The following is a 144,179-nucleotide window of genomic DNA, read 5'->3' as shown; positions in this document are numbered from 1 at the left end:
TTTGTTGGACCCTTTGTACTTACTGTATCATACATCTATTTTCCTTTTCTAGCAATGCACAAGTGTTTGTAAGCACATGGCAAGTATGTGAAGTGAACAACTTGGCTTGGGTATTCTTAAGGTTGTTTGAATGGTACTTTGTTGTTCATAGCACTGTACTTTGAAATGTTGAAGAAGAATTAAGTTGGTAAGAGTTATCATTGCATTTTACCATCCTTGTCTCTCTCATGACTTGGCTGGATGCAAGAAGCAAAGGTGTAATCAGACTGTAAAACAGTGTGTCACTGTTTCATTGTTGAAATCTCATTGCCAACCTCCCTAATGGACACTATGGAATGATGGATTCCTCTTTTATGCATCATGGGAATGTATTTACAAGTGTTTTCAATGTTAAGAAGATAAGGTACACAATTTGATTGTAAAGGACCTAAATAAGGATCCTAGAAAAGTGTATTCCCTGTCACAGTCTTATAATGCTGTCATGCTTTGTGGCATCTTTTAAGTGTTCAAACTTACAAGATCTTGAAGGGGCTATATGCATTGTTTTACCTCGCCATTAACACCTTTTTGTAGGCCAGGGACAGAGTGAAGAAGTACATCAAAACAGAGAAAGGAAGTTGTAACAGTTTTAATATTGTCAAAGTGCAGTGATGGTGGGTGACTGAACAACAGTCATAAAAAAATCCTTTCCTATTTGTTTTGTAGGTTGTTCCAACTTTTGTCAAGTCATTGTTGCATCTGTATTTGATAGACCTTCATTGTATTTGGTTTACAAATGTTGAAAATGCATGCAAAACATTAAAAACATTGCTATCTCAGTCCTCTAGACTGTTATTTCTATGTAAAAGCAGTAGTATGGCATTTGTTTGACATAATGACAGTACTCTAAGATAGTTTTTGAATCCTTGGGAGTGTTTGGCACATGTCATAGCAAGGTTTGAAACATTTAATTGGGTCTAGTATCATGGAGAAGACCTTTAATTTGCAAACCCTCACTAAAACCCTCAAAAACCCTTGAAAAATGCCTATTTTGTGGGACAGTTCTCAAATAGTTCATACAGTACTTGCCATAGAAAAAATCCTTGAGCTTTCATTATCAAATGAACACATCTCCAAGGGTTTTCCATGAAGTTTAGCAGATTGAGTAGGGTGAACAATTTTCACTAAAAACTAGGGCTAATCCTAGTAGCCTTTTTGGGGCCAATTTAACAATTTCATGAAATCAATAAGGAGAAGTAAATGATTGCTTCAAATCATCAAAATTGATGAGTTAAGACCTGAGACACCCTACTACAAGCTCCACAACATTGCATTAAGTCATTTGATCAAGATGACCTTTTGAACCTAGAAGTTGCCTTGAGTAGAACAACACTCTTTGCATCCAACTCGGATATTTTCACTCTTGAAAGGTGAGGGACAGTCATCAGACTTTACAGACCTATCCAGATGCTCAGTCAACACATTAATATGATTGAAATCCTTAAAAGGTGAAAACAAGGTTCGGCAAACCATGGTTCTCCAAGAGTTGCCCATTCCTAGAAGAGAGGAGATTCAGCCAGTTGGACAACCAAACTTGTTCATTTTTAGTGACACACAAGAGAACCTCATTTCAGATTTTAGCGCCTTAGCATGGAAGTTAAGGAGGAGTGATGTACAATACAATAGGGTGCAAGCAGTGTTGAATAGAGAGGAGGAGATAGGAGAAAGGTTTAGAAGAATCCCATTTTTGCCTAGGGATTTATTTGGGAAGCACATTGAGAACAAAGGCCCACCAACCTCAAAAGAAGACCAACTTCTACTCTACCTCCTCATCAGAAATCTGCCATAATATTTTTTTCTTGCTCTATCCAAAAAATAGAAAATGCATCAAAATACTACTTAACATCCCAAACAACATGCTTATACTGCTTTAATCTATCATTCTTGGATGCATATTTAGATCTCACCTGAGAAACAACCAATTCTGAATCCCCCATTACTTTCAATAGTTGGATTCCATGCCTTTTTACAACCTCAAGTCCTAGTAATAGGGCTTCCTACTCTACAATATTATTTGTGCACTGGAATGCCAATAAAAATGAGTACTTGAAAGTTATACCTCATGAGGACACAAAAAAAACCCCTGCTCCAGATCCTTCTTTAGAGAAAGCTACATCAAAATACATCTGTCACAACCCATACTATTGTGCTTGTATCTCAACCACAATAGGGTTAGTATTCTTCAATTGAGGTGAAATTGGTTGAAGTCTAAAGTTATCCAAATCTACATCAATCATACAATTAAGCATACTAGGGTCTACATTTTCAATTACCCTAGGAGCTCGTGGCTCTCTATATAATTTGACCTAATTACCACTAATAGGAATGGTAGCATAAGATAAGTCCAGTTGGACATTTTCCCCTACTGTTGCTACCCACTGCCTGGAAAGTAACATACCACAGTGGGGTTTAGTGTCAGTAGCAAAAACATCCATTTTGTAAGTGGCTACAAGAAATGCTACTATTTTTACTTCTACATCTTTCATTGTACCTATCATAGGTACTTCTTTGTTATCCATGGCATAGCATTTCCCATACACAGTGGTTACTGATAACCCTAATTCTTTCATAACACCATAGGGCATTACATTAGCAGCAGCTCCTGAATCTATCATGCAGTTTTTAATCAACCGATTATTGACTAACAAGGTAACATAGAAGGGATCTACCTGAGAAGGCTCCTGAGTGATAGTGGTTCCAACATAAACCTCTAGGATTTGCAACTCTTGATCCTTTCCAACTTTAGCTAAACCGGTGGGTAATACTGTGTCACTATCAGATATACTAGAGAATAAAGACAAAGCTACATCCTTATGTTCTTTAATCTTTAGCAATTCTACTAATGGAACAGTGACTTTCATTTGAGTTAAAGCTTGGGACATATCAAATGTAGAATTATTGAATTTTTCAGTATTAACCCTAACTTTTTCTATTTTGGATTGACTTTCCCTTTTCACTGTCTCTACTCCTTGTACATCACCAACATTTTTATCATCTTTGCCTTTATGTACATCGTTAACTCATTCCTCCTTTTCTTGATCAACCTTAGGAACAGTAGTAGCACTACTTGATGCCCCCCTTTTTGTAGCTTCCTTTACAAACATAGAACTCGGCTTACCCTAATCAGTGTCTCTCTTAGTGCTTCTCAGATTATAGTTATGTTTTGCTTTGGCAATTGTAGCTTTAGTGAGATTTCTAATTTCTTCCTCACTGGGCCTCCTAAGATGAACCTCTTCATCTTCAATTGTTACCACATTGAACGTAGGATGCCAATCTAAGGCTAACTGTCCTTGCACTAGCTTTTCATTATCTAGCACATCACTGTATTCACTCTGCATGGATTCCTCATCACTTTCTATGATGGTTTCAAACATATTAATGTCATGCTCTGCTTCTGGTCTCATAGATTCTTCAAGAGCTTGAGCCACTACACACTGATGAGGAGAATGTGGTCCATCACAAGCAATACACCAAGGAGTATTTTCTATGTTGTGAATAGTTTTCCCTTTCAAGGGATCTAGTGTGTCTTGACTTTGGGTAATTTTGGGCTTCTCAATTTGGGGTTTACCATCCTTCCAATTGGTATTATAGGGCATATCATGTAATCTAGGGGGTCTATCTTGCCAGTTATAATGAGGTTTATCATTTTTGTTAACCTTGGCAGTCAAATCTTTCATAGCAGTAACCAATTTCTCTATTTTATCATCCTCTTTAGCAACTTTATTAGGTTGTTATTTGGTTTCTTGCCATAATCTACCATTTGTCCTTCTTCCTAATTTTCTACACACTTTTCTATTACTTTCTACATTTATGGCAATTCTAAAAGCATCTCTCAAGTTATGGGGATTTTTATCTCTCAAGATATAGGCCATTTTGGAATCAAATGCATTGTAATATGTATTAAGACACATGTTATCATCTAGCCTCATCACTTGATACAATCTATGCATGGCCTTCTGGAATCTGGCACTGAAATCAGTGACCATTTCATTTTCTGATTTTCTAATATTGTTGAACCCATTTAGCATGAAACTCACATTAGTCTTGTCACCATACTGCTCTTGAAAACAATTTTTAAAATCTTCCCATGAACCTATGCTATTGACTGGAAGACCTCTGTACCAATCTCTTGCATCATCAACTAGGGATTAAACAAATAGTTTCATAATAACATCTTCATCTACTATCTCGTAATCATTTATTAGATCCTCAAAATATTTTAGATGTTCCTCAACACTAATTGCATTGTTCCCAGCAAATTTATGGAGTCTGTCTCTTAACTCAGTGGGAACATGATTTGGATATCTCGGGATCCCATCAAAGAACAATTGTCTATATTGTTCTAAATTGATTGGTCTTCTTTGAAAAGGGGTAATAGTACTATTATTTCTCACGGTCATTTTATCTTTTGGGATTGGAGATTGAGGTGCTTGGGTGTACTGTTTATTCATAGGTATTTGGCTTACTGAGGTGATATTATCTTGTACTACAGGTTGAGTAATAACTTGAGGAAAGGAAATGTGTTGGGGATTAGGATTGCTAAGATCTTCTGAAGGGAATGTAATAGGGGGAGCCTTTAAGTAATTAATCTTTCTTTTAACTTCCTAATTTACTGCTTCTAAATCAGCCTTTTCCAGTTCCATTTGGAGATCTTCCTTTTCCTTCCTCATCCTTTCCATCTCTCTCTAACGTGCTATAATCCAATGAGAAATCTCCTCTGCAGTTTTAGATTCTATTCCATCATCTACCCATTTCTGTTTTCCTTTATCTAAATTGGCCTGAGGAAACTGAGAGTCATTAAATACTTCCCTAGTTGGTTGGGCTACTTACTTACAAGCTTGTTTAGTTTTGGGGATTAGAATATCTCTAATCACAGGGCCTTCCTCGTCACTTTTCTCTTTCTCTTTAGCAAGTACTTCAAGATCAACTATCTATCTAAGAATCCTATCCCTTTCGATTAGTTTGGCTTTAACTTCCTTCTCCTTATTTGCCTCCTTTTGGGCTCTTAAGGATATTAAATGATGGACTCTTCTATTTAAATCTCCAATCTCTTGAGACACTTTATCCTCATCAGGGAAGTTTTCTTCAGAGTCTAATGCATTAACTTGATCTATGTCGATCAAACTAATGTTCCCATCAATTGTCCTAGGAACAGAGTGCCTAATTGCATTTGAACTGGTTCTATCTTTTGCAGAAATACTAACATGAGATAGATCTTGATTTAAAATAGGTGCATCATCAATATTTCCAAACAATCACAAATGGAAACCTAAAATATCATGCTCTGAATCTTTGGAAGATGAATTAGACTTTGCATAAATAGGTCGATCATGCATCTTACTAGTAATATTGTTTTTTTGCACCCAAGTAGCATTTGATGGCTCATGCAACACAGATCTCTTCTAGCCTCTCCGTGACTATTCTGGCAGACCTTCTTGCAAAGTTTCACGAGGATGTTTCTTCATGAATGATCTTGTATTTTTTTCTCCTTGCATCTCGCTTGTCTTCCTTTCAGAAAAATTTGTATCTCACAAGGACTAGTTCAAAAGTAACAAAGTCGCCACCAACAAAACAATGGGAATAATGAAAACAAGTAGTCTTATCCACAAACACACAATAATTTTCTTTACAAGCCTCAACATAGATCTGTGCTTATATCTTTATTATAACTCTCCCCAGTAGAGTCACCACTTTTGTTGTCTTTGAAATCTAATTCCCTTTAAGATCCTTAGAATAATATGGTTAAACTCGATGCAGAAGAGACATTAAAGATAAGGAAATTCTCAAGAGAACATATGACAATGTTTGATTGAACCTTCTACACTTTGGGCTTACTCAAAGCCCAGGTGGGTATACATTTGTGAATTGAATTCACACTTTCAAACATAAACCCACAGCAAACCAGTCCAGAAAACAAGTGGATCTATTCACCTTGAAATCAACTGAAAACAAAGAATGGAAATTGTACTTAAATTCAACATCTCGATCAACAAAACATGCAATAAACAACTTCAATTAATACCAGTGCCTTATCCAAGGTCCCAGAGTCATCTAAACTCAAATAAGACTCCTCAAACAAAACATCTTTATGTTTCCCATTGGCTTGGTTCCTATTAATCCTTGTATATGCCTGACACCTACAAGAATTTATGCATTCCAAATTAAGCTATGATCATCAAAATTCAAAATCTCTTCCAAAGAGTTTACTGGTATAAGTGATCCCCACATCTTTAATTTCCCTCCTAAAGAGAAAAGCTAATGAACACTTCTACTAAAATCGCTTTGCAATTCCATTCAAACAGAACAACCCTGGATTATTCAGAATGAAAGTAGTAAACAAATTTGTAAACACACTTGAAGACAACACAAAGCTTTACTCAAAAATGATGGTCTATATATTGATATTTAGTTCAAGAAATATTACTAGAAATTTCGAGTATTCTTCATTAGACTTAGAAAAGCTCAGATAAATTTTTGCAGCGTTTTCTTACAATTCTTTGCGATCCCCTTTCCTCTAGTCCTGGTATCCATTTATAACAACATGGATGCATAAAGCTTCAGACTTCTCGCGGAGAGTTTGTTACAATCATTTCTTTCAAAATAAAGAGGTTACAAGCTTTTCACAAAAATAGTTACAAGCTCTTTTTGGCCTCTGCAGTTTCTTCAACAAGCTGTTCAGTTGCAACCTCTTCTACCTTTTCAGGGGTGCTCTCCAACTGTTCGAGATCATGGGTGGCATATTTAGTTGTCCACTCACTATACACCTCTTCTATCGGCCATGAGAAATTAATCACTTTATCTTTAGTCTTAGTCAACCTTTTCCAAGAATTTCTCATTTTGTTGACTTCTGAATTGAGAAAAACATAATGTGACTTAATTTTCTCTATCTCTTGTATTGTCACAACAAAGAAAGAAGCATCATCAAGATCAATAATTCCTTTAACTCTTGCTGACAATTTAGCTTCTATCTCCTTAAGCCAGATTTGTATGTCCTTTAATTGATCCGGGCTAGCAAAAACTCCTAGGAGCAACTCAAAAACTTAATCAGCGTACTCCTTCTTGCACAAATTAACCTTCCTATCCACATTATCCACCTCTATTGCTAATTGTACTAAGACTTTAGCGACATCAGAAGTGGATTTGATGATGGGATTGGCCCTTGCCTCATCGTAGGATACACACATAAACTCTAAATCTTGCTCCGTAGGCCTCCATTTATCAAAAATTGGTGTCAAAATGGCCTTGTCTCTCTTGAGCTCATTCCATATATCCATAATTTTACCTACATTGTTGTAGAGCAATGAGGCATTTATTGTATCTACAAAACTGGAAATTGTAGCTCTTACTCTCTCCTCATACTTCTTTGCATATAAGGCCTGAGCCTATTTCAAGTTTTCAAATTCTTGAGGAGTAATTTCAACCATTTGAGAGCTGGAGGGTGCTAAAGATGGTGGAAACTAAATGATAGGGCTGGTAGGTGGAGATCTTGTAGGAGACGAGGAAATCATCAGTGTTGAAGACTCACCTTGATGGTATTGTCCAGTCAACTGACTCTACAGCTTGGCAATGATGCTATCCTTACCTCTTACCTCCTCCTTGGCATTGTTATAGGCCTTCAAAATTGTTTCCAACTTAACTTGGAGGGCCTCTTTCTCTTTGGCTTCCTTCTATGCTACTGCAACACTAAATTTTGTAGTCTCTAACATAGTGCTAGTAGCCTCCACTACCCTTGTACTCTGCACTCTCTTCACCATCATTCCACCAAGGTAACTTGATGCTGGAGTGTCTTTGCTTTTCTTACTCTCATTTCTCTTAAGAGACCACATAACAAGTGCAGCATTGTCCTTATTGAAAGTAATCCCCTCCATAGGTTTAGTCTCTTTTCTCACTGCATCTAGTACCAGGGCATCTGCTATATCCAATTCGTATAAGATAAGTACTCCAGCTTGTGCTACCATATCTCTTCCCTGCTCAGGGGTGATGGTTTTGAATTCCTCCATCATCTCTTGCTTTATTTCCTCTTCCACCAGGGCTGGATCTTTATTTGGCTGCTCGGCCATTCTCATTTCACATCTAGCATTATATTTATTTATGTGTTGTTTCCATATAAACTGCATAAATGCTTCTAATGTCACAAAATTATTATCAGCTAAAAAGGCACTACTTGCCTATTTTATCTCAGGATCCCACTCCTTGCCTTTGAGTTAAATGGTAGTGATATCCATTTCAGTAGCAATGGGTTCTTCTGGCATTCCTTCCTTCACTTCATCACAAGTGTATGCAATTTCCCCTAGACTACCTAACTGTAGGAGTTGCTCAGATGCTCCTTGCTCATTTCCTATATGGATAGGGGATTGAGATGGGGAATACAAAGGTGTATCTGATTGCACTTCTTTCCCCACCCTTTTCTTCTTTAGGCTTTCTTGGATGTCAATGACATCTTGTATCTTCCTCTTTCTTTTGGAGGTAGAGGTCTCCCCTATTGTAGGCATCAACACACTATAACTGGATTTCTAATGCATTGTGTAATCACCAGAAGGGATTGCCTTGTTAGAAGCTGACCTACTTAGGATCATTATTACCTTCTCAAGGTTGCTCTTGATTACAACTTCCCTCTTCTCCTTCAGTGTCTGCATCACATCTTCAAAGCAAACAATCAAAAACTTTATTTTCTCTTTCAGTGGGAAAAAGCTAGACAATGGGTCATTGCTAGCATCAAACTGATGCACAAAATCCAAGGCTTTCTTATAAGCCACCCACTTCTCTTTCTTTAGCTCCTTCTCATCTAGATCAAACTCATTTCTGATGAGGTCTTTAGGAAACTGGAATTGATGAGGCCTACCTCTGCATGCTACCTTCTTCCTAAACATACCATTGAAGAAGTCTTCTAGATCAGCACATCTGGACACTGTTGTGGACAAATGATAAGGCTTGAGGAAATCCTCAAAGCAATTCCAGCCTCCTTTTGTTATTACAAATTGGTGAGCTATGGTAGCTGGAAGAAAAATAGTCCCTTTACCCCTGCCTGTTAACTCTGCCTCTTGTAAGCCACCAATTTGTGTAAGGATCTCTGTGATTCCTACCTTGAGAGGGACCTGGTAAGGTAGCAAAAATGGGGTGCCTCTAAAACCAAACACTCTGAAAACTATGGAGACTGGATACAAATAAATGTCACCCTAATTTTTATGTTCTTTGCGAATTCTTTTGATCTTATGAATTCCAGAAGAACTTTGTGGATTCTTGGGTTCTCAGAGCAGAGGAGAGTCCTTATCTTGGATGCAAAATATTTATCAAACTTCAAAAAATTGGAATTCTCTCTATCCCATGACAACACAGTACTCCATAATTGTACCGGCATTTTTTCTCCTTCCTTCTCCTTAACAAGGTCCAGTCCACTAGCAAAGTAATCACCACCTTTGAAGAGAAAAGGATGCATCAGGAGTGAGTACCATCCGAAAGGCCTATCCACCTTTCCATTCTTGATTCCTATTAACCCTCCATGAATAGCATCAACAATAAAAGAGGCATAATCAAATGTAATTGCAAGAGAAGGATTCAAAATCTGAGCAATCATTAACAAGTAATGATTCGACATATTTGCTTCAGCATCTTCTCCCAAAACTTGGCAAAGTGCCCAATACATTCCTTTAGCCCTCAGGGTGAACATACTTAATGAAAAGGGCTCTTGTGTGTTGGGTCCTACAATTGTCAACCCTCCTATTTTCACAAAAAACACCTTGAGAGGCCCATTCCTAAGATGACTCCTCTGTGCACCATAAATTTGGGCTAATGATGTGAAATTTATAAGTTCTAGAAAATTGGTGAACTCATTAAGACCAAAAGTTGTCCTGAAGTCTTTAGCATTAATCTCAACATGGGTTTTCCCATTTACTTCCTTAATGCTTCTTGTGACTGGATCATAGTTGAGCATAATTTGGGTCAGCAAATCTGTGTCCATAAATACCCCTGGGACATCTAATTTCCCGACATCTAATTCCCTAATACTGTTTTGTGTGGAAGGAGAATTTCTCATTCCGAGTCCAACTTTAAACAACCCCAACCCAGACAATCCAACCTGTGGGTCTCTCAACCAGTTACCCTTGTCATATAATCCTTCTCCTATCTTTAAATGGGGAGCCTTGGGCACTAACTCTTTTCCCTTTGAAGCCTGATTAGTTGACAACGTCAACTGTTCTAAAAAAATATCACAGACACTCCTTTCTGAATAGTTAACTTTGCTAGAAAACTCTCTTTTAGGAGCCATTTTGAAAACATAAGAAGTAAATGCCACTCCTAAACAATTCTATGATGAATCAATTATCTTATCGAAAATAGTACACAAGAATTGCTATGCAAAAATATGAGAGAACCTGTTCTTTGCTGGAAGGAATTTGCTCTGCAACTGAACCGACTTGCTCTGTACCTAAAGAAAATACTTTTGTATCTGCTCTTCTGCAAAATCCTTTAAAAGATATCTTCACCTAGTTTATAGGAAATCGAATATTTGTACTCAGGGCCTTAACTACAACATTGATTCTGCATGCTTCGGTCATCCCTTCAAAATTGAATTCATACGAGAATTCATATTTTTTGCTCCAATGGGTCACAACGTTCCTACAATTGTTTTATTTTGCTCTTTTGCAACTTCGTGAAGCATAACTATCGGGTATATTAGTCCTACGAAATAGCGATGACCGTCCCATCAAAAGAAACTTGATCGAGCGTTAGATTAACTAACAACTTTGGCTCTACGTCGGGTCTCGCTTCTCTATTGGCCATATGATGCCACGTGGCACCCAACCATTAGCCTTGAAATTTCCTTCGCATTCCACTTGATACTGGCCATGTGTCTTTCTTTTATACTGCCGGTTCCACCTTGGCAGGCCCACACTTTCTTCTTAGACCACGTGTCATCATGACACGTGGATGGCTCTCATGCACTCTCGCTATTTTGCGAGGTATAAAGAACGAGCATCTTACCCTTGCAAAATAGTGCGGGCTGTCAGATCATCTCTTAAGTTGATTAGCTTTTAATCATCTGAAAAGGCTTTTGGGAGGGGTGGGCCCGCTGACTCACTGTGAACACCTAGTGTCTAGTCACCTTCGAAGCTGACTTGTCACTTTTTCATTTGCCGAGAGAAAACCATGGGGCCCCAACAAACTCTTAATAGTTGTACCCACCAGGGCCACCATCATGACACGTGGACGGCTCTCGTGCACTCTCACTATTTTGTGGGGTATAAAGAATGAGCATGTTACCATTGTGAAATAGCGCGGGCCGTCGGATCATCTCTTAAGTTGATTGGCTTTTAATCATCTAAAAAGGCTTTAGGGAGGGGTGGGCCCGCTTACTCATTGTGAACACCTGGCATCCAGTCACCTTCGAAGCTGACTTGTCACTTTTGCATTGGCCGAGAAAACACCAAGGGGCCCCAACAAGTTATTGATAGCTGTACCCGCCAGGTCATCTCCATCTACGACCTGACTCACCTCTGGGGCCTACCTTTTAGACTTTAATCCTGACCCGCTGACTGTTATGACTTGTGCCACATGTCACCATTTTACTCGCTGTCAACAACCAGCTGGACCGTCTATGTGGCATGCCATGTGGTTTTCACAACTTCACTAGTTTTAAACTATGCACAACTTTGCCTAGCAAAATAACGTGAGCCATGGATCCATCCGTGAGATGCGCACTAGTTACTGGGCCCGACAACTTTAGGAGAAAAACATATAAGGCATAAATTTTTCGATTAATTAACATAACCGCCTAGGCAAACAACAAGGGGGGACACTTCCTACAACCCCATGACCCATTACTTAAGTGAATAAAGTAACGAAAGATTAGAAATCAGAGGGTTTAAAACAAACACAAGAAGATCTAAAATCAAAAACCCTTAAACCCTTGAGGTCTAGAATAAAGCTGAAGCATTTGAAACTGCACCCTATTCAAAATTACAACAAACCATAGCCAATCATGGGAAAAGAAAAGCCCATTTTTAACCAGTGATAATAGCGGCTCTGACTGGGGATGGTTCATCGCAAGGTCAACACAACAAAACTTAGAAACTCTGGAGGAATAGACCAAAATAGAAAAGCAGGAAAGGAACAAAATATGTACAAATAAAGGACCAACCGTGCATGGTCATTAAGAGAAATAATGCTTCAAGAATTGTCCATGCACTAGAAATTCCTACATTTCATCATCTATATTCTTCAAGAAATATGAATCCTTACCATTTAAGTCACAAACCACAAAAGGGCCAATCCATAGTGATTCAAATTTCTTATGCTTTCCCTTATCCTATCCTTTTGCATTCCACTGAAGAACCATGTCATCAATTTGAAACTTCCTTAGTGATGTCCTTTTATCAAAAAGATACTTTGACTACAACTGGATCTTCTGATTTTTCTTAAGGGCAGAAGTCCTAAGCTCCTCCATTTCTACAATTTGGATCATTCTATTTTCCATTGGTTCAGATACCTCCATGTCCTCATCTTGCAAAAACTTATACATTGGAAGAAGGTTATTTACTGGCAACATGGCCTGGGTGCCATAGACTAATTCAAAAGGTGACATTCCAATGGATTTCTTAACTGTTATTCTATTTGCCCCTAGAGCTAACTTTAGCTTTTGATCCCAAGATCTTTTATTCTCTTTTAGGATTTTCTTGATGATATTCAACAGGCTTTTATTGCTAGATTCTACTTGTCCATTCCCATAAGGGTGATAACGTGAAGTGTATGACATGAGTATACCGCGACTAGTACAAAATCCTACAAATTCTTCTGATCTAAAACACATGGCATTATCCATCACCAATTTTGCAGGTGTTCCAAATCTAGTTACAATATTATCCATCAGGAAATCAATGACAACTTTACTAGTAGCTCTTCTTGTAGGGATGGCTTCTATCCATTTGGTGAAGTAATCAGTGACCACTATGATCCATCCATGACCTCTCCCTGACTTCTCAACAATTTCTCCAATAAAATCAATGCCCCGCTGGACAAAAGGAGTTTCTATAGAGACTAGATTTAGGGGTAAGGCTCCTTCATACATGAGCTTGGATGAGAATCTCTGACATGGGTCACATCTCCGAACATATGCATGGGTATCTTTAGATAAGGTGGGCCAATAATACCCAGCCCAAATTATCTTACCAGCAATAGACTTAGCAGAATAGTGACCTCCACATACTACATCATGCATTTTAGTCAACACCTGTTTAGCTTGAAATTCATCCAAACACATTAGTAACTCTCCATCTCTTTTTCTCCAAAAAAGATCACTTTGAATGAGCACATATTTTTGGGATTTGAGTTTCAGAGTTCTTTTTTGATTGTATGTCATTTCTTATGGGAGGGTATCACCTCTCAAAACTTGGATTATCTCTGTATACCATGGTTGCCTCTTAATACTAGTGACCAAAGCATCTCTAACCTCAACATTGTTTATTTCTACATTCATGAGATTCGACTCAGTCATGAGCTTAGCCAAACCTAAACCTCTCACCAATTTGGTGATCTTTATCTTGAAGTTGAATTCTTGAATTCTATTAATCCATCTACATCTCTTCCCAGTAACCTCAGAGTGAGACAAAATATCTTTAACTGCAACATGTGGGACATAGGCAATGATATTTGTATTCACTAAATATGGCCTAAAAGCCTTAACAGCTTTAACTAGGGCATAAGCTTGTTTCTCCATGGTTTCATATTTTAGTTCTGCCGCCTGCAAAGACTTACTGTAGAAGGCTATGGGATGTTCATATCCTTCATTGTCCTTTTGTAGTAATACTGCAGCCACCATATGATATGAAGCAAAAGAAAATAGAGAAAAAGGCTTACTATAATCAAGATATTTCAACACTGGTGCCTCCTGGATTGCCTTCTTAATCTCAACAAAAGCTTTTGAAGCTTCTTGATCTCAATGAAATTTTGGTATCCTTCTTAAGCAATTTGACGATAGACTTCACTATCTCTGCGAAGTTTGCAATGAATCTCCTGACAAAATTTACTTTACCTAAAAAGGATTGGATACCTTTCACATTTTTAGGTTCAAACACCCTATTGATTGCTTCAATTCTCTCAGGGTCTATTCTTACCCCCTCCTTAGAGACTATGTGTCCCAGTAACTTTCCTTCAGTGACCCCAAAATGACATTTCTTGGGATTCAGTGATACACCAAATTCCAAGGCTTTATTGAACACCTTCTCTAGATGTCCACAATGATCATCAGCCTTTTTAGAGAAACAAGTTAGATCATCTTGATAAACCACCGTGATGATGTTTATGAATTCTTTCAAGGCTACATCCATAACTCTTTGAAATGTAGCTCCTGCATTTTTTAATCCAAATGGCATTCTCACATATACATAAGTTCCCCATGGAGTAGTGAAAGTTGTCTTAAACTATTCAAACTCCTTTACCAACACTTTATTATATCCTAAGAAACCATCCATCATGGATAAAAGATCACATCCTGTCACTCTCTGTAGCATGGCTTCCATATTTGGGGATGAGTAGTTATCTTTCAAGAAAGCAACATTTAGATTCTTAAAATCTACACACAATCTGATATCTCCATTCTTCTTCCTCACTGGGACCAAATTGGAGACCCATGAAGAATGCCTTATTGGTTTGATAATCCCCCCTTCTCTCAATTTGGTCAACTCTTGTTGCATTTTAGTTTCTACGAAGGAATTAATAGGCCTCTGTTTCTCTCTGAAAGGTTTAGCTTCTGGAAGTAAAGGAAATTCATGCAGAAAAAGATCTTGTCTATATGCCTTTAAGTCTTCATAAGACCAAGCAAAGACATGCTTATACCTTTTCAATAAATTAATAAGGTTAGTCCTAACATGAGGGGGTAGTTTCTTTCCAATATATACCAACTTAGGGGATGATTCCATTCCCAGGTTTACCTCCTCTAACTCTTCCAACTTGGGGGTAGATTGCTGATGTAAATGACTATCATTATAACTAAACATGCTCTCTAGCTCCACCAACCCTTTAGGTATTTCATTGGTTTCCAACTGGACCACATCATTTCCAAACATTGTCTCTTTGTTGTCTACCACTTCCACCAATGCATTACAATCAATCTTTTGTCCATCATAATCATCAACACATTGGATAAACCTAAGAATGTCTTCATCATCAGTAAAAACTTGCCAATTGTACACATTATCTGGAATAGCAGGTCTAGATTTTATTTCCACAATGGAAATACCGGTTAGCGTTGCATCATCATTTTTCAAAGCAACATTAGCTAGGAAATCTGCTATAATATTTTTTGCTCACTCTATCCAATTAATAGAAAATGCATCAAAATACTCAATAACATCCAAAACAACATGCTTATACTACTTTAATCTATCATTCTTGAATGCATATTTAGATCTCACCTGAGAAACAACCAATTCTGAATCCCCCATTACTTTCAACAGTTGGATTCCATACCTTTTTGCAACCTCAAGTCGTAGTAATAGGGCATCATACTCTGCAGTATTATTTGTGCACTGGAATGAGAATAAAAATGAGTATTTGAAAGTTATACCTGATGGGGACACAAAAAGAACCCCTGCTCTAGATCCTTCTTTAGAGAAAGCTCCATCAAAATACATCTGCCACAACCCATACTGCTATGCTTGTAGCTCAACCACAATAGGGTTAGTATTCTTCAATTGAGGTGAAATTGGTTGAAGTCTAAAGTTATCCAAATCTACATCAATCATACAATTAAGCATACTAGGGTCTACATTTTCAATTACCCTAGGAGCTCATGGCTCTCTGCATAATTTGACCTAATTACCGCTAATAGGAATGGTAGCATAAGATAAGTCCAGTTGGACATTTCCCCCTACTACTGCTGCCCACTGCTTGGAAAGTAACATATCATAGTGGGGTTTAGTGTCAGTAACAATAACATCCATTTTGTAAGTGGCTTTAGGAAATGCTGCTATTTTTACTTCTACATCTTTCATTGTACCTATCATAGGTAATTCTCTGTTATCCATGGCATAGAATTTCCCATACACAATGGTTACTGATAACCCTAATTCTTTCATAACACCATAGGGCATTACATTAGTAGCAACTCCTGAATCTATCATGTAGTTTTTAATCAGCTGATTATTGACTAACAAGGTAACATAGAAGGGATCTATCTGATAAGGCTCCTGAGTGATAGTGGTTCCAACATAAACCTCTGGGGTTTGGAACTCTTGATCCTTTCCAACTTTAGCTAAACCAATGGGTAATACTGTGTCACTATCAAATATACTAAAGAATAAAGACAAAGTTGCATCCTTATGTTCTTTAATCTTTAGCAATTCAACTAATGGAACAGTGACTTTCATTTGAGTTAAAGCTTGGGCCATATCAAATGTAGAATTATTGCATTTTTTAGTATTAACCCTAAATTTTTCTATTTTGGATTGACTTGCCCTTTTCACTGTCTCTGCTCCTTGTACATCACCAACATTTTTATCATCTTTGCCTTTATGTAAATCCTTAACTCATTCTTCCTTTTCTTGATTGACCTAAGGAACAGTAGTAGCACTACTTGATGCCCCCCTTTTTGTAACTTCCTTTACAGACATAGAGCCCGGCTCACCTTGATCAGTGTCTCTCTTAGTGTTTCTCATATTATAGTTATGTTTTGCTTTGGCAATTGCAGCCTTAGTGAGATTTCTAACTACTTCCTCACTGGGCCTGCTAAGATGAACCTCTTCATCTTCAATTGTTACCACATTCAATGTAAGATGTCAATCTAAGGCTAACTGTCCTTGCACTAGCTTTTCATTATCCAGCACATCACTGTATTCACTCTACATGGATTCCTCATCACTTTCTATGATGGTTTCAAACATATTAATGTCAGGCTCTGCTTTTGGTCTCATAGATTCTTCAAGAGCCTAAGCCACTACACACTAATGAGGAGAATGTGGTGCATCACAAGCAATACACCAAGGAGTATTTTCTATGTTGTGAATAGTTTTGCCTTTCAAGGTACCCGGTATGTCTTGACTTTAGGTAGTTTTGGGCTTCCCAATTTGGTGTTTACCATCCTTCCAATTGGTATTATAGGGCATATCATGTAATCTACGGGGTCTATCTTGCCAGTTATAATGAGGTTTATCATTTTTGTTAACCTTGGCAGTCAAATCTTTAATAGCAGTAACCAATTTCTCTATTTTATCATCCTCTTTAGCAACTTTATTAGGTTGCTATTTGGTTTCTTGCCATAATCTACCATCTGTCCTTCTTCCTAATTTTCTAGACAGTTTTTTGTTACTTTCTACATTTATGGCAATTCTAAAAGCATATCTCAAGTTATGGGGATTTTTATCTCTCAAGATATAGGCCATTTTGGAATCAAATGCATTGTAATATGTATTAAGACACATGTTATCATCTAGCCTCATCACTTGATACATTCTGTGCATGGCCTTCTGGAATCTGGCATTGAAATCAGTGACCATTTCATTTTCAAATTTTCTAATATTGTTGAACTCATTTAGCATGAAACTCACATTAGTCTTGTCACCATACTGCTCTTGAAAACAATTTTTAAAATCTTCCCATGAACCTATGCTATTGACTAGAAGACCTCTATACCAATCTTTTGCATCATCAACCAGGTATTGAACAAACAGTTTCATAATAATGCCTTCATCTACTATCTCATAATCATTTATTAGATTCCCAAAAGATTTCAGATGTTCCTCAACACTAATTGCATTGTTCCCAACAAATTTATGGAGTCTGTCTATTAACTCAGTGGGAACATGATTTGGATATCCTGAGATCCCATCAAAGAACAATTGTCTATATTGTTCTAAATTGATTGGTCTTCTTTGAAAAGGGGTAATAGCACTATTATTTCCCATGGTCATTTTAGCTTTTGTGATTGGAGATTGAGGTGCTTGGGTGTACTGTTTATTCATAGGTATTTGGCTTACAGAGGCAATATTAGCTTGTACTGCAGGTTGAGTATTAACCTGAGGAAAGGAAATGTGTTGGGGATTAGGCTTGCTAAGATCTTCTGAAGGGAATGTAATAGGGGGAGCCTTTAAGTAATTAATATTTCTTTTAACTTCCTGATTTGCTGCTTCTAACTCAGCCTTTTCGAGTTCCATTTGGAGGTCTTCCTTTTCCTTCCTCATTCTTTCCATCTCTCTCTCATGTGCTAGAATCCTATGAGAAATCTCTTCTGTAGTTTTAGATTCTATTCCATCATCTACCCATTTTTATTTTCCTTTATATAAATTGGCTTTAGGAAACTGGGAGTCATTAAATACTTCCCTAGTTGACTAGGCTACTGACTTACAAGCTTGTTTAGTTTTGGGGATTAGAATTTCTCTAATCACAGGGCCTTCCTCGTCACTTTTCTCTTTCTCTTTAGCAAGTACTTCAAGATCAGCTATCTGTCTAAGAAGCCTATCCCTTTCCATTAGTTTGGCTTTAACTTCCTTCTCCTTATTTGCCTCCTTTTGGGCTCTTAAGGATATTAAATGATGGACTCTTCTATTTAAATCTTCAATCTCTTGAGACACTTTATCCTCATCAGGGATGTTTTCTTCAGAGTCTGAAGCATTAACTTGATCTATGTTGATCAAACTAATGTTCCCATCAATTGTCCTAGGAATAAAGTGCCTAATTGCATTTGAACTAGTTCTATCTTTTGCAGAAACACTAACATGAGATAGATCTTCATTTAAAATAGGTGCATCATCAATATTTTAAAACAATCTCGAATGGAAACCTAAAATATCATGCTCTGAATCTCTGGAAGATGAATTATACTTTGCATAAATAGGTCGATTAGGCATCTTACCAATATTATTGTTTTTCTGCACCCAAGCAGCATTTGATGGCTCATGCAACACAGATCTCTTCTGGCCTCTCCGTGATTGTTCTGGCAGACCTTCTTGCAAAGTTTACAGAGGATGTTTCTTCATAAATGATCTTGTGTTTTTTGCTCCTTGCATCTCGCTTTTCTTCCTTTCAGAAAAATTTGTATCTCACAAGGACTGGTTCAAAAGTAACAGAGTTACCACCCGCAAAACTATGGGAATAATGAAAACAAGCAGTCTTATCCACAAACACACAATAATTTTCTTTACAAGCCTCAACATAGATCTGTGCTTATATCTTTATTGCAACTCTCCCCAGTAGAGTTTCCACTTTTGTTGTCTTCAAAATCTGATTCCCTTTAACATCCTTAGAATAATATGGTTAAACTCGGTGCAGAAGAGACATTAAAGATAAGGAAATTCTCAAGACAACATATGACAAGGTTTGATTGAACCTTCTACACTTGGGGCTTACTCAAAGCCCAGGTGGGTATACCTTTGTGAATTGAATTCACACTCTCAAACATAAACCCACTGCAAACCAGTCCAGAAAACTAGTGGATCTATTCACCTTGAAATCAACTAAAAATAAAGAATGGAAATTGTACTTAAATTCAACATCTCGATCAACAAAACATGCAATAAACAACTTCAATTAATACCAGTGCCTTATCCAAGGTCACAGATTCATCTAAACTCAAATAAGACTCCTCAAACAAAAAATCTTTATGTTTCTCATTGGCTTGGTTCCTATTAATCTTTGTATATGCCTGACACCTACAAGAATTTATGCATTCCAAATTAAGCTATGATCATCAAAATTGAAAATCTCTTCCAAAGAGTTTACTGGTATAAGTGATCCCCGCATCTTTAATTTCCCTCTTAAAGAGAAAAGCTAATGAACACTTCTACTAAAATCACTTTGCAATTCCATTCAAACAGAACAACCCTGAATTATTCAGAATGAAAGCAGTAAACAAATTTGTAAACACACTTGAAGAAAACACAAAGCTTTACTCAAAACCGATGGTCTGTATATTGATATTTAGTTCAAGAAATATTACTAGAAATTTTGAGTATTCTCCATTAGACTTAGAAAAGCTCAGATAAATTTTTGCAGCCTTTTCTTACAATTCTTTGTGATCCCCTTTCCTCTAGTCCTGGTATCCATTTATAACAACATGGATGCACAAAGCTTCAGACTTCTCGAGGAGAGTTTGTTACAATCATTTCTTTCAAAATAAAGAGGTTACAATCTTTTCGCAAAAATAGTTACAAGCTCTTTTCGGCCTCTGCAGTTTCTTCAACAAGCTATTCAGTTGCAACCTCTTCTACCTTTTCAGGGGCGCTCTCCAACTGTTATGGATCATGGGTGGCATATTTAGTTGTCCACTCACTATACACCTCTTCTATCGGCCATGAGAAATTAATCACTTTATCTTTAGTCTTAGTCAACCTTTTCCAAGAATTTCTCATTTTGTTGACTTCTGAATTGAGAAAACCATAATGTGACTTAATTTTCTCTATCTCTTGTATTGTCACAACAAAGAAAGAAGCATCATCATGACCAATAATTCCTTTAACTCTTGCTAACAATTTAGCTTCTATCTCCTGAAGCCACATTTGTTTGTCCTTTAATTGATCCGGGCTAAAAAAAACTTTTGGGAGCAACTCAAAAACTTGATCAGTGTACTCCTTCTTGCACAAATTAACCTTCTTATCCACATTATCCACTCTGCTGCTAATTGTACTAAGACTTTAGTGACATTAGAAGTGGATTAGATGATGGGATTGGCCCTTGCCTCATCGCAAGATACACACATAAACTCTAAATCTTGCTCCCTAGGCCTCCATTTATCAAAAATAGGTGTCAAAATGGCCTTGTCTCTCCTAAGCTCATTCCATATATCCATAATTTTACCTACATTGTTGTAGAGAAATGAGGCATTTATTGTATCTGGAAAACTAGAAATTGTAGCTCTTACTCTCTCCTCGTACTTCTTTGCATATAAGGCCTGAGCCTATTTCAAGTTTTCCAATTCTTGAGGAGTTATTTCAACCATTTGAGAGCTGGAGGGTGCTGGTAGGTGGAGGTCTTGCAGGAGAAGAGTAAATCATCAGTGTTGAAGACTCACCTTGAAGGTATTGTCTAGTCAACTGACTCTGCAGCTTGGCAATGATGCTATCCTTACCTCTTACCTCCTCCTTGGCATTGTTATAGGCCTTCAAAACTATTTCAAACTTAACTTGGAGGGCCTCTTTCTCTTTGGCTTCCTTCTCTGCTACTACAACACTAAATTTTGTAGTCTCTAAGATAGTGTTAGTAGCGTCCACTACCCCTGTACTCTGCACTCTCTTCACCATCATTCCACCAAGGTAACTTGACCCTGGAGTGTCTTTGCTTTTCTTACTCTCATTTCTCTTGAGAGACCACATAACAAGTGCAGCATTGTCCTTATTGAAAGTAATCCAGTCCATGGGTTTAGTCTCTTTTCTCACTGCATCTCGTAGTAGGGTGTCTGCTATATCCCATTCAGGTAAGATAAGCACTCCAGCTTGTGCTACCATATCTCTTCCCTTCTCAGGGGTGATGGTTTTGAATTCTTCCATCATCTCTTGCTTTATTTCCTCTTCCACCAGGGCTGGATCTTTATTGGGCTGCTCAGCCTTTCTTGTTTCACATCTAGCATTATATTTATCTATGTGTTGTTTCCATATAAACTGCATAAATGCTTCTGATGTGACAAAATTGTTATCAGCTAAAAAGGCACTACTTGCTTGTTTTATCTTAGGATCCCACTCCTGGCCTTTGAGTTCAGTGGTAGGGATATCCATTTGAATAGCAATGGGTTCTTCTGGCATTCCTTCCTCCACTTCATCATAAGTGTATGCAATTTCCCCTAGACTACCTAACTATAGGAGTTGCTCAGCTGCTGCTTGCACATTTCCTATATGGATAGGGGATTGAGATGGGGAATACAAAGGTGTATTTGATTGCAGTTCTTTCCCCACCCTTTTCTTCTTTGGACTTTCTTGGATGTCAATGACATCTTGTATCTTCCTCTTTCCTTTGGAGGTAGAGGGCTCCCCTATTGTTGGCATTAGCACACTATAACTGGATTTCTTATGTAGTGTGTAATCACTAGGAGGGATTGCCTTGTTGGAAGCTAACCTACATAGGATCATTCTTTCCTTCTCAGGGTTGCTCTTGATTACAGCTTCCCTCTTCTCCTTCAATGTTTGCATCACATTTTCAAAGCAAACAATCAAAAACTTTATTTTCTCTTCCAGTGGGAAAAAGCTAGACAATGGGTCATAGTTGGCATCAAACTGATGCACAAAATCCAAGGCTTTCTTATAAGCCACCCACTTCTCTTTCCTTAGCTCCTTCTCATCTAGATCAAACTCATTTCTGATGAGGTCTTTAGGAAATTGGAATTGATGAGGCCTACCTCTGCATGCTACCTTCTTCCTAAACATACCGTTGAAGAAGTCTTCTAGATCAACACACCTAGACACTGTAGTGGACAAATGATAAGGCTTGAGGAAATCCTCAAAGCAATTCCAGCCTCTTTTTGTTATTACAAATTGGTGAGCTATGGTAGCTACAGGGAAAATAGTCCCTTTACCCCTGTTTGTTAACTCTGCCTCTTGTAAGCCACCAATTTGTCTAAGGATCTTTGCGATTCCTACCTTTAGAGGGACCTGGTAAGGTAGCAAAAATGGGGTGCCTTTGAAACCAAACACTTTGAAAACAAACACTCTGAAAACTATGGAGACTGGATACAAATAAATGTCACCCCAATTATGAACAATTTTTATGTTCTCTGTGAATTCTTTTGGTCTTATGAATTCCAGAAGAACTTTGTGGATTCTTGGGTTCTCAGAGCAGGGGAGAGTCCTTATCTCGGATGCAAAATATTTATCAAACTTCAAAAAATTGGCATCCTCTCTATCCCATGACAACACAGTACTCCATAATTGTACTGGCATTTTTTCTCCTTCCTTCTCCTTAACAAGGTCCAGTCCACTGGCAAAGTAATCACCACCTTTGAAGAGAAAAAGATGCATCAGGAGTGAGTACCATCTAAAAGGCCTATCCACCTTTCCATTCTTGATTCCTATTAACCCTCCATGAATAGCATCAGCAATAAAATAGGCATAATCAAATGTAATTGCGAGAGATGGATTCAAAATCTAAGCAATCATTAACAAGTAATGATTCAACATATTTGCTTCAGCATCTTCTTCCAAAACTTGGCAAAGTGCCCAATACATTCCTTTAGCCTTCAGGGTGAACATACTTAATGAAAAGGGCTCTTGTGTGTTGGGTCCTACAACTATTAACCCTCCTATTTTCACAAAAAACTCCTTGAGAGGCCCATTCCTAAGATGACTCCTCTGTGCATTGTAAATTTGGGCTAATGATGTGAAATTTATAAGTTCTAAAAAATTGGTGAACTCATTAAGCCCAAAAGCTGTCCTAAACTCTTTAGCATTAATCTCAACAAGGGTTTTCCCATTTACATCCCGAATGCTTCTTGTGACTGGATCATAGTTGAGCGTAATTTGGGTCAGCAAATCTGTGTCCATAAATACCCCTAGGACAACTAATTTCCTGACATCTAAATCCCAGATACTATTTTGCGGGGTAGGAGAATTTCTCATTCCAAATCCAACTTTAAAGAACCCCAACCCAGACAATCCAACCTGTGGGTCTCTCAACCAGTTACCCTTGTCATATAATCCTTCTCCTATCTTTAAACGAGGAGCCTTGGGCACTAACTCTTTTGCCTTTGAAGCATGATTAGTTGACAACGTCAACTATTCTGAAAAATCATCACAAACACTCCTTTCTAAATAGTTAACTTTGCCAAAAAACTCTCTTTTAGGAGCCATTTTGAAAATGTAAGAAATGAATACCACTCCTAAACAATTCTGTGATGAATCAATTATCTGATCTAAAACACTACACAGGAATTGCTATACAAAAATACGAGAGAACCTGTTCTTTGTTTGAAGGAATTTTCTCTGCAACTGAACCAACTTGCTCTGTACTTGAAGAAAATACTTTTGCATTTTCTCTTCTACAAAATCCTTTAAAAGATATCTTCACCTGGTGGATAGGAAATTAGATATTTGTACTTAAGGCCTTAACTACAACATTGTTTCCACATGCTTCGGTCGTCCCTTCAAAATTGAATTCATACGAGAATTCATATTTTTCGCTCCAATGGGTCACAACATTCGTGCAAGTGTTTTATTTTTCTCTTTCGCAACCTCGTGAAGCATAACTATCAGGCAGCTTAGTTCTATGAAATAGCACCGACCGTTCCATCAAAAAAACTTGATCGAGTGTTAGATTAACTAACAACTTTGGCTCTGTGCCAGGTCCCGCTTCTCTATTGGCCATATGATACCATGTGGTGCCCAACCATTGGCCTTGAAATTTCCTTCGTATTCCACTTGATGCTGGTTGTGTGTCTTTCTTTTATACTATCGGTTCCACCTTCGCGAGCTCACACTTTCTTCTTAGACCACGTGTCATCATGACATGTGGACAACTCTCATGCACTCTCGCTATTTCACGGGGTATAAAGAACGAGCATCTTACCCTTGCGAAATAGCGTAGGCCATTGGATCATCTCTTAAGTTGATCGGCTTTTAATCATTTGAAAAGGCTTTTGGGAGGGGTGGGCCCGCTGACTCACTATGAACACCTGGCGTCCAGTCACCTTCGGAGCTGACTTGTCACTTTTTCATTTGCCAAGAGAAAACCATGGGGCCCCAACAAACTCTTAACAGCTGTACCTACTAGGGCTGCCATCATGACATGTGGACGACTCTCGTGCACTCTCACTATTTCGCGGGGTATAAAGAATTAGCATCTTACCCTTGTGAAATAGCGCGGGCCGTCGAATCATCTCTTAAGTTGATCAGCTTTTAATCATCTGAAAAGGCTTTTGGGAGGGGTGGGCCAGCTAACTCACTGTGAACACCTGTCGTCCAATCACCTTCGGAGCTGACTTGTCACTTTTGCATTTGGCCAAGAAAACATGACGAGGCCCCAACAAGTTATTGACAACTGTACCCACTAGGTCATCTCCATCTGTGACCTGACTCACCTCTGGGGCCCGCCTTTTAGCCTTTAATCCTGACCCGCTGACTGTTGTAACTTGTGCCATGTGCCGCCATTTTACTCACTGTCAACAACCAGCTAGACCATCTATGTGGCATGCCATGTGGTTTTTTCAACTTTGTTGGTTTTAAACTACAAGCAACTTTGCCTAGCAAAATAACGCAAGTCATGGATCCATCCGCGAGATGCGCACTAGTTACTGGGCCCGACAACTTTAGGAGAAAAACATATAAGGCATAAATTTTTTGATTAATTAACATAATTGCCTAGGCAAACAATAAGGGGGGACACTTCCTACAACCCCACGACCCATTACTTAAGTGAATAAAGTAACGAAAGATTAGAAATCAGAGGGTTTAAAACAAACACAAGAGGATCTAAAATAAAAAACCCTTAAACCCTTGAGGTCTAGAACAAAGTTGAAGCATTTGAAACTACACCCTATTCAAAATTACAACAAACCATAGCCAATCATGGGAAAAGAAAAGCCCATTTTTAACCAGTGATAACATGGTGTAACCCTAGATAACCTAGACCTATTGCCGGTAAAAGAAAATATGCAAATAAGAATATACCAATGATTATTACTTCAAAATAAAGTGTCCACATGATGTCTTCGACATTACCAAGTGTCTTCCATGTCATTGCAGGTACCGGTGAAGATTATATCTTGCCAGTTAACCATATACCAGTAACTATTGCACAATTTACTATTTGCCAGTGAATGTTGTTGGATCTACAAAGTAGGTGTTGACATCAATGATAAAACCATACCAAAATACCAACAGACCACAACAAGCCTTTGCAAATTGAAGCCCTTATCCAAAAGCACAAGATCAAATGTATTTTGATAGATGTTGGATCTGGAGTTAATCTGTGCACATACAAATCAATAAAATAATTGGGACTTTTTGGGGACCTGGTATACATATTAGGAAGGATCACAATAAAAGCATATGATGATGTAGAAAGAGTTTTGAAGGGTATGATCACCTTACCTCTTCAAGTGGGCCCTAATATAATTGAAACCCCTTGCCAAGTACTAGATCTTGATCTCCCCTACAACATTTTCCTATGTTGGCCATGGATTCACTCCTTACAGGCTATACCCTCCACCTATCATCAATGCATCAATTTCCCCTTCAACGAAATTGAGATCACTATCAAAGGTGATCGCCAAACTTTTCAATATTGCAAACTATTGGAGGGGAAGCATCCATATCATTTCCCACTAAATAGACTTTTGTCAACGCCTCCATCTGACACATCAAATGTTGCCTCCACTTCATCCCAACCAAATACTCAAATCAAGATCTTGGACAATGTCTATTGGGAATACAAATTGGAAGATGTCTTATTAATAGGAAACCTCCCCCCATCTCCTAAGTCATTTGGCAAACTGAAAGAGCTCAAGAAAGACCCGAAACTAGTCATGCAATGCCAAAATATCACCTTCCAGTAATGGAGACCACTTGATGAGGATAGCCTTGATGCAGATGTCTCTTCATGGTTGTACTGGGAAGAAGATGATGATCCAGCAAAAATATCCAAAAAGATGTACCCAAAAGCATAAGCTATAGTCAAAAAAATGGGTTACAAAGGAGATGACCTGGGACTAGAGGAGAAAGGAAGAAAAGAACCCATAAATTCTATCTCCTAAAAGTACAATAGAGGCTTGGGGTACAACCCAGTGCCCAAGATTACTATCGTTGGTGCCCCTTCTAGGCCTTCTTTGGATATTGAAAGCGCTGACGAAGAGGAGTTCCATGAAATGCCTTATAAATACGAAAATGATATCTTCTTTGACTCACACATCAATACCATCAACCCCAAAACCACTCCCCCTTCACATGAGCTACATCTTGTCCATCCTGAACTCATAGATTGGGGCCAATGAGACAAACCCACTTTAGACATCTGCATCGATGATAATGCTCTCATTACTCTCTTGATGGTGCGAAATCTGGAAGATTGTAATAGAATAGAGGGTCTTCAAATACATGAAAAGGGATACTTTGGTAGTCAAGTCAATACCCTTAGTCACAAAAATGATAATCAAAACAAAAAACATGATTCCCTAGGTGGAAACCTCTCTGACGCACCTTTGGATGAGCAAAAAATAAAAACAAAGGGCGTATCCGAAAGTGAAAACCTAGAAAAGGCACTTGACGATGAGGGACTTCACCTCCCTACCATTGGTTACCTTCCATGGGATAGATCAAATTTGTTGATAGAAGAAACATACAATATCAACATGGGCACCGAAGTCACTCTGAAAAATGTGCTCGTTGCCAAGTCCCTCACAGAAAAGGAGAAATAAGATTTCATCAACTTCCTTATAGAGGTAAAAATCAATTTTGCATGGTCCTATGCCGATATGCTAGGGTTGGATTTTGCCTTGGTGGTTCACACTCTTGTTGTCCACCTAGACACAAAACCTGTAAAACAAAAATTACGCAAAATGCACCCACATATTGCACTCCTAGTCAAGGCAGAACTCCAAAAGATGTTAGACGCAAAATTCATCTAACCAATAGACTACACTAAATGGGTCTCCAACATTGTACCTATTGGCAAACTCATCGGGGGCATCTGCATCTACATAGATTTTCAAGATCTAAACAGAGCTTGTCCTAAAGATGATTTCCCACTCCCTAATATAGATATGATTGTGGACCTTACAATAGGACATGAGATGCTGTTGCTTATGGATGGATTTTTTGGATACAACCAAATCAAGATTGTAGACAAGGATCAACATAAAACTGCATTCACAACACCATGGGGGACTTTTTGTTACTGAGTCATACCTTTTGGTTTCAAAAATGTTAGAGCTACATATCAATGTGCCATGACAACAATTTTTGATGACCTCTTGCACAAAATTATGGAAGACTATGTGGATGATCTGCTAGGTGAATCTAAGACAAGACAATAACACATCCCTATTTTGAAGCAAATCTTTGAAAGACTGGAAAAATATAAACTGTGCCTAAATCCCAAGAAGTGTATTTTTGGGGTCATGTCGGGAAAACTATTAGGATTCATTGTTTCCCGCAGAGGAATCGAGGTCGATCCTACAAAGGTAAAAGCTATCATGGAAATGCCTCCACCAAAAACTCTCAGAAAATTACACAGTCTCCAGGGAAAACTCCAATCGGTTACACATTTTATTTCACAACTAGCAGATAAGTGTCATCCATTTGCACACCTGTTGCGCAAAGACACAAAATTCAAATGGGACTGCTTATGTCAAAAGGCCTTTAAGAAACTAAAAAAATATCTAGCATCACCTCCAGTGTTGATGCATCGAAAACCCTTTATTTTGTGCATATGTGCTACTATAGTAGCATTGGGGACATTACTAGAACAAATAGATGATCAAGGGAAGGAACATGGTATTTACTACATCAGTCGAATGCTAATAGTGTATGAACTCAATTATACCCCCATTGAAAAAGCATGCTTGGTATTGGTGTTTAGCACATAGAAGCTCCGACACTATATGCTGAACAAAAAAACAAAACTAATTGCTAAGATTGATCCACTTAAATACCTCTTGTCAAAAGCTACTCTCACTAGCAGAACCACTAAATGGGTCATGCTCTTAAGCGAGTTTGACATTGAATATGTGGACTGAAAGGAAATCAAGGGACAAGTCGTCATAGACTAGTTGGCAAACACTCCACTCCCAGGTGACCATCCTATTCTCACAAAATTACCAGATGAGTTCATTATGACAGTTACCACATCCTCCACATGGCAATTGTACTTTTATGGCTCTTGCACCCAAAATGGATCGGGGGTAGGAATATTATTAATCACACCTCAAGGATATGGCATCCCAAAGTCATACAAGATAGCCTTTGCATGTACTAAAAACATTGCAGAATACGAGGCACTCATCATAGGTTTGCGCTTGGCTATCCACTGGAAAATAAAGGAATTACCAGTTTATGGTGATTCTCAACTCATCATAAAACAAGTCAATGATGAGTACCCAAGAAAAGATGATGAACTCCTTCCCTATCGTACCATGGTTGAAGATCTTAAGCAACACTTCACAAAAATCAAGTTTGATCAAGTCCCACGAACAAACAATAGGGCTACAGATACAATGGCCACCACTGGCTCCCTCCTTCAGATGCCAACATATAGTCAGAAGTGTGAGTTCTTGGTTGAGCAACTATTTATACCAGCATACGATCTACCAGAGTCTAAAATGGTGTTTGTACCTGCTGGTCCCGAGTCCCCTTGGTACCAAAAAACCTTTGCTTTCCTAAAAGACAACACCATTCCCTCACATCCCACCAAAACCCAACAACAAACATTCATTTGCTGATGTGCTCATTACACCATCCTTGGAGACATCCTATTCAGAAGGCATTTTGATGGTTACCTCCTAAAGTGTTTAGATAAACAAGAGGCAGAATGGGCATTATACGAAGTACACGAGGGCATCTATGGGACACACTCAAGTGGGATCACCTTGGCTAAAAAGCTTCTGAGAATAGGATATTATTGACCTAAAATGGAAGTAGATGCATATAACTATGTGAAGAAATGCATCCCTTACCATTTACATGGCGACAAGCTTCATGCACCATCACAAGAATTGCAGCCATTCATTACACCATGGCCCTTCTCATAGTGGGGGCTTGATCTCATTGGGAAAATCCATCCCTCATCCTCCAATGGACATAAATTAATTATCACCGCCATCAAGTATTTCACCAAGTGGGTAGAGGCTATCCCTCTTATTTTTACCACTGGTAAGAAAATATCCAAATTCATCCTGAACTATCTGATCTATCGATATGGCATTCCAAAAGTTATTATTACAGATAATGGCAGACAATTTAAGAACCAAGATGTCAAAGAACTACCAAAAATTCAACATCCAACATCATTTTTCCACCCCATATTACCTCCAAGGCAATGGCCAAGCTAAGGCTTCTAATAAAACCCTAATCAAAATCCTCAAAAAGACAGTCAATGAAGCTGGCTGTGATTGGCACCTCCATCTGCACCCCCACAAGTGCCACCCCTTATTCCCTAGTATTTGGCTCTGAAGCCATCCTTACACTTGAAATCGAGATCCCCTCTCTAAGGGTATCGCTACAAAATATTCTACCAGATGAGGAAAATGGAATTGCCTGTTTACAAGAGCTAGAATTGTTAGATGAAAGGTGTCTCAAGGCCTTGAATCATTTTTGGGTATATCAAAACCATCTGCGCATGAGTTATCACAAAAAGTTCAGAAATCAAGAATTTCAAATTGGTGATCTTGTCCTCATGAAGAATCAAAAAAACCTACAAGAAAGAGAAAAGAAAGGCAAGTTTCAGCCTAATTGACTTGGACCATACGTAATGACAGCAAAATATGGATCAGGAGCTTATCAGTTGGCTACTCCTGAAGGAGATCCTTTGAATATCATGCACCTCAAAATATTTTATGCCTAGTCCTCAGAAAATCTTAAATTGTCAAAAAATAAAAAAAATAAAAAAAATCAAGAAAAATATTAAAAAAAAGAGAAAAAGTGTAGATTATTTTTAATTCTTCGCATAATTAAACAATTAATTATGTTAATTCAAATTCTTCTCAATATTAATTAAATATAATTAATATTGTCACTATAGCATATGATTGATTTATTTAATAAATCAGTCCCTTTCTTTATTCTTCTAAAAAAATCAAATCCTCACAAATCTTCTTCTTAGCTAATTAATTTCAAATCATCTTCTTAATTCATTCTATTAGAAACTCCCTAAACTCACTTAACATTATTCTTCTAATTTTTTATTCCCTCCACTCATTCTCTCTCCTAGTCAAATTCTCCTACAAATATTAATCCCACCTAACATTTCCTCTAATCCCCCTTCTAATGAGTCGTTAATGGTTAATCATCATGAATAGTCACAAAGTCAACTCTTTGTCCTTTTCATCTAGCCACTAGCTTTAAATGCTCTTTTCCTAGGTGAATGTAATATTTTTGAAATCACACATTCCTTGAGGCATCCCCTCTCCCCAAAAAATTTTAATTCTTTTTTGTTTTTCCAATCCCCATGATTTTTTTTTGGAGAATTTTTAATTCCTCCAATGCATCTTGTGGAGCGTGGAGATACGAAATGACTATAAGGCATATTTCTTGGTCTCCACACCCTCTATTGGACCTTGTGTGAGCTCACAAGTAAATCCTAGCCATCCGTTTTCCTCTCCTCTTCCTATAAAATAGCGCTCCATCCCTTCATTCAAAACATCTTGAAATCTAGTAAGTTTATGCTGCCCTTTTGAGCCTAGGAAATCATCTTGGCAACTTGATCATCTCATTCTTATCATTTTTCAAATCCATTCCATTTGTGCACAACATTGAAGGGCCATCTACATCCAGCAATCAAAGGTGCACATCAAGTGGAGCATTATTAAGAGGCACCTTCACTTCATCAAGCTCAATCCGAAGGAGAAGGTAAAATAGCAAGGTGAAATGGTCTTTTAATTATATTTTAGCATTCTGCATGTTTATTTCGTTATGTTTTGATCAGTTGACCTTCAAATCTATTTTCCCTTCTTCATTTTGGCATGCCTCGTGGGACCCATATCCCTAAGAACTAATTTTTTTTTTAAGGTTTTTGTGAGTTGTGAGATGCAGGTTCTAGAATAGCGTGACTGCAAAAAAAAAAAAATCTTTTTTCCCAGGTTTCAGAATAGTGCGACTGCAGAAAAAAAAATAAAAATAAAAATCTTTTTTGCAAGTTCTAGAATAGCGGCTCTGTATTTCTGTGCAATAGCTTCTTTTTTGTTTCTGTTGCATTTTTGTTTTTGTTCTTTTTCTGTTTCAGTTTCAGCACGATAGCTCTGCGATTAGCACGAGCATTTTTGTGGGAATTTGAATTCCTGTTATTCGATCTGTTATTTGCTCTGTTATTTGGTTTGTTTAATTATAATCTATGTGAAAGTAGGAGAGTATGCTCTTGTCTATATAGACAATCATAAATCTAGACCTTTCACTTTTCTATTCTGTTTAGCATGACTGTATGCTCTGATCGCAGGAAAGTGTGAAAATAGGAGAGTATGCTCGTCTATCTAGACAATCAGAAATCTGGACCTTTGACACTTTTCTATCTGTTTAGTGCTACTATCTGCTATGTTAATCTATCTAAAAATTTTAGGCGCTAACTGTAGTCTGCATTTCTTTTTTTTTCATATCCTGTTATTTGCTCTATTTAAAGATAATCTGTCTGACCGCAGGAAAGTGTGAAAGTAGGAGATTATGCTCTTGTCTATCTAGACAATCAGAAATTTGAACCTTTGACATTTTTTTTTATTCTGTTAAATTTAGGGTTTCTGCTCTGTTGAATCTAGGGTTTTTGTCTGCTCTGTTAAATCTAAGGTTTAAAAAAAAAAAAAAAAAACTTCACCAGATTCGCCATATCTTCTTTATCTCGATTCCATTTTCCTCCAAACTTCACTAGATTCTCCACTTTGCCATTTTCTACATTTCCTTCCTTGGAGGCCTTATCCCAAAAATCCACTTTTTGAAGCCCAAAATCCCATATTTCTCTATTTTTAGGGTTTGTCATAACTCCTTCCACTTTTATCCAATCACCTCCAAATTTTTCTCATATTATCCATCTCCAACTTTTTCTTCTTTGTCCCTCTTGAACAAATTTTCCCATTCCTTCATCTCTCCTCCAAAATCCCCATTTTTTGCTTGCCTATCCCTTGGAAAGTGGCAAAAACCTAATCAAACCCCATTTACCCATCAAAGCTTTATTCATGTTTTTCTATTCATTCCCAAAAAATAAAAAAATTTAATATTTTTGTCATTTTGTTGTTTTTTGCAAGACGCTTGTTGAAGACTCTATTTTTTCAAACTACTAATCAAGTTGTTTTGCAGGATGCTTTTTGAAGACTCCATTTTTCAAACTACTAATCAAGTGGTTTTGCAGGTTGCCTAGCTGATTCAACCAAATATTGTGCATTTATTTAAATTAGGCACCTAGATATTAATTAAAATAGAATGAACCATTGTCTTATGTGTCTTTAAGAAAAGCGTAAAGGTAGGAAAGTATGCTTTCGTCTTACTAGACGATCAGAAATCCAGACCCTCAAACCTTTTCTTGTTTAATTGTGTGTTTACCTCTAGCGGGCCTGCCCTCCCAACTTGCTCTTCGAGAAGGTAAGAGGGGAATGACCCAAGTGAGTACACCCAGACCTGGGGTTCCCAACTCACTATAATAAATAGGCCATTGACTACAAAAGAGTTAATGGTTGGGACTATATGAGAGTTCACTCTCACATTGGGTGCTTAGTAGGATCCTAGAGATCTCAATCATACTTTCGTGACTACTATGTTCTTGGTGCTTCGTTGGGCTATAGGCCTCAATTGCACTTGTGCAACTTTGAAGGGTAGCTCCTAATGGGAAGACTTACTAAACACCTTGTTCACAGTGGCCAAAAACCTTCTAGTCATTGGTGTAGGAGGTCGGACCTCTGAAGCGGCCCATATTCTTACGGCCCTCAGTAGAGACACAAATTTTGCCATGAGGATTTTTCATGGCAATTGATGCTTGGCTACCCTGAGAAGTGAGTGCCATGGAGGGGAGTCAGTGGGGTCAAACATCTAAGTGTCCACTCTGGGTAAGCGTAGATGGGAAACCAATTGGGATTCAATGACTATTGTCCTTGCCAACCTTAAGAATGTTTTATATGAGAATGAGTGTCTTTGATATAATATGCATTTGATCACTGTGTTTTCTTTGTTTGATACATACTTGCCAAGAGTAGACTAAAAACACATCACTATCCCCAAACACTTTGCAAAAACACTTGTCCAGACACAAACAATTGTCCAAGTCATTACCCACACAAAGTCCAAAATTGTGTCAAAACTCTGTCCATCCCATTTTTCATAAGCCCAAGAGAGAAGCTAAGAGTTTATCCTCTACGTCTACATTCAAGTTTGTCCTTTGAAACACCAACTATCATCCAAATCAGGGTGGTTGTATTCCTTCCTACAACTTGCCATTCGAATCGATCCTTCATGTTCATACCAAAGACAACCTAGTTATCAAGTTTCTTCTAAACCATCACTACCATACCTTCTTCATCAATCATCCTCAAATTTCTTAAATCCTTTCATCCTTAATTTTCTTAAATCCTTTCATCACAAATTTCTCAAATCCTTTCATCACAAATTTCTCAAGTCTTTTCATCCTCAAATTTCTTAAATCCTTTCATCACAAATTTCTCAAATCTTTTCATCCTCAAATTTCTTAAATCCTTTCATCACAAATTTCTTAAGTCCTTCCATCCTCAAATTTCTTAAATCCTTTCATCCTCAAATTTCTTAAATCCTTTCATCACAAATTTCTGAAGTCCTTCCATCCTCAAATTTCTTATATCCTTTCATCACAAATTTCTTAAATCCTTTCATCACAAATTTCTTAAGTCCTTTCATCACATTTTTCCTAAGTCTTTTCATCACAAATATCATGTATGGTCGCAACTCAATCCCAAAAGAAAAAGATGGTTGAACAACAATATGGCATGCTAGACATTGGTGTCCTATATGAAGATCCCATACAAGATCATGCACAAAGTGGTCAACCTAGTGATCAAGATCAAAGTTAAAATCTTCACACGATTAACCAAGATGAACTTTGTCCAGAAGTGCAAACTTTTGTAGCGGATTCTTATAACCAAGAGATGATGGAAAAGTTTATTAAACACAATCCTACTGCACTTCTGAAAACTTTCCTTGAACATGGAGCTCAACTTCCACTTGAATTTAATAGATCCGCTCTCACCCAACAACCACAAGGAGACCTCGCTCCCACACAAAGTGCTGCACCTACTATTCAAACTCAATCAATTGCAACCCCATCAATCATCCAGGCTCAATCAATGCCACCCGTGGTACCTCCCACCATGGTCTCCATCCCACCTTCTTCCTCCTTACCATCCATACCACTATCAAATATAATCTCATCCATTCTCCAACAAACTTCTATACCACCTCCTTCTATTCAACCACAAATTTCTATTCCACAAACTTCCCTTCCTCCCAACAATGTCGCAAATTTTATCTGGGCCGTATTCAATCCAATCACAACAGTTGGCGGACCACAACCAACTATCCCTCAAACCCCAGCGACATCGATCATCACATCCCACGTTCCCACCTCCTCATCATAGTAATATATTAGTGGTGGTGCACCTTCTTTAGTCCACCCAATTCTTGGGGCAAATACAATTCATCAATATCAAAGTCCACAACAAGACCTCATCAAAGAAATTCAAGACATGAAGAATATCATCAAGGACATGAAACAAAGGACTAATAAAAGAAAAACTTACTCATTCAAAGAGTTTTGCCCTTGTCCTTATGATCCGTCTATATCAGTTGCACCATATCCCTCAAGATTTGAGATTCCTAAATTCACCAAGTATGAAGGCAAAGGAGATCCCTGCGACCATGTCTGAGAATTCCACATCTTATGCCAAGAAGTCTCCTATAGTGACATTTATCTTCACAGACTCTTTCCCAAGAGTCTCACGGGAAACGCCTTGGCATGGTTCTCATCTTTACCACGAGGTTTCATTGTCTCTTTTCCAAACTTGGCAAAAAAATTTGTGGCCCACTATGCATACAACATGGGTAATGATGTTTCTATGATGGACTTATGTAATACAAAACAAAGGCCCAGAGAAACCTTCACCAATTTCCTACAAAGATGGCGACATCTTATCAAGAAATTCCAGTGGGACATGCCAGAACAACATTAAATTGAGCTATTCCAAAAGAACTTGGTGCTTAACTTTCAAGACCTTTAATATCTCAATGTATCAAATCCTTCCAAAAATTGACAGATAAAGGCCTCACCCTCAAACGTGTCTTGTTGGAGGAAGGAACCTTGAAACAATAACAAAAATCAACACAAAGTTCTTCCTCTTATTATAACGACAAGCCAAAATTCTGGTAAAAAAATAAAAATGTGGTCAATGATGGTATAACTAATACAAAGTGGGTCCAAACCGTGGCCGCTCCACCAAAATCCACCACTAATAATCATCAATTCAAAAACCCAAATCAATCCCAAAAAACTCACAACAATGTCTCAATCCAGGGACAAACACCCCGATCCAATAATAGGACTCCAAGAGATTTCACTCCTCTGGCTGAGCCTATTGAAGTGGTGTTTCAAAAACTTGTCCAAGCAGGTGTAGTGGTTTTTCCAATTACTCGCCCATTTGACCCCAATCAACCTAAACCAAGATGGTATAATGAAAATGAGTATTGTGAATATCATCGTATCAAGGGACATAATACACGAAAGTGTATGAAACTGAAGATCTACATACAAGATCTCATTGATAGAGGTGAGACTGAGATAAAAAATACAAAACTTGGTAATAATAATGACAAACTCAAAATGTACCAAGAACCCTTCCCGAAACATGATAAAGGAAAAGGCTCATCATCTAACGCAATGGGTTATGACTACGCTAATCACATAACCAGTTTTTATTTTTTAGTAGGTCACATTGATTGAACCTACAGACAATCATGTCAATGTCATAACCATCCAAAGAGTTAATCCTCCTTCCCAAAACATTTTTACCTATCGGCAAACCTACTGGGGGCATCCGCATCTGCACAGATTTTCGAGATCTAAATATAGCTTGTCCTAAAGATGATTTCCCACTCCCCAATATAGATTAGCCCTAGGGATGACTCCTTCCCTCACCTAGCAACCTAATCCTCCATCCTAGTTCTACTCTTGGCAAGAGGTATCACTTGTTAGATTTTGTTAGATCTTTTCATATAGGCTTGCATCTTTTGCCCTACGACTACCACTATTTATGACTGCCTGGGTTCTTCCATATCCAAGTACGTTATGATAGGTGCATACTGGGGCATATTTCATAGTATGGCATGTTTTGGATCTTTCTTGTATAAATCGATGACCTGGTACTAGTGTTTATCAACACTTACCTTCTCGTGTACAAGAGGTATCGGTGTATTTGAGGGTTTCCTTGCACTAACCCACAACTTTGTATTAGTGTTTCTTAATACTTGCATTGTTGTGTGTAAGAAATTCCCATTTGTCTACAGAGTCAGTCCACACCCTGCGTTTCTCATGGCATCCTGATTTCTATAATCAATGGTGCAAGTCACTCAGGGCAACATCAAACTATGTTGGCTCTCCACATTTGTTGTGCACAAAATCTCACCATCATTCCATCAAATCCTAAACTCAATAATCCCACGGAGTTCTTAATTGCCCCCATTTTCCTCCGCAGTCTCACATCTCGTATTCTTCTTTCCAAATACCTCATGACTACTTCATATATCTTCCTCATTTATCCCTTCCACCTTAATTTTTCTTCCTCTATTTTTTTTTTCTCCTCACATAATCAATTCTGATTCTGATTCATGTCTTATATAGGATGAATCCTTCTTGAAACCAGACGTTGTGATCTATCATGTCTTATACAGGATGAATCCTTCCTGAAACCAGATGTTGTGATTTGATCATGTCTTATATAGGATGAATCCTTCTTGAAACTAGATGTTGTGATCAGTCATGTCTTATGCAGGATCTATCCTTCCTGAAACCAGACACTCCGATCATGTCTTATATAGGATGAATCCTTCTTGAAACCAGACGTTGTGATCTGATCATGTCTTATATAGGATGAATCCTTCCTGAAACTAGACATTGTGATCTGATCATGTCTTATATAGGATGAATCCTTCCTGAAACTAGATTTTGTGATCAGTCATGTCTTATACAGGATGTATCCTTCTTGAAACCAGACACTCTGATCATGTCTTATATAGGATGAATCCTTCCTGAAACTAGATGTTGTGATCTAATCATGTCTTATATAGGATGAATCCTTCCTAAAACCAGACATTATGATCAATCATGTCTTATATAGGATGTATCCTTCCTGAAACCAAACACTCTGATCATGTCTTGTACAAGATGAATCCTTCCTAAAACCAAACATTGTGATCAGTCATGTCTTATACAAGATGTATCCTTCCTAAAATTAGACACTCTGATCATGTCTTATACAGGATGAATCCTTCCTGAAACCAGATATTGTGATCAATCATGTCTTATATAGAATGAATCCTTCCTGAAACCAGACACTTTGATCATCTTTGTCTTATACAAGATGAATTCTTCTTGAAACCAGACTGAATCTAGATCTTATCAATCGAATCAAATCAAATCTATTGGGATATCAATTTCGCAAAACTCCAAAGATCAAATACCTCAATTAATCTCCCGAGGGGGCATCACCATACTATAATCTATCAATCAAGAGCCAGGGCATCATATCAAACCAATATCAACATCAAAACAAGATTATTCTTTGAATCAATGTGTCATCACACCTCGCTTCAAAGAGGAGCAAAATGTAGACACTTAAAAACAATTATTTTAATTATTTTTAAATCTTCGCATAATTAATTAATTAATTATATTAATTCAAATTCCTCTCAATATTAATTAAATATAATTAATATTGTCACTATAGCATATGATTGATTTATTTAATAAATCAATCCCTTTCTTTATTCTTGTAAGAAAATCAAATCCTCACAAATCTTCCTCTTAGCTAATTAATTTCAAATCATCTTCTTAATTCATTCTTCTAGAAACTCCCTAAACTCATTTAACATTATTCTTTTAATTTTTTATTCCCTCCACTCATTCTCTCTCCTAGTCAAATTCTCCTACAAATATTAATCCCACCTAACATTTCCTCTAATCCCCCTCCTAATGAGTCATTAATGGTTAATCATCATGAATAGTCACAAAGTCAACTCTTTGTCCTTTTCATCCAGCAACTAGCTTTAAATACTCTTTTCCTAGGTGAATGTAAGATTTTTGAAATCACACATTCCTCTAGGCATCCCCTCTCCCAAGTAATTTTTAATTCCTTTTTATTCCTCCAATCCCCATGATATCCTTTTTGGAGAATTTTTAATTCCTCCAATGCATCTTGTGGAGTGTGGAGATACGAAATGCCTTTAAGGAATATTTCTTGGTCTCCACACTCTCTCTTTGACCTTGTGTGAGCTCACAAGTAAATCCTAGCCCTTCATCTTGAATTCATCCTAGCCATCCATTTTCCTCTCCTCTTCCTATAAAATAGGGCTCCATCCCTTCATTCAAAACATTTTGAAATCCAATAAGTTTATGTTGCCCTTTTGAGCCTAGGAAATCATCTTGGCAACTTGATCATCTCATTCTTATCATGTTTCAAATCCATTCCATTTGTGCACAACACTAGAGAGACATCCACATCTAGCAATCAAAGGAGCATTATTAAGGGGCACCTTCACTTCATCAAGCTCAATCCGAAGGAGAAGGTAAAATAGCAAGGTGAGATGGCCTTTTAATGATATTTTAGCATTCTGCATGTTTATTTCATTATGTTTTGATCATTTGACCTTCAAATCTATTTTCCCCTCTTAAAAAAGATCCTGAAAAAAGCATCACTTTGGTGAAAACCTGGTAAACAACTACCTTGTGACATGAAAAAATTATTTAAAAAATAAAAAATAAAAATTCGTCCATCAATGAAAACCACTTTGTGGCGCTATGGACAAGGACCTTGGTGAAAACCTCCATGCAGGCACCAAGGTAAATAACCGGGTCCATTGTCTATTAGGTCAACATTGCAAAAACACCCTCCATCCATTCCACCCATTCGCAACATTCCTTTTCTTCCAATAAAACACGCGTATGATGATGAGTCTTTGCCTGAGTCATGAATAAGGAATGTCCCATTAAACTGAGCTTATGTGCCTTTGTGTGAGCTTCAAGAAGTCTTGAGAATAGTCCTAAGTCCACAAGTCAATCTTCAAAACCATATGATCATTTTCCCAAATCCAAAAGTCCACTTTGTCCTAGGGATGAATCCTTCCCTAGCTTAGCAACCTAATCCTCCATCCTAATCCTACTCTTGGCAAGACATATCAATTTGTCATAATTGAGTGACTTGTTTGATTTATTGAATTTTTTTTCATTTAGACTTGCATCTTTTTCCCTACGACTGCAACTATGTACGACTGCCTAGATTTGCCACATCTAGGTATGTTACAATAGCTGCATATTGAGGCACATTTTCATAGCATGGCATGTTTTGGATCTCCCTTGTACTAGTGTTTATCAACACTTACCTTCTCGTGTACAAGAGGTATTGGTGTATTTGAAGTTTTCCTTGCACGTACCCACAACTTTGCATTAGTGTTTCTCAACACTTGCATAGATGTGTGTAAGGAATTCCCATTTGTCTGAGTGTTAGTCCATGCCTTGGGTTTCTCATGACATCTTGATTTCTATAATTAGTGGTGCAAGTCACCCAAGGAAATATCAAACTAGGTTGGCTCTCCACATTTTTTGTGCACAAAATTTCACCATCATTCCATAAAATCCTAAACTCAATAATCCCATGGAGTCCTCAATTTCCTCCATTTCCCATTTATTCCATATTCTTCTATTTTTCTATCTAAGATCATTGTGTTATTATTGGCATATTCCCTCTTTATTATTTATTCACATCATCTAGATTGCATTACTTATTTCAATTAGATAGTCATTTTCCACAAAGCATTTATCACATAGGTTGCACTTAGGTTGCACTTAGGTTGCATCACATAAATAAAAGATACTTATTCATCCATGTAACATTACATTCAGATTGCATCATAAATCATTTTACATCTATGAATCCATCACACATTTGCATATATGCACATCAAAAAGCATAAGTCACTCATCCTGCATCCAAAAACATGTCAACAACACATCATAAACATACATGTATAAGCATCCACTCTGCATCAAAAATAGGTCAACACATCATATCCATAATTGCATCCATATATTGCATCACAAGAAAAACAAAGAGAGTCCATCATCATCAAATCATATATATATATATATATATAAAGAGGTAAATGTGTCTGTCATAATACAATGATCACCCCAAAGGATCAAAATATGATACATAAGAAAAACAAGGAGCTAACTCTCCCCTCTTGTCTCTTCACCCCCCTCCGTTGTACCTCCTCCAGCTGATCCTCCTACCCCCCTTGCCGATGGCCGAAAACCCATTGGTCCCCCTATCTGCTGACTCTAAGATAGCCACTTACTATGGGTCTTGTGAGACTACATAATCTCAGTGTACGAGGATTCTTGCTATGCTCTAGGCACTACTCCATGATATAGACCCCGATAATACTGTGCCTCTCGAGCTGGCCTCTCCACCCTGCCCCGTTGCTGCATACTATCAGAAAATACCTATGCCAGCCCTGTAGGAACCAATGTTCTAGCAGGCTGCATCCCTCTCCCCCCATAGTCATGTCACATCCGCCTCTGCCCTCTGTACCCTGGCCTCAAGCCCTGCTAGCTCGACATCTTATCGATGAATGACATCCTATAGCCCTAATATGGTTATCCATGTCTGAGCCTCCTCCAACATCCTCTCTGACTCCTCCCTCTCTTCCCTCAAGGCATCCACCTTTGTCTTGTTAGTATGGAGACTCTCTATCAAATCGGCTATCTCCTATGTCAACCACTCCACCTCTTCCTCCATTCTCTCCCTCTGAGCCCTCTCTACCTATATCTCATCCTTAATAGAATGAAGCCTCACTTGATAGGTATCTCGCTCCTACTATAAATCATCAAAACTAGCATGTGTCACTCCTCCCCTCTCCTTCGCCCGTGCCTTAGGAATATCCATAGGTACAGCCTCCCCTCCCTTGCCAACTGCGACCTCCGTAGCCTCTCCCTCTCCCTCTCCCTCTCCCTCCTCTGGATCCCTCCTCCATACCACCTAGACTCTCCTTTGCTGTCCACCTGCAACACACCCTACACAAACCACAACTCTCTCTCCTGGGCCATCATCCTCCCCACCCACCACCTGGTCAACCCCTAGCTATAGCTCCTCATCCTACAACACCCTAAGAATGGTAAGCCACACTGGCAAGTGCCCCTCCCACCAGCTCCTGTATCCACCTGTCATGCCTGGATCCTCCCCTGCCCCCATTCACTCATCCCAGACCAAGTGAAATTTTGTTTGGAAGCTGGTCCGGCCCTCTAAGGGACACGTTGTAGGGCCTCAATACCTCACCTCTCGTATAATTTAGGGATACACTGGAATATCCCCCACTATATCTTGCATCTGTCCAAGCTGTTGGGCCACCTTGAATGGAGCATAGTACTTCATGATATATATAGATCTCCCAAAAATCCACATCTCCACTCCTGCCCAGTGCAGCTGCTAGTCATCCCTCCACCTCTTGCATCCTAAAAATGGCCTCCATGTGAACTGTGCCAGCTCATCCAAAATCCTCCTCTAGAACCATATGGATGTTGTCTATGTATAATGCAGCAATCCCCTGTATCTGTCTACAAATAGCTATTGGGGCCACTTCTTCTATACCCCCAATGGTTGAGTCACTGCAATATGCTCCCACACCCAGATGTGTAGAAGTGTGACCCCTGCAAATAAACTGGCATACTCTCTATAGACCACCAGATGCATATCATGATATAGTTGGGCTAGCATTGCCACACCCCATGCATAGTGCTGACCATCATGCAACATGAAGTATAAACACCTGCTCCATCCCAGAGGAAATCCATGTCCACGCAAATCCAAAATGATCCACCCACTCAGGAATCCACAAATAACCAAAATTAGCTAAGGAATCCACTAAACACCCATTGCCCGACCCAAATGCATCCTCCTCCTATCCAACATTGGTGGCGTCTCATACTCACACACCTCCCGTAGATAAAAATATTTTGCATCTAACTGATACTCAAGGATAACACCATGAACAGGGATCTTCAAGATCTTCCAAACATCCAACAGAGTAATTGTGGCCTCTCTAGTCGACAAACAAAAGGTGCTATACTGACTATCCCACCTCTCCACTAGCGTCGTCATCATAGCCGTATGCACCTGTATCCTTAGCCACCTACCTACATAATAAAATCCTAGCACAACTAGCACCTCCAACTCATCACAACCTAACTCACGATACAGGCTCATCATAGTAGGCCAATGCTCTCTCAAAGCCAACGACCCCATCTCCACTTGCATTCATTAGACCAAACCATTACTTGCACACCCCAAAATCCTCTCTTGACCTCTGGAACAAACCATACCCTCCCCCTACTCCAAAATTCTAAGCAAAAACTTCATTTCCCCCCTTCCCAGGTGCACGTGTTGATCTACCCAGCACTCGCACCAAAACTGTGATGCTCACGCCAATTAGCAGGCACTTATGCCAACAAAGAGTCCTACCCTATTCAAACCCCTTCCTAGACCCATTGATGTGAGCACCATGCTTCAGCGTGAGCGCCCATGTAACCCCTTGGGTGCTCATGTCAAAATGCGAGCGCCCACGTCGAAGCATGACCAAAGCACGAGCACCCGCACTGATCCCCCCAATTCCCCCAAAACACCCCTATTCTACTAGACCCCACTGCTAGTGCCTATGCTAGTCGCTAGCGCTCACGCTAACATAGGGGCATGCGTGCTGAAACAATGATCAATCTGTGCGCCTCACCTAACCTAGACCCCTAATTCTTGCCCAAATTTTTGCTCAAAATCAAAAATTCCAAAAGAGGGATAGTCCTACTCACTGGTGGTCCATAGATAGTTGGTCGGTTGAATCATTGGACCCTCTCGGCGTGATGATCATGAACTGGAATGTGGTCCATCTCTCCTTCTCTTCTTCTTCACTTTGAGTGGCTCCAAGGCTTGTGTGTAAAAATGACTCCTCATTGCACCCGTTGTGCCTTATATGGGCCCCTATGAGGGCCCATTTTCCTCTGCGGTCTCGCATCTTTTATTGTTCCTTCCAAATTTTCCACATCTACTTCATATTTCTTCCTCACTTACCTCTTCCACCCAAATTCTTCTTCCTTGATTTTTCAATAATTTTTTTTCATCTTTTTTTTCCTAAAAAGATCTCGAGGGGGCATACACCTCCCACGCTTTACACTGGGGCATTTTATTCTTCTTCTATCTTTTACCCATCGCCAAATTTGTTGCTACGTAAAAGTGGGGCAAAATGTAGACACTTAAAAATAATTATTTTTATTAGTTTTAATTCCTCACATAATTAATTTATTAAGTATTTATGCAAATTCTAATTCTCCTCAATATTAATTAATTATAATTAATATTGTCACTATAGTATGTGATTGATTTATTTAATAAATCAACCCCTTTTTCTATTCTTCTAAAAATGAAATCTTCTCAAATCCTCCCCTTAGCTAATTAATTTCAATTAATTAGTTAACCTACATGATTCCTACAAATAAAATTCCTAATCCATCATTAACATAATAAATTCTTCTAGAAACCCCCTAAACTCACTTAACCTTATTCTTCTAATTTTTAATTCCCCCCACTCATTCTCTCTCCTAGTCAAATCCTCCTACAAATCCTATCTCACCTAACCTTTCCTCTAATCCCCTCCTAATGAGTTGCTAGTGGCTAATCATCATGATTAGCCACAAAGTCAACTCCTTGTCCCTTCCATCCAACCACTATCCTTAAATGCTCTTTTCCTAGGTGAATGTGATATTTTCAAAATCTCACATTCCTTTAGGCATTTCATCTCCCAAAGAATTTTTAATTCCTTCTTATTTCTCAAATCACCATGATCAACCCTTTTTGAATAATTTTAAATTCTTCCTTCCCATTCTTCAAGGAATGTCCCATCCCTTACTCTTCTCAAGGCACATTGGGAAGTCTTCCCAATGCACCTTGAGGAGTGTGGAGACAAGAAATGCCTTTAAGGCATATCTTTTGGTCTCCACAACCTCTCTTGGGCCTTGTGTGAGCTCACAAGAAATCCTAGCCCTTCATCTTGGGTCCATCCTAGCCATCCAGTCTTCCTCTCCTCTTCCTATAAATTGAGGACTCGATCCCTTCATTCATCATCTCCAAGTTTAGTAAGCTTATGCTATTAGTTTGAGCCTAGAAAATCATCATAGCATCCTTACCATGCCAAAATCTTCTCTCATCCACACTTAATCATCTCATCCATATCATTCCTCAAGATTCATTTTTATCCATTTGTGCATAATATTTGGAGACCCATCCACATCAAGGAAGCAAGGAGAAAATCAACATCAAGTTGGAGGGACATGGGGTGCACTTCAACTCCATCTAAGCTCCATCCAAAGGAGAAGGTAAAAATATTGTAAGGTATCTGCATATCATTCATGTTTTCATGTGATTTAAGTTATGTTTTTTATTTCATATTCTTCTATGTTTGATTTGCATGTTTACTAACTAATCCACCTCACTCTCCTTTTCACCATCTTCAATGATGACAAAAAGACCCAACCTGTTAGGTTCAAACTTCCCCTTCTTTTCTCGATCTTTTTGATTTCTGTGATTTTCTTTTAGTACAAGATTACTGACTTTGAAAGCCCTAGGGATGACTTTGTGATTGTAGCTCTTGCACATTTTTTGTTGGTATGCTTTGAGATGGTCATAGGAATGTTGACATTTTTTTATCAAGAAGCTCTAGTTCATGCAACCTATTGACTTGATATTCCTCATCTAGTATGAGGCCCTTCAAAGATACTCTAAGAGATCAAATTTCTACCTCAAGAGGTAGAATTGCTTCTAATCCATACACCAATGAATATGGTGTAGCTCCTATAGGTGTCTAGATACTAGTCCTGTATGCCCAAAGTGCTAGATTGAGGTGTACATGCCAATCCTTACCTGCATCATTTACTATTTTCTTGAGGATTTTTAGAAATGTTTTATTGGATGCATTTGCTTGACCATTTCCCTGTGGATAGTAAGGTGTGGAGAAGCGATGTTGGATTTTGAATCTTTCACATAGCTCTCGTACATCTTGATTTTTAAAAGGACACCCATTATCGGTGATGATAGAGCTGGGAATTCCATATCTACAAATGAGATAATTGAGAATAAATGAGGTGATCTATTTTCCAATTAAAGTGGTCATCGGGATTGCTTCAATCCAGTTTGTGAAATACTCTATTGTAGTGATAATGAACTTGTGTCTATTTGAAGAATAATGTATTTTCCCTACCAAATCGAGTCCCCACTAACAGAAAGACTAAGATGTGGTAAATGACTGTAGCTCATGTGCTGGTGCATGGATAAGATTGCCATGAATTTGGCACTTAGGACATTTCTTTGCAAATTGATAAGACTCTTTCTCCATTGTCGGCCAATAATATCCCATTCTCTGAAGTTTCTTGGTGAGAGTAGGACCACTTGAATGCATACCATAAATACCCTCGTGAATCTCATGCAAGCTAGAGTCAGATTCATTACAATTGAGGCATCAAAGAAGAGTACCATCTAGACCTTGACAGTAAAGGGTATCACCGGTTAGGGTATAATGGGCAACTTTCTAGATGAAGCTACATTTTTGGTTATGAGATAGGTCGAGTGGAAGGGTATTGTTCTTAAGGTAATAATAGATTGTCCCATATAGAGGTGAGTCTGAACTGGTTACCAAAATCCATTTTGATTCCTGTCACTAGAGCTTCATATTCAGCAATGTTGTTGGTGCATGGAAACGTCAGTCTATAAGATCTTGGAATGGTGTGTGTTGGCATATGGTGAAGTAGTGATAATGTATGTTGTCATTGATGTCAATAAGTGAACTGATATATGATGCTCAAGAAGGTGAACCAGTATGAACCAGTGTGAATACTGGAAGCGGCTATAGTCAACCGAGATGGAGTGAACTAGTGTTGGGGTTCACAGTTTGACTATCAGTTTGTAGTCTCAGTTCAGCTCGAGGGTTTCCAGTTTGGCAATTTGACTTGTGCAGTGCAATTGATGACATTCAATGATGAGTTAGTTAAGAGATAAGGATAAGATCGAGATGCCATGTCAGCTATGTGCATGTGAAGAATCTCTTTGAGGATTTTGCGCATGAAGATCGAATGCATTGAATGTCTACCTTAGTAATGTGCATTTTTCTTAGAGGTATGAAAAAAGCGCGTGATGAGTTACTGTTTTCTAGTTACGGTGAAGATTGGATGATGCAAAATGACTTGAGATCTTTCTTAGATTATTTTATTCTATGCAATGCATTTTAACAGTCAGGATCAGACCACTTGTAACTGAAAACCTAAATGTGTAGGGTTTAGGGTTTATGCGACCAACCTAATTATTGTCTATAAGGTCTATGATGTTTGTTATTGTTTGTGTTGGAAAAAGTGGTATTTATGTCTGTGTGTTGAAGACTTGATACTTGCCAAACCAGAGTAAGGAGTCTCCAGAGTATGATTGTAGAAGAGAGGAACTGAATAGGATTTGCCTTAGCAAAGTAGCATTGTTATCAGATCAGATTTCTATATGTTGTCTTCTAACCATTTCAATAGAAATAAAATCCCTTGACTAGGTAGCTTTAACAGGCTTGTTGCAAATCCTCTAGCTAGATGACTCAAGCTCATTAAATTCTTTAAATCCTCTAGCGAGGTAACCTTTAATAGGGTTTATAGCCATCCCTTAACCAAGTGATCCCTAATAGGACTGGTTCCTAAATGAACCTTATTGTAAAGTCTTTAACCAGACTAGGCTCCTAATAGAGGGGACTTCAAAAGAGTTCAAAACAAGCTTGTGGTTATTCATCCCCACCATGGTTTTTCCCATTTGGGTTTCCATGTGAAAAATCTATGTGTCATGGGCTGTGTATTTTTCATGTGATGATTGAGTAGTTTTTGTTCAGTTGTATATGCATGCACATCTAATGGTTGTGATATTACTAATGCAACTCATGCATGATCAAACTAGTAAAATAGCTATCTAGACTTAAAAATTATTGGATGCTATTTGAAGTACTTTTGTTTTACTAGTTTAGCTGTCTGAAGTATTTTTGTTAATCGATATTGCTATGGTTAAGTATAGTGGTATAGACAACCGGTTATCTATGTTCACAGAGTGTTAAAATATTGAAGAAAGTTTTTGTCTATACTAATTCACCCACCCCCATCTCAGTACCGGTTAGAGTATTAGTTGTTCATCATTATTCAACAATTGGTATCAGAGCTCCTCCAAGTCCTTAGTGATATAAGATTAACCACTTGAGGCAAAAGATCCTTCTTTAATGATGAAGAGGGAAGGTCCTAAGTTCAATAGGGACAACTTCAAAATATGGAAGGATGGCATGGAGATTTATATCAAGAGTTTGGGTGCTCAACATTGGAGCTATGTTGAGAATGCCTATGTAATCCCTACTGGCACTCTGACTGATGATCAGAAAAGAGAGATTCAAGAAAATGGGCAACTCATGGAAGCCCTTATTAGTAGTCTATCTGATATTGAGTTCATTGATGTACAAGATAAGGACATTCCTAAGGATGTTTGGGACACACTAGAAACCATTTATGGTGGTGATGAGCATGTCAAGTAGGCTAAGGAAGAAAGCCTCAAAGGAAAATTTGAAGACATGAGGATGGTTGAAGGTGAGACCATTCAGCAATATGGCATAAGGATCAAGAGAAATGGTGGAACAATTGATGATGCAACAGTTGTTAGTAAAGTTTTGAGATCATTGTTACCGGTCTATGCAATCAGGGTTGCTGTTATCCAAGAGCTAAGGTCTATTGACAAAATAGAGGTATCCTTAGATTCTATTATTACTAAATTGACTACATATGAATTGAATGGCTGTGATGGTAGCATTTAGAAGACTGAGTCAACCTTTAGAGAATCTACTTCCTCTATACCTACCAGGAGAGGAAAAGAGGTGAGCACTAGCTATGAATCCAGGCCAAGCAGAGATGTGGAAGATGAGGAGATTCTGATGGAGTTTGAAGCTCTTCTTGCCAAGAGACTTCTAAAAGGCACCAAAAATTACAGAGGTAAGCTTCCTTTGAAGTGGTTTTCTAGTAATAAGATAGGACATATAGTTGTTAACTGTCCTAACAATGACAATAAGGATAAATTGGAAAGGTTTAGAAAGTATAAAGGAGGAGGTAGGAGAAATTGTCTTCTTGCAGTAGATAAAGGTGTTACTGATGAAAAATATGAGGATGAAGAGGGTGAGGACATAGTGTTTTTAGCTATCAAGGAAAAGGTGTCTGACCAGAAAGTCGTTGTCTCTTGCATTGAAAACTCTAATGAATGGATCATTGATAGTGGGTGTTCTCACCACATGACTGGTGACCGAAGAAAGTTTCTGACTCTAGAAGAATATGATGGAGGTGTTGTCCAGTTTGGCAATGATTCACCCTGCATGGTAAAAGGAAAAGGATCCATCTCACTGAATGGAAAAAGTAGTGCAGATGATGTCTACTAGGAGGAAGGCCTTAAGCACAACATTTTGAGCATTGCTCAGTTGAATGACAAAGGAGTTATTATGGAATTCAAAGGTGGGGTCTACAAAATAATTGGAAAGAGTGGTGAACTTATTGCCACTAATAAACAGACCAAAGGAAACCTGTTTTAGCTTAATGCCCAAATTAGTCAATGTTTGATGACAGTTGGATATGGCATAGGAGACTCTGTCATATTAAATTTGATAATATAGTAAAGGCTAGTAAGATCAAGGGAGTAAGAGGGTTGCCTTTGTGAAATGAACCAAAGAATGCTTTATGCAGAGAATGTCAACTTGGGAAGATGTCTTCCTCAACATTCAAAGGTAAGTCTTTTTCAGTAGAGAACTTGATCTAGTGCACATCAATCTATGTGGTCTGATGAAAACAAGAAGTATTTAGGGAGATTGGTATCTCATGATTCTTACTGATGACTGCTCAAGAATGATGTGGGTCACATTCTTAAAAGACAAGTTTGAGGCATTTGGAAAGTTCAAAGCCTTTAGAGAATTTCTTGAGAAGGAGAGTGGCTAAAGAATAAAATGCCTTAGAACCGTTCACGGAGGTGAATTCACTTCTGATTAATTCAAGAAGTACTATGGAGAGAACAAAATCAAGAGGCAGTTTTCTTCCTCAAGGACACCACAACAAAATGACATAACAGAGAGGAATAACAGGATTGTAGTGGAAGTGCTCAAAACCATGTTGATCCAAGGAAAGGTAGCTCACACATTTTGGAGAGAAGTGGTAAACACTGCACTCTATACTATGAACCGAGTACTCATAAAGAAAGGTAGAGACAAAACCCCGGATGAGTACTAGAATGGGAGAACTCCTAATGTAAGTTATTTCAAAGTATTTGGCAGCAAGTGCTATATCAGGAGAGGTGAGCATATGAGCATGTTTGATGCTAAGAGTGATGAAGGAATATTTCTAGGATATTCCACTAAAAGAAAAGCCCTCAAGTGCTTCAACAAGAGGACTCAAAAAATTGTTGAGAGTATCAATATTAGGGTTGATGAATCCCCTAAGGAATCTGAGGAAACCAATAGCAAGCAAGTGGAAGAATAATCGGGTGTTGTCTTCTAGGAATCGGTTGGGAAGAAAATAAGTTGCAAACACTAAAAAGACCTGAGTGTTTCTATACTGGTAGAAGCTGCAGCAGAAGAAGAAGATGAAGTGGAAGAAGAAGAGGAAAATCAAGCGAAACTAGCTAGGTTCATTCCTAGGTATGTAAAACTACATTATGATCCGAAGTAGATCATTGGAGACAAAGATGCAGGGATGCTCAAAAGGAGAAAGGTGAAAGAAAACTCCTACATGATTTTAGAATTTGAGCCTAAGGCCACTAGAGAGGCACTTACTGATGAAGACTTGATAAAGGAAATGGAAGAGGAGATGGACCAAATAGAGAAGAATGCAACATGGTCCTTGGTACCCAGACTAGAACATAAGAATGTCATAGGTACCAAATGGGTCTTTAGGAATAAGCTGAATGAAGAAGGCACAGTGGTAAGAAACAAGGAAAGACTTGTATGAAAAGGATATTCTCAGGAAGAAGGAGAAGACTATGGAGAAACCTTTGCCCTAGTGGCTAGACTAGAAGGTGTCTGAATGCTACTTGCATTTGCAGAATTCAAAGGATTCAAGGTATACCAGATGGATGTGAAGTCTGCATTCTTGAATGGAATCCTAGAAGAAGAAGTGTATATTGAGCAATCAGATGGGTTTGCTTTGTCAAAGGATAGTAACATGGTGTGTAGATTACACAAGGCCCTATATGGATTAAAACAAGCACCAAGGGCATGGTATGAATGATTATACTCTCATCTTGTGAAGATAGGATTTCAGAGAATAAGTGAGGACAACAACATCTACCTGAAATCTGAAGGTGATCAGATACTTGATCTATGAAGTATTTGTAGATGACATAATATTCGGAGGAGATGATGAAATGAGTCATGCATTTGTAGATGAAATGAAGAAAGAGTTTGAGATGTCTATGATTGGAGAGATAAAGTTCTTCATTAGTCTACAGATTCAGCAAATGAAGGAGTGTATCTTCATTACCCAATCCAAGTATATCAAAGAGTAATTGAAGACCTTTGGCATGGAGGAGAGCAAACCTGTTGGAACATAGATGGTGACTAGCTACAAACTGATTAATGAGGATGATTCAATGTTGGTGAATGAGGAGTACCGGTCAATAATCGGTAATTTGTACTATGTGGTGCACAACAGACTGAATATTGCTCATGCAATGGGCATAGTGGCCCATTTTCAAAAGAGTCCAAGAGAATCCCACTTGGTAGCAGTAAAGAGGATTCTTAGGTATCTGAAAGGAATAGTTGATTATGGATTGTGGTATCCATATAATGGTGACTTTGATCTCAAAGTGTTTACCGATGTAGATTGGGTAGGTAACGTGGATGATCGGAAGAGCACAACCAGTGGAGCATTCTTCCTCAGTGGAAGACTAGTCTCATGGATGAGTAAGAAGTAGAGTTGTATCTCCCAGTCTACAACTGAAGCAAAGTATGTGGTAGCATTTATGAACTGCACTCAGGCAATTTGGATGAAGCATGTATTGAATGGCTTTAAAGTGACTGTATCTGAACCGATGAGTATTTTCTGTGATAATACTAGTGCAATCAATATTTCCAAAAATATGGTATTACATGCTAGGACCAAGCATATTGAGCTCAAGTATCATTTCTTGAGAGAAAAAGTCCAGAATAAAGAGGTTGTATTAGAACCTATTTCTAGTAAGGAGCAACTAGCAGACATATTCACTAAGCCCTTGCCGAAGACTACATTTACCTATTTGAGAGGTGGATTAGGGGTTCTTCCCCTTCATGAAATACATTAAATACATGTGCTCCACATTAGCTAGGTACTGCAGTGACCAATCTTATAGGATTGATGTGTTGAAGGATGCTACTCCACAGGGGGAACAACATGGTGGTACTTGGAAGCTTATGCCTCCACTTTGGCATTGTTGTCAAATGGGGAGAAGATATATTGTTTGGGGAGAATATGTTGAGCATGTATACACTGATTAATCTAAGTGATGATGAACTTTTTATTTGCACAGGTATAGTGTCAACTGGTGTATATATTTTACTGAGCAATGATTCACTGAGTAGTGCCATCAATGCCAAAGGGGGAGATTATTGGCATATGGAAAAGTGGTGATAATGTATGTTGTCATTGATGTCAATAAGTGAAGTGATATATGATTCTCAAGAAGGTGAACTGGTATGAACTGGTATGAACCAATGTGAAGACTGGAAGCAGCTATAGTCAACCAAGATGGAGTGAACCAGTGTTGGGGTTCACAATTTCACTACCAGTTTGTAGTCTCAATTCAGCTCAAGGGTTTCCAGTCTGGCAATCTGACTTGTGTAGTGCAACCGATGACATTTGTGATGAGTTAGTTAAGAGATAAGGATGAGATCAAGATGCCACATTAGTTATGTGCATGTGAAGAATCTATTTAAGGATCTTGTGTGTGAAGACCAAATGCATTGAATGTCTACCTCAAGAATGTGCGTTTTTCTTAGAGGTATGCGAAAAGCGTGTGATGGGTTACTATTTTCCAGTTGTGATGAAGATTGGATGATGCAAAATGATTTGAGATCTTTCTCAAATTGTTTTATTCTATGCAATGCATTTTAATGGTCAGGATCGGACTACTTGTAACTAAAAACCTAAATGTGTAGGGTTTAGGGTTTATGCTACTGACCTAATTATTGTCTATAAGGTCGATGGTGTTTGTTATTGTTTGTGTTGGCAAAAGTTGTGTTTATGTCTATGTGTTGAAGACTTGATACTTGGCAAACCAGAGTAAGGAGTCTGCAGAGTGTTATTGCAGAAGAGAGGAACTGAAAAGGATCTTCCTTAGCAAAGTAGTGTTGTTATTACATCGAAGTTTTATCTATTGTCTTTTAACCATTTCAATGGAAAGAAAATCCCTTGACCAAGTAGCTTTAACATGCTTCTTGTAAATCCTCTAACCAGGTGACTCAAGCTCATTGAGTTCTTTAAATCCTCTAGCGAGGTAACCTTTAACAGGGTTTCAACCTTTAGTAGGGTTTACAACCATCCCTTTACTGGTGATCCCTAACAGGATCAATTCCCAACAGAACCTTATTGTAACGTCTTTAACTAGACTAGGCTCCTAACAATGTAGACTTCAAAAGAGTTCAAAACAAGCTTGTGGGTATTCATCCCCACCATGGTTTTTCCCATTTGGGTTTCCATGTGAAAAATTTGTGTCATGGGCTGTGTATTTTTTTATGTGATGATTGAGTAGTTTTTGTTTAGTTGTATATGCATGCAAAGCTAATGGTTGTGATATTACTAATTCAACTCATGCATGATCAAATTGGTAAAATAGCTATCTAGACTTAAGAATTATTGGATGCTATTTGAAGTACTTTTGTTTTACTGATTTAGTTGTCTTAAGTATTTTTGTTAACTGGTATTGCTATGGTTAAGTATAGTTGTATAGGCAACTGGTTATCTATGTTTAGAGAGTGTAAAAATATTGAAGCAATTTTTTGTCTGTACTGATTCAACCCCCCCTCTTAGTATTGGTTAGAGTATTATTTGTTCACCATTATTCATTAGTGTGTCCTTCATGAGTGACAAACAAGATGCTGACACCTGATCCATGTTGGGTATAGGACCCATCAAAGTATAAGGTCCATTGCTTGATTGTAATAGTAAGGACATCCATGTCTATAAATTCCACCTGCATTGGTTATTGATCTGGTTGTGGTGCTTTAGCTAGTTGATTTGTAATTACCTATCCTTTGATAGCCTGACTTTCTATGTACTAGATATAAAATTCACTAAGAATCATGACCCATTTAGCCAATCGTCCTGTAAGAGCTTCTTTACTAAGTAATTACTTGAGAGGATTAATTTTCACTACTAGCTTGATTGTATGAGATAACATGTAGTGACATAACTTTTGAGAGGCAAACATCATAGCTAAGCAAGCCTTCTCAATGAATGTATAATTTAGCTCATATCCGTTTAATACTCTACTGATGTAATATATAGCTCATTCCTTTCCTTTTAGATCTTCTTGTGCTAGCAATGCCCCCAATGATACTTCAGTTGTTGAGATGTAGAGAATAACCAACTTGCCTACTATTGGTGGCACTAGAACTAGTGGATTCATCAAATATTACTGGAGTTGGTGGAATGATTCCACACACTTGTCTTCCCATATGAAAGGTATGTTCTTATGTAGTAGATGATTGAAAGGGAGACGTTTATCAGCTAGTTGAGTGATAAATCACCTGATAGACTACAGTTGTTCTTGTAGAGATCTGAGTTGGCTAATGTTCCTAGGAGGTGGCATCTCCATGATGGCCTATACCTTTGTTGGATCTACTTCAATGCCTTTTTCTGACACAATGTAGCCTAATAGTTTGCCTAATGTGACCCTGAAGGCACACTTCTTAGGGTTTAGGCTGACCTTGAACTATTCCAATCTTTGAAAGATTTTATCTAATATGCCCAGATGTTCTACTCAGGTGAATGATTTAGCCAACAGATCATCCACATAGTCCTCCATGAAGATATGCATCATATTGTGGAAGATTGTCATCATGACTCTTTGATAAGTTGCCCCAACATTTTTCAAGCCAAAAGCCATGATGTTCCAACAATATGTTCCCCATGGATAGGTGAACTTAGTTCTATCTTGATCCTCTAGGGAAATTTTGATTTGATTATAGCCAAAGAAACCATCCATTAATGATAACATTGTGTGGCCTGCTGTTAGATCCACAATTATGTCAATGCTTGGAAAAGGAAAGTCATCCTTCAGACATTCTTTGTCGACATCTCTAAAATTTGTGCATATTCTGATGCTTCCATTAGGTTTTGAAACTGGTACAATGTTTGAAATCCATTCAACATAGTCTATAGGTCGGATGAATCCAACATCTAATAACTTCTTTAGTTAAGATTTGACCAGTAATGCTACATATGGATTCATATTTCTTAATTTTTGTTTGACCGACTTATCTCCTGGAGCAATGGATAAATGGTGCATGATCAGGTTCAGATCTATTCCAAGCATATCAGTATAGGACCAGGCAAAATTAATTTTCTTTTCCTTGAAGAATTTGATAAAATTTGGTTGCTCATCTTCTATCAGTGATTCTACTAGGTGTATGGATTTGATTGTTGCTTCAGTACCGATGTTTATTGATTGAGTTGCCTCAATCAATATGATTGACCTTTCTTGATAATGTTTAGGAAGAGTGTCAAGTATCCCATGTTTAGGTGCCTCAGAAAAGGTTTTCACCTGCAGATGCGTCCTTTATATTTTACTTTTTTGTGATCTAATATTTTTTTTTTGATCGATAAAAGGCCGAAGCCAAAATTTATTTCTTTTATAAAAAATATTACATCTCCATTCAGTGTGGGCACCAGTAGGAAAGAATGGAGATAAGAAAACCTTCGGTCTAGCCCAGATCCCTTATGGGATCAGATATTATAAACAACTGTAAATTTTTACAATTCCTCATCTGAGGATGGAGGCTACCTTTTTTAGACATTTTAGTTTCTTTCTATACATAAAATCTTGCAAATCTTTTCCCGGTTGGATCCATCTTCACAATTTTGGCAAATCCTCTTATACTTCGAGCTTTAACTTTTGTCCTGTATCCCGAATCTGCAAAACCTCATTGCAACTTACTCTGCCAGACTTTTAGAAGCATAGTAAACATAATAATTTGCAACAATCATTCCATGAATAATAACATATTTTCTATTTTATGTAAGAGGATTATAGCTTGGATATCCCTTATCTTGAAACCATCTTAACCTTTTGGGTTTCAATTTAAGAGATTATCCATGCTACAATTCTGCCTACACTAATGGAAAGGATCAATTTCTATTAGTTCCTTAATTACTTTTAACTCTGCAGACATCTGATTCTCCAAAACATAAATATATTCATATGCATATGTATGTATATTGATATGCCAATATGCGAGATAATCTATCATTGAGTCTGACAGAATCATGAGTATATACAGATGCACACAAAAATATATATGCCTGGAAAAAGGAATGAAACAACAAAAGAGCAAAGAGACTATCTAGAGTCTTATCATAAATAGATCCTTCTAAATATCTGTATCCATGACTAAGCCCGGACTTTCCTCTACTTCCCTCCTCAATACATCTATAAAAAAAACATGCCACCCATTCCTCAGTAGTTTGTAAGAACCCGAATGAACCCCACACGGTAAAGAAAGGGCATCTCAAAATCCACAGATATGTCAAACGCTATGATATTCTTTAAAAACCTCTTCTATCATACAACCAACGATACAGAAACCAAAGATATCTATCCCGTATTTAACAAAAGGCTTATATCCTATGTTAAAATGATAACCAACACTATCTGATACATAGAATAAGGGTCTTGAATACCAAATTTCAAAAAACAAGTAATCTTAGCACGTAGACACATAACCTGTCAGTCCCTAATTGTCATTAGAAGACATAATATATTCCTCATTGAAGTCTATTCCCTCACTATCCAGGACAATCTTGACTCAGTCTACTTGCTTTGGAGGGGAGACCTGCATGTGCCAGAGTAGTAATACCAGACTACTTCCAATCTCCTCTCGACTTGCCTGAAACATTCCTTTCACCCACACACAAAATTGGGTGTCTAGGGACAGGTGATGAGAGAAATATACAAGCATATATGAAGGTTCAAATATGGATAGATATAAATATATATATATACACATATATATATATTGTTTCTGTATATATATATATATATATGTATATATATATGAATGTATATATATACATATATATATGAATGTATATATATACATATATATATGAATGTATATATATACATATATATATATGAGTATATATATATACATATATATATATGAATATATATATGTATATATTTATATATATATGAATACATCATATAACATGAATCAATCCGAAGAATACATATGAGATTATCTATAAATATATACATATATATATATATATATATATATATATATATATATATATATATATATGTGAGTATATATATATATGTATATATATATATATATCTGAATCTTAATATACCAAAATGCTGATATAAGGAAATGGTGACCGCACCTCCTAGAACTTATAAATGAGGTACTTGGAGAGGAGTGAGATGGAGGAGTGACACGGCCATCACCTAAAATTAATCCGAGGGAATTCCCTTCCTATAGACATACGAATTACCATCTGCCCCTAAATTGGCTAACTTGTCTGCTATAGTATTACCTTCCCTATAAATATGTTTAACAGAAGTTTCCTCAAAGTATTTGATCAAATCTAGAATTCTTTTTAATTCTGCTTTCAGTTTCCAGTTTGACACTTCCCTAGTCCTGACTGCATTTATAGTTAAGGTTGAATCACCTTCAATTTCCAGATATTTAATCTTGAGTGATTTAGCTATAATCAATCCCTCCCTCAACGCTGAAAACTCAGCCATGTTGTTTGAAGCCTCACCTATGGGCTTATTAATGCTAGCTATTAGTACTCCGTTATCTTGGTGAATAGCACACCCTATACCTGCTACACCAGTGTTCCCACGGGAAGCACCATCAAAGTTTAGCTTAGCCCAGCCCTTTCGGGGGGGAGCCCATTTTGTTAGCTTCCTATCTATCTCAGCCTGTCTACCTCCAATCCCAATAAACGGGGGAATTATCAAACCCATCCATTTAGATCGAAGTACCTCATCCCATCTGGTTAAATTAATAGACTTTTCCTATGTATGTCTTAGTCTATTATTGACTTTTTCCACAATTGTTACCTTGATCTTATTTAGAAGGGAATCTACCCTCAATTTTGATTCTTTAAAGATCCGCCTGTTTCTCTCCTTCCATATTTCCCATATGAGGATTGTCGAGGCTATTGTCCACACTAAGTGATATATATCCTTTGTGTGAGGAGGTTGCCAACTAAGAAGCCATTCTGAAATGTCCCTAGGTCTCGGAGTCTACCAACCAAGGCTTGAGCAAAGCCAGTCCCAACATCTCTGGCTGAAACTACAATTGAGAAGCAGATGATCCGCATTTTCTTCCTTTGATTCACATAGAGGGCATCTCGATGGTCCCGAGAATCCTAATTTTGAGGACCAATTTGAGGTAAGAATCCTTTTTTGGAAAGCTTCCCATGAGAAGATTCCTTCTTTGGGGAGACCAACGTTATTCCAGCATAGGCTAATCGGAATATTAGGATTGGTTACAGCTCGTCTGAGTTTTAAAAGTGAATATCCTTCTTTGGCTTTATAAATGCCCGATGAACTACCCACCCATATTATCCTGTCTTTCCCACTATGTAATGATAAATGCCTATGCCACAAATTATTCCAGAGGATCTCCTTGTCTGCATTTGTCAAGTTCATCTCATCAAGGGGTTTCCACTTCCAACCCAAAGTGGGGTCATTGGAGATAAGCTTGATATAATCCTTAACAAACCTACCCCTGATTGATTTGCAATGTTCTATACCTTCTTCGCTTATCCCTATTTTTTCTAAGGCTGAATAGCCCCCCCAAGAGTCTTCCCAGAACAGTGCCTCAGATCCTTCCGCAATATCCCATGTTAGATAATTACTGATCACCTCTCTACATTCTAGCATAAAATTCCAGACTTTGGATCCCTTGGGTAGTATTTCCGTCCTCAGTATACTATCAGGGTTGGAGTTAGTGAGATATTTTGCTTTGAGGATCCTTACCAATTTAAGATCAGGTTCCGAGTACATTTTCCAGACTAACTTCGCCCCCAGAGCCATGTTTTGTACCCCCAAATCTTTGATGCCAACTCCCCCTATACTGATAGGTTGGCTAATTTTATCCCAAGAAATTAAAGCAAATTTCTTTTTGTTTGAATTCATATTCCAAAAGAACTTCCTCATCTTTTTTACCATTTCTAGTCCAGCTCCTTTAGGTAATTGCTGGCAGGACATTTGATATATCGAAATAGCCGCCATAACAGCTTTTAATAATGTAATCCTCCCAGCCAAAGAGAGGCATTTGTTCTTCCAAGAATTCAACCTGAGATCCATCTTTTCTAAGATTCCTTTCCATAATGAATTAATATTGTTTCCCTTATCCATCGGAATCCCTAAATATTTACAAGGAAGTTTCCCTTTATCAAACCCTAAGATATTACAAATATATGTCTCTATGTTTTGCAATGTGTTGAAGAAGAAGATTTTAGATTTATTCTTGTTAACTTCCTGACCAGAAGCTAATGCATAAATGTCAAGAATCCTTTTGAAATCCATGGCTTCAGTCCTATTCGCACTTCCCATTAGCATTGTGTCATCAGCAAACTACTGGTGGGTGATGGCCTCCATTCCTTCAGTAATTTTAATACCTTTAATAATCTGATTCCCTAGTAATGATTCTCCCAAGGCCCTCTGCCATTATGATAAATAAGAAAGGGGATAAAGGATCTCCTTGTCTAATCCCTCTAGATATCTGGAAGAAGCCTATTGGGGAACCATTTATAAGTAATGATACCCTGGGGGATGAGATGCATTCGAATATTAAATTAATCCATTGTTTAGAAAAACCAAAGGATTCTAAACATTTCCACAGAAATCTCCAATCAACTTTATCATATGCCTTCTTAATGTCTAATTTGATCATCATAGCAGCTGATCGATTCTGTTGTAACGAGTGCATGACTTCTTGAGCAATAATAATGCCATCAAAGATAGATCTACCTGGTATGAATCCGGTCTATTCCTCTGAAATTATGCAAGGGAGGATGCCTTTCAATCTATTCGCTAAAATTTTAGTAAAAAGTTTGTAAATTGTGTTACATAAGGAAATAGGTCGGAAGTCTTCAAAATTTCTTGATTCCTCCTTCTTTGGAATCAAAGTGATGAAAGTATTGTTGATCTCCCTTAAAATACTTCCAGAGTTTCTTACTGCTTCCAATGCTTCCACTACCTCCTTACCAATAATGTGCCAACATTTTTGAAAAAAGCAAGCAGGAAAACCATCGGGGCCGGGGGCTTTATCAGGGTTAAGTTGCCCCAATGCTAATTTTACTTCTGATTTTGTAAATTTGTTGCTAAGCGCTTTGTTTTGGTTTTCAGTTATGATCTTAGGAATATTCCTAAGCAATGTTAAATTGGTGTCTATAAGGGAACATTTCGAACTAAACAGGGTTTTAAAATGGTTCACTGCTTTTGTAGCTATGTCCTTTTGATCTTCCAGTAGTATACCATTATTACTCATGATCTTGTGAATACTATTAGTGTTCCTCCTATTTTCTGTACTGTTGTGAAAGAACTTAGTATTCCTATCCCCATTTTGTATCCAATTCTCTCTTGACTTCTGTTTCCAAAATATTTCTTCCTTTGTTAACGTATCCTCATATCTCCTGAGAAGCTCCTTTACTTTGAGGAAGCTATCCTGATCCATTCCTAGTCTAAACAATTTTTCATTTAGGTCTCCGATTTCTTTTTCTAATGAAATTTTGGATTCAAAAATGTTACCGAAAACTTCACTATTCCATTTCAGTAACTTGCTCTTGAGATGTTTTAGTTTATTTACAAGGCAAAACATCTTTGATGCCTGAAAATTTACCTCAGACCACCACCTAGAGACGAGATCATAGAAATCCGGATTTTGCATCCACATTTTTTCAAACTTAAAAGGGCAACACCTTGGTGTAGCCTCACCCTCAATGTTGAGGATGACAGGATAATGGTCAGATCCTGAAGATGGGAGTAACGAAGCTGAAAGGTTAACAGCTAGATCACTCAAGTTCTCCCTAAAAAGGAATCTATCTAATTTCTTCGCGATTTGTGTAAAGCCTGATCTTCTATTGTACCAGGTATACACACCATTACTAGTTTCTATATCTATTAGATTGTCATGAGCAACCCACTCTCTAAAGTCTTTTAAGGACTGCGGTTCCCTACGAATACCACCCTTTTTTTCTGATAAATTTAGGATAGCATTGAAGTCCCCTCCTAGACTAACAGGGGAAGAGGTGTCTAGCCCCATCATAAATGAGATTTCCGACCATACTCTATGCTTTCCTACATCTGGGATTGGGCCATAAATGTTTATTAGAGTAAATGTGAGATTGTTGTGTTTGCTAGTTACCTTTCCCAATAGCCAATTTCTGTTTCCTGCTATTGGACAAAATAATGTGCTACGCGGATTCCAAATGATTCCTAAACCACCAGAAGCTCCCCTGGCTTCCACAAATTCACAGCTAAGAAGACCTAATTTCCTTTTAAAAGCCTCAGCTTCTACCTGGGCCAATTTAGTTTCTTGTATGAGAACGATGTCATGTTTCCATTTTATAATGTTGCGTCTAATTAGACGCTGTTTGTTAGGGGCATTCATGCCCCTAACATTCCATGATGAGATTTTCATTGGACCATGGGAAGGCCCTTCCCCTTCCCAGCATCAAAGAAGGCTGTTAATTTGCCTTGGTCTTTTGCATTTCCATCCTGCAATCTTAATTCGCTCAATGATTTTATGCCTCTACTTTTAGCTTCTCTAGCGCAGTCAGGAAAATTTTTCCCATCATATATGTTTTCTATCCCTAAGGTTTGCTGGGGAACTATCACTCCCTCTCCATCATCCTCTCCCAATTGGGACTGAGCTACTGTGTAGTCATTAACAGGGAGAGGTATGATATCTCCTACCCTATTCTCATTATTAACTTCCTCATCCATAGAAGCCAAGAGCTCCTGAATTAGAAACCTCTTCTCGGCTTCCTCTTCTGGAGAAAGATTTTCAACTACTTTATTATTGAGTACCTCTAGAACTACAACCATTCTAAAAGACATTTCTTCTTGATCTACCTCATTTTCTTGTCCCGTGTTTTTGACTGACTTTGTTTCAGATGGTAATTTCAATGAATCCACCGAATCGGAGATTCTTTTGGACATCTCCACTAAGGCTTCTTCTTTTATAGAATTTGCCTCATCTATTATTTTATCAAGATCTCTGATATTACTGGAATTATTGTTTTTATTTTCATCTGCGTTAGCCACTAGAGGGCAATTAGAATGTACAGGGGATGAATTTAATGTGATTTTTTCATAATGATCTGAAAGAGGGTTTTCCTTTCGATCGACACATTTAACCAATACTGGGCATGATTTCAACCATATATCAGTTTCATTTATGACCCCATCATAGAAGGTGGGATGAATGCTCCACTCCCCCCTGTTTGATACTAACATGGTGGGTTCTAAGTCCAGGGAATTAATGCCAGATTCTACTAAGATTTTGATGTTCTTATTTAAAACCTCTTTGTCTAATCCTTCACAGCCCAAAAAAGACCCAAAATGATCCCCTATGTATTCTAAGATTTTAAAATCTAAATATTCGACTGGTAATGTGCCCAGATTAATCCATCTTGGGCATTTATTTAAAATCTGTGAGTGTGGGTCAAAATTTGGCATCCATTCACAGCGAAAAAAACCATAGCCTTTATACAATTTTACCTTACCATAGAGAATGTCATTCCTTGTATTTTGATTATCACACAAAATTGAAAGAAAATTATTTTCCAGGAGAGTAATACTTACCTATCTCGGATATAGGGCAAACCACCAATCAATAATCTTTTTTGTATCTTCTCCAAATCCTGTCCATTTTGCAAAAACCCCACACTTGCTATATAAATTGAATTGGGGTTCCATCAGATTTGCCGGGATATTACATATTCGCCTCTGCCTTATTTTAGGTTTTGGCTCAAAAACTCTAATTTTCCCGAGTGGCACCAGATTAGCCCCAGATGCCAGAGATTGATTTGTGGCTGTGTGTTTGAGCCTATCGAAGTTTAAAGATACATCTCTTTGTTTGCCCATCTTCTTCTTGGCTTTTTTCAAGCGAAAGACTTGCCATTTTCCGTCGGAGGGTAGCGACTTAGCTTCGACTTTTTCTGCCCTAATTACATCATTTTTCCCAAAAATGCCCACTCTATAAACCGAATCCTGCCTTGCGTTTGAAATCGCAATATCTCTTGCAGTGTTTTTCTTGCATGGCGGACTGAAGACAGAGATACTCCTCGGGCATGTGGCAAACACCTGTCTACACCCCCCTGACGAAAACCTTGGCAAATTCGCTGTGTAATAATTTCGCATTTTCGCCAAATAGCAGAGCTAAGTATTCTATTTTTTTCTAAAATTAATGGTTCATTCATATGACTTTTTTTGTGATCTAATATTGCCATTGGCTAGTTTTCAGTATTAAATCCTTTGTTTATTTCCTTTTTTGCAACTGAGAGACTTGGCACTCCTCTAATTGCAGATATCATTATTTTGTTTAGTGGTAGATCATGTTTCTAGGTTGAATGAGCATAGATATTGGACAATGGATTCATCATCTAGTAAAATTGGTATATCATGGTCTTTAGGTTCTTCCTAGTCTATGAGATCAGGAAAGACGAATGGGAAGGATTCATTTGGTGGGTTGAGATTGTTAGGATTCCTAAAGATACTGAGAGGTGAGGGTGAATCAGTATCTGACCGGTTGATGGATTTTTTGAACTTATTAAATGAATTGCATTCCAAAATAGTGTACTGGTAAACCATAAATAATGTAGTAAATAGGATTAGCAAACACAACATAGAAAGCACAACATAACATAGTATTTTTAATGAGGAAACCCAATGTGGGAAAAACCTTAGTGGGATTTGTGACCCACAATATTCACTCATTGACCAATAAGTGAATATTACTGATACAATAGGGGCCTGCACATGTAGGAAGGCCAACTGCCTAAAGCTCATTGCTTAAATACAAAAAGGGAAGTCTCACTAACTTACAAAAGTGGATTATATAAATCCAATGTCATGTACTACTTTGAATCAACATCTTCTATGCTAGGTTCTATACCAGTTTAAGGTCTTGCAATAATCATAAACCTTATTCCACAATCTGCCTTAATATTCACACATATTATCCATCTCACATATTCCTCATTCTTAAATGTTCTATAAGATCTCATACTTATATATAAGCCTTATTACAATTCACCTTGTTGTCTTACAAAAAGATTTAACAAATAAATACAAAATACAATAAACAAAATTCTTGTTGGCCAGGCTGTCGGTGAACATCTTTGCTACTGCAGCTACCGGTGCCTATGCCTGTGCTGGTGTATGTCGATGCCATAGGATTGTAAGGTTTCCATCAATCACAATACCTTCAATCACTTACAATTTCTCATTGGAGTGTGCATTTGCCACCAATTTCCCCCTTTGGCATTGATGGCAACGCTCATGAGAAAAAGCCAAAATGTGTATCCAAAAATATTGTCCAAAACTATCAAAACTGTGTGCTCCCCCTGAGTAGATGATCTCTTCTATCATACATTTTTCTTATCCTTATTTCTTTTTCTCATCCTCTACTACTCCCCCTTTGACATCAATGACAAAGGCTATCATTCAATGTCAGTTGAGTGTAGTTCCTATCTAGATCCTTGTAACCGGTTGGTTACAATCTGATATAAATCTGCTAAGGCAACATTCAAACTGTTGTAGAATCTCTCATTATCTTTTAGTGTTGTCTCAGTCCTCTAGATTGTACCAATGAGAAAGTGCATTTTCTCTTCCGGTGTCTTAAGTTGTGGAACAAGAGCCTCAGAAATCTCTTTTCTCAAAGAGATGAGGATATCCAGTTTAGGACCTAGTCTACACTTCAGTTTCTTTGCCTTAAATTTTAACCTTTCCTTATGTTTTTCAAGTTTTTCTATTTTCTCTTCAAATCCTGCAATTTCCTGTTCTACTACCGATATTGAATCTGATGAACCTATTAAGTTGTCAACAATATCGTTAATTTCCTTTTGAGCTATGCTAATCTCTTTATCTATATCTTCTGTCAAAATTTTTGTTTTGCATGTATCTCTATACAATTTCTTGAAGTCCAAAATTATCTTGCCTAGTACTGGTAATGATGTATCCATATGTTCCTTATTCTTCTTGACTGTCTCCTCAAAGAATTTTTCCTTCTCTTTATTCATTTTCTCTCTGAAAGTCTCCTCATTGATTTGATCAATTGTTAGAAGATTGCTGGTTATGTGTTTAGATAATGTTTCTAATTGGCCTAAAGAATCTTTATTCTCTATGTTATACTTGGGTGCAATCATCTTCAAAATTGGTATGGTGGCATCAATAGCCTTATATGCTAGTGCATTACAATCTGTTATTTTCTTAATTGAATCTAGCAATACCTATGTCACATTAGATGGTCTAAATTTAGTTATGGAGGTTCCAAATGACTGTCCAACTACCTTCACAATTTGTAATCCATCAGTGGTAGTAATAGCATTTCTTTCCTCTTTCTCTGGAGGGTCAGTTTGTGTCTGTATTTTAGCTACCAAAGGTTTAGGTTTTTTAGTTGTAGCTAGTGGCACTGTCTCTAAATGTACCTGTGAATGATCCAATTGCTCTACATATTTCTTTGTACTCTCTACTGACGGTTTCTCTGATAGTGCCTCTGATGATTTTTTAGTGGTATCCACTACCGGTTTTTTTATTTGTGACTCTATGTTTTCTTCTAGTTTTTTTGTGCTTACTCCTAGAATGTCTACATCCGATATTTCAACAAACTTTTCATTTCTATCAATTGCTAGTTGCTCAATAGATACATCATTATGTACACCAGTTCTATCTACTTTTCTTGTATCCATTGTTTGTTCAGTTTGTTGCTCACTCCCAATTTCAATGTTTCCAACTGTATCTTCAACATTTGTCTCAACTATTGTGTCTTCTACTGGTGGCTTAGTTGCCACATCTCTTTTCTCACTTGATTCCTTATCAATCACAATTTTGACTTCCTATGTGTCGATATTCATTGTATATAACACCTTAGAATCAGGATTTGTATCTTCATGTGTTGTCTCCATACTCTCTACTATCAGTGGAGTATTAGAAGGAGGTGGGGGTAAGTTGTCTATTATCTTTATGATTAGAGGTCCACCTACCTTACCTTTCTCCTTATCCTTTTCTTTTTGATAGAGTTTAAAAGTCTTTGGTCTCTTAAGCTCTTTTGGTTTCTCCTTTTCAACAAAGAATATATCCCACTTGTCTATAGTTTCTTCTGATATTTCATTAACTCTTCCTACCAATAGTGCTACATGTCGATGACCGGTTGAAAATACTGTCCAGTTAGCCTCACTTATTAATTCATCTATCTCTTGCATTGAGTTCACTAGGTGAACTACGAGTAGTTTTTCTATCTTGATCTTTTTATCCAATTCAACAATTGCTACCCTTCTTGCTTCTAACCTTCTATACAAGTCATTGGGTATATCATCTACAACTTCCATCAAAAACTTCTTGTAGATATCAAGGTGTAAGATAACACTATTTTCTATACTTTCTTTTTTATCATTCGAAAGTGTGTTATACAACTTGCTGATATTTGACAATTTTTCATGTTCAGTTATCTCATCCAAATGCTTTTCCAAAGGAGGGATAACTTGTTTCTCCTTCCTTTTCTTTGGTGTCAATTTCTTTTCTGGAGGCCTAACTACCTGTTGTTTTTGTCTTGTTCTCTTAGGTGTAGGAGCAGGTACCGGTGAAGTTTTCCTTTTCCTTACTACCCTTTTAAATTCTGCTGGTATTTCACTATTAGAGGAGGTAGCAACTAGTGAAATATGTGTTTCTAGTTGTAGTCCTTTCAAGTCACTCTCCTTAATACCAGTTTTATTCAATACATCTTCCTTGATTGATTTTTCCTACCTTGTTCCTTTTCTAACTATCTGTTCAATTTTCTTTATTCTTTTCTGAGATTGAATTTTTCTTTCAATTGTTTTAGCATTACCAAATATTTCTTTAGTTGGTTCTTTAGGGGCTTCTAGAAGTGCTTCTGCATAAGTTTCAATTATGTTCTCATCTGCCTCATATCCCATTTCTGTAACCCAAATAGTTCTCAGAACCACTGCCTCCATCCACATTTCATCTTTCTTTATCACAAAGCATATCTCCTTTTGATATTTATCTACTATAGATTGAGATAGCCTTTCTCTAATTTTCATTCTATCCTTCAGTGTTTGAAAATGTTCATTTATGTTCTTTTCCTTGTGATCTCCCATGTTGTTTAGAATGTCCAGTAGTTGTTTTCCTACCAGGATGTCAAAACCAAAATCCTTTCTACCAATACTAGGTACTTCTTTGGTTATATACAACATTAAACATACAAGTAGGTTTCCAAATCTAAAAGTCCCTTTCTTATCCCCTTTGATTTTCTTTAGGTTGTCTATCAGTTCATTCTTCAACTATTCACATATCCCAATTTTTGCATTGTTGTTTACCAAGTCATATGCATTTTTGATACATAAGCTAGAAACAAAGTTTAATTTGTTGGCATGTGTAACTTTGTATCCAAGAATCATGCTAATGAACCTTACATTGGTGTCCTTTACATCATTTACTCTCAAGGATCTCTTGTCAAAGGTTGTGTCGGTTAGGGTCATTATAGTGTCATTTGGAACCTTTATAGTTTTATCAGGCCTGCTACCGGTGGAAGGTAAGCCTATCACTACCCTAACTGCCTCTTTGGTTATCTTATGAATTGAATCCAACCAAAAGAACTCCCCATGAACTCTTCTTAACACAATCCTTATAACATCCTTTGGAAAATTAGGAATACTAAGAATCTCCACAAAACCTAGGGTTTTTACTATCTTATGTTCCGGTTTAACATTTCCATTTTCATCACATATAACAGTCTTGTACATGTTCTTAATTTCATCATCTCCTAGTTCTTCTATATGAAAATGTATGTAGATTCTAGGATCCTCAACATAAGCAACTCCTTTAGGTATTTTTGAGAATTCTCCTAGGGTATCATCTTTCTTCACAATTTTGGGAATAATCTTAAATACGGGTCTAGGGCGCTTAACAACTTCAATTAAAATAGGGTTTTCTATGAATTAAGGTGTAGAGGAGGAAGCCATTGTTATAAATACCTTAATTTGCATTTAGGTATGAGTTCTTGAATTATTTTCTTCACTTCTCGCTATGGATGCCTTCACTCAGGATTTTCACACTCTAAGGAAGTTTGAATGCTCGGTGAATGAAAAGAGAGCCAAAATATTTTCTTTATAATGTCATTTCCTCCAACTACCATATTTAATACCTGTCAGTTAAGTCAAACTTAACGCATCTACCAGTAAAGAAGTATTTCAACTTCTTACCATCAACCGAGGGTAAATTAGCATGTTTTTCAATTTGTTTCCATACCCCAAAAGGTTTCTTTTCAGTTAGATGAAGGATCTCCTATCGGCGGAGTGATACTTTGTTCTACCAGTGAAGGAATAACTTCATTAACATTCATGTCTAACTTTCTGATCCATTGTTTTGAAAATTCTTTCTTTACTTCTTCAACCTTTTCTTTACCTTTCAAACTGGGTCCTTGTTATTTGTCGGTGATGCCTTACTTCTACAAAATTTTGGAATATGTCCAATCTTGTTACAAGCATAACAAGTCACATTGTTTTTTCTGAATAGCTTTTCCATATCTTATGCTGATATGTGTTCTACATTAATTAGATAAGTGTCCAAATCTTCCACAAACATAACATCTTACATTCATTTTGCAATTTTCTGAGTTATGACAAACTTTGTTGCATTTAGATTATTGACCGGTGGGTGCATTGGTGTTCTGATAGTTTCTAGATCTACACTGATTTTCTCTATGACCATACTTGTTACAGTTAAAGCATTTTCCATTAAATTTGTAGGCATTAGATTGTCTTACTAATTTACTGTGATCATGATTGTTTGTAGTACCAGAGCTTTCACCAAATTCAAAGGCAAGGCCATTTGTATCTCCATTAGGTTTCTGATTTTTCAACATGTCATCAAGTTCCTCTGAGCTTTTCTTGAATTTCTCCTTGAGTTTATTTGCAGTAGCCAACTCATTTTCTAAGAAATCTTTCTATCTCATGAGTTCAGTTTTGTCATGCTCCAAGTGAATAATATATGTCTTCAACATATCATTTTCATGACTAGGTCTTAGATTTTCATTTGCAGCATCATTGATTCTTCTAGCCAAGTCATCTTCATTCTTCTTTCGGTCTTCAATGTCTTTACAAAACCTCATAGTTATATCTTGCATCTCATTCTTCATTTTACTATTTTCTTGTCTTAGTTTGTTCACAAGGTCATTAAGAGTTTCTTTTTCATCATCATCACTCTGCATCTTCTCATAAAGTTCTATTCTTTTGTTCCTAGCAATAGTGATATTTCCTTGAAGTCCCTAAATGATTTCCTGTGCAGCCTTTAGATCATCTTCGAGTTTCATATTCTTTAACTTTTCTGCATCATAGTTTGAAAGAGCTATTTGCAATTGCTTTCTCAAATTTTCCATCTCTGTCGATGTCAGAATCTTCCTCAAGCTGTTAGGCTTTTGAAAATAGAGGACCACGCTTTGCTACCAATTGTTAGGATTCCCAAAGATACTAAGAGGGGGGTTGAATCAGTATCTAACCAGTTCATGGATTTTCTAAACTTATTAAATGAATTGCATTCCAAAATAGTGTAAAGGTAAACCTAAAATAATGCAGTAAATAAGATTAGAAAACACAAAATAGAAAGCACACCATAACATAGTATTTTTAACAAGGAAACTCAGTGTGAGAAAAACCTTAGTGGAATTTGTGACCCACAATATTCGTTCACTGGGCAATAAGTGAATATTATTGATACAATAGGGGCCTGCACATGCAAGAAGGCCAACTACCTAAAGCTCATTGCTTAAATACAAAAAGGGAAGTCTCACTGACTTACAAAAGTGGATTATATAAATTCAATGTCGTGTACTACTTCAAATCAACATCTGCTATGCCAGGTTCAGTATCGGTTTAAGCTATTACAATAATCATAAACCTTATTCCACAATCTACCTTAATATTCACACATATTATCCATCTCGCATATTCCTCATTCTTAAATGTTTTATAAGATCTCATACTTATATATGAACCTTATTACAATTCACATTGTCGGCTTACAAAAAGATTTTACAAATAAATACAAAATGCAATAAACAAAATTCTTGTCGGCCAGGGTGCTGGTGAACATCTTTGCCACAGTCAGTGTCGATGTCTATGCCTATGCTGGTGTCTTCTAGTGCCATAGGATTGTAAGGTTTCCATCAATGACAATACCTTAAATCACCTACAATTTTTCATTGGAGTGTGCATTTGCCAACAGAGATTGGTTGTGGTAAGTGTCATGATATAGGCATTGTTATAGTTGTTTGGGGTGTTGGTTATGTTAATGATATTGTCAAGGTCTTCGATGGTATCATCTTTGATGTATCCTTATTTTTATTTCTCCTACTCATTCTTATTAGCCTCATTGATATGTCGTGGTCCGAATTCAAGTGGTCAAGGTTCTGCACCTTGTCCCTCTTGAGAAAGGTATGTGTGTGAATGGATTGTACCTACCTCGATATCTTCAATAATTTATGAACAAATACCCCATTTATATGCATTATAATTGATTTCATAAGTACTATCCCAAAGTCTCTCACTGCTTCCAACAGGTATGGTGTAGGGTGAGAAAAGATCTCTCACAATTAATACAAGTTTTGTATCTTTTTTTGATTTAGAATCGAACCCTGCTTGTACTCTTTGCATTTGTTCATACATTGTTTCTCCTCGGCAAGTAGGAATTTATTTGGGTGGTGGGTCTACTTTGGTTTGAATAGGTTCTTTGACATGATGCACTTTTTTATAAGAGGCTTCTTCCCTTTGAATGGCTAGTTCCTCTTGTCATTTCCCTTTTTCTTGCTCTTTCCTTGTCATTTTTATTGCTTTGTGTAGTGCCTCTTGCCATGAGTTTTCGTTATATTTCTTCTTGGCTCTCCACTAAGGTTTTTGATACTTATTTAGTTTTTGCCTAGGTGGTATAGTGTGTGTTGGCATTATGTGAACCAGTATAAGGACATAATGACATTGTATGTTGTCATTGAGGTCAATATGTTGAAGAGGAGAGAACCAGTATATATGAGAACCGATATAACATTGTGAACTGAAATTTGTGAAGTGGCATGTTTGTTCAAGGTAAACCAACATATGGCTATAGGAACTAGCACATGGAAGCTTTGTATGACTACCAGTTGGTAGTCTCAACTTCAAGGTTTCTGGTTGAAGTGCTTCAAGCCTGTGTGGCTCAACTGGTGACTTTGTGTGATGAGTTAGCATTGTAACGAAGAATAGATTGTGTTGCCATGTCAGCCTTATGCACATGAAGGAGATTGCTCCCATCTACCTCGGGAGTGTGTGAAGCCTATAAATGGTGATAACACGTGATGGGTTATCAGCCGCCATGAAATCGGTGTAAAATGAATGATGGAGAATGTCTTGAGATCGGATCAAGACTATTGCATTTAGTGCAGTATGCTCAACAGTCAAGATTGAACTATTTGAATTCCTTAACCTAATAGGTTTAGGGTTTAGGGTTTATGCTACTGACCTATCTGTTTTCCTATAAGGTCATTGTTTTCTTTCTTTCTAAGTTTGTTGGCAAAAGTTGTGTGTGAGTATCCAAGTGAAGAGATACGTGATTCTTGCCAGACCGGAAGAGTGAAGTGATACCTGTAGAGTGTAAGTGCAAAAGGTGAAGAGGAGCTAAAGTGGATTTGCATTAGCATTGAGTGCTATTACCAGATCATTGTAATACCCATTGATCTCTAACAACTTCAATAGTTAGGAAATCCCTTAATAGGGTTGCTTTAACCAGCTTGCTGTAAATCCTTTAACAGGGTGACTCAAAACCATTGAGTTCTTGAAATCCTCTAACAAGGTAACCTTTAACAAGGTTTAACTCTTAACCGAGTATTCTAGACATCCCTTAATCAGGTGATCCCTAACAGGATCGGTTCCTAATAGAACCTATTGTATCAGTCCTTAACTGGACAAGGCTCCTAACAGAGTAGACTTCTAAAGAGTTCAAAATAGCTTGTGGGTATTCATCCCCACCGTGGTTTTTCCCAATTAGGTTTCCACGTGAAAAATATGTGTGTCATATGTGATGTCCTTTTCATATGATGATATGTTATTTTCCATCAAACAGTGAATCATGTTGATCTAGTTGTTTACATATATGTCTTTGATGATAGTTTACCTGTTCATGCACTAGGATGAAATGGAAATGATGTATTAGATTGTGAGAAGATAAGTGTCAACCGGTTTATGCTTGTCTCAGTTATTTTAGGTTTTGTCAGTTATACTCTATTTAAAGACCAGTGTTACTATTTGTCTATCAATACACAATGTCTCCTAACAAACTGGTTTAAGATTGTGTTTTTGTCTACACTGATTCATCGCCCCCTCTCAATACCGGTTTGGTAATATCCATTCATCATTGAGTTATCAATTGGTATTAGAGCACTCTCTAGGCCCTTTGTGTTATAAGCTTAACCGCTTGAGGTAAAGATCCCAGTCTAATGATGAAGAGGGAAGGTCCAAAGTTTAATAGAGAAAACTTCAGTAAATGAAAAGACAGAATGATGAAATACATCAAAAGCATGGGTGCTCAACATTAGAGCTATGTTGAGAATGCCTATGTTGCCCTTACCGGTACTCTCATCGATGACCAAAAGAGAGAAATGCAGGAGAATGGGCAAGTCATGGAAGCCCTAATTAGGAGTTTATCTGACATTGAGTTTATTGATGTCCAAGATAAGGTAAATCCCAAAGAGGTATGGGATACTCTTGAAAATATCTATGGTGGTGATGAGCATGTAAAACAAGCTAAGGAAGAAAGCCTTAGAGGGATGTTTGAAGACATGCGGATGGTTGAAGGTGAGACCATTCAATAGTATGGAATAAGAATCAAAACTGTTGTTGGAGATATCAAGAGTGCAGGTGGTAAAATGGAAGATTGCACCATGGTAAGCAAAGTCCTGAGATCCTTATTATCGGTCCATGCAATAAGGGTTGCTTCTATTCAGGAGCTGAGATCAATAAACAAGACTAAGGTATCCCTAGACTCCATCATTGCAAAGTTGATAGCCTATGAGCTAAATAGTTTTGATGCTAGTGTTCAAAAGAGTGAGTCAACTTTTAAAGCTTTTGTTGTATCATCTAGAAAAGGAAAAGAAGCTAGCACCAGTGGTGAACCAAGACAGAGCAGAGAAATGGATGATGAGGAGATTCTAATGGCATTTGAAGCTCTTCTTGCCAGGAAACTTCTTAAAGGAACCGGCAAATAAAGAGGTAAGCTCCCTTTGAAATGCTTTTCTTGCAACTAGATAGGACATATTTCTGTAAACTATCCTAAAGCTGACAACAAGGACAAACCGGCAAGGTTCAAGAAATCAGAAGATGAAGAAAATGAAGATATTGTGTTTGTTGTTGTCAAGGAAGACGTGTTAGACAAGAAGACTCTTGTCTCCCGGTTTGATAATTCCAATGAGTGGATCATTGAAAGTGGTTGTTCTCACCATATGACTAGTAACCGGACCAAGTTTCTATCCTTGGAAGAGTATGATGGTGGTGTGGTTCACTTTGGAAATGATATACCATGCATGGTCAAAGGCAGAGGGTCCATCTCTCTTAATGGAAAGAGTAGTGCTGACAATGTGTATTGGGTTGATGGTCTCAGAAACAACCTTCTGAGTGTTGCCTAGCTAAATGATAGTGGTCTCACTTTGGAATTCATGAATGAAGTGTGTAGAATAAAAGGAAAGAATCATGAATTGGTGGCCACCGGCATGCAAACCAAACGTAACCTATTTCAGCTGAATGCAAATATAAGTACATGTCTTATGGCTAAATTTGATGATAGCTGGATATGGTATAGGAGACTCTGCCATGCAAAATTTGATAAAATTGTGAAGGCTAGTAAGATCAAGGCAGTTAGAGGGTTGCTGGTGCTAAGCAAACTAGATAATACCTTGTGCAGAGAGTGTCAATTGGGGAAAATGTCTTCCTCAACCTTTAAAGTTATATCTTTCACTACTGACAATTTTCTTGATCTTGTGCATACTGATTTGTGTGGTCCTATGAAAACTAGGAGTGTACAGGGTGATAGGTACTTCATGATTCTCACTAATGACTACTCAAGAATGATGTGGGTCACAATCTTGAAAGATAAATTTGAAGCTTTTGTTAAGTTCAAAGCTTTCAGAGCTTTAGTAGAGAAGGAAAGTGGTAAAAGAATCAAGTGCGTCAGAATTGATCAAGGAGGGGAATTCACTAATGGTGAATTCAACAAGTACTGTGAAGAACATGGCATGAAGAGACAACTGTCAACCCCCCGGACTCAACAATAGAATGGCCTAGTAGAGAGGAATAACTGGACTGTGGTTGAAGCAGCTAGAACTATGTTGATTCAAGGAAAGGTAGCCCACACCTTTTGGAGAGAAGCAATGAGCACCGCAGTCTACATAATGAACTGGGTAATCATCAAGAAAGGTAAGGATAAAACTCCTTATGAGTATTGGACTGGTAGGAAACCTATGGTTAGCTACTTTAGAGTGTTTGGTAGCAAATGCTACATCAAGAGGAGAAAACACTAGAGAAAATTTGATGTGAAATGTTATGAGGGAATATTCCTAGGGTATTCCACCAAGAGCAAATCTCTCAAGTGTTTCAATAATAGGACTCAGAGAATTATGGAAAGCATCAATGTAAGAGTTGATGAAACCTCTGAGAAAACTAAGGAAACCGGTAGTGAGAAAGTGGTAAATGAACCGATTGTAACCTTCTGGGAACCAGTTGCTAGTCAACCAAGTACCAGTAATAGTGTTTCTATACCAGTAGATGTAGATGAGGATGAAGAAGAAAAGCAAGAGGAATCTATCAAGACCATTCCTCAGTATGTCAAGCTGAATCATGATCCTAAGCAAATCATAGGAGATAAGGATGTAGGGAATCCTTACAAGAAGAAGGGTTAGAGAAAACTCATGTATGATCTCTGAATTTGAGCCTAAATCATTCAAAGAGGCACATAAAGATGAAGATTGGATCAAGGCAATGGAACAGGAACATGACCAGATAAAGAAAAATGCTACATGGTCTTTGGTACCCAGACAAGAGCATAAAAATGTCATTGGTACCAAATGGGTCTTCAGAAATAAGTTGAATGAGGATGGCACAGTGATTAGAAACAAAGCCAAACTGGTGTGTAAAGGATATGCCCAAGAAGAAGGAGAAGACTATGGAGAAACCTTTGCTTCTATAGCCAAATTGGAAGGAGTTCGTATGATTCTTGAATATGCAGCTTTTAAAGGATTCAAAATATATCAAATGGATGTAAAATCTACATTCCTAAATGGTGTAATTGAAGAGGAAGTGTATATAGAGCAACCATATGGGTTTGCCCTATCTGAAGACAGTGACATGGTGTGTGGGCAACATAAAGTCTTATATGGTCTAAAGCAGGCACCTAAAGCATGGTATGAATGCCTGCACTCCCATCTTGTGAAGATTGGATTTAAGAAAACAAGTGAAGATAGCAATATCTACTTGAAGTTTGAAGGAGATCAGAACCTGATCTATGAGGTATTTGTTGATGACATTATCTTTGGTGGAGATGACAAGATGAGTCATGAGTTTGCAGATGAGATAAAGAAAGAGTTTCAGATGTCACTCATAGGGGAGATTAAGTTCTTCATTGGACTATAGATCCAATAGATGAGACATAGAATATTTATCACTCAGTCCAAGTATGTCAAAGGGGTGTTGAAGACCTTTGGCATGGAAGATAGCAAACCGATTGGTACACCTATGGTGACTAGTTGTAAACTATCCAAAGAGGATGACTTAGCATTGGTTGATGAGAAGGAATACCGATCAATGACTGGTAAGTTCCATTATGTAGTGCATAGTAGACCAGATATTGCACATGTAGTTGGCATTACTATAAGCTTCCAAAAAAGCCCAAGAGAATCCCACTTGGTTGCAGTCAAGTGGATTCTTAAGCATCTAAAGGGAACTATTGATTATGGATTGTGGTATCCATATAGCAAGGACTTCAACTTGAAAGTATTTATAGATAATGATTGGGTAGGTAATGTAGATGACCGGAAGAGCACAACTGGTGGTGCATTCTTTCTCAGTGGTAGACAGGTCTCACGGATGAGTAAGAAGCAGAGTTGTATCTCTCAGTCTATAGTGAAAGTAGAGTATGTTGCAGCTTTCATGAACTGCACTCAGACAATTTGGATGAAGCATGTATTAAATGTCTTCAAAGTTCCTATATCCGAACTGGTAAGTATATTTTGTGACAATACTAGTGCAATTAACATCTCCAAGATTCCAGTTTTACATTCTAGAACCAAGCACTTTGAGCTTAAGTATCATTTCTTGAGGGAAATTGTTCAGAGCAAAGAAATTGCACTAGAACATGTCTCCAGTAAGGAGCAGTTAGTAGACATATTCACCAAGCCTCTCCCAAAGGCTATGTTTATATACTTAAGAGGTGAATTAGGGGTGCTACCCCTTGAGGAGGTGAACTAAAGGTATATGCTCCACATCAATCAGGTATTGCATAGTCAAATTCTGCTTCAGGATTGATGTGTTGAAGGATGCTACTCCTCAGGGGGAGTAGCATAAAGGAACAGGGAAGCTTGTGCCTCCACTTTGGCATTGTTGTCAAAGGGGGAGAAGAAGAGAAGTGGAGAAGATATCTGTAGAAATTGGGGAGAAGATGTGAAGCAGAGAGATATCTTTGTATATTGCCATCAGTGCCAAAGGGGGAGATTGTTGGTAATATGTGAACCGATATAAGGACATAATAACATTGTATGTTGTCATCGATGTCAATATGCTGAAGAGGAGAGAACCAGTATATATGAGAATTGGTATAACACTGTGAACCAACATTTGTGAAGCAATGTGTTTGTTCAAGGTAAACCAACATATGGTTATAGGAACCGGCACATGGAAGATTTGTATGACTACCAGTTGGTAGTATCAACTTCAGGGTTTCCGGTTGATGTGCTTCAAGCCTGTGATGCTCAACTGGTGACTTTGTGTGATGAGTTAGCATTGTAACAAAGAATAGATCATGTTGCCACATCAACCTTGTGCGCATGAAGGAGATTGCTCCCATCTACCTCAGGAGTGTGTGAAGCCTGTAAACGGTGATAACACATGATGGTTTATCAGCCGCCATGAAATTGGTGGAAAACAAATGATTGAGAATTTCTTGAGATTGGATCAAGACTATTGCATTTAGTGCAGTATGCTCAATGGTCAAGATTGAACCGTTTGAATTCCTTAAACTAACAGGTTTAGGGTTTAGGGTTTATGCTATAGACATATCTATTTTCCTATAATGTCGATGTTGTCTTTCTTTCTGAGGTTGTTGGCAAAAGTTGTGTGTGAGTATCCAAGTGAAGAGATACGTGATTCTTGCCAAACTAGAAGAGTGAAGTGATATGTGTAGAGAGTAAGTGCAGAAGGTGAAGAGGAGCTAAAGTGGATCTATATTGGCATTGAGCGTTGTTACCAGATCATTGTAATACCTGCTGATCTCTAACCACTTCAATAATCAGGAAATCCCTTAACAGGTTAGCTTTAATCGGATTGCTGTAAATCCTTTAATAGGGTGACTCAAAACCATTGAGTTCCTGAAATCCTCTAACAAGGTAACCTTTAACAGGGTTTAACTCTTAACTGGGTATTCTAGCCATCCCTTCACTGGCTGATCCCTAACAGGATCAGTTCCTAACAGAACCTATTGTATCAGTCTTTAACTGGACAAGGCTCCTAATAGAGTGGACTTCTAAAGACTTCAAAATAGCTTGTAGGTAGTCATCCCCACCGTGGTTTTTCCCAGTTGGGTTTCCACATGAAAAATATGTGTGTCATATGTGATGTCCTTTTCATGTGATGATATGTTGTTTTCTATCAAGCAGTGAATCATGTTGATCTAGCTGTTAACATGTATGTCTTTGATGATAGCTTACCTGTTCATGCACTAAAATGAAATTGAAATGAAGTATTAGATTGTGAGAGGATAAGTGTCAATCGGTTTATGCTTGTCTTAGTTATTCTGGGTTTTGTCAGTTGTACTCTGTTTAAAGACCGGTGTTACTATTTGTCTATCAATGCATAATGTCTGCTAACAAACCAGTTTAATATTGTGTTTTTGTCTATACTGATTCACCCCCCCCCTCTGAGTACTAGTTTGGTACTATCCGTTCATCATTGAGTTATCAATTGGTATCAGAGCACCCTCCATGTCCTCTATGTTATATCCTTAACCGCTTGAGGTAAAGATCCTAGTCTAATGATGAAGAGGGAAGGTCCAAAGTTTAACAAAGAAAACTTCAGTATATGGAAAGATAGAATGAAGATATACATCAAAAGCATGGGTGCTCAACACTGGAGCTATGTTGAGAATGCCTCTGTTTCCCCTACTGGTACTCTCACCGATGACCAAAAGAGATAAATGCAGGATAATGGGCAAGTCATGGAAGCCCTAATTAGTATTTTATCTGACATTGAGTTTATTGAAGTCTAAGATAAGGTAAATCCCAAAGAGGTATGGGATACTCTTGAAAATATCTATGGCGGTGATGAGCATGTAAAACAAGCTAAGGAAGAAAGCCTTAGAGGGAAGTTTGAAGACATGCAGATGGTTGAAGGTGAGACCATTCAACAGTATGGAATAAGAATCAAAATCGTTGGAGATATCAAGAGTGTAGGTGGTAAAATGGAAGATTGCACCATGGTAAGAAAAGTCCTGAGATCCTTATTACCTTTCTATGTAATAAGGGTTGCTGCTATTTAGGAGCTGAGATCAATAGACAAGACAAAGGTATCCTTAGACTCCATCATTGCAAAGTTGATAGCCTATGAGCTAAATAGTTCTGATGGTAGTGTTCAAAAGACTGAATCAGATTTTAAAGCTTCTGCTCTACCGTCCAGAAAAGGAAAAGAAGCTAGCACTAGTGGTTTACCAAGACAGAGTAGAGAAATGGATGGTGAGGAGATTCTGATGGCATTTGAAGCTCTTCTTGCCAGGAAACTTCCTAAAGGAACTGGAAATTATAGAGGTAAGCTCAATTTGAAATACTTTTCTTGCAACCAGATAGGACATATTGTTGTAAACTGTCCTAATGGTGACAACAAGGACAAACCAGAAAGGTTCAAGAAATTCAAAGGAGGAAACTAGAGAAACTATTTTGTGGCAGTTGATGAAGGTGTCACAGATGAGGAATCAAAAGATGAAGAAAATGAAGATATTGTCTTTGTTGCTGTCAAGGAAGACATGTCAGACAAGAAGACTCTTGTCTTCCAGTTTGATAATTCCAATGAGTGGATCATTGACAGTGGTTGTTCTCACCATATGAATAGTAACTAGACCAAGTTTCTATCCTTGGAAGAGTATGATGGTGGTGTGGTCCACTTTGGAAATGATGCACCATGCATGGTCAAAGGCAGAGGGTCCATCTCTCTTAATGGAAAGAGTAGTGCTGACAATGTGTATTGGGTTGATGGTCTCAGACACAACCTTCTGAGTGTTACCCAGTTGAATGACAGTGGTCTCACTCTGGAATTCATGAATGGAGTGTGCAGAATCAAAGGAAAGAATGGTGAGTTGGTGGCCATTGGCATGCAGACCAAAGGTAACCTATTTTAGCTGAATGCAAATATAAGTACATGTCTTATGGCTAAATTTGATGATAGCTGGATATGGTATAGGAGACTCTGCCATGAAAACTTTGATAAAATTGTGAAGGCTAGTAAGATCAAGGTAGTTAGAGGGTTGCCGGTGCTAAGAAAACTAGATAATACCTTGTGCAGAGAGTGTCAATTGGGGAAAATGTCTTCCTCAACATTTAAAGGTAAATCTTTCACTGCTGAGAATTTTCTTGATCTTGTGCATACTGATTTGTGTGGTCCTATGAAAGGTAAGAGTGTATAGGGTGATAGGTACTTCATGATTCTCACTGATGACTGCTCAAGAGTGATGTGGATCACAATATTGAAAGATAAATTTGAAGCTTTTGTTAAGTTCAAAGCTTTCAGAGCTTTAGTAGAGAAGGAAAGCAGTAAAAGATTCAAGTGCCTAAGAACTGATCAAGGAGGGGAATTCATTTACGGTGAATTCAACAAGTACTATGAAGAACATGGCATGAAGAGACAACTGTCTGCCCCCTAGAGTCCAAAATAGAATGGCCTAGGAGAGAGGAATAACTAGACTATGTTTGAAGTAGCTAGAACTATGTTGAGTCAAGGAAAGGTAGCCTACACCTTTTGGAGAGAAGCAGTGAGCACCGTAGTCTACACAATGAATCGGGTACTCATCAAGAAAGGTAAGGATAAAACTCCTTATGAGTATTGGACTAGTAGGAAACCTATGGTTAGCTACTTTAGAGTGTTTGGTAGCAAATGCTACATCAAGAGGAGCAAACACTAGAGCAAATTTGATGCGAAATGTGATGAGGGAATATTCTTAGGGTATTCCACCAATAGAAAAGCTCTCAAGTGTTTTAATAATAGGAATTAGAGAATTATGGAAAGAATCAATGTAATAGTTGATGAAACATCTAAGAGATCTAAGGAAACTGACATTGAACAAGTGGTAAATGAACTAGTTGTAACCTTTTGGAAATAGATTGTCAGTTAACCAAGTACTAGTAATAGTGTTTCTATACAAGTAGATGTAGATGTTGATACTGATGGAGATGAGGATGAACAAGAAAAGCAAGAGGAATCTATCAAGATCATTCCTCAGTATGTCAAGTTGAATCATGATCCTAAGTAGAGGATGTGTATATAGTGCAACAAGATGGGTTTTCCCTATCTAAAGATAGTGACATGGTGTGTAGGCTACATAAAGCCTTATATGGTCTAAAGCAGGCACCTAGAGCATGGTATGAATGCCTGCACTCCCATCTTGTGAAGATTGGATTTGAGAGAATAAGTGAAGATAACAATATCTACTTGAAGTCTGAAGGAGATCAGATCCTGATCTGTGAGGTATTTGTTGATGACATTATCTTTGGTGGAGATGACAAGATGAGTCATGAGTTTGTAGATGAGATGAAGAAAGACTTTGAGATGTCACTCATAGGGGAGATTAAGTTCTTCATTGTACTGCAAATCAAGCAGATGAGAGATGGAATCTTTATCACTCAATCCAAGTATGTCAAAGAGATGTTGAAGTTCTTTGGCATGGAAGATAGAAAACCAGTCGGTACACCTATGGTGATCGCTTGTAAACTATCCAAAGAGGATGACTTAGCATTGGTTGATGAGAAGGAATATTGATCAATGATTGGTAAGTTACATTATGTAGTGCATAGCAGACCAGATATTGCACATGCAGTTGGAATTATTGCAAGGTTCCAAAAAATCCCAAGAGAATCCCACTTGGTTGCAGTCATACAGATTCTTAGGTATCTGAAGGGAACTATTGATAATGGATTGTGGTATCCATATAGCAAGGACTTCAACTTGAAAGTATTCACAAATGCTGATTGGGCAGGTAATGTAGATGACCAGAAGAGCACAACTGGTGGTGCATTCTTTCTCAGTGGTAGACTAGTCTCATGAATGAGTAAGAAGAAGAGTTATATCTCTCAGTCTATAGCAGAAGTAGAGTATGTTGCAAATTTCATGAACTACACTCAAACAATTTGGATGAAGCATGTATTAAATGGCTTCAAGGTTCCTGTATCTGAACTGGTAAGTATATTTTGTGACAATAATAGTGCAATTAACATCTCCAAGAATCTGGTTTTGCATTCTAGAACCAAGCACTTTGAGCTTAAGTATCATTTCTTGAGGGAAAATGTTCAGAACAAATAAATTGCATTGGAACATGTGTCCAGTAAGGAGCAGTTAGCAGACATATTCATCAAGCCTCTCCCAAAGGCTACTTTTATGTACTTAAGAGGTGAATTAGGGGTGCTAACCCTTGAGGAGGTGAACTAAAGGTATATGCTCCACATCAATCAGGTATTGCATAGTCAAATTTTTCTTTACGATTGATGTGTTGAAGGATGCTACTCCTCAGTGGGAGCAGCATAATGGAAAAGGGAAACTTGTGCCTCCACTTTGGCATTGTTGTCAAAGGGGGAGAAGAAGAGAAGTGGAGAAGATATCTACAGAAATTGGGGAGAAGATGTGAAGCGAAGAGATATCTTTGTATATTGCCATCAATGCCAAAGGGGGAGATTGGTGACATTATGTGAACCAGTATAAGGACATAATGACATTATATGTTGTCATTGATGTCAATATGCTGAAGAGGAGAGAACTAGTATATATGAGAACTAGTATAACACTATGAACCAGCATTTGTGAAGTGATGTGTTTGTTCAAGGTAAACTGACATATGGTTATAGGAACCGGTACATTGAAGCTTTGTATGACTACCGGTTGGTAGTCTCAACTTCAGTGCTTCTGGTTGAAGTGCTTCAAGCCTATGTAGCTCAACTGGTGACTTTGTGTGATGAGTTAGCATTTTAATGAAGAACAGATCATGTTGCCACGTTAGCCTTGTGCACATGAAGGAGATTTCTCCCATCTACCTCGGGAATGTGCGAAGCCTGTAGACGGTGATAACGCGTGATGGGTTATCAGCCGCCATGAAATCCGTGGAAATTGAATGATGGAGAATGTCTTGAGATTGGATCAAGACTATTGCACTTAGTGCAGTATGCTCAATGGTCAGGATTGAACTGTTTGAATTCCTTAACCCAACAAGTTTAGGGTTTAGGGTTTATTCTATCGACCTATCTATTTTCCTATAACGTTGGTGTTGTCTTTCTTTCTGAGGTTGTTGGAAAAAGTTGTGTGTGAGTATCCAAGTGAAGAGATATGTGATTCTTACAAAACCAAAAGAGTGAAGTGATACCTGTAGAGTGTAAGTACAAAAGGTGAAGAGGAGCTAAAGTGGATCTACACTGGCATTGAGTGTTGTTACTAGATCATTGTAATACCTATTGATCTCTAACCACTTCAACAGTCAGGAAATCCCTTAACAGGGTAGCTTTAATTGGCTTTCTATAAATCCTTTAACAGGGTGACTCAAATCCATTGAGCTCCTAAAATCTTGTAACAAGGTAACCTTTAACAGGGTTTAACTCTTAACCGGGTATTCTAGCCATCCCTTAATAGGGTGATCCCTAATAGGATCAGTTCCTAACAGAACCTATTGTATCAATCTTTAACTGGACAAGGCTCCTAACAAAGAAGACTTCTAAAGAGTTCAAAATAGCTTGTGGGTATTCATCCCCACCATGGTTTTCCCTAGTTGGGTTTCCATGTGAAAAATATGTGTCATATGTGATGTCCTTTTCATGTGATGATATGTTGTTTTCTGTCAAGCGGTCAATCATGTTGAGCTAGCTGTTTACATATATGTCTTTGATGATATTTTCCTTGTTCATGCACTAGGATGAAATGGAAATGAAGTATTAGATTGTGAGAAGATAAGTGTCAACTGGTTTATGCTTGTCTCAGTTATTCTGGGTTTTGCCAGTTGTACTTTGTTTAAAGACCGGTGTTACTATTTGTCTGTTAATGCACAGTGTCTGCTAACAAACCGGTTTAAGATTGTGTTTTTGTCTGTACTGATTGACCACCCCCTCCTAGTACTGGTTTGGTATTATCCATTCATCATTGAGTTATCAGTGTGTCCATATACTAGTCTTGTTTTGTCTCATGCAAATTATGAAGGAGGTTGCAGAGGTTTTGTAATGCCTTCCTGATGCTTACCGATAGGTCATTTGCCATTTATCCCATTTGTTGCATGATTCAAAATCCTTTTTCATATTGTTGTGTCAGTATGGCCACCTCTAGGGTAGCATCTCTAACTTATTCATCCTTGTATAGCCAACAAAGGATGTCTTTCTCTTTTGATTCATTTGGTAGTGTGCCAAATTGGATAAATTTACCATCAAATGTGGTGATGGGATATGTTGCTTGATGTGTTGATGCAAAAGGTTGTCCATAAGATTTTAGTGATGTTGGAAATTTTGATAGACATAAGGGTTCAAAAGAGTACTCCCCCATGCCTTGATCTTTGGTTTTCATCTTTTGTTTGATGTCTATGGATAAAGACTTGAGTTCTTTTTGATGATGATTGGATGTTGAGGAAGCTTGGGCCTCCCTGTTGTGTGGAACCAGGTTGTCTTCAGCTACCCCCATACCATTGCAATGCTGAAAAGGGTTATTATTTGTAGATATGGAAATTTCTTGTCCATTATATGGGAACTTGATACACTTATGGTATGTCTAAGGCACTTCTTGCATTTCATGTATCCAAGGATGACCCAATTGAATATTGTATGTTAAGTCTATGTCTAAGACTTGGCACATGGTGTCCTTTTACATTGGTCCTACCTAAATAGGTTGTATCATTGTTCCTTTGGATGACCTTTCTTCATCATCAAAGGCCTTGATGGTGATTTTCTTGTTTGAATCAATAAACTACTTAGAGAAGCACAATGTACAGATAAGCTTTAAAGTGTAGATATTGAGACTAGCTCCTCCATCTATTAACACCTTTTTAATGCGATTTTTATAAACTAAGACTTTGATATGGAGTGGAGTGTTATGTGGATGATTCAAGGAGACATCATCATGTTCAGAAAAGGTAAGGTTATGAGGCCCTACCATATGAGCCATCATGGCTTGGAATCGATCAATGTCCAAATCTTTAGGAACATTTGTTTTGACAAGTGCTTTCTCTAAGATATCTTTGTGTTTTGGCGAGAGTTTGAGCAACTCAAGTATGGATATATGAGCAGGAGTTATCTACAATTGATCAACTAAATTATATTGAGTCTTGGGGATAGTTGTGGATGTTGATGTATTCCCTTTTAAGACATATTTTTGTGCTCTAGTTGTTACATTGATCGATGCATGTTCTTGTTTGTCCTTGATATTTATGACATTTATTTGGTTGTCATCCATCAATATGTGATTGATGTTGTTATTGTACAAGTGATTTATATGAGCTCCTTCAGTATTGTTTGATGTTGAAGCTCCCCCTTGTTGTAATTCGGAAGAGGATTTTTAAAGGCATCATGGTCACCATTTGTTTTGAGACCATCAACTGTTAAATCACCTCTATCAATCATATCTTGAACAATGTGATTAAGCCTAATGCAATCATTTGTGTGATGTCCTTTGTTTCGATGAAAATCACAGAAATGCAAGTCATTCCACCAAGGTGGTTTGACCTGGGGTTCAATGTTGTTTATGCCTAGTAATGTGATGATCTTATTCATCAAGAGTTATCGAAATGCTGATTCTAAGGTTTTCCCTAATGGTGTGTAGATGCATCTATATGGGAAAGAGTTGATGTTACCTCTTTGGTTTGCATTATTCCCTTGGTTAGTGTTGTTTCCTTGGTTATTGGTGTTGCTTAGGTTATTATTGTTAGTGTTTTTTCCTTGGTTAGTTTTATTGATATTTGATGTTGAAGTTCCTTGATTGGTATTTTGTGGATAAGTGTTAGTGCCTTGATTAACACTTTTTTTTAATTTTTGTTGGATGGTGGGTTACCTGATAAAGCCAATACTAGTTGTTTGGAATTTACATTATTAGCATCAACTACCCCATCATTAACAATGTTTTTGTTCCTATCTTCATGTAATTGCCAACAATCTCCCCCTTTGGATGTGGATGAAAATGGGGGGAACATCACAAGCAGAGGGAAATTTGAATCATGGAAATGGAGGGAACAACAAGGCTGGGTCCTCTAGTTCTACTACCTCTCTAGCTCAAGGACAAGCGATGGATAATGAGGATGGGGACCCATGATAATGGGACCCTCCTCCTGACCGCAAAAAGATGATAGATTCTCCAAAATTGGGTCCCGAGGTGGTGAAAGTTGTCTCAGAAAAGACTACAGAGGTGAAAGCCCTCAAACCTTGGAGTAATATATTTGCAAACAAACCAACTGGAAAATCGTCCATTCCCTTTGTGGAAGACATCTCTAATAGAAAATTAGGTAAACTAGCTATTGCTATTCCAGATTTGGTTATTGATCATAGCATCTCTTTAATGGCCTTCTCTCTGGTGGGGAAGTTTGTTGGACCACAACCCAATATTGAGGATGTTAGGTCTTTTGTTAAGAGAAAATGGAGGATCAAAGGTCAGGTTGATGTTTTAGCCTTGTCAAGAGGTTTTTCTATTTTCTCCTTTTCTTGTGGGGAAGATATGAAAGCAAAATTAAGTGGTGGTCCTTGGATGTTTGGCAAATCTTCCCTATCCATGAGAAAATGGTCTCCTAATATGGAACTCAATGATTCTTTCTTTCAATCTTCTTTGGCCTGGGTAAGGCTACCTAGCTTGCCACTTGAATTCTGGGTTGAGGATGTTTTCTCAAGAATACGAAACTCCTTTGGGGAGCTTGTTGTGATAGATCCAATGACTACAGCTTGAAAGAGGCTAGTTTATGCACGCATTTGTGTCAATATATTGCAGAAGATGGATCTTCCTAGCTCTATTGATATAAGTTCCAAACTTGGATTATGGGAATAGACAATAGAGTTTGAGTCCCTCCCCTTTATGTTCTTTTCTTGTAAGAAAGTTGGTCACTAGGCTAGGGCTTGCCCTAGTAACCCTAAAAAACCTATGAAGGTTAACAATCCCCATAAACAGGTATGGAAAGAAAAGAATAATAATGAGGAAGCTAGTAAAGTGGAAGGAGGAAGTGGAATTCTTGTTAACATACAAGACTTATCAGAAGGAGATAGAAATGCTAACCCTCTTAAGGCTCCCCCTTTGAAGGAAGATAATAAGAATGAAATTAGTGAGTTTGAGATCAAAACAATCAATACTTTTGAGGCCCTAATAGCTCAAGAGGAAGAGATTCTTGAAGAAGGTGAGATTGAGGACGCAACTAAAACTCAACATGAGGCCCTTCAAGTTTCAACAATAAAAAGAGATGAAGAGTGCCCAAATGATTTTGAAGGACACGAAGTTAACTTTCGAAGGAAGAATAAGTTTGGATCACCTAAAGTGAATCTAAATGCATTATTCCATAATATTGGAGTTGATATGCCCACTTAATCCCAAAAAAGAGGAGAACTATGGAATAACATGCAAGATGATCCCAGAGATGAGCATGAGGAGGAAATAACAAGGAATGGAAAACAGAAAAATAAGAAGGCAGGATGCCCTAATGGGGTGAAGACTAGGACCAGATCGAAGGCTGATATTGGTCTATCCAAATCTCCGCAGGGATGTAAAACCATGAAATGACATAAAACATAGTTTATGGAAGGTAGCGAACTATACAGGAATCCTGCCCCCAGGTTTCCAAATGAAGGTTATCTCATGGAACATTAGAGGCCTAAATGGTCTCAATAAATAAGATATATTACGGAATCTCATTCGAGACCATAAGTCAGATATTATCCTAGTGCACGAAACCAAAATGAGTAAGGAGAAAGTTGAGAATTTAAACTTCTTTAAAAATGGAGTGGTATGTGGTAGTAGCTTGAATGGGGCATCTGGTGGGGTGGCTATTTTTTGGAACAAGAAAACTATTTTAGGAGAATTGATTGATGAAGATGGTAACATTATATCTATGAAAGTTAAAAGCATCTCTGAAGGAAAGGAATGGGTGGTCACAAATATCTATGCCCCTAATTCCAAAGCTACTAGAAGTAAATTTTGGGATAAAATCTAGCAGAAAAGAAGATCTTTCCCTAAGAATAGCTGGTTGTTGATGGGAGATTTCAATCCTCCTTTGCAAGGAATTGAAAAATTTGGAGGAACTCAAGCCCAACTAAACAACAAATCTGATTTGATGGACCTCATCAATGTCAATTCTCTTATTTATATGGATCATACTAGAGCTTCTTACACCTAGTCTAATCATAGGGATGGAGAAGACCTCATTTAGGTAACACTTGATAGATCCCTTATTACTAATGATTGGATTCTTTCTCATAGATGCTCCCTATCAGTTGTCAATAGAGTTGGTTCAGATCATTATCCCATTGCCTTTGTTGCTGAGTCCATTAAGAGTAAACAGTGCTTCTCTTTCTGGTTTGAGAAAATGTGGATCTCTCACCCCTCTCTTGAAAAATCCATTGCCAACTGGTGGAATATTTATGTGAATGGAACAACCATGCATAAAGTTGCCAAAAAACTTAGAAACATCAAAGATAACAATAAGATATGGAACAAGAAGGTCTTTGGTGATATTTTTGACTCAAAAAAAAGATGGAGGAATTAGATCACATCCAAAACTCAATATAGAAAGATGGCTATAAAAAGTATCCCTAAGCTAAGGAAGATGATATATTAGTCAAACTTCACAACATTATTTCTAGGGAGGAAATCTATTGGAGGCAGAGATCTAGGGCTATTTGGCTGGACGCTGGGGATAGAAACACTAAATTTTTTCACATGACTTCTATGAAACATAAAGCTGTGAATAGAATTTCTAGATTAATTGCTGAGGACAAAATTCTTCTTAATGAGGATGATATTAGGGATGAAGTTGTTAGCTTCTTTTCTCAGCTCCTCACTGGAAGCAAGGAGATTGATTATACCCAACAACAAGATCTGGTTGACATTATCCCCAAGATTATTAATCCTAATCAGAATAAGGCCCTTTCTGCTATCCCCTCTATTGGGGAAATTAAAAAATTTGTCTTGTCCTTTCAAGTAGATAAGGCTCTGGGACCTGATGGTTTCCCCATGTTCTTCTAGGAATTCTAGCATATTGTGGGAAAAAACATGGTCAATGCGGAAAAAGAATTTTTTGGTTCAAGAAGAATCCTTAAGGAAATCAACTCCACTTTTATTGCCTTAATTCGTAAGGTGGCTAGGGCAGTCTCCATGGGAAAATTTAGGCCAATAAGTCTATGTAACTCCTTTTATAAGATCATATCTAAAGTTTTGACTTCTAGACTTTTGGCTATCCTCCCCTTCATCATCTCTGAGGAGCAAAAAGGATTTGTTCCTGGCAGGCAAATTTTAGACTGTATCATTCTTGTGCATGAGAATATTCACTCCGTCAATGCTACCAATAAAGAAGGATTTTTGATAAAGTTGGATCTAGTGAAAGCTTAAATGATAGAGTGGATTGGCAAGCTCTTTTTAGAATTATGGAGGATTTTGGATTTGATGCGAAGATAATCAAAATTATCAGAGAGTTGATCTCCACCCCAATGTTTTCAATTCTCATTAATGGATCTCCTTCTAAATTCTTTAAATCATCTAGGGGGCTTAGATAAGGAGATCCCATATCTCCTATCCTTTTCACCATCTTGGCAGAGAGCATGAGTAGACTGATCCAAAAAATGAAAGTGAATAAAATTATTAAAGGTCTTCAACCTTCCTTAGCTAATTTTTTTGTTCTCACTAATAGTTTGTTGATGATACTATCTTAATGGGATACTCTTCTATTGGGGAGGCTACTGCCTTTAAAGGTGCTCTTAATTCTTATTCTTTGGATACTAGCCAACAAGTCAATTGGGACAAGTCTGCTATATACTTCGTGAATACTCCTATCATAAGACAACAGAGAACTGCTAAAATTATTGGGTGCAAGGTGGAAATGCCCCTTCTACTTATCTAGGTCTCCCATTGGGATTAGTTCCCCCAAATTTCTTCTAGAATATGTTAATTGACAAAATCAACAAAAAACTTGGTGGCTGGAAATGATCCATTTTATCTCAGGCTAGAAAGTTGTAGCTTCTTCAAGAGACTCTCCAAAATCTCCTTGTATATGCTCTCAGTCTATTTGGCATCCTGGCTAAATTTGTTGATGCCTTAGAAAGGATTCAGAAGAGATTTCTTTGGTCAGGGGTTGAAGAAAAAAAGAGATTAGCCTTGGTTGCTTGGGACGAAGTGTGTAAGCCAAAGAGCTAAGGAGGTCTTGGCATTAAATCTCTCAAAACTTTTAATAAAGCTCTTCTTTCTAAACAAATATGGAGAGATTATGACATTAAGAAAGATTGGAACTAGATTTGGTTTGACAAATATATTGATGATCTACCTCTCTAGGATCTCCTCAACTCTGAAGATATCCCTGTTGGGTCTTTCATTTGGAATAGCATTATTAAATCCATAAAAGTTGCAAAAGCTGGAGCTAGATGGGTCCTTGGAAAAGGTGACAAAATTAGGTTCTGGGAGAATCCTTGGATGAAAAATGAACCTCTCTTTAATCAAGACTGCATTCAATTTATTGAGGAATGTAAAAGGAGGTTTGGGTCTATGGTGTGTAACTACTGGCAGGAGAATAGATGGGTTAGGCTTGATGTTATACATGCTGGGTTTTCCCTGCTTCAGCAGGAGTTGCTATCCTTTTCTATTAACAAAGATTACGATGATATTTTCCTCTAGAAGAGTAATCCAAGGGGTGACTTTATAGTTGCCTCAGCCTATAAAAACACTTTTACCCAGATTTGCAACCCTATATGGGGTAAAGTTTCAAATAGAATTCTTATTCCTAAAGTCAACATGTTCCTTTGGCTTGCTACTTACAATAGGATCCTTAGTATTGATAACTTCATCCAAAGAGGTTTTAGGTTCCCTAACAGGTGTGAGATGTGTGTGTGAAAAAGTGGTCTATAAGCTGCAAGCATAACACTTCAATTAAGTCATTATATGCATGGTTAATAATCAATAATCAATAAGTAAAAAAACCATAACAAAGTGGCTAATTCCTTCTAAAGGATGCGAGTATAAGATTTCTCTTAGATTGTTATAAGCAATACTAGTGACTAGACTACACCGAGACGAAGGATTTAATCTATATGATATTAACTATATGGATGCAAGATGGATGAATAATTCAAACAAAATAATCAATTCAAGCAATAATGGATGTAAAGTGGATGCAAATAATCTAAAAAGGCACAATAATCTTCAATGACTCCAGAGCGAAATTAACATGATAATAATCTCCTAGCGTGTTCTGAAAAATCTCTAGGGTAAATTGGAATGAGAGCTGAAGACTGAATTTATAGAGAATCACAAGAGAAAAATCTCAATTTAGAATTAATTGAAAATAATTGAGAAATCAAGTTTAGTTAACCTTGAGATAGATTCCAATTATAGTTTAATTGAAATGCATTCAAATTAGAAGTCCAGGTTGCATTGGAAATAATAAATTAATTTCATGCATTTGTGATAAAAATAGATAATTCTTTTATTTATTCAAGAAAAGAGTCTTTCCAATACAACTGAACTTCTTTTTCTTGAAAATCTTTGAGTTCCAATTTTAGAGAATAATTCAATAATTCAATTAAATTGCTTTTATGATTTCAAGTTCTAAATATAAAAAAGAAATAATATCTCAAGTTTGATTTCTCTTTCAATTCAGTTCTTTTATTTAATTTCAATTCAACTCTTGTTTTGTAATTAATTCTTCTTTTGTAATAAATTAATTCTTTTTGCATGATTAAATGGCAATTTATTAATTAATTAAATATGCAAGGATATTTAATAAATTTAAATGGGATAATTTATCAAAATGATATTCTTGGAAGTGATTCGATTAATTAAATGAATATTTAATTAATATTGAGTAATTGATTTGCCATGTGATATTTGATGATTAAAGAATTAATAATGTGCTCAAGGTTGATTTAATTGCCTTTGGTTAGGACCTTGGTGATGTTGTCGAGATTAAGGGCCCATGGTTTAGATGACCATTTTTAGGGTATTACATTTTCTCCTCTTTGAATTAATGTGTGAGAAGAATGTTGGTTCAAAGAATGTGTGATGTCTAGGAGATGCCAGTTCTAGACTTGAATGATCACAAACTAGATGAAGAGCAAGGTGTTTAGCTTGACTCATAGCGACAAAGCTGAATGAGATTAAAGTGATATCATTCCCAAACTTGATTGAATTGAGGAATGATAGAAACAAAAGATACCGCACTTGAACTTGATTGATCAAGAAGCAGATCTGATTGATCTAGAACTTGATTGAACTTAGATACAGTGAGTGATGATAAAAATTGATCTTGAACTTGATTGATCAAGACACGATGAAGATAAACTGTCCAGCTTGATCAAGAAATGAATACTAAACACCTACTTAGATTGAGTGTGATCAAAGATACTCTTTAAACTTTTGATTGAGTTTAAACGAATAATCAGCTTGATGTAAAGAGATGAAACTGATTAATGTTAAGAGATTGATTCAGATGAAGGACAAATATCAACTTGATTTGAAGTGATTGAAACTGATATGCCCCTAGTGATTGATTTCCTTTAGTTGAAAAGATTTTTTTGCTCAACTTTTGATTAAGATTTGAAAATTTTATTTATCGACTTGTAAGATCTTAGGTCATAAGATTGTGAGTATGCCCCCTCGAGAACGAAATTGAAAAATAGCGAGGGTACATGATTCTGAGGAATAGTTGAAAAATTCGGCATTGATTCATGAAATTAAGCACAAAGTTGATCATAATGTTGATATGTAGAATTGAAATTGATATTCAACATTGAAATTTAGCGAAATTTGAAGAAAAAGTGAGCATTTGATGAAAAGAGCGCTAAGCAGTCAAAATTGTGAAATTGACTAGAAAAATGATCTTGAATTTTGATTTCAATCTCGAAAATGGAATCAGAACGGTCAAATTAGCTAAGGGTACAATTTTCATGTGCATCGGAGCAAGTTGAAAAATTAGGTTTTTGGCTATACATGGGACAAAAGTGTCATTTGAAAATCATTTTAACCTTCCAAGTTTGAAAACTCAAAAAGCCTCCTGCGAAGAAAATGGTGGTCCCTACTTGTTAGCATCGATTCGAGCACCAAAGACGTCATAACCAACCCCAAAACTATGAGCCAATGGTAAGTGATCGATCTTAAGCCTCTTTATGTTTTCAATTTTGAATTTTTTTTGTTCATTTTTCAAGTTTTTCACATGTGTGGGGTCGAGTTTCACGTTTTATCATGCGAGACAAGATTCTGTCTCGTACAAGTAACTGGTTAATTTTCTTTTGTCATTTAGGGTCATTAGAATTGTCATTCGGGATGCACCCTCATATCATATGAAAGGTCTGTTAAAAGACCATTTTGTCATGCGAAAGCCAATAGTATGTCATTTGGGGTTGTTTTTTCGTGCGAGAGTTATTCCTGGCTCGTACGAGATTCTATCTCTTTGTGTTTTGTCATTCAGGAGACAAGGAACATTTTTGAATGTCTAAACGTGAAATTTTGATTTTGCATTTGACTTAGTTGGATTTGCGTGATGTTTTACTTCTCTTGTAGGCTCATTTGGAATGTTTTCTGATGCTTCATTGTTAGGTTTTTGCAGGTTCAATTACCTCCTATGTTGTTTAGATGCATTTATCCTCCTACTATGACATTAGTTTGACATTTATCTAAGGTTGAGCAAGCTCATATTGACTTGTGCGGCTTGACTCATCTATTAAGATTACCTAATATTTGTGTGAACCATGGAATACTCACGACATTGGTTGAGCATTTTAATTCAGAGCATAACATGTTTCATCTGCCGGTTGGGGAGTTGACTATCACTCCTAAGGATGTATATAGGATCCTCCATATCCCTTTTGCTGGGGATAAGGTGGATTATGATTCAGGGCACCTTCCAAGATTACAGGCAGTGAGGCACGTCTTCAGTGATCCTGACATATTGACTCATTCCATTAGTTGGGACATACTGATGAGTAGGTACAGCGAGGAGTATCCTCCAACATGTGTTCTAGCAGGGTTCATAGGTTGTTTTCTGATGCCAGATAGAGGGCAGCAGGGTTTCCAGTGTAGATGGGGTTGGATGCTAGAGAGATTGATAGAGACCCCTCAGAGACTTGGCTAGGGTTCATGTTTATTGGCCCACATGTATCAAGAGATACATGAGATTGTGTAAAGAGATGGGCAGAGCATGGCTACTAGTGTATATATTTTGCAGGTGTGGGCTTGGGAGCACCTTCCCATTTGTTGGCCCATAGTAGATGATAGTTGAGAGCTTGGACACCCGATTATATATAGGTATGCTGTATACATTACGCAGCCCCATCTAGGCAAGACAGATTTTTGAAGACTATACAGAGGTTTAGAGCCTTGGGATGACTGGCGGATGGTTTGTAGGGACCTTTTTATTACATGCCCTCTCATCAGGAGATCACAAACCATTGTGGAGTGATTCATCATTTCTCGAGTGATGAGGTAGTATGGCTGGCCTCAGGGGATCTCATAGGAGTTTATAACATATGTGCATTATGTAGATGAGGAGAGATAGGGATGGTCTCCATGGTTGTCCTATGCTTTGACGATGTAGGAGCTGACTGGTTTACACTACCTGAGGTGGGATTATATGGATGATGTGGTGGATGCTAGAGCATTGTCCCAGTATAGAGATTGGTTTTAGCAGCATCCGTTCCCTAGATTCATAGATCCAGCAGAGCAGGCTCCTCATATTGAGGATTTTGAAGATGATGCCCCCACACTAGTGCAGGGATAGGGACAGGGCCAAGGTAGGGATAGTCACAAAGAGCTGAGGCTCCACGACGGAGTGGTGATGATCCTGGTGCTAGTAGTAGTAGGGTGCCAGCTGATGTTGGACAGTAGAGTGGTGAGGATGGATCCCTAGGACATGTAGGGGTGAGATTGGGTGGGACTGAGGAGGAGCGAATAGCTTTGAGATAGGTTCAGCAGTGGTGAGATGAGTAGGGTGGAGTTATAGGTGGAGATGGGGGTGGAAAGCCAGCGTGGGAGCAGGGGACTGATGCAGGGCAGTTGATGAGAGCATGTCTTGCAGAGCTACAGTCATAGTTGACAGTGGCTCAGATTCAGCTGGCAGAGCGAGATCGGCAGCTTTTCGAGGTGAGGGCTGAGCATGATCACCAGATCACAACATTAGGAGTAGAGTTGAGAGAAGAGATAGAGGCTTTATGATAGGAGGTCCTTCTCCAGAGTAGTAGGGCAGCTTATTATGTGGTAGCATATAGTGTTGCAGTTCCTATTGCACAGTAGGTGATACCCTACTTGCAGTATATTGCATGATCAGAGAGATCTCGGGCACCTCATTAGGATCCTGGGCATCATGCTCGTCCTCCTCCACCAGGCGATGACGGAGAGGGTGCTAGCTAGATTATTTCTTTTTGTAGGTCAAATATTTTTTGTAGACACACCCATTTTTTGTAGCCTATATGATTCTTGCTCCAATGGGAGTTTATATATGTCATTTGACATCATTTTGTACTCTTATACTTGACATGATATATATATATATATATATATATATATATATATATACAAGATCCGATTTGACTTCATCATACTTGAGTTGATTCGTTTATGAGATGTCTTTTATATGTTTTATTCTATATGTATGCATTTCTTTTCAATATGAATGTATGTAATGCAAATGATCATGGATGTCTATTTTTGGTTCATTTCATATGCAAATGAATGAATGAGTATGAGTAATATGAGTAATGTAATATTTTCATTTTTCTATGCAATAAGATGAATGCAGATGAGTAAATAATGAAATGTATGAAGCTATATTAAATGTTATGTATGCAGCTAAACATCTCAAAACAAGAGTACTTGATCAAAGAAATGATGATAAATATACCACTTAGCATAAGAAATGATGATTCTTTTAGCTCTCATTCAAAAGATAAAGAGATTATTATCATACCGAAATCACTCTAAACTCACAAAAAAACATAATGATATGCGAAATAATGTGCGAAATGATATGCAAAATGATATGCGAAATGATATGCAAAACGATATGCAAAATGATATGCAAAATGCATCCTAAACCTAGTCATTGGATTTAAAATACTTAAGATTCATCACTGAGCATAATGAACACAATAGGCAGGTTAGAGTTCCTTTCTTTTTCAATATGCAATATTAATTATCTTGTTTGCAATGACCCTTTTTCATTCATATCCTTGGACAGATTTTGCAGGGACCTGAATTGCATCATAAATAAATTCCCTCAAAACAAACAAAGAAATGATATGGACCTCCCTGTAGCATACAAATAAATAGAGTTGAGGTATGTGAGGTGATTTCACCTTGTTATGAAGGCTCTTATCACAAACACCCAACTAATTTATATGTTTCCAGATCATTGGGATCATTCCTACAAGCAGAAAACAAAGAAAATATTATGCCCCCAATCTTTGCTCCTCTTAGTCACAATAGAATTCCTCAAGTTACTCAGAGGGATAATAATTGAAAACCAATATAAAAGACAGCACACAAAGAAAATTTTCATTCATAGCTCAAACTGTTTAGTGATTGTTTTCCATTATGTTGTTTTACTTGTTTACTCAGTGATTAAGACTCTTTGTTAGTTAGGAGATAGGAAACTGACTCGGAGTGGACGACCAGGTTTCACTAACGTAAAGATGACTTGTTGACATTGCTTAGGATATGTAAATTGCTCTGTCAATTAACCTAAGACTAGGACGTTGCTGATCAGTTTCAAGTCATGAGGGTTCCAACGAACCAAGATGTCATGAAAGTGACTGAAAAATATGTACAAGCGAAAGCAAAGATGCATGAAAGCGGGAAATGTCAACGTTGTGTTGATAGATGGAACACTTGAGTACAAGAGGTGCCTATTTGCCAGGTTTTCACCTGCTTGGCAGAGATTCAATTTTTTTTTTACCAAGGTGCCTGTTTACCAGGTTTTCACCAAGGAATGTTCTCTCTTTTTATTTTATTTTTTTTCTTTTTGATGATGTTTTTCATTTTTTTGTATTTTTTATTTTTTCATTTTTTTGTATTTTTTTTTAGGACTTTTTCTAGTTGTACAAGTTTGTGGCATAGAGAATACTAAGAAAAGAATTTCTTCAAGTGGATGGTGTTAATCAGTTCATGAAGTTGTTCTCCTTCTGAGTTTAAGAGTTCATGAATACTGTAGTAACAATGTAGGAACCCAGCCAGTTGGGTTCAAACTTCCCTTATTGTCACGAAACTGTTGATTTTTTAGATTTTCTCTCAAAACTAGGTCACCAACCTGAAATTCTCTTTGTCTAACTTTCTTGTTATATCCTTTGGACATTCTCTTCTAATACACTCTAAGATGATCAAACACCACTTGCCAACTCTCATCCAGCCATTCGAGTTCTTGCAATCTAGATATTCTATGATCTTTATCAGTAACAAGACCTTGCAAAGAAACTCTTAGAGATGGTATTTATACTTCAATCAGTAATACTGCTTCCAACCCATACACCAAAGAGAAAGGTGTAGCCCCAGTAGGTGTTCTGATACTTGTTCTATAAGCCCATAATGTAGGATTGAGCTGCAAATGCCAATCCTACCCGAATTTGTTCACTGTTCTATGCAAGATAGTCAGTAGATTTTTGTTAGACACCTTAGCTTGTCCATTACCTTGAGGGTAGCATATCGATGACCAATGTTTCTTTATTTCTAATTTCTCACAAAGCTTGTCTAGATATTTATTCTTAAACTGTCCTCCATTATCAATCACGATGGACAAAGGTATCCCATACTTGCAGATGATATAATTTAGGATGAACAAGGGGATTTGTTTACTAGTTCCTTTAATGATAGGAACCACCTCTACCCACTTGGTGAAATACTCAGTGGTAGTTATGATGAATTTATGTCCGTTGGATGAAGTAGGATATATTTGACCAATGAGATCAAAGGCCCATTGCTAAAAAGGCCAATGTGTTATAAATGGTATGAGGTCCCTTGCCAGGGCATGTATGAGATTTCCATGAAGCTGACATTTGTCACAAGTCTTAGCAAATTGGATGGCATCTTTTTCCATGTCTAGCCAGTAGTAGCTAGTCCGTAGTAGTTTCTGAGATAAAGTAAGGCCATTCAAATGAGATCCACAAATACCTTCATGAACTTCCAATAATGCATGTTTAGATTCTTCAGTTTCTAGACATCTAAGCAATGTACTATCTAAACCTCATCTAAATAAATCATTAGCTATGATAACATACTGCGAAGTGTTTCAAGTTAGGTTTCTTTTCTCATTTTGGGTAAGATTTCTAGGGATAATTTGGTCTTGTAGATAGGAATAGATGTGGCTATATCGGGATGAGTCATGTATAATAATAGAACTGACTATTTGGGTCTCAAGAGAATTATAAGCGGGGTAATATAACTCTTCTACTAGGAAATCAAAGTGAAAATTGGACTCTTGTAACTCAGGTATAGATGCCAAGGTAGCCATAGCATCTGTTGCTCTATTCGTGGATATAGGAATCTGTTGGAATGATACAAAAGCAAAATACTTCTTAAGATCATCAACCATCCTCTTGTAAGGCATCATTTTCTCATCTCGAGTCAGATATGTATCATTGATTTGATTAATCACCAGCTGAGAATCTCCATAGATATACAATTCTGCAACCTTCCATTCAATAGCTAGTTTTATTTTATTCACCAAAGCTTCATACTGTGCGATGTTATTTGTGTAGGGGAATAGAATCTTATAAGACTTTGGGATTGAATACTTCTGAGGAGTAATGAATAATATGCTAGCACCTAAAAAATTTTGAGTAAAGGAGCCATCAAAGAACAACTTCTAGGGCTGTTGAGTAAGATACATTATAGATTCATCTAGAAACTCTATGTGTAGCGGTTGAGTTTCCTCAAGCAGAGCTTCAACAAGTTGAACAGCAATTACCTATCCTTTTATGGCTTTGCATTCAACATATTCAATGTCAAACTCTATAAGGATCATGACCCATTTTGCTAATCTTCCTATAAGTGTTGCCTTATTGAGAAGATACTTGAGTGGATCAATTTTGGCCACTAGCTTGACTGAATGTGCTAGCATGTAGTGTCTCATTTTTTGTGATGCAAAGACTAACACCAAGCATGCTTTTTCTATTATAGTGTAGTTTATTTCATAAGACACCAATGTCCTACTGATGTAATAAATAGCTCATTCCTTTTTATTGTCATCTTATTGCACCAGAAGTGCCCCCAATGAAAAATCAATGGTTGATATATATAAGATTAGTGGTTTACCTTGAATCGGTAGCATCAATATCATTGGATTGGATGGGTACTCTTTTATTTTTTGAAGATGTTGTCCATACTGCTGATCCCCATTGTATATTATTCCTTTTCTCAATACCTTTGTGAAAGGTTGAGCTTTGTCTGCTAGCTGAGAAATGAATTTTCTGATGGATTGGAGATGTTCCTGTAGACTTCTCATTTGACTAATGTTATTCGGAGGTAGTATTTCCATTATAGCTTGGACTTTCTCAGGATCAACCTCGATTCCCTTCTTTGAAATGATATAGCCAAGTAGTTTACCAGATGTCACTCCAAATGCACACTTCTTTGGATTTAATCGAAGTTGGAAGTTTTCCATTCTATCGAGTATAGAACCTAACTCTTGAACATGCGTTGATCTTTTCATAGTCTTCACTAAGGTGTCATCAATATAATCTTCTATAGTCTTATGCATCATGTCATGAAAAATGGTTCTAACTGCTCTTTGATAGGTTGCTCTTGTGTTCTTTATCCCAAATGGCATGATGTTCTAGCAAAAGGTTCCCCATGCATAGGTGAAAGATGTCTTTTTTTTTTCTCTGGGAGCTATTTTGATTTGATTATAGCCGGAGAATCCATTCATTAGTGAGTACATTTCATACCCAGCAGTCATGTCGACTATCATATCAATGTTTGGCAATGAAAAGTCATCCTTCAGACATGCTTTGTTAAGATCTCTGAAGTCCGTGCAAACTTTGATAGACTTGTCTGCCTTTGACACTGGTACTATGTTTGAAATCCATTTGACATAATCTATAGCTCTAATGAATCCAACTTTGAGCAGTTTTTCTTGTTCAGCCTTGACTAATAGTGCTACATGCGGGTGCATCTTATAGAGTTTTTGCTTAACTGGTTTTACTCCTGGTGTAATTGAAAGATGGTGCATAATGAGATCAGGATCCAAACCTGGCATATCAGAGTAGATCCATGGAAAGTTTATTTTCTTTTCTAAGAATAATTGAGTGAACTCCTTCAATTCTTCTACTGATAGTGATTGAGCTACATGAATGATGTGTGGTGTCTCTTGACTCCCAATGTTCACTAGCTGAGTTCACTCAATCAATATGGAGGACCTTTCCTAGAAATGACTTGGCAGTATATCAAGTATCTCACCTTCAGGCGCCTCAGAGAGGTTTTCACCTTTAGGTACATCCTTTATTTTCTCTTTTTTAGATTTTGACACCGCCACAATGTGGTTTTTTCCATCAGATCTTTTATTTTTATTTTTCTTGTTTTTGCAACTAAGATACTTGATATCCGCTTCAGTCATGTTTTCACTTTGTTCACTAGTGGAAGAGTCTATAGGTTCAACTGCATTGAGATAATAGGCTAACGTATAGTCATTGTCAAAAGTAGGTATATTCATGGGCTGGTTTTGTAACGTGCAGTCAATCAACTTGGGATGTACTAAGGATAAATCATGGATAGGTTCAAGAGCATTCACGGTATTGTTATCACAGCTGTGGATCAAAAAGTTGAGTTCCAGAATGATACCTTGTGTAAGTGTCTCAAGACCAGGAAGAGTCGGATCATGATTATTAAAGTTCATGTTAATATTTAATTGATCTAATCTGATAGACATACTTATAACTTTGTTCACTATGCCATACTGGATGTCATATCATGGTTTAACAACAATAAGACTAGTAGACAAATTTTCATTGTTTGTATAAGATGATTCAGAATTAGAGGTTGAGTAGATATTATCCCAAATAAGAGTGTCATTAGAGTCGTCAAAGTCATCAGATGAAGTTTCTGAGTCTTCTTAAGGTGATTTAGTAAGTATATGTATGGTATGAATACCAACATCTTTAGTGTTGCAAGTTACTTCATGTTGTGGTTCATTTGTCATTTGTATCTGACACACCTGTTGACATGATTTTGTTGTTTCTATAATTTGTTGTCTTCTACTCCATTCAGCTTCTTCTAGACTGATAACTGGTTCTTGTTCTGTAGCTTCCAACTCTTCTTGTTTAGTGCTATACCTGATTTGTTCTATTTTAGGATAGGGGTACATAGATGAGAATCTTTCTAGTATTCTTCCTTCTTTCAGTCCTTGTTCATAATTTGCTTGTCTCTTTTGTCTAATGTCCTATATTTCTTTCTCTAGTTTTATGCGCATCAGCTCTTGAGTATCATCCATGAGATCACTAGACTCTTCTGGAGTTTCTGTAGTGGATGTGTCTAAGAGGTGACTAGGACCCCATTCATACTCGTTTGAATTAGTCTCTGAATCATCTACTTGCTGCTTGCCAGTATATGTGACTAGAACTTTTAGTGGTGCAAATAATTCTTTGATTCTTACTACTTCATCTCTTATGTTTTCTAGGACCTCAACTTCCTATATTATTGTAACTGATACCATCGAAGCTTGACCACTGACTATTTCTTCTTTCTTGACTGTTGATTCCTGTTTCTCTTTTCTACACTCTGCTTTTGTTTGTTGAGTGTCTACTTCCTATAATGTTAAAGGCGATATTGTTTTTTTCCATTTAGACTTAGAAACATGTTGTTGGTCTGATGTCTTTTCCGGATTGTATCCCAGTCTAGCCTTATCATTTGTGGATTTGGTTTGTAGCTGAATTGGTTTAGTAATACCTTCTTTTTGTTTGCCCAAAGGACCAGCACCTGAGTACCCCATGCATTGAATCATTTTGTAGCTAGGACCATATTGGTTTGAGGAAATCTCACAATGTCATACCTCCTCAGTTTGACTATCTTCCTTAAAGAGCTAGTTAAAAACAACATCTTCTTCTATTTCATCCACCAAGGAGGTAGAAGACTGTACAAAGAAACCATCATATATAGTATTCGAAACTGAAGTTTGTGTTTTCATAGACTCTGATGGATTGTCCAACTATTTTGGTGATGGAGGGAGAGAAACTAATGAGAGTACTAGTTCTATCTTGTAGCTATCCATGATGGTATTTATAATCTTCAATCTCTTTTCTAAGTCTTTCATTAGTGCTTCTGGATCTACATTTGGAGAGGATGCCCTATTATGAGGCACAAAAGTATCTGTACCTTTTGTCAATGCATTATAGACAATATTTGTATCAGCTAGAATACTAACTTCAGCTCCGTTATTAGGAAACTTTAAGCATTGATACTATGTTGACGTTATTGCCTTCATTTCATGAATCCATGGCTTGCCTAGTAATATATTATATGACAATGGAATATCAAGAACTTGGAAAAGAACATCTCTCTCTACCAGTCCCACTCTGATTGGTAATGACACCAGACCTTTAGAAGTCCTTTCTTCTTCATCATAGGCTTTTATTGTTATTTTCTTACTAGAATCAATGACATTTTTAGAGAATCCTAGTTGTGTAAGCAAACTGTAAGTACATATATTCAACCCCGTGCCTCCATCTATCAAAACATGTTTGACTTTGTGTTTGTGGATCATGGCTTCAATATGCAATGGCTGGTTATGTCGATGATTTAGTGAGTTGTCATCTTCTTTAGAGAAGGTCAAATAGTGAGGTGAAGTCAGATGACCCACCATAGACTAAAACCGATCAATGTCTAAATCTTTTGGAACATTGGTGGTGAGCAATGCTTTGTCTAGGATCTCTTTGTGAGAAGATGAGAGTTTTAGCAATTCAAAGATTGAGATTTGAGCATTTGTCCTTTTCAACTGTTCAATGACACTATATCCAGAAGATGATGATGAGGTTAACCTTTTAAATTTGTCCAAGGTTGATTCTTTTTGTTTGTTTGTTAAGGCTGATGGGTTTTATGTTGCTTGAGTAGGGTCAGAAGAACTAGCTCCTTGGAGGGTGACTTTTTTCTAAGAATAGGTGAGAGCTCTTGCATATCGTGATTCATTTGGTTTATCTTGGATTATAATCACATTGCAATATTCTGAGAGGGAAGGATCAATCATGTTGATAACGTTGTCCTAACTGACATAAGTATAATTTACCTTGGCACCTCCTTTGGTCTTTGAATAATCACCTTATTCATAAATAGGCAAAGGGTCTTTAAATGCTTTATGATATGCATTAGTCCGATGATTCCGAACAACAACTTTACCAGTGTCTATGAGATCTTGAATCTCATGTTTTATCTTCATGCAATTGTTTATGTTATGACCTTTATTCTGATGGAAGTCACAGTATTCATTTTCTCTCCACCATCTTGGTTTGACATTTGGATCATACGGTTTGGAGTTATCTGGTAGCGTCATCAAGTTGTTTTCCAACAAAGTTTTGAAAGTGAATACATATGATTCTTCGAGAGGAGTAAAATCATGCTTAGGTTTGGAAAGCCAAGGCTTTTCTTTGAACCATTCCTTTATTTTCTTTGGCAGATTTTCTGCTACAGCCTCAACAGCTTTAAGTGCTTGCGTACCACTAGCCAAGTTGAATATTGTGGATTTTGAGTTGGTTTTGATAGTGTCTACTACTCCATCATTAACAACATTCTTGTTATTGTCTTTTCCAAACTTCCAATACTTGTTTTTCTCTTTAGAGCTAGATCCTGGTTGTGTTTCTTTCCAAGGTGTGATATCCCCCTTCTTTATGAGCATGCCTTCCATTCGAATGGAATTATCTACCATTTTGTTAAATGATGGGTGTATTTGCATTTGTATGCTATATTTCAGCTCTGAGACCAAATTATTGATAGTATATCCATTTTCTCAGAGTCTGGAATAGGTCAAGAATACCTAGAGAACATCTTTCTCTAGCATTGGAGGAAAGTAAGAAGAGGCTCTCCAGTTTTCTATTGAGTATTACAAAGATCGACCATAGTCATAGGATGTCAAATGTTGTATGAATGTTATTGTAAGAATAGTTGGATTAGTTCTTCAAACATTTTTATTCCTTTGGGTAGACTTAACCATTCCATTGCTTGACCCCCTAAACTCCTTGGGAAAAGGCACATGAGGTATGTTTGATCATGCATGAACTCCATACAGGTAACACAAAACTCTCTAACATGATCTTGGGGATCTGAGGTACCATCATACTTATCAAATTTTGGGATCTCCACTCGTGAAGGAAATGGAGGCATGTATAGATTCTTGTCAAATTGAAAGGGACATTATTTTCAGAGAATATTGTTTTGAGGACTTGTCCTTATTCTTTAGTTCTGTGACATCCATCCATAAGGCTAGCAATTGTTTGTGTACCATAAGTATAGGTGACTCTTTATTTTTAGTAAAAAGTGTCTGAACATCATATCCAATAGGAAATTTAGCACCTTGTTTTGCTAGTTATAAGAAATAGTCTTCCTTCTCTCGGGTCATGATAGCTTTCATCATTTTTCTAAAGTCTTTTTCCTTTTGACAGTCAAGAATTTCTTTTTTTGGAGGTTCAATGTCTTCATCAATCTCACTTGATGATGAGGAATCATTATCATTTTTGGGAATGTTATTATCATCCTTGTTTCCGTCATTGTGTTCTGTCTCATATATAGTGGGAGATTTAGGCTCATCAAAAATTGGTTCGCCTGATGGTGACGGTATGTTAGTGAGTGGATCCTTTTCATAAAATGGATTGTCGATGTATGAAAAGGATAATCCTTTTCCTATGGCTTCTTTCTTACTAGAACTCCTGGTTTGTATAGGCATTTTTATGGATTAGTGAGACCTAAAGCTATTTTTGATGTAGAGGTCAAGATCAATTTTAGAGCTAGTTGTTTGGTTAATGTATTGTTTGGGAGAAACAATTGAGATTCAGTTTGGTTTTAGGAATGATCTATCCTATATAAGAAGTTTATCTAAGTTGATTCTAAGCATAGAGTAAGATTCAGTCTGGTTTTAGGAACGATCTATCCTATACAAGATGTTATCTAAGTGATTAAAATTTGATAGGTAGTTGATTGAACTAGCTGAAAGATGATCGACCAAATCATGCAATGCAAATGGTAGAGGTACACTGTCTTGATTTGTTTATGCTCAGAAAAATTGATAATCAGTATTATGTTCGCTGTAGACTATTTTCAGGCAAGTTTAACTGTTCTATTCTGACAAAACCAGAGACTCATACGATAGGATTTTCTAAACCAAACGACAATAAAGCAGTTATAGGATGACAAAAGTTCTATTTTGTATGAGTTGTTGTTTCTTACCATACGAAAGATGGGTATGTTTAGGATGACAAAAGACTCAGAGAAGTTTTTTTTTGTATGACACATGATACAAAGATAGATGATAGATTAAAAGGACTCGTATGACACATGAACAGATCTAGGATGACAAATCATAAGACTCATATGATATAGGATTGGATGCAACATGATAAATTATCAAACTCGTACGACTATTCACAAGACAAAGCCTTAAAATTATGAGTTTTTTCGATTGCTGAGTATGACCAGTTCTGAGATGGACTCATTTTGGACCAGGATACAAAATTTTTACTTAAGATGGACAAGTTTCTAACACGGACAGAGTTTCAACTTAAGATGGACAAGTTTCTGACATGGATAGAGTTTCAACTTAGGATGGACTAGTTTCTGACATGGACAAAGTTTCAACTTAGGACGGACTAGTTTCTGACATAGACAGAGTTTTGACTTAAGACAGACTAGTTTTTGACATGGACAGAGTTTTAACTTAGGACGAACTAGTTTATGACACGGACAAAGTTTCAAATCACTAAGTTGTTTCTTATCTTCTCTAATTTTTGGTATTTCAATTTTTGTTTCAGGGATGAAAACACAGAAAACAAGTAGTATGTATAGTGACTCCAATCACAACATGTGAACCCTAAGGAATTTGGTGAGGAAAGAAAACCTTTGCTTGTAGACTCAGGTACACATCCAATAGCTAATCAGAATACAATCACTGAGTCTCACACAATGGATTCTCAATGCCGTATTATTTGACTCCAAACACTAATGGGGGAACGAAATGACAAGTATCTTGGGAGAGTTACTATCTCTCTTGCACAAAGATTATCCCCCTTTCGAAGATGAACTGGGTAGCTTCTAGTTTTAAATTGGATTTAGTCAGGGATCCGTTCGACGCGTTGAGGTATAAACTCAATTAAGAGGTCTCCCAACCTTGAAAACCAAGGTTTAATATACTCGAAGGTACAGAGGAGAACTATTCTCAAGCACTATCGTTGACTTGATTTTCATCAAATCATGTTTATTTTATAGTGGGTTGGAGTACTTGGCGTCTAGCCATTCCCACTTAGGTCATTCCCCTCACACCGACTGTAACAACTTTAAGAGTTTTTCAACCCCTTGGGAGGGCAGCCTACTAAAGATGTACAAATCTCAAACAAAGAAAAGGCCTTAAGTGTCTGGATTTTTGATTGTCTAGAAAAAGACGAGCATACTCTCCTACCTCTCAGAATCTTCTAAAAACACAAAAGATAGATTTTTTCTTTAACCAGATAGCAAGTTACATTCCTAAGAATGAATTTAAAGAATACACAATGTTTAGTCGATTCTCCTTAGGCAACCTGCAAAGACAGCAAATCAGTAGTCATATTTTCTTTGTGCGACAAGCATATTCTTTGACAAGCATTCTGCAAAAACTAATTAGGCTGTGAAAAATTCTGAGATAGATAGATAAACAATCAGGGTCAGTCATCAGAATAATCAATAAAAATCATGAAATTTGTCTTTTAACCAAAAAATACAGAGTCGTACGATAGTATAAAAACTTGTACGATATAGGATCCCAACTCGTACAAGATAGGATTCCAGTTCATACGACACCTATAGTTTGTCATTTCAGCCTATGGGAATTGTCGTACGAGATGTAAAGATGAAAAAAAATTCAAAAAATCCAAAATCTGGAAACTAACAAAAAACAAAGTAGTCAGTCTTGGAGGTAGAAAAATTTAGTCTTTGGCCCCACGTTGGTTGCCAGAGATGTGTGTGTGAAAAATTTGTCTATAAGCTACACACACAACACTTCAATTAAGTCATTATATGCATGGTTAATAACCAATAATCAATAAGTAAAAAAACCATAACAAAGCGACTAATTGCCTTCTAAAAGATGTGAGTATAAGATTGCTCTCAGATTGTTATAAGAAATACCAGTGACTAGACTACACCAAGATGAAGGACTTAATCTATATGATATTAACTATATGGATGTAAGATGGATGAATAATTCAAGCAATAATGGATGTAAAGTGGATGAAAATAATCTAAAAAGGCACAATAATCTTCAATGACTCCAGAGTGAAATTAGCATGATAATAATCTCCAAGCGTGTTCTCAAAAATCTCTGGCGTAAATTGGAATGAGAGTTGAAGACTAAATTTATAGAGAATCACAAGAGAAAAAGCTCAATTTAGAATTAATTGAAAATAACTGAGAAATCAGGTTTAGTTAACCTTGAGATAAATTCCAATTATAGTTTAATTGAAATGCATTCAAATTAGATGTCTAAGTTGCATTGGAAATAATAAATTGATTCCATGCATTTGTGATAAAAATAGATAATTCTTTTATTTATTCAAAAAAAGAGTCTTTCCAATGCAACTGAACTTCTTTTTCTTGAAAAGCTTTGAGTTCCAATTTTAGAGAATAATTCAATAATTCAATTAAATTGCTTTTGTGATTTCAAGGTCTAAATTTAAAAAAGAAATAATATCTCAAGTTTGATTTCTCTTTCAATTCAATTCTTTAATTTAATTTCAATTCAACTCTTGTTTTGTAATTAATTATTCTTTTGTAATAAATTAATTCTTTTTGCATGATTAAATGGCAATTTATTAATTAATTAAATATGCAAGGATATTTAATAAATTAAAATGGGATAATTGATCAAAATGATATTCTTGGAAATGATTCGATTAATTAAATGAATATTTAATTAATATTGAGTAATTGATTTGCCATGTGATATTTGATGATTAAAGAATTAATAATGTGCTCAAGGTTGATTTAATTGCCTTTGGTTAGGACCTTGGTGATGTTGTCGAGATTAAGGGCCCATGGTTTAGATGATCATTTTTAGGGTATTACATGAGCTATGCCAGAAAGAGGAAGAATCAATTGGTCATCTATTTATCCATTGCTCCTTCACTTGGGTAATCTGGAGTAAGTTTTGGGTGAATTGGAAAGTTGATTGGGTTATGCACAAGAGCTTCAAGGAAATTATTTGGCAATGGACCTTTCCCACCAAATTTCCTCTTATCAAGAACCTTTGGTCCCTGATCCTTCCCATGACTTGCCAGGGAATCTGGAAAGAGAGAAATAAAAAAATATTTAGGGAAGCTAAGTGCACTTCTCAAGTGGTCTTTGAAAAAGTTTGCAGGGCTATAAAAGAAAACATAAATATTCCTCACAAGAACAATAAACAATGGTTTTTTTACTGATATGAATGAAATTGAAAAAGGCATCCTTACTGAATGGAACTTAATCCACAAAGTTAGCAGATCTAACAATAAGACAAGGAGAGATAATATTGTTTGGAGATTTCTTGATCATGGATGGATCAAGGTGAATTTTGATGGGGCTTCTAAAGGCAACCCTGGGAAGTCCGGTGGGGGAGGAGTCATTAGAAATTCTCAAGGTGTCTGAAAAGCCTTAGGCTATGCTGAAAAGCCTCCAGCTTGCTCAAGGATTCAAATTTAAAAAAAATTGGATGGAAGGGGACTCCCTCAACATCATTCAGGCTCTTAAAGGTACTTGTTCCTCATCTTGGAATATTACTAATTTGATTGAAAGTGCTAACAAGTTATTAAATGACTATGATAGTATTCTCATAACTCACACTCTAAGGGATGGCAATAAGGTTGTAGACCTTTTAGCTAATGAAGGGGTCAATTTAGAGGTGGAGGTTAAATATATCAGAGAGGTCCAATGTAAAAGGGATGTTGGCGAGCAATTATTATTTGATCGCATCAATGGGTCAAGTTAAAATCATGATTACCTTTTGGGGTCCGAAAATCAAAGACAGAGTTTGGGGGCAAATGAATTGTCATCTAATGAGTGTTATTAGGCATCATTTTTATGATCATATGTGTGATGGGGATTATAATAATAAGTGTTGGATCTATGCGACCATTATTATTTTCTTTAAAATCACAGATGGGACTCTGTTTTGTTACCCCTGAATTTTGCTCAAGAACCTGTGGTTAAATCTAGGCCTGCAAATTGTGAGATACACCATTGGGGACTTCGACCTGCTATTCAATATGGGAGGCAACTTAAACCAGAATGAGCCCTCTGGTTGCAAGAATTGGAAGAGTGAGCAGAAAGTGTGGAGGAGGCTTCATAAATAGTTGCATGGTAGAAGAAAATTGGTGTCTCAAGGCTTTGCTAGGGGCTGGAACAACAACAAAGTCACTTTGTTTGGAGAGACCTGGAAGATTGATGAGGATTTGGTTGTGGAGGTCACAGGACTTCAGAAGGAGTGCACAAAATTCTATAGAGACTAGAAGTTTGTTGCTGAAGCGATTAAAAACTTCCCAAAAACTGAGGATGAGAAGGCTTGGCTTGCCAAGAAAGACAACGTCTCTTACTACCTCCCCCAATAGGTAAAGTCTTTTTGGCAAAAAGTGTTAAGGGTTTTGATGGAATTCCTTACTGTTGATGGTAGATTTACTAAAGTCTACAATTATCATTTTTCAATTCTCAATCATTTCCACCATGGGGTTAAGATTTTGTTGCCCTTTTATTTAGCTTCTTATCTGAATGAGAGCTTGGCTGACCATGCCAAAAAGCCCAAATCTTACCCCATAGCCCATCAGGGGCTTATTTTGCTCATTTATGAACATCTGAAGGAAAAAGCTAGGGTTAGCAAGGATGATTACCTAGTAACTAATGCACATGTTTCTGAGAGTTGTGATGATTCTGAATCTGATGATGACTTGTCTAATGCCCCTACCCATAAAAAAGGGAGAGCTAACATTGATAATGTGGACACAGAGGTGAATGAGGATTTGGAGGAGGAAAAGGGGAAGGAGGTTGAGACTAAAATGGAGAGTGAGAAGGAAGAGAATGCTGGAGAAGAGGAGGAAGGGAAAAAAGATGCCAATTCTGAAAACCCTGATTCTAACCCTATGGGTTTGCATAGCAGGAATGTCACCCCAAACTTAATGGAGGAATACAACCCTAAATCTGTGAGCACTGAGCAGGGTAGGGATTTGATGAATACTATTTTGAATGCTGCCCAAAATTGCACACTGAAGTCTTTCAATCTCCAGAAGTGGATTATTGACAATATAACAAGCATTCAGAGCAAATAGAGGGGCTTGGAAAATAAGATACATAATTTGATTAAGGAAACAAATTCGGAGAAAAAGAGTGAGGAGGTGGAAACCAGTGAAGATGAGGAGGAAATTGAGATTCAAGACTAGTTGGAAAAAGACCTGATAAAAAAGGATTTGAAAGATCTGGAGGATGTTATTAGAATTGTAAAAGAAAAGACTAAGGCAGATAATGATAACATCATCAATCGGGTTGTTGAAACTGAGAAGGCATTGAAAAGCTTCATGAACCATAGTCTTGAGGTCTTGAGAGTTTCTTCTCAAAACATGAATGCCTTGGTAGATCACTTAGCGAGGAAAAACCAGAATAAGGATTTGGTGACTAGTGAAGATATACCAACCTCCACCTCTACTCATCAAATCTCCAAGCAAAGGACTAGACAGACCATGACTGATATGGAGACAAAAATGAAAGACATTCAATTGAAATAGGAGAACAATGATCTCAGAGAAGCCACTAAGGCCATGATGTTGTTGGTTCAGAATGCTAAGGAGTCCATAAAAGTTTTCATTTGACTTGTATTGCTGGGTTTTGGACGCCAGTTTCTCGCTGGCTCTTTGTTGTCCTTTTGTCCTAGCTGCTAGTTTTTGTGCTGGTTTTTTGCAACTATTTTGTCTTGGTCCTTTCTTCTCTTGTTTATTTCTTGTTCATCTCTCGTAATGTAAGTAGGTTTCGGGTCCCTTAAAACCTAATTTTCCTTAATCAAAAACAATGTTTTTGTTCCTTGTCCAAAATCAGGATTTGTCTAAAGTGTTGTTATTGTTTTGATTATTAAAGGAGTTAGTGTTTGATGAGTTAACTCCTTCCTTAAAAAAATTTAATGTTCATTTCTTGATGCAAGCTTCCTCCACTTGGATTCCATTTTCTATCAACTTGGAAAAAGATGGTATGCATTGGAGTTTGAGTTGATAACTCATCTCACTATTTATATTATCAATAAAGATCTCCATCTTTTCTTTTTCAGGCACATCTTGAGGATATCTCAAAACCATGCATCTCCACTACTGAAGAAACACCATGAATGTTTCTTTGCTCTTTTGTTTGGAATTACACACATCCAACATGGTGATTGCGTGTTGAATACTATAGGAGTATTGCATGATAAATTTGTTTACCAACTCATCAAATGATTAGATGGGAGGTGTGAGTTTAGATACCCACTGCATTTTTTTCTCTCCCAAACTTCTTGGGAATAGTCTCATTAAGTTAGTGTCATCATGAGAAAACTCTAGGCTTATGGTACAAAATTCCCAAACATGATCACAGGGATCACTTTTAACATCTTACTTGTTATACTTTGGTATATTTGAATTTGGGGGAAAAGGTACCATGTTCAATCTACTGTCAAAAGGATAAGGATAGATCTCATCCAAGGAGTATCGCATCATGGTTTCTTGTTACATGTCCTACATTTGACTTTGCAGCGTTTGGATTTGTTGTGTAAGAGAGACCATGGGTGCATTTGTACTTCGAGGGAGAGATTCCTCTCTTTCATTAATATTGTCATGATTGTGGGCATGGTTGTGTTCATGGGTGTTTTTTTTCTCATGTATGTTTTTTAGGTCATGTGTTTCTTCTTATCTTTATTGGTCTTGATAGGCATAATTTCTAGACCATGTTCTTAAAATTCTTTCATCTATATTCCTTAAGTTTTTGGTATCGAAATCTTCAAGAAGTTTAACTCCTTTTCTAGTTAGCATGAGTAGATATTTTTCCTTGCCTACTTCAATAAGTCTTTCCATGAGCCTTTGGAATGATGGGTTTCCTTGACACTCTTGGAGAAGTTCCTCAGTGATCTTTGTTTTGCCCATATTGGTATACTCGTCAAAAGGGTTGGATAATCTATGAACCATACTTGATTCTAGTTGTGATTCCTTTTGTTTGTTTCTTTGAGATTGAGTGGCAGTGGGCATTTAGTAAATTTCTATTGTGATGAATTATTCATCTTCTATGGGAGTTCTAGGTGGTGTGTGAGGCTCAGGTCGAGCTTCATTATATGTGATATAGAACTATGGAAATAAAGCCCTACTTATTAAAGGTTCTTTGTCAAACTCATTTTTTTTGTCTTGGATATATAATCACATGTGACACAAGAATGCATGATGTGATGCGAAGAGTTGATGATTGATATAGAGAAATTTATTCCTTCTCGTAAGTGCCTTAGAACTAGGTTGTCTCTTCTTCAACTTATTTTTGTGATGAAGACTTGTTCTTCTCAAAATATGATGATTGGTCATACACGAATGATCAAAGATTGACGTTGATGTTGGATTTGGATACTTTGTTTGAATACTCAAGTTTACTTTATCAAGTAGAGGTTTAGCTAGATTCGCCTCCATGACAAAGTGTGTCAAATGATATGGATAAAGTCTCCTGATATGAAACTTGATTTGACAACTTATGAATTAAACTAGGTATGTTATTTTTGATAGAATTCATTGGATGGTGAAACTTTGATCATTGTTTCTGATACACCCTGATTTTTTTGGATGAAGTGTTATCTCAAACTAGTTTAAGATTTGAAAAACTTATTCTAAAAGTGCCTTGTTAGATTTGGGAATTTTCTCGCTAATGATCAGATTCGAAGTTTGACTACCAAGTTTGCTAAAGGACCTAAAAGGGTATGTGAAACTATCAGTAAAATTTTTCCAAAGTGACTAATTTGCTCTTTGTTTTTCACTAATATTGATCATGCGCTAAGACATAGACCCGATGCACTTAAGATAGTTCTCGAAGTGCTATAGAATGTTCACTATGCACTATGCTTCTTTTCCCATGCGCTATTTCAGACTGCTTGATAATAAATTGGATGGATAGGTTATGTGCTAATATGTCCTGGTTACGCGCTAAATTTTTATATGAAAGCGCTATAATATGTCTTGAATGTGCTAGGCTGATGCTTGGATGCACTACTATGATGTTGATAAGTGCTATCTGAAATCTTACGAGTATGATACAGATCATGCACTAATGTGAATAGTGAAAGAGCTAAGTGTTGGTTTGAATGCGCTACTAAATGTTTGAGATGCGCTAGGTTGTTGCTCTTATGCACCAACTATCCTGACATGTTCGTTTGATGCTTTTGTTATGATGTTGGAAAATAACTTTTATGACTTGATGGATACTTCATTTTGGATACTCAAGCTTACTAAGTTGAATATAGGGTTTATTTGATAGGCCCCTATGACAAAGCACATCAAATGATATGGATAAAGTCTCTCGATATGGAAACTTCATTTGGATAACTTGAATACCTAGCTAGGTATTGTTGTCATTGAGATAGTTGGATGATAAACTATTGATCATTTGGTTTGATACTCCCCTAATCTTTTTCAATTAAAGTCTTTCATAAAGATAGTTGAAATTTTGATAACCACCTCAAAAGATGGTTTGTTTGACTTGGTAATCTTCTCCACTTTATGGTTTTTCCTTGTTTGAACTGACTTTTGGGTTTGATTGTTGGATACTTTGCAAAATATTTTAACATTTGTGACAAGAATACATAGCACACATGAAGACAATGGTCATCCTAATGCTGAACATTGAGTGTATGTTCTTTTCAGGATGTGTTCAAATCCTCGATGTTATCACTAATTTGATTTACAATAAAAGGCACATCAAATAGACTCTTTATTCAAAGATCATTGACAATATCATAGCCCACTCGTCTCAATAATCCATAAGCTCAAACAGCCTTGTCACCCTCTAGGGGCACCCATTTTTTTGTCTTTTTCCATAAATTAATCCAAAGTGAATTGCTTCACAATTGGTTAGTTATCTTGGGAGATATATGGTGAGTGATCTTGGGGGCGGATTCTTCCCCACCCTTGTACTATGATATTGAAAATGTCTGGTTACTAACTTGGCTCAAATCTTCTAATGCTAAGGTTTTTAATCAGGCTTCCATTCAGTCTTCAGTGATAAACTCCCTCAAGAGGCTTCCCAACCTTTAGAAAAAAGGCTTTATGTATCTTAAAGATACTGGGGGAAGGCTAATTGCTGAGAAAAACCATTGAAGGGGACTTTCATTAGCCTGCACATTTGATTATAGTGGGTTGGAATACTTGGCGAGAAAGCCAATTCCCACTTAGGTCATTCCCCTCTCACCAGCCATTAATGGCACTATAAGAGAAACTCGAGAGGGCAAGCCTACTAAAGGATTTAAAATGATTGAAGTAAAGAAACCTTTTAATAGTGGTTTGGCTTTTTGGTCACCCAGTTAAGGGGAGAGCATATACCTTCCACTTTCGAGACAAAGAAAACAAGTTCTTTTTATCCTTAAAAGCAATGATTTGCTAACTTCTATTTGGATATGTTTCTCCAAAAAGCATGGTGTTCTTTTTAACTCTTCATAGAAAAATGTTTTCTATCTATGAAAGTGAAATCCTAGTCAACAAAATAAATCATGATGTTGGTTAGCAAAAGGAAAATCATGAAATGAAATACTCCTTTGCTTTGCAAAAAATAAAGTGAGATTCTTTTTATCCTTTGCCAAATGAAAATGAATTCTTTTTATGCACCAAAGGAAAATGTAATTCTTTTTACCTTTTGCAAACTAAAAAGTAAATTTGTTGTTCTTTTTAAACCTAAATGAAGTGTTTTTGCCTAACTTGCAAAAATAAAAAGTTTGTTTTGTTGTTCTTTTTATCTGATAATGGAATTATTTTTAAAACCCAAATGACAATGTAATAAATATTAAACCCAAAAGAAAAAAATGAGATTCTTTTTAAACTTGAAAGAAAGTGAATTATTTTATATCCAACTTAAAAAGCTAGAAAGAATTAAAATTCCCACTTTAACTTCTTCTAAACCTACAAGAAATCGTTAGTGAGCTGCAAGAAGAAAGTTAGTGAAAAATAAAATCTATGGTGGGTTTACACAAGCCTAATTTTTCTTCAATTCTGTTACAGTTTTGCCTTTTCTTTATCAGAGTCATGCGCTGGACTGTTGTATATATGCACTATAGAAAGTCACCTATGCACTACACTGGTTAGCGAATGCACTACACTAGTTACAAATTTTTTTACATTGTTATTCCAATATGCATAAAAGAAACTAGACTGTTATGCACTAACAAAGAGTTTAAATGCACTAGGGAATGGGTCCTACGTGCTAAACAGTTCATCGAGAATGCTATTGTTTGCTCTAAATGAGCTAATGAAAGGTCCCAATGCACAAAAATAACATTCTTGTGTTATTGCAATCTTGCTCCTACATTAAAAACAATATGATTAAGGGGTTAATCCCCATGGTGGGCGCCAAGAATGTGTGCAGGAAATGAGGGTGACATAAATGGAAAATTCAGTTTCAAAGGGTCCACACACCATTGAGACTCTTGGTGCAAGTTATAGGAACTATATTGAATAGCTCAAGTTCCCAAGGGGTGTCCCATTGTTCTCTATCTCACAAGATCCCAAAAGTCAATGTATTTGCTCTCAGATCACTAAGAAAAGTGACTTAGGAATGACAACTCCAAGAATGAGTGATGTTTGATTATAAGCATAAATTCATTCCTAGATATGTATGATATTAAATCTATGATAATTAATCTACCATAAAGATGATGATAAGATTATCTAATTATCGTAGCAATGATATACTAGTCTAACATGGATATTCTATGATATTTAGAATGTTTCTAAATGCTATTAAAATGATTTATCAAAGAGATGCTAAAATGCTTAGTTAAACGACTATAAGTTTTATGCATGAAAACTTTGATATATGATTAGCAAAATGACTATAAGTTTGATACACAAAGACTTCTATATCAAAATGAGAGAAAAAGAGCTCTATTTATAGGAAAAATAGGGCAATTGATGGTTAAGATTGGATAATTTTAACAAGGGCCAAGATTGAAAGTTAATCAATCCATGTTTACAATTCTCACCGATGAAATGGTGACAATTGTCAATAAGAGGTTTCTTGAGAGGAGATGAAAGAATTGTTAGGAGTCCCACAGATATTGAGAGGGGGGGGTGAATCAGTATCTATGCGGTAACTAGAATTTCTTAACTTAAAACATGCAGAACATATTATAACAGTGTACTGGTATGCAAGAAATAATGTAATAAATAGAATTAAGAATATCCACATGAAAAGCACACCATAACACAAGGATTTAATGAGGAAACCCAGTGTGAGAAAAACCTCAGTGGGATTTGTGACCCACAATATTCACTCACTAGCCAATAAGAGAATATTACTTACAATAGGTGCCCGCACATGCAGGAAGGCCAATTGCCTAGAGCTCACTGCTCAATGGGAAGTCTCACTGACTTACAATGTGGATTATACAAATCTAATATTTTGTACTGCTTTACAATAGCATCTATAATACCTGATCCAGTATCGGTTGCTGCTCTGCTTCTTACATAAACCCTTCAACCTATATTTCGCATAATAGGTGTGCCTTAATATTTCGCATACATCACTTTGTTCACTTACTTCCTTCCTTACTTCATTTACAAAATGTCTACAATGATCTCTTTTATATATAAGAGTCATTTTACAACATGCCAAGTCAGCTTACAAATTTTTTACAACAATAAACAAAATATAATATAACAAAATCCTATCGACCTCTGTGCCAGTGCCGGTGTCCTGAGTGCCGGTGTAGAGTGTGATTTGTTGATGCTGGTGCACTATCTTGTCGGTGTAATGCCTTGCTAGTGCCATAGGATTGCAAGGTTGCCAGCAATGACAAAACCTTCAATCACATACAATGTCTCATTGGAGTGTGCATATGCCAACAATCTCCCCCTTTGGCATTGATGGCAACACTCATGAGAAATTTCAAAAGTGTATCCAAAAATGTGAAGTCCAAAAATGTTACCAAAAATGTGTGTGCTCCCCCTAAGAATATGATTCCTGTGATATTGAATTTTCTCATCCCACTACTCCCCCTTTGGCATCAATGACAAAGGTTGTCTAGATGTCAATAGACTTTGTAGTTTCAACCTTGTAACTGGGTAGTTACAATTTGAAATAGATCCACCAAAATCAAGTTTATACTCTCCATGAACTTTTTACTATCTCTTATTGTTGTCTCTGTTCTGTTAACTGTACCGGTGAGATGCTGCAAATGCTTTGCCAATGTTTTCTATCCCTGTATTAGTGCCTCAGATACTTCCTTCCGTAGTGATGCTAGATAATCCAATCTTGGACTTAGTTTTAATCTTAGATGCTTTGCCTTATTCACTATTCTCTCTTTTTCTCTTTCCAATTTAAGTAAATCTTCTTCAAAAAAATTTATCTTCTATTCAAAAACTGATAGTGTATCAGGCAAGTTGACAAAATTATCTGCAAGTTTATTGATTTCATCCTGTACCTTTCTCATCTTCTTGTCTATATCTATAGTCAAAAGGTTTGTCTTACAGGTGTCTTTGTATAGAGTTTTGTACTCTTTCAATAAATTACATAGTTCCGGTAGAAGTGTGTCAAAATCTCTGCTACACTTCTTTATTTTCTCATCAAAGAATTTCTGCTTTTCAATTTCTACTTTATCCTTCAGTGTCTCTTCCTTTATTTCCTCAATGTTTTCTGTGATATATTTACAAAGAATCTTTAATGTCTATATTACAATTAGGAGCAATTACCTTCAAAATTGGTATGGTATCATCGATTGCCTTATAAGCTTGTGAGTTGCAGTCTGTTATCTTTTTAATTGAATCTAATAGTACCTCAGTCATATTAGTTGATTTGTAGCCTAATGATGAAACAACATTCTAAGTACCACCAGTGGAAGTAACCAAGCTTGTATTGACCTCTGGTAGGTATGTTTTTGTCTGTATTTCTTTAAGAAATGGTTTTTCTACTTCTCCAAATGCCGATGGCATTGTTTCCTTCTGTTCCTGTTCTTGTTCAGGAGCCTTTTTCTCTGTTTGTTTCTCTGTTTATTGCATTGTCTCAGTCTAAGTTTGAGCTTCTACCTTTTTCTCTTTGTCATCTATCGGTTTCTCCTGTGTGTTATCAGTTTGCTCAACTGTCGGAGGTTCACTAGCCATTTCAGTCTTATTAGCTGTATCTTTATATACCACAATGTTGATCTTTTGAGTATCAACATCCATAGTATATAAGACTTCAGGATTAGGATTACCATCCTCTTCATCCATACTTTCAACTGTCAGTTGATCTTTTGTAGCTATTATTTTTACCAGTGGAGTAATCAAAGGAGGTGGGGGTAAGTTGTCTTTAACCTTGATACTAGGTGGTCCACCAACTTTACCTTTACCCTTGTCTCTTTCTTTCTGATATACCTTTATAGGTTTGGGGTTCCTATATTCTTCTTGTTTTTCTTTTTCAACTAGGAATATATCCCATCCATTTTCTGTCTCCTTAGTCACCTCATTAACTCTTCCAACCATTAAAGCAATGTGTCGGTGTGCAATAGAAAATACTGACCAGTTGGCTTGAGCAATTAGGTCATCAATTTCTTTGGGTGAATTCACCAGATATACAACAAGTAGCTTTTCAATCTTTATTTTCTTGTCTAGTTCTATTACTGCTTGTCTTCTTGCTTCCAGTCTCTTAAATAGTTCATCTAGAATTTCATTTACTACTTCCATCAAAAATTTCTTATACATATCCATTTGTAATATAGCACTATTTTCTACTTGTTCTTTTTCATTAGTTGTCAGTGTCATATATTTTCTCTATATTCTTCAATTTTCCTTCCTCTGTAATTTCATTCAATAGTATATCAAGAGGGGCCAAGTCCTTGTTTGTCCTCTTCATCTTTTTGGGTGTTAGATTCTTCTTCTTTGGTGTAGCCTTTCTTACCGGAGATCTCACTACTTGTTGTTTTTGTCGTGTCCTCCTAGGTGAGGGTGTGGTTGTCAGTGAGGGATCTCTTTTCCTTACAACTCTCTTGAAAGTTGCAGGCATGTCACTCTCCAAAGAAGTACCTATCGGTGATAGGTGAGTTTCAGGTTGTGGAGCTCCTAACTCATCCTCTGTTATATCGATTTTATTTAACACATCTTCCTTGATGGCATTTGCCTATCTCAAACCTTTTCTTACAACTGCCTCAACCTTTTTCACTCTTTTCTTAGATTATATTTGGCTTTCAATAGTTTCTGCACTACCAAATACTTCTTCCTTAGATTCTTTAGGGGCTTCCAGAAGTGCTTTAGCATATGTTTCAATTATATGATCATATGTTTCATATCCCATATTTGTTACCCAGAATTTCCTAGGGATGACTGCTTCCATCTAGATCTCATCCTTCTTGATTACAAAGCATATTTCATCTTTATATTTGTTGACAATCTTTCGTGATAACCTAATTCTTTTCTTCATTTTGGCCTTTAGTGCTTGAAAGAAATCATGGATATTGTTTTCCTTGTCTTCTCCCATGTTATTGAATAGTTCTGTTAACTGTTTACCTATCGGTATATCATATCCAAGTTCTTTGTAGCCTATATCGAGAACCTACTTGGTTATATGTAGCATTAGACATACTAGCAGATTTCCAAACCTAAAGGTTCCTTTCTTGTCCTTCTTAATCTTTCCTAAGTTGTCAATTAATTCATCCTTTAACCACTCACATACATCAATCTTTGCATTATCTATGACCATATCATAAGCACTCTTAATGCATAAACTTGAAACTGAATTATGTCTATTTTCATGAGTAGCTTTATACCCTAATCATGTTGACAAATCTCACATTAATGTTTGTTACATCATTTACTCTTAAGGACCTTTTATCGGATGTGGCACCAATTAGGTTTGTAACTAGGTCATTGGATACATTCTTAGTTTTGTCTGGTCTTTTACCAGTGGTTGGTAACCCTGTGACAACTTTCACAACTTCCTTAGTGATTTTGTGGATTGCATCTAGCCAGAAAAATTCACCATGTACCTTGCTTAAGACTATCCTAATCATATCCTTGGGGAATTCAGGAATGCTAAGGATCTCTATAAATCTTAGGGTTTCAATGATCTTGTGTTCATCTTTTACATTGTCAGATTTATCACATATCACAGTTTTAAACATGGTTTTAATCTCTTCATCTCCTAGTTCCTTAATGTTGCAGTGAATGTAAATTTTGGGGTCTTCAGCATAAATAACTCCTTTAGGAATTTGAGAAAAAGCACCTAAGGTATCATCTTTCTTTGCTACCTTGGGAACTAATTGAAATATGGGCCTAGGTATTTTTATCACTTCGACAACAATAGGGTTTGCTATATATTCAATTGCAGAGGTGGATGCCATGATAAAATACCTTTTACTGCCTTTAGGATGGATGATTTCTTGAAGTGTTCTTGCCTCTTGCTTGAAAATGCCTTAGCTTAGAATCTTTGTGCTCTTCATAGATTTGAAATCTTGGTGAAATGGAATGGAGCCAAAACCTCAAATTTATAGTATCTTTTCGCCATCTACCACATTAAATGCATGTCGGTTAAGTATTCCCTTAACATTGTCTGCCGATAAAAAGTAATTTCCAACTTCTTATCTCTAACCGAGGGAATAATAGCACGTGTCATTAGATTGCCAAACCCTAAATGAAACTTTCTTCAATTTGATGAAGAACTTCCTACTGGTGGAGCATTGCTCTATCCTGCCAGTGAAGCATTACTCTGTCCTACTGGTGAAGCATTGATTGGTTCTACTAGTTGAGGAGTATTCCCAATGTTTAGATCAGCTTTTTTAATCCATTGTTTTGAGAATTCTTGCTTAACCTCTTCAACTTTTTCTTTACCTTTCAAGCTAGAACTTTTGCTGTCTACTGGTGATCCTTTACTTCTATAGAATTTTGCAGTTTTCAGAGTTGTGACCAACTTTGTTGCATTTTGAACATTGACTAGTGGGTGTGTTGATATTCTAATAATTTTTAGATCTACATTCATTTTCTCTATGACCATACTTATTACAGTTAAAGCATTTTCCATTGAATTTATAAGCATTAGGTTGTCTTACCAGTTTGCTATGATCCTAAGTATTTGCAGTACCTGAGCTTTCACCAATTTCAAAGCCAATTCTAGAAGTGTCACCTTTAGGTTTTTGATTCTTCATCAAGGGCCAAGTTCCTCTGAGCTTTTCTTGAATTTTTCTTTATGTTGATTTATAGTTTCTAGTTCTCCTTCTAAGACTTCTTTCTGTCTCATCAGTTCATTGGAGTCATTCTAAGTATGCATCAGATCTATCTTCAACATGTCATTTTCATAGCTAAGTCTTGTGTTCTCATTTGCTACATCACTTAGTCTTCTGGTCAATTCTTCTTCATTCTTCTTCCTATCCTCAATCTCTTTGCAAAATCTCATAGTCATATCTTGCATCTCATTCTTTGTTGTCATGTTCTCTTGTTTCAGCTTGTTTATCTAATCATTAAGTGATTCCTTTTCATCATTATCATTTTGCAATTTTTCACAAAGTTCTCTTCTCTTATTTCTTGCAACAGTAAGATTCTCTTGAAGTGCCTGAATGATATCCTGAGCTGCCCTTAAATCATCTTCTAGTTTGATATTTTTCAATTTCTCTGCATCATAGTCTGAAAGAGCTCCTTCAAGTTGCTTCATCAGATTTTCCATCTTTACCACTGTCAAGATCTTCCTCAAGCTATTAGGCTTCTAAAAATAGAGGACCAAGCTTTGATACCAATTTTTAGGAGTCCCACAGATACTGAGAGGGGGGTGGTGAATCAGTATCTATGCAGTAATTATAATTTCTTACCTTAAAACATGCAGAACATATTATAACAGTGTATCGGTATGCAAGAAATAATGTGATAAATAGAATTAAGAACATCCACATGAAAAGCACACCATAACACAAGGATTTAACGAGGAAACCTGGTGTGGGAAAAACCTCAGTGGGATTTGTGACCCATAATATTCACTCACTAGCCAATAAGAGAATATTACTTACAATAGGGGCCTGCACATGCAGGAAGGCCAACTACCTAGAGCTCACTGCTCAATGGGAAGTCTCACTGACTTACAATGTGGATTATACAAATCCAATATCTTGTACTACTTTACAATAGCATCTATAATGCCTAATCTACTGCCGGTTGTTGTTCTACTTCTTACATAAACCCTTCAACCTATATTTCGCATAATAGGTCCACCTTAATATTTTGCATACATCACTTTTTTCACTTACTTCCTTCCTTACTTCAATTACAAAATGTCTACAATGATCTCTTTTATATATAAGAGTCATTTTACAACATGCCAAGTCAGCTTACAAAGTTTTTACAACAATAAACAAAATATAATATAACAAAATCCTGTCGGCCTCTGTGCCGGTATACTTCCTTTCTTTTTGCCAGTGTCAGTGTCCTGAGTGCCGATGTAGAGTGTGATCTGCTGATGTTGGTGCACTATCTTGTCGGTGTAATGCCTTGTTGGTATAATGCCTTGCCGGTGCCATAGGATTGCAAGGTTGCCATCAATGACAAAACCTTCAATCACATACAATGTCTCATTAGAGTGTGCATATGCCAACAAGAATCATTAAATGCTTCAGAAGACATGATGGTTATCTTAGGAGGTAAGGTTAAGTTTATACTAGGGTTATCCAATGGATTAAGCTTTTACCCAAGGGGTAAACTCTTGTGCAAGGATTAAAGTGATAACAAAGGTTAAAGCCATGAATGCTTGATGAGACCCTTGGGTTAGATGAGAGTTGAGTTAGAGAGAAAGTCTCTAATCATGCAATAAGGTTGAGTTAATCATTAATGGTTATGTAAGAGCCTTAAATGGTTGGGAAGACTTTGAGGGTTAACTTGTTGAGGACATAAATCCTTTAATGGTTTTCAAAGACTTTGGAGACTTTGAGAAGTGACTTCTCTTTGCTTAGGATTGTTACAATAATTAGGAGATGGATTAGGATAAATTGGAAGTGATTAGAAGAATCTAGAAAGGGGTTAAAGAGGCAAGTGGGAGATGTAGGATTTTGCAAGTGGAGGAAAAAGGTTTTTAATTAAAATAAAATTACTTTATTTTAATCAAATAGATGCAACTTGCATAAATACAAATGGGAGATTTAAATAAATAAATTAGATTTATTTATTTACAAGGATCAATTTAATTAAATGTAAATAAATTAAAAAGGGGGAAAGGGGAATTAATTAAATAAAGTGATTTATTTTATTAAAGGCTAGAAAAGGCTTAGGTGTACTTAATTAAATAAATTGAGTAATTCATTTAATCAAATAGATGAATGTGAAGAATTTAATTAAATAGAGAAATGAGGTTAAAATGAATATTAAATATTCATTTAGGAAAGTTGTCAAATTTATAAGTCTACAGTAGTATCACCACATCAATCCAGAATGAATAATAGCTCTGATAATGCATACCAGACTTATGCCAAATAGAATCAATCAAGTTTCTACTAGAGGGGCAAAAACTCGTAATATGTCTCTAAGGTACTCAAATGATTTTTTAGGAAAAGGTTTAGTGAAGATGTCTACAATCTTCTCTTTAGTGTTCACATAAACGAATCTAACTTCATTTTCTTTCACCTTTTCTTTCAAGAAGTTGTATTTGATAGATATGTGCTTTCTATTAGAGTGGAATACCAAATTCTTTGATATTTCTATAGCAGCAGAGTTATCATAGTGAATAACTACTGGTTCATTTCAATGCACTTTTATGTCCTTTAACATTTGCTTCGTGCATAGAACTTGTGTACAGTTAGTAGCAGTAGCAACATACTCAGTTTCAATAGTAGATAAGGAAGTACATGACTATTTCTTGTTGATTCATGAAATAAGTTTCTTTCCAAGAAAGAAAGCTCCACTGGAAGTGCTCTTTCGGTCATCAACATCACCTGCCCAATCTGCATCTGTATATGCACATAAAGTAAAGTCATCATCTTTAGGATACCACAAACCATATTTAGATGTTCCTTGTAAGTACCTCAAAACCCTTTTCACCACACTCTCATGATTTTCTCTAAGATCACTTTGATATCTTGATGCAATGCAAACTTCATTCATTATATCTAGTCTAGTCTAAGTCAAATATAGAAGACCTTCAATCATAGACTTGTATCTTGTAGGATTTACTAGTGCTAATTCATCTTTCTATGTCAATTTGTCACTTGTAACCATAGGAGTACCAACCAACTTAGAATTTTCAAGAACAAATTTCTTCAACAACTCCCTAGTATACTTAGTTTGACAGATGAAAATACCTTTATCAGTCTGAGTAATCTGCAAACCTAAGAAAAAACTCATTTCCCCAATTATAGATAACTCAAATTCATTCTTCATATTGTTAGAAAATTTCATACACAAATTATCCTCACCTACAAAAATGATATCATCAACAAAGACCTCAATAATCAATATATTATCATCAATGACTTTATAATATAGATTACTGTTAGCATTAACTTTAGTGAAACAAAGTTTTAAAAGATATTTGTCCAACCTTTCATACCAATCTCTGGGTGCCTGTTTCAATCCATATAAGGCTTTCTTTAACCTGCAAACCATGTTTTTATCATCCAAAAGTGAAAAGCCATCAAGTTTCTCAATATAAACTTCCTCATCAAGATACTCATTCAGAAAAGCACACTTAATATCCATCTGATAAACCTTGTATTTTTTATGTGCAACATAGGCAAGAAATAATCTTACAACTTCAATCCTAGCTACTAGTGCAAAGGTTTCATCATAATCAATTCCTTCCTTCTAAGAATATCTCTTACAAACCAAGCTAGCTTTATTCCTCACAACTTGTCCAACTTCATTTAATTTATTCCAAAAAACCCATTTAGTTCCAATAACATTCTTATTTTTAGGTTGGAGAACTAAAATCCATGAGTTATTCTTTTCTATCTGATCTAATTATTCTTCCATACCTTTCATCGAACATTCATCTTTACATTCTTAAGTTACTGATACCGGTTCAACTTGAGAGATTAAACTTACCTCATCAGCTGCCAACCTTCTTCTTTTCATCACTCTATTCATATCCCCAATGATTTGATCTTCTAAATGATTCAACCTTACATACCTTGGAGTCTTCTGATTCTCTGTTCCTCTTCCCTTATCTTTAGTTACTGTTGAATTTTATGATACTTCCAGAGTAATAGGTTCAACATTATGTTTTGGTAAAGGTGTTACCGGTTTAGTTATGATCATTTCCACTTCCAGTTTTTTCTCATAAGTTCTGATTTGAATTCTATTAAGCTCCTCCACCTTGGCATTAGTGCTCTCCACAATTCTCTAGAATCTTTTGTTATAACATCTATTTTCTTTTATTTCATTAGAATAACCAAGAAATATTCCTTCATCACATCTGTAATGGTGGAAAAATGGTGAATGATAGATCAAGAGGAAAACTACCCTTTCCTTCAAAGAGAGATGAGAGTCTCACTATTGATTACCCTTCAAACACTTCTCACCATGTTACATTAGGAAGAGGAGAGGAGAATTCACTAGATTCAACCTTCAAAGATGAAGATTGAATTCTGATTGAAATGCGAATGAGAAGTTGATCCCCTCTTCCTTGTTTGAGATGGAAAGGAATTAATTGAATTGTGTAATGCAAAAGTGACAAAGAATTGATTATAAATTGAGATCGGAATATGGGATAAAGTTGTCTACCTGGATCTAGCAACAATATGTTGAGACGAAGTCACCTTGCGAATTTGAGGAAAAGTTGTTCGGATCATGGCGGAAATGTACATGGTCCCTTGAAAAATCCATGAAACAAAAAGGGTTTTTCTACCTCTACAAGTGGAACCTGAATCTGAAAGTATAGTTGCATACCTACAACCTACACATATTATATAAAGGAAAATGGATTGGGATTGGGGGTTTGCCTTTAGGTCAAACCCTAGTTTTGGAATTAACCAAGTAATGAAAGAAATTACTTGCAAGTAGATGTAAATGAAAGACTGAATTGTAAATCACCTCAAGGGAGGTTGTGATAGAAATGTTGATAGAAATTCTTGTGTGGAATTGAATGTTGAAATAAATCTCCTCATCAATGGTTGAATCCTTGACTTGAACGCAACACCTAGTGTTGAAGGGAGACTTGAGAATTCCCAATGCTAGAAATGAATGCTTGAATTCTTGAATGCTCCCGAATGCTTGATCTCGTGTAAACTTCCACCCATCCAACTTATGTAAATGAGAGGATGAATGTCCCTTATAAAAAATGTTAGTGGCTTTTATTTTTTTCACAGGCTGACATCGAGGTAGTTTCCCACGCGATGCACAACCAACAATGCAACCCTAGGAAGGGTCCTGCCCCAAAATAGGGTAGGGATAGGGGCATCATGCCTATATCCTAGAAGGACAAGGGTTCCATGCACTTGTCCAAGGGGGGATAGTGGTGCCATGCCCCTATCCCACCCCTTTCTCTAGGGAAGAGTGTGTATGGGGTGATGTAGAGGCCAAGGAAGAAGTTGTTTCTAAGGGCTTACCAATCTTCAGTTGTTGATCAGACTAGAGGATTCGAACTCGTATGTGTGAGGACCCTAATGCAGAAAAAAATTTCTAGGGTCACAATTTTATGACACTACAATTAGCCCCCACTTTAGCGGGAGTATAAGCATTCACCAATACTACCATTAAAGTATAAGGAAACAAGATTGAAAGACTTTAACCATGTTAAGGAGGCAAGATGCACCAAGCCCCCAGTGGACTTAGGATCTTCCAAATTTGATTGACAAAGTAAAAGGGAAGATAGAGAAGGGGAGAACCATGACTGGAAGTAGAAAATTTCCCTTCACTATGAGTCATGAAAGAAAGGATACAAAAGATTACAAATCGAAACAAGGTTCACTAAGTAATTCTAAGTATCACAAGAAGGAATAATATGAGTGGAGTGTATGCCCCCACATTAAAGAGATTGTGCATTTCTTATTGGCTGCGATTTATTTAAGGTAGGATACAACCAAGAGAGAGAAAAGAAAGAGAGCATGTTATCACAAGGATTTATCCCCCAATAAAGGAATAAACCCAAGGATAATGAACACAAAACATGAGGTAGTGTCACTTTCCTCGGGGTCAGTATGCTATAAAATAACTCATGTATATCATGTATGTATATGCATATAATAATCTTCATTCCCTAAAGAAGGACACTACCTTAGAAGAAAGGGAAGAGAGGATGTCTTTTGAGTCAACATGAAAGAGACCAAGAAAAGATATCAATGCTTTGCATCATCCCCAACTAGACATTAAGGGAACAAATAGAAGAACAAGGATATAGATTGAAGAATGGTCACAAAAGAGAAAGAAAGGAGAGGGAGAAAGATCTGCACTACTAATATTGCTAATCTAGCACAACATCCGCCTCCCAATCTTGCTAATCACTATTTTTGGAAGGCAAGCATGTGAGATTTTGCCAAGATCAAGAGCTCAATGAAAAGTACAATAGAGAGACAAAATATAGGACAAGAATAAAGTGTATTCTCATCAATAGAAAATGATCAATAGTTCAAAATTACATACAATGTAGATGAGCTTGCTTATATAGGCAAGGCTAGGGATATGTGAGCACACAAACATGACATGTGGCTCAATAAGAAACAAGGGTAGGTAGGAAATAGGTGTGGGTAGGTAGGGGAAACAATATAATAGCCCACATGAGGTGGATCATCCACTGAATGTGGAGTGTAACAACAATATCAACACCATAAAAGGTGGAAATTCTCCTACACACACTATCCCAATGTGGCAGAAACACCCAAGTGTCTCATACCCAAACTACTATGAAATGCATTTCCTAAGTAAACTTAAGTAAGTGTAATAATATCCAAGATGAATAATTATTTACACCAACACCCCCCTTAAGTGCAACTTAGGGGAATGCACTTAAGTCTACAATGCAACTAAGCAATGCAAGATGGGTCCCAACTACGAGGCCATGTTAGGTACCCATGTATAAATGTAAATGCATGGAAACCAATGCAATGAAATCTCTCACAAAGTGGGGAAAGAGAGAAAAACCCTCCCCCAAAAGATAGATGAAAACATACAAGAGAACTCTCATAGAAGAATGTGACGAACAAAACCCCATGTGAGGAAAATGTCCCCCCCATATGAAAGAAGAAGAGAAGCTAGGAAGCCCCCCCCTCAATGTGGAATCTGTACCAATGATAGAAGCTCGATGTATGAAGAAACTGCTCCATGAACGTCAAACAATATTCCTCCCCTTAGGAAGAAACAAAACCAAAGGTGTATCCATGAAGTCTCCCCAATCATGAAGGGAAGATGTATGAAGAAAACACATGATGAAAGGAATCTTTGAAAATTATTCAAGTGTCTCCATGTCGATGTCAAAAGATACCCCCTCCAAAGGTGGTAAACTATGCCACACTGCTGAAAAAGGCACTCCAAGATCTAGTGGAGATGGATGTAGAACATATCCTAAAGACTCACATTTCTCCTCAAAAAATAAAGAGATCTGCTCCAACTGATGTACATAAGTATCCATAATCATGTCAACCTTGAAAGAATGATCATGTAGAGAATGAACAAGAGGGTCAGAGTGTTCCCTCACAACAATCAAAGAAGGATCACCTTCATCAAAGAGACAATGAATTTCATCAATTATGTCTCCAAAATCTATAATGTAGGATTCCACAAACAAACTTGCAATGTCTGTCAAGTAATCATCCCATGAATCTGAAGCTGGAAGACAATGAATATCTTGCTGCACTGAATCACATGAAGGCAAAACTATCACACTATCTGCATCATCATGTGCAATAGGTGATGTGATATCAATATGAGGAGAGGAAATACAAGACTCAAGAACGGGTTCACATGTGAGAATCCCCATGTTCAAGTGCCCAAAGTTCTCCTCAAAATCTGAACCATCACAAGAAGTGTGATCATCATGTGTAGAATAATCAAATGTGAAATCATCATCATCAACAAAATCTGAAAAGGAGTATAACTGAGATGCATGATCAACCACCCTAGTCGCAATGATAGCTCTAATTTCCAAGTCTCTAATGAAAACTGACTCAGGTGTGAACTCCACAACTCTCTTAGTTGCGCCATGTGTGATTTGATAGATGGAAAGGAGATTATTTGTCAAGTGGGGTACACACAACACATCATTGAAGGAGTTATCTCCAATGTCAATAGATCCTTTCCCAATCACATACATGTATGTATGATTGCCCATCAAAATATATGGCATGGTGAAAGGCTCTAATGTAGAGAACATAGACTGCAAAGATGCAATATGATGAGAAGCCCCTGAATCTACAAGCCATCTCTCTGAATCATGACTGATAGTAGCACATAGAGCTTTTCCTTTTCTTGTCCCAAAAAAGTGAGTCTTCCCACTTGTAGAAGCCATGAATGCTTTCCCTTTTCCTTTTGAATGTGAGGAAGTGGAAGTTGATGAATCAAGAGCTCAATGAAAAGTACAATAGAGAGACAAAATATAGGACAAGAATAAACTATATTCTCATCTTTAGAAAATGATCAATAGTTCAAAATTACATACAATGTAGATGAGCCTACTTATATAGGCAAGGCTAGGGATATGTGAGCACACAAACATGACATGTGGCTCAATAAGAAATAAGGGTAGGTAGGAAATAGGTGTGGGTAGGTAGGAGAAACAATATAATAGTCCACATGAGGTGGATCACCCACTGAATGTGGAGTGTAACAACAAGATCAACACCATAAAAGGTGGAAATTCTCCTACACACACTATCCCAATGTGGCACAAACACCCAAGTGTCTTATACCCAGACTACTATGAAATGCATTTCCTAAGTAAACTTAAGTAAGTGTAATAATATCCAAGATGAATAATTATTTACACCAATAGAGCAACATGTTAGAGGAGTGACATTGAGCACAACAAAGGGAGCTATCACAAGATCCAAACAAGGACTATGCTCATGTTGTAAGTCACTTTGTTCGATTCTAGGTGCTAGGATTAGTGTTTGTGAAAACTCATTCGATAAATGCTTGTCCATATCAACATACTCATACTCACTATCAGAAGCATTAGGAGTTGTATTTTCATTATGAATAACATTTTCATCCATTTCTTCATCAAAGTTTAGAGAAAGAGAAAGAACATGAATAGGAGTAAAACCATCACATGTTTTATGCAACTTATGATTTGGAGATGTAGGTTGAACATCTTTCTAAGGAGAAAAAAGAATCATGTCTACTGTAAGAGTCTAAGGAGATTGAATATTTTGAGGAATAGCTTCGCGAGCTCAAACACAGTGTCTTTGTCGCATTCTCTCGCACAATGATTTTGTTGAGTCTTAGTGGAAGGCTAAGAAGGAGGAGGAAAATTTGAACAAGTAGGAATGCTTCTCTCCTTGATAGTTGAAGGTTTAGGTTGAGGTCTTTTAGGTTGAACAAGAGGAGAAGTAGGCCTCTTCTCTTGATAAGAGGAAGGAGGTGGAACTACGCCATAGAAAGGAAGAATATTAGGTGTAGAAGGAGACCAAGTCTATCATGAGGAGGATGTATAGGTCTAACCTTAGGAATAATATTTTTTTTCTCCTTAAGAGAAGGCAAAGTCACATCCATAGGAATAGGTGGACAATCTTCCTTATGAGGGAGATTAGTTCTATTCGAGAGGGGAAGAACATTATCTTGAAGAATAATAGGAATGTCAAGTGTTGGAGATCTACATTTAATTGAGGATAATATCATATCATTCTTCTATTTTTTATAATATTGAAAAAGAGAATTGCTCCTTAATGGAAGAGATTGAAATTGTTTAGGCCAAAAGAGATCAATAGGAAAACCAAGGTTTCTTTTGGATGGACAAAATAAGCTATGGTTCATGGTTATGATTTCTCCATTGTGCAGAAATTTGAGACACTTATGGATTGGAGAAGCAATAGCCTTCATGAAAGATAGCCAAGAATAGCTCAACATCACATGGAATTGCTCAAAAGAAGGTATGATAACAAAATCAACATCCATGGATTTAGCATGAACTTCAACTGGAAGGGTGATAGAGCCAATGGTAGGACAAGAGAAGCCATCAAATAAATTCATAACCACATTAGAAGCATCATATATTGGTTTATACAATCGTAAAGTGAAAAGATACTCTTACGTTATGACATTAACCATGCAAGAGTGATCAATAAGGACACCATGATAAGGGATATCCTGAACCTTCACAACTATGTATAAAGGATGATCGAGTGCTCTAATGGTCTCGCTAGGATGAAATGTAATATGTCGTCCCCATTCTTTTGGGCAAAAATGGAACAACAATTTTTTTTTTTAACAGCATAAACTCATAAAATAATCTACATTTATAAAGAGACAATTAAGTTTTGTCTTAACTAAGATGTAAATAGAATTGTTTACTAAAGTTGGAATAATTAGCTCAATCATTAAGGTGATAATAGTTATTGAAGACTAATTATTCCTTAAGGGGGCCATTGAAATTTAATTTAATCAACCTAATTAATTTGTCGCTAATCATAGTTGAGGGATATTTAAATATCTCAGTTGTATTAAAATTATTCCAAGCTAATTAAATAATGATTATACTATCTTAAAATTAATTAATTAATTGGGCACATAGCAATTTCACTTTTTAAATAGAGCCAATATGGTTAAAAAATTCAATAATGATATTTGCCGAATAAATATAATTTATACTATAGCCGATTTTAATTTCCCATAAACCTTCAATTTTGACTATTAAATAATTTGGCCAATACTGACCTCATAGGGTAAAATTCGCATAAAATAATTAATAATTTTCATTTATAAATCTCCCCCAAAATTAAATTTAACATAACGTCCATATTTAATTAAATATGCACATTAACTATATATTAACCCTAGCTAATTTAAATTAATTCAATTATGTGATTAATGTAACTATATAACATTAATCTCCATTTTAAATCATCCCCTAAAAAAAAACTATAATAAAATTAATTTCCTACCAAATCAAATAAAGAGTTATAAATTGGTTTCTCATATACTTAAAATTAAATGGGGGGGAATTTTTTATTTTTTTTAATTTCTAAAAGAACTTCCCCCTCTTCTTATTTTTAATTACATTTAATTTCAAACCCTAATTAGGGTTGAGTAATATCTTTGAATGCATTTGCATATCATATCTAACTTAATCTTTTTTTTTTAATCTCTTTTGACTTTACCCTAACCCAAAATTGGGTTAGGGTTTAATATTTTTTTTTGTGTGTGTGTGTTTTGTGTATGTTGCAGGGTGTTCGATGGAGGCGGTGCCCAATTCTACGGCATCGGCCATGGAAGTGGGTCTTCATGGAGGTAGTGGAGGATTGAGGACTACGTGTGGGGGGGGGCCTCCCCACAGGAATGGCCGTAGCCGTGCCTATGGGTCGCGGCCCATAGTGGTGGCCTTGGCTGCTGCTATGAGTCAAGGCCCACAACACGACTGTCACTGCTACTATGAGGCATTGTCCATAGGGATGGCTGAAGCCACCTCCCTGTGGGTTGTGGCGCAAAGCACGGCAGTGGCCGCCACTACGGGTCTTCCTGTAGGGAAATCCATAGGTTATTTCTTTTTTGGTTCTTTTTTTTTGTTTTATAAAATTTCTTTTTTTAAAATATAAATATATTTTATATATATATATATATATATATTTATATATATATTTATATATGTATATATTTTTATATACATGTATATATATATTTATATATACCCTTCTCAAGGGACGTCTAGGGTTAGCTATATATATATATATATATATTTATATATATACTTTTTAAACATGCTGGAATTTTATAAATGTACAGACAACATTTATAAAGATATAGATTTCTTTTCAAAAATAAACTAAGCATCATGAAGAGGTTTTATTCTTATTGTCTAAGGCTAAATATGTATATTCATTTTCTTTTCTAAAATGTCTTAAAGCAAATAATTACCAGAACTAAATAAATGTATTTCTTGCTCATTAAATGCTATGAAGTAACTTTAGACTTAGATTATTTTTCCTAGATTAATTTTCTACAATGTTTAAATAGGAAACAAAAATGACAGTTTTAAATAATTTACAACAACATTAATATAGCCTAAAATTCATTTAAAACTATATCACCAACCTGAATGCAACATTTAATGTTCATACTAAAACCTATTTATCTATATTTGCATTTGGAACTAAAATAAATAGGACTACAAGTTTATTTATTTATTTTATCTCCCAAACATTTCTCCTTTTCTATTTCCTAACTATTCCATTTTACTTTCTGCATTTTTTTTTGAATAAATGACAAAGATAATAGATGACACATTTCAAATAAATGACAGTTTTTAGATAAATGACAGATTTCAAATGATTGATAGATTTAAGATAAAAGATAGATTTCAAATAAATGATAGATTTCAGATAAAAGAGAGCAGCATTATCATTACGGAACTCATTGAAAATACTTTTCTTATAAGAATATTTTGAATACAATTTGTCAACCTTTACAAATGGGTGAAATACCCAACTAGTCTCTCATTCCTAATAAATGAGGACTTAAATAAATAAACACATTTCTTTCTTTCAAAATAAATACAACATAAAGCTCCTCATTTACATTTTTGCAACTAAAATATATTCTTTTTCTGCAACTAAAATAAAATCAGCAACTCCTAGCTTTCCTTTTTCTTCTTTTCCAAGCAAACCTACTTAAAAAATCTTAAGGTTGTGACCATGGAGAGCTCACCTCCCAGCCTAAACTTACTAGAAGCCACCCCTAAGATTGGAGAACCAAGACCAAGATGGGTTACACTAAAGAAAACACATAAACAAGCAAGGGAAAAACTCAAACAAATACATTCCCATCCCAAGGCTGAACTTTATCACATAATGTGATGTTTACATGGGTGGAAGTTGACCAAGTACCTTGAGGAGAACTGCAAGATAGTAGATCACATCAAACTCATGGCCACCAAGAACACAACATAATTCCATCTTAACCCAACATCCTTATGACCCCCAAGGCATACATGCCATACTTTCTCCCCTTATGAACCCCAAATGCATAAACAAAACTATGCAGCAAGGGTCACATAAAAAAACCCTTGAGATCACTCTCATAATGAGAGCCTCTAACTCTAAGGCTATCAAACTCCTTCCACCCACAAGACCATTTTTCCCTCCCAATGGTAAAATGGCCTTGGATACTCCCAAAGCACAAGAAAATGCATAACGAAAAATGGGAGAAGAATCACTTAAAAAATTTCACAAATAAAATACAAGGGAAAGTACATCTACATTCAAGCAATCTTTTTAAAAAAAAAATTCAACATGTAAGGATAAAATGAACCAACCTTGAATCTTCCCAAGGGTTTACTAGGGATAGCCTAGAGAAGAGCAGCCCAATTCCACAATTCTTTTCTGTAACACTTAGCCAAAATTCTATTCTAAAACTCATTTTTTTTCTCAAAATTGCAAGATCTCATCTCCAAAGATGGAGAGTGGGTGATTAACTCACTAAGTCTCAATCTCTTGCCTAAGAAGGCTTCTCCCACTCTTTCCAACCTCTTGGATAGAGTGAGAGGCTCCCATTGGCTGGTCTTCCTTAGGTCTTAAACACTCCCTAACCAAGGCACCTCAAGAAGAGGAATGAAATGGGGAAGAGGAATGACACATAGCTAGAAGGTTATCTACCCAAGGATGGTACTTCTAAAGATGAAATTCGGCCATCAAGGAAAACTCACTTTTTTGGGAGGTTAAACAAGTCCTAGGGGGAGGACACGTGACCAAATTTGGCCTTCACCCATAGGTACCCCATGAGGCCCAATAAAAATGCTCCAAAACTGACTCTAGGAGTTGGTTTAACCCTTTGAAAGTCCACCTAAAGTTTACCTATGGGTCAACTTTGAGTTGACCCTCCTAATGGCTCACTATCCTAGATTTCTTGGAACCTTCAAGGATAATTTTGAAATATATCAATTAAACAAAATAAATCTCTCAAAAAAAGTTACATGACAACGCCAACACAGCATACAACATATGTGTCAAATGACACTACAAAAGAATTCCACATCGCTAATACACACATGGCAATTGTCTCTTGTAGGATTTACACAAATAAATAATTACAATTTAACACACATGCAGTCATTTACGTTTAAGAATAAAATACAATACATACAGGGTGTTGTCTCTACAAATAGACAACCCTTGGTTTTACTAACATACATAGGCCTAGGCTTGATTCTCTGTAATGTTCCCATGGTCACATGGATGATTTTCCTGTGCATCTCAATTACACATTAGTACTTCCCAATAGCCTCGTATAATATTAAACACATAAATAAGAATACAAATTAATCACTCTACATACAATAGACATCATACAAATCAATTTACCATATAACAAAGAAAATCCACATAAGCAATTATCATAATCTTCATAAATTTAATCCCTTCATAAGATATGCATCACATTTATAGCATCATAATAAAGTCCTGCAAATCAAATAATGACATACACCATCTCAATGTTATCCTATTCTAGAATCATATAAAATTCTATATCCACAATGCATAGAAATGAAGCATCAATATATCAATGTTATCCAATTCCTGGGATCATATAAAGTTCTATATCCATAATGCATAAAAATAAAGCATTCATAATAGTTCCAATATGAAAGTCATTGAAATGCTAGGATGGTTTGAGGTAGGGCCTCACACCCTCCCCCTCTAGGCATGAACTTCCTCCTGGAGTTCATCAAAAAGATGAGGGTATTGTGATCTCATACGTGCTGCATCCTCCCATGAAGTTGTAACCTCATCATAGCAATCCCACTGGACCCTAACTTGGTCTAGCTCTCAACCTTGAAGGGCCAATGTTCGGCGAGCCTAAATGCAAATGGGCTCCAAAGATAGCTGCTCATCTGACTCTACCTACAAGGCATCCCAATCTAAAATATGAGACTCATCATAGATATACTTCCTCAGAACTAATACATGAAACACATTGTGGATATGTGATAGGCTAGGTGGCAAAGCTAGGTGATAAGCAACTGGTCCCATCTTGTCAAGGATCTCAAATGGTCTGACAAAGCGAGGTGTGAGCTCAAAACCCTTTTCATAATGGATTGGACTCTTATGCGGCCACACTCTCAAGAAAACTCTTTCCCCAACCATGTAACTCTAGTCTATTCTATTTGCATCTGCATACTTCTTGTGCCTATCTTGTGCCTCTCTAAGGTGTTGTCTAATCAAAATTACCTACTGGTCCATATCATGAACAATCTCAGGACCTATGGCCACTCTATCCTCAATAAGGTCCCAACTCAAAGGTGTCCTGCAAGGTCTACCATACAAAGCCTGAAATGGTGGCATCCCCAAAGAAGTGCGATGCCCATTATTATAGGCAAACTCTACTAAAGGAAGGTACTCCTCCCATCTAGTTTGATGATCCATGACATACATGTAGAGAATATCCTCTAACATTTGGTTAACCCTCTTTGTCTGTCCATCCATTTTTGGATGATAGGTTGTGCTAAAATTGAGCTTGGTGCCCATTGCTACCTATAATGCCTTCCAAAAGGAAGAAGTGAAGAGGGAATCCTTGTCAGAAATAATCTTGCGTGGAACACCATGAAGCCTAACAATGTCTTGAAAGAATGCCTGTGCCACTGCTGGTGCTATGAAGGTAGTCTGAACTAGTGAGAAGTGGGCCACTTTGGTAAACTTGTCAACTATTACCAAGATAGCATCATGGTGATGAGATGACATTGGAAGGCCAATGATGAAACCCATGGATATAGTATCCCACTTCCACTCTGGTATAGCATGAGACTGGAGCAACCCACCTAGATGGTGGTGCTCCGCCTTGACTCTCTGACACTCAAGGCATCGGGCTACTAACTTAGCAATAAGATGCCACATACCTGGCCAATGATATAGTTGTCTCAATTCTACATGCATCTCCTTAACCCTAGGATGCGCTGCATAAGGAGCTCTGTGAGCCTCCATGACAATGAACTCTCACAATCCCCCAAGAGAAGGTACATAGATGCACCCTCTATGGCATAATAGTCCATTGGACTCTAAGGAATAATTCACATACTTCCCCTCCAGGGTCTCCTATAATTGAATCACCTGACAAACCTCTAGATACCATCCATCCTCTGGTAATCACTGCAATATACGATCTCTCAAATCCATGCTCATAGATGTGGAGTATACCTCATGACGTCTCCTACTCAAGGCATCTGCAACTATGTTCTCTTTCCCCTTGATGTAGTGGACATCAAAATTATACTCAGATAGAAACTTCATCCATCTCCTCTGATGGCCATTAAGATTAGGCTGGTTGAAGATGTACTACAAACTCTGATGGTCTGAATGAATCTCGAAATAATGACCCAAAAGGAAGTGTCTCCACCTCACAAGTGCATGTACTACTGCTGCAAGCTCTAGGTCATGCGTAGGGTAGTTAAGCTCATGAGTCTTAATCTTCCTAGATTCATAAGCTATAACTTGACCCTCCTGTATAAGAACTTCTCCTAATCCATCCAAAGAAGCATCTGTGCATACTATGAAATCAGCCATGGGGTCTAGCACAATGAGGATAGCTCCACTAGTGAGTGCAGTTTTCAGGTCCTAAAACCCAACTCACACCTCTCTATCTGATCAAATTTCTTTCCCTTCTGCTGAAGGGATGTAATGGGATGTGCAACTCTAGAAAATCTCTCAACGAAGCATCTATAGTACCCTGCTAGACCCATGAAGCTCCTGATCTCTATCACACTGGTTGGCACTAGCCAATCTATAATACCTCTAATCTTTGATGGGTCAACTGAGATCCCATCACTGGATATAACATGCCCAAGATACTTGACCTCTAATCCAAAGAAAGTACACTTCGATAAACTATCGTGCAACTGATTGTCCCTCAAAGACTGCAAAACCTGCCTCAAATGCTCCTTCTCATTCCGAGAGTATATCAATATGTCATCAAGGAACACAATCACAAATTGGTCAAGGAAAGTGCGGAATACCCCATTCATGAGGCTCATGAATATAGCTGGAGAATTCGTAAGAACGAATGGGACCACAGTGAACTCATAGTGGCAATATCTGGTATGAAACGTGGTCTTGTGGATATCACTCTCCATAATCCTCAACTGATGATACCCTGACTTCAGATCTATTTGGGAAAACACTTTAGCACCCTGAAGTTGATCAAACAAATCATTGATCTTGGTCAAGGGATTACGATTCTTGATGGTTACTTTGTTCAACTGCCTATAATCCATATATAACCAAAGGGACCTGTCCTTTTTCTTCATGAAGATGACTGGTGCACCCCAAGGGGAGACGCTACGATGAATGTGAACCTTCTCTAAGAGTTCCTCAAGCTGCATCTTGAGCTCATTAAGCTCATTTGTGGTCATCCTATAAGGTGCTCTCAAAATTGGCTCAGCTCCTGGTACAAGATCTATGTGGAAGTCAATCTCTCTACTAGGTGGCATTCCAGGTAGCTCGGCTAGAAACACATCTACAAACTCCTCAAGGATGGGATGATCATCTATCAAAGGATCCTTTTCATTTTCTTCGTCTCTGTCACTGATGGTGATAGCAAAAAATTGGCATCCCTTTCACATGCTGCACTTAAGCTACATAGCATAAATCATAGGAAGAGACACGGGCCACTGAATCCTAGTGATTACTATGGGAGCACCATGATCATCCTCATAGTCTATCTTTTTTAGGCGACAATCCATCTTGGCTCTGTGGGTGTAAAGCCAATCCATGCCAAGTACAATGCCATAAGATCCAAGTGGTGTAACTCTAAGGTGGTGGTATTACCAATTTGGAGCAGACATACCCTAACCTCTGAATCCACTCACACTCTAGCCCCTGAAGCTAACTCCACTTCCCAACAGACACCATGCCTAACTACCACTAGCCTGCAACACTCCACAACCAATGGAGATATAAAGGAGTTAGTAGCTCCTGAGTCAAACAATATAGAAATACTGATACCTCTGATCATACCTGAAGCCTCAATAACTATGGCCTAGTGCTCTACCTAGCGGTTATCAACCATTGCAAAGACCCGATGGGACTTGCCTATATCTCCAACTATAGGCTCTGATGCTGCCATCCTCTAACTACCTGCCATCTGACCCTGTGAACACTCTCTTGCCATGTGCCCCATGGCTCCACATGTGGAATAAGCACCACATGCTTGAAACTGTGCATCCTAAGGCCTAGAGAAAGGTTGTCCACCTATCTTGCTCGAACCATGGTACCCACCCCTAGAGGACTGCTAAGTCCGTGCCGAAGGCTTATAAGTACCCTGTGCTCTCTAGTTGCGCCTAGGACCCTATGAATGCCACTTCTTGGGCTTGGAGCCCTATTGTCACTGAGGGGTCCTCTACCTTTAATTCTACTATGACTGTTGTGGAGGAGGGGGTTTAAAGGACCCCGATGTATTTCTGTGGTTGTCTTTCCAGTGGGGTTTCTGAAACACAAAAGACTGGGGTGTGGGGTTTCGGTTCTTAAATCGATCCCTCGTGTCTTGAGGCCTAACTTTAATTTCCTTTACTATCAAGGCCTTCTTCACAGCAACCCAAAGGCTTCCTGGAGTGGCCATTCTCACCGATCCTTCTATCCCAGCATTCAGTCCCCTGATAAAACAATTGATGAGAAGCTTCTTGTCCTTTAGGTAATCCACATACGATAGGAACTCAATGAACTTACTCTCATACTGGGTCACTGAGAGACCCTTCTATTGGAGTTCATGGAACTCATCTATCCTATGCTTCCTGAAGTGCTCTGACAGGTATCTCTCCTTAAACCTCTTTGTAAAGATCTCCCATGTGAGGGTGTCTGCAACTAGGCCACACTTGTATTCCTCCTATCTCCACCATGTGGAGGTCATTCCTCTCAAAAGGTGAACTGCTACTCATGCCTTCAGATTGCTTTCGTAAGAACACAATGCAAAGCATCGATCTAGGCTCAAAAGCCAAGCCTCAGCTTCTGCCTCATCGATAGATCCCACAAAAGATGGTGGCTAGAGACGCAAAACCTCTCTGATCAGATCCCCTGTATCTTGATGTGCCCTCTCAATATATGTAGGTGTGGCTATTGGAGATGGTTCAGGTAGATGAATGGACTCAGGCTCATGCTTAGTCTAGCCCTCTAAGGGATTAGGATGTGGATGTTAGGGTTCCCACAGATACTGAGAGGGGGGGGTGAATCAGTATCTGACCGGTAATGAAATTTTCTTAAGACAGAACATGCAGAACATAAAGTAATAGTATACCAGTATGCAAAAATTAATGTAATTAACAGAATCAAAAACATCCACATGAAAAGAACACCATAACACAAGATGTTTAATGAGGAAACCCAGTGTGGGAAAAACCTCGGTGGGATTTGTGACCCGCAATATTCACTTACTGGCCAATAAGAGAATATTACTTACAATAGAGGCTTGCACATGCAAGAAGGCCAACTGCCTAGAGCACACTACTCAATAAGAAGTCACACTGACTTACAATGAGGATTATACAAATCCAATATTCTGTACTGCTTTACAATAGCATCTTCAATGCCAAATTTAGTACCGGTTCTTGCTCCGTTCTTTACATCTACCCTTGACCTATAATTCGCACATTAGGTCTGCCTAATAATTTTCTTTATGCTTCCTTTCCATATCTTACAAATGTCTACAATGATCTCTTTTATATACAAGAGTCATTTTACAATTTTCCAAGTCAGCTTACAATAATAAACAAAATATTACATATCAAAAATCCTGTCAGCCTCTGTGCCGGTATACATCTTTTCTTCTATGTCGGTGTACATCTTTTCTTCTGTGCCAGTGCTAGTGCTGGTGCCGGTGTAGAGTGATCTTGCTGATGCCGGTATAATGTCTTGCCAGTGCCATAGGATTGCAAGTTTGCCTATGTAATGCTTTGCCAGTATAATGTCTTGCCAATGCCATAGGATTGCAAGGTTGCCTGTGTAATGCTTTGCCGGTATAATGTCTTGCCAGTGCCATAGGATTGCAGGGTTGTCATCAATGAAAAAACCTTCAATCACACACAATGTCTCATTGGAGTGTCCATATGCCAACAATGGAATCCTACTTCATTCCCTAACTACTGGTCTATGGCTCCCTGAGTTCTAGTTTTCTACATGATGGTCAACTGCTGGAAGCCTATCCTGTACTATCCCAATCAGGTTCTGAAGTGATACTAAGATGTCTCAGTCCAGGTCAACTGGTTATTTGGGAGGAGCCTTTGGATTCCCTTCCAGAACTGGTTCCTCCCTATCAACATCTTTGTGTCCAAACGTGCACGCCTAGGACCCCTACCGTGCTTGCGAGCTTGTCGCGTAGTCGGAGGCATCCTTGTGAGAAAATAAAAAAATAAAAAAATAATTCTTGGAGAAAATTTTAATTAATTAAATAATTCAAGAGAAACGTAATGGAGAAAGGTTCCCAGTGTTGGAAACCTTGCTCTGATACCAAAATGTCATGCCCATTCTTTTGGGCAAAAATGGAACAACAAATTTATTTTTTTGAACAACATAAACTCATAAAATAATCTACATTTATAAAGAAATCAATTAAGTTTTGTCTTAACTAAGATGTAAATAGAATTGTTTACTAAAGTTGTAATAATTAGCTCAATCATTAAGGCGACAATAGTTAATGAAGACTAATTATTCCCTAAGGGGGTCATCGCAATTTAATTTAATCAACCTAATAAATTTGCCGCTAATCATAGTCGAGGGATATTTAAATATCTCGATTGTATTAAAATTATTCCAAGCAAATTAAATAATGATTATTCTATCTTAAAATTAATAATTTAATTGGGCACATACCAATTTCACTTTTTAAATAAAGCCAATATGGTTAACAAATTCAATAATGATATTTGCCGAATAAATATAATTTATACTATAGCCAATTTTAATTTCCCATAAACATTCAAATTCCAACTATTAAATAATTTGGCCAATACTAACCTCATAGGCTAAAATTTGCATTAAATAATTAATAATTTTCATTTATAAATCTATCCCAAAATTAAATTTATCTTAACATCCATATTTAATTAAATATGTATATTAACTATATATTAACCCTAGTTAATTTAAATTAATTCAATTATGCGATTAATGTAACTATATAACATTAATCTCCATTTTAAATCATAGCCAAACAAAAAAACTATAATAAAATTAATTTCCTCCGAAATCAAATAAAGAGTTATAAATTGGTTTCACATATACTTAAAATTAAATGGGGGGGATTTTTTTTTTTTAATTTCTAAAAGGACTCCCCCCTCTTCTTATTTTTAATTACATTTAATTTCAAACCCTAACTAGGTTTGAGTAATATCTTTCTCTTATTTTAAATATTAACCCTGATATTTTATTAATTTTAAAATGCTAATCCTAGCTCGAAAGTGGGCTAGGGTTGCACATCTAATATTTCTTTTCCTTTATTTGAATGCATACCCTAACCTGAAATTAGGTCAGGGTTGGATATTATATTCAACTTAATCTTTTTTTAATCTCTTTTGCCTTTACCCTAACCCAAAATTGGGTTAGGGTTTATTATTTTTTTTTTTTGTGTGTGTGTGTTTTGTGTGTGTGTTGTAGGGTGTTCGGTGGAGGTGGCGGCCATGGAGGCGGGTCTTCACGCAGGCGACTGAGGATTGAGGACTAAGTGGAAATAATTTATAGAAACATTAATATAGCCTAAAATTCATTTAAAACTATATCACCAAGCTAAATGTTGTTGGTATTTTGGTATGGTTTTGTCATTAATGTCAACACCTACTAAAACTCTAGCACTTTGGAGAATTAGCAATATTCACTAACATAATATAATGATCATCAACACTTGGAATGGCATGGAAAACACTTGGTAATATCTTGTAGAGCCAACCTACTAATATTGGTCTTAGGTTATGATATAAATGTAAGATCTTATTTGTAAGATCAAAGGAGAGAATGCGAAAAAAGGGAATTGTGTGAAGGTATATGCGAGATAGAGCAGAGCTATACACATAGACATCTTTTGAAGGTGAAGCAAGGTTTTTTTGAAAGCATATCAGAAGTACACTGGTACTGAATCCTACATAGAAATATGCTAACTTAAGTAGTACATTCTTATTGGAGTTAACCATCCAATTGTAGTCAACGTGACTCCCATTTGTGATTGAGTAGTGAGCTCTAAGCGCTTGGCCTTTCTGCATGTGCAAATCCCATTTGTATACACTTACTATCTGCAGTAGTATCATCTGATTGTGGGTAAGGTTTCCCATCATGGTTTTTCCCCTTACAGGGTTTCCATATACAAATATTGGTGTTGTGTTGTGGATGACTTTGTCTTTTTGTTTCATGCATTAATCCTTACCGGTATTGCAATTAACTGTTAAAACTGTCTACTGGCATATTAGACTGGTTTACCGATATCAAGCATTAAGTTGGTTAAGTTGGTTTTGGTTTGAATTTATTAGACAATTGATTCACCCCCCCCCCCCCCCCTCTCAGTTATCTCTGGGACCTAACAATTGGTATTAGAGCCTAGTCCTCTTTTTGTAGAAGTTTAACAACTTGAGGAGATCCAAGGTCTACTAACTATTTCAGGAAGGACGGTCATAAAATTGATGGAACCAACTATGGC

This window comes from Cryptomeria japonica, chromosome 9 (assembly GCF_030272615.1).
Source record: "Cryptomeria japonica chromosome 9, Sugi_1.0, whole genome shotgun sequence".
NCBI classification, from domain to species: Eukaryota; Viridiplantae; Streptophyta; class Pinopsida; order Cupressales; family Cupressaceae; genus Cryptomeria; species Cryptomeria japonica.
Note: the sequence above shows the minus strand (reverse complement) of the source record.